The following is a 144179-nucleotide window of genomic DNA, read 5'->3' on the forward strand; positions in this document are numbered from 1 at the left end:
CACAAGCTTTATTTCAGGCACTTAACCAAAAACACTTTCAAAAGACAGAGTAGGGAACCAGACGTCGTAAAATGCTGACTCATTTCCAGGTTTTTAGGAATTATTCCTGCAACACTCTATTGCACTTTGTCTTAATTGACAGGTGTGGTTCTGACCAACTGTGTATCTTTGGGTTGTGTCATAAATGATCAATTACATTTTTTTTATTTGATGCATGTCTTATCAAGGAAATGAAACTGTCAAGTGCACATCAATCCCTCATAACTGATGGTCTGTATGAAACCCAAATCCACCTCTACTGCGCTGGAACAGGTTGCACACAAAAGAGATTTAGTGAAGCTATCCCGTCTCTATAAATAGTTACAGCTTCATGTTAAAATGATCATCCCTCTGGCTATCACGTAAATAAAATAAAACATGAGGCAGAGGACGCAACATCAGTTTGCTGATGTAGTGCTCATATCCTTTAGTAAATCCTAATCTGCTCCAACTGGAACATATTGCACCTTGTTGGTTGTTTCCATTATTATAAGAGATTATCTCCACCGGTTGTTTATAGGAAGCCGTTACAGGGAATGACCTCTGCTGAGATGTTTTGATTGGAGTGGACTTTTAGTGTCCCAGGATGATGTAAATGCTGTTTCAGAATAAAATGATGACACAGAGATGCCTACTACTGCAGATACGTGGGAACACATTACATTACATTACATTACATTGCATTTAGCTGACGCTTTTATCCAAAGCGACTTACAATAAGTACATTCGACCAGGAAGACACAACCTTGAGGAAAACAGAATCATATAAGAACATCAGGTTTCAAAGAGCCAATCGTTTCAAGTGCTGCTCAACTGGCTAAGCCAGTCCTATATTAGTATATAAGTGCTCTGTTAGCAGTTCACATGTGAGGATAATCTCTTGTCATTGTCAACCATAAAAACCTGTGTGTGTGTGTGTGTGTGTGTGTGTGTGTGTGTGTTTGTGTGTGAGGAAGGAACAATAATGTAGTTAACCAAAAGCCTTTTTTTATTTTACCACACTAGAGGCACTAAAAAACAGATGTAGACTTACTGTGGTTAATATAAATAAAATGTAAGGACACCTTACAACAAAAAGGCTGCGTAACATGTGTACTTATATGGAATTTTAGAATATCGAAGCGTTTTGGTTATTTTGACATTTTACACAACTCATTTTTATAATTACTCATTTCATTATGCCTTATAAATCATTGTTGATCATTATGTGATCTATGGAAGTCAGCTTCACACTTAGAACAGAGACTCTTCACTTTCTGCAAGCAACTCAGAAAAAAAGAAAATGTACCTGCGAACTTAAAATGCGAACAAGATGTCCTCCTCTCAACACTCTCTGTCCTTGTGTGTTCCTAAAGGACAGATCGGCCCCTGAGGGACAGGAGTCCGTGTGGCCCTCTCATCTGATGGATAACAGGCAGTTTGATTGATCACACCTCCACGGTGGTATTGATCAGAAATACAGTGTTCTGTACAGTGTCCCCAGAAAGATGGTCCCCTGTGTGCATGAAACCACGTAGTCATGATGTCAGTGGAGCAGGCCGATGCAGTGCCTGTTCATAAACATTGAAGTCCTCCTTAAGATCCTTGTGATTGGATCTCGTGTACTCTCTGCTAGCCTGGCTAACTAGAATCATGGTACTCTTTGTTAGAAGGTAACATAGCCAGTTTAGAAGCACTGTGCTAGCTTGGCTACCAGCGTCAGTCACTTGGCAGTTGTCCCTCAAGAGTTGCTGTATGGATCTACTTTTCCTCTGCAGAGGAAGAAACGGCCTGCAGCTTATTTAAGAGAAACTTGACAAAGCAGGAAATTGTTATAGGGTTATAGGTGACTTGTCCACCTTTCATCAGGATGTGTCCCACGACCCTGTACAGATGTCCTTTCGACCTAGCTGAGATCTGATACATTCGGATTGCAATGTGTGGGACATGATTTTACACCTGTGTAATCCAGATGACCTCACTCGTTATTACTGAAGTTTCACACAACATAACAAAATCCCATCCATTCACTCAACCTCATGTTCACTTTCTACTTAAGTAGCAAATCATCTGGATGTTTCTTGACCTCAGACTTTTTTTTAATGATGTCACTGTGATCCAATACCTCAGCAGTTAACGTGGTGAGTAGAAACAGAAAATAACAAATACATTAAACCAGAATTATTCTTTAACCCCAAAACGACATCCTAGTTGTAAAACAGCCCTGTGTGGATGTGAGACAGGAACGAGTGACCACTTTCAGAACATGCCCTTAGTGTGAAGGTTTGAAGCTCTGATCGGCTCCCACAGAGATGGAAGAACAAGAACTCAGCAACCCATCGTCCCACAAAGTCAGCCTAATAATATCCGTCCTGAAATAGAGTGGAGCCACGGCACCGGGTTGAGCTCACTCTACCCGGGAACAGCAAGTCTGTCATTAGAGAGAGAGAGGGACATCTGCTCCGCTCAGAGGGACTGTGTCATTGTTTCACGTTGCTCTGCCGTACTGCTTTCTCTCTCTCGAACTGCCGGTGGTCGACGCGGTCCAAGAAACTCTTCCGCTCCACATACCTACACACACACACACACACACACACACACACACACACACACACACACACACACACACACACACACACACACACACACACACACACACACACACACACACACACACACACACACACACACACACACACACACACACACACACACACACACACACACACACACACACACACACACACACACACACACACCATTAGACCTACTTGTGTCAGAACAAGCACAAACTGGAAATGCGTGTGTTGGTGTGTGTGTAATGACTTGAGTTCCTGTTGTGTCTAAGTGTTTTTAAAATTAGCCCCCATCCTTATGCTTATTTGGAAGGTAAGTTACAAGTACATTGTAAGTATGTATCTGAGTGTGAGTGAGTGAGTGTGAGTGAGTGAGTGAGTGAGTGAGTGAGTGAGTGAGTGAGTGAGTGAGTGAGTGAGTGAGTGAGTGAGTGAGTGAGTGAGTGAGTGAGTGAGTGAGTGAGTGAGTGAGAGAGGCACAGAATGGCAATCAACAATTTTACTCTACATTTCAAGCTACTGTACAAAATGTTTTAACGATACAGCACACTATGTTTATATGTTCAGTAGGTTGGTATTTTGGAGAGTATTCTAATTTATATTGTATATTTTATAATGTGTAGATACTCCTGTGAATATAGGTGTTTTTTTACTTGTTTTAAAGTTGATTAAAATGTTTTAAAATGTGTTTTATTTGTATTGTATTCCAATTATTTTTTAATTAATTTTGTAATTCTTGTAGATTGACAGTCAAAATGCTGCATGGACAAAATTATTTAAATAAACGTGGGATACATAAAGTATCCATCTATCCATCTTAGCAGTGCACAAGGCATAGACTCATTTTCTGAGACTATTGCCTCGTCACATTTATAAAAAATGGCCCCTTCACAATTTTCACCAACCCGATTAGGCACTTTAATCTAAAATAATCCTAGTAAATAGATACTCTTTAATTAAAATGTAAGTTTTATTTTCATTGTTCACAGGTATTCCTAAGCCTTTCTCATCGGGGAATTCTGAACATCAAAGATCGTGTTGTTCAGAGATCGTATCTGCCTGTGTTCCACTCTTTGACCATCGGAGGGCTTTCGTGCTGTGAGGGTCTCTTACCCCTCTTTTCCACGGTTGTGGATGGCCAGCTCCTCGGTGATGCCTTCCTCCGATTTAAAAGCATCCCAGTCCATCTTAGACTTCTCCAGCGTGCTCATCTTCAGTTTCTTTCCGCCCAGACGATTCATGATGCTCGACATGCCTGCAGGCCGCTTGACACTGCGCACACACAAGGAGGGGGGGGGGGACTTTAGACGTTCTGCTACACGTGTTCAAAATCATGCTAATGAGATCAACAGAGATCAGAGGAAATAAGAACCATGTAACACTTTAAGGTTTTTTTTAATATACATCAACTGACACTCTTAAATGGCCTCCGACTCACAATGGACCAGCTTGATCTGATCAGCTGTAATGTCTTTTTTACATTTTGTGAACAAAAATCCATGCTGCCATTTGTAAATATACGATGTACTGTTAAACCATCATAATGAGGCTTTTTTTTAATGTAGACTAAAATGTCAAAAGTCAAAAATGGTGTTATGAAGAACTCGGTCAAATACTAATCAATAAAGACATGCAGAGATCATGGAAGAGATACAAAACAAACTGGCCCAGCATCCAAACATCGACTGAAGTTTAATGAGATACAAAGTTCCACTCTATAGAAATGCTGGTATGCCATGCTGCACAAACACACACACTAACTGGTCTTCCATGGAGTGGTGCAGGAATGGGTCCTCAAATCCAGAAATTACCGAGTTGGCTTTGGTTTTCAAAAACATGCTTCTGGTTAAATGCCTCAAATACGGCTGTGGATAACACACGCCCAAGAGATTTTTCACGTTTTGTTTTACGACAGTAAACACACGGGTAGATACTCCACTGGTGAATATCTGAAATGTCTATGTGTCATAAAAACAGTGGTTGCTAACAAGTGACTAAATGGGACCACTAAACGTCATCATGGCGAATATAGCTCTTTAGCTTAGCGGTGGTGACATGATGTCATGCGACCGTGATGTAGTTCATTTATAGCTGTTACCTTTTGACTTCACGCTATTGCAGTGTTTCCCACATCATTTGATTCTATTTGTGGGGGCTCCGCACTCGCAACCTTCCGATCATCAGCCCACCTCACTATCCATTAGACCACAACAAAAAAACTCACCATCACAACTTAACACCTAACTCCACTCAACTGCTGCAAAAAAACTAAACTAACCCAATTCTAAGCTGCATCTTAACCTTTTGCAGAGCTGTGAAGTAGTGTGAACCGGCCAAACACACACACACACACACACACACACACACACACACACACACACACACACACACACACACACACACACACACACACACACACACACACACACACACACACACACACACACACACACACACACACACACACACACACACACACACACACACACACACACACACACACACACACACACACACACACACACACACACACACACACACACACACACACAGGATTGATTTAATGAGATGGGTTTTAAATGTCACAACACAATGGAACGGGTCTGTTAAGCACTTAAGCTAACTTCTATTAACAAAATGTTATTAGATTACAGACGTTTGCTGTATAAAAATCTATTCTGCTGCTCAGAAAATAATATTTTTTTTATTGTTTTCAGGTTGCCTCATGACTTTCCCTCTCACTGATGGTGAGTCGCTGGTCGCTAACACCGCCAGTCTTAAGATGGCATACACTCTGTCCTCAAGTGATGTGATGTATACAGTATCAGAGGAGTCTCTAGAAAAAAAGAAGAAGCTATTAATCACTTTATGAAAGCATAATGATGTTCCCCTGGAGACCACAGCAGACTGGGCTTTTCATTTACTGCTGCATGACTGGTCACAGACGTCGTTAATTACTGTGAGCCATTTAAACACCGCTCATTTTGGCATTCCACAATTACATACAGCCACTCATAGTAACGTGCTCAAGTTGCAGTGTGAAGCTCCAAAGTCCAAGTTTCCCTTTTTTCTCCCTCATATCAAAGGTCTTTCAATCATTTCACATCAGGCTGAGGCTTCCTACCTGTCCATGAATAGACCCATCAATTAAAAGAAATCATAACATACACTGAACAAAAATATAAATACAACACTTTTGTTTTTGCTCCCATTTTTCATGAGATGAACTCAAAGATCTAAAACATTTTCTATTTACACAAAATAACCATTTCTCTCAAATATTGTTCACAAATCTGAAAAAAATCTGTGATAGTGAGCACTTCTCCTTTGCCGAGATAATCCATCCCACCTCACAGGTGTGGCATATCAAGATGCTGATTAGACCGCATGATTATTGCACAGGTGTGCCTTAGGCTGGCCACAATAAAAGGCCACTCTGAAATGTTCAGTTTTATCACACAGCACAATGCCACAGATGTCGCAGGTTTTGAGGGAGCGAGCAATTGGCATGCTGACAGCAGGAATGTCCACCAGAGCTGCTGCCCGTGAATTGAATGTTCATTTCTCTACCATAAGCCGTCTCCAAAGGCGTTTCAGAGAATTTGGCAGTACATCCAACCGGCCTCACAACCGCAGACCACGTGTAACCACACCAGCCCAGGACCTCCACATCCAGCATGTTCACCTCCAAGATGGTCTGAGACCAGCCACTCGGACAGCTGCTGCAACAATCGGTTTGCATAACCAAAGAATTTCTGCACAAACTGTCAGAAACCGTCTCAGGGAAGCTCATCTGCATGCTCGTCGTCCTCATCGGGGTCTCCACCTGACTCCGGTTTGTGGTCGTAACCGACTTCAGTGGGCAAATGCTCACATTTGATGGCGTCTGGCACGTTGGAGAGGTGTTCTCTTCACGGATGAATCCCGGTTTTCACGGTTCAGGGCAGATGGCAGACAGCGTGTGTGGCGTCGTGTGGGTGAGCAGTTTTCTGATGTCAATGTTGTGAATCGAGTGGCCCATGGTGGTGGTGGGGTTATGGTATGGGCGGGCGTATGTTATGGACGACGAACACAGGTGCATTTTATTGATGGCATTGTGAATGCACAGAGATACCGCGACGAGATCCTGAGGCCCATTGTTGTGCCATTCATCCACGACCATCACCTCATGTTGCAGCATGATAATGCACGGCCCCATGTTGCAAGGATCTGTACACAATTCCTGGAGGCTGAAAACATCCCAGTTCTTGCATGGCCAGCATACTCACCGGACATGTCACCCATTGAGCATGTGTGGGATGCTCTGGATCGGCGTATACGACAGCGTGTTCCAGTTCCTGCCAATATCCAGCAACTTCGCACAGCCATTGAAGAGGAGTGGCCCAACATTCCACAGGCCACAATCAACAACCTGATCAACTCTATGCGAAGGAGATGTGTTGCACTGCGTGAGGCAAATGGTGGTCACACCGGATACTGACTGGTTTTCGGACCCCCTCAATAAAGCAAAACTGCACGTTTCAGAGTGGCCTTTTATTGTGGCCAGCCTAAGGCACACCTGTGCAATAATCATGCTGTCTAATCAGCATCTTGATATGCCACACCTGTGAGGTGGGATGGATTATCTCGGCAAAGGAGAAGTGCTCACTATCACACATTTTTTCAGATTTGTGAACAATATTTGATTTTATATAGAAAATGTTTTAGATCTTTGAGTTCATCTCATGAAAAATGGGAGCAAAAACAAAAGTGTTGCGTTTATATTTTTGTTCAGTGTATGTAAAGCTGGTAAAATAAAAAGTGTTTGAATTCGTATATTAACAGGTTCATGATATCACTGCCCCGTCCAAGACACGAATGGATCTGATTTTAAATTACATTTGACTCGAGTGTTTCGTCAACTTAATGTGTTGCTTAAAATAATACTTCTGCATACAGTATGTGACACTGTAAGTGTTGCACGGCCAGATACGGCTCAAGAAGCTGACTCAGATAAGGAAATATATGATAGGCTACATTATGATGTGATATGAATGATAATGGGATACGTCTACGTCTGCACTCACAGTGCCGCGGACTGTACGTAATGTTACTTTGATCCGGTTACTTATGTTGTGGCACTAATGTTATAATAGTCAGATTGCTCTGAAGATGGGAGGTGATATTCTATTCATTTTCACGCTAAGAAGTGAACCAGCGTCGTAGGACGCCATATTTCTCGAAGGAAGGTGATTTAAAATCCCTTACAATGTGATCTGAGCAGCAAATGCACCTTTTCATACACAATATCTTCCTGCATGACATTCTTTTGTTAAATAAAACATACAGAGACGTCCCTTAGTGGTCAATAGCAGACGTGTTTGCAGTTTTCTACAGAACAACTGATCAAAATAACATGTAGGAAGTATCCTCTCTCAGATCCTCAGCAGCACACGGCAAAATGTAAGAGTTGGCGAGAGAAAAACGCAAGTATGCAGGTAGTCAAATTAACAATTCCAATAATTGTAGTTAAATCTTGTGTAACATCATGCCATAGAATAGATGGTATTTTAGAAAACGAATGTGTGTTTATTGGTAGACCCTTCTGTATCTCAGCACTACCAAATTCCAAAGAATCATTTTGTATTAAGGCTCAAACTGGTTGCTTCAAATGATATGCTTATATTATGTTTTAAAAGGCCTTTATCCTGCAGTCTGGAGATGTATAAATGTGAATGTGTTAGGTCCAACACAGAGCTAAGCATAATACTAAAGGAGGAGTTCACTTTCCTTTTGCAGAGTGAGATGAAAAGTTGATGGATATCTTGTTTATGTCTGTGTGTTGAGTTAGGAGTTGGAGCCAGGACGTGGTTAGCCTAGCTTAGCATAAAGAATAAACAGATGTAGGGGGGGAAGTGTGTGTGTGTGTGTGTGTGTGTGTGTGTGTGTGTGTGTGTGTGTGTGTTGTGTGTCTGTGTGTGTGTGTGTGTGTGTGTGTGTGTGTCGTGTGTGTGTGTGTGTGTGTGTGTGTGTGTGTGTGTGTTGTGTGGTGTGTGTGTGTGTGTGTGTGTTGTGTGTGTGTGTGTGTGTGGTGTGTGTGTGTGTGTGTGTGTGTGTGTGCCGCTGCTGGCTCTTTCCCCTTTTCACATGCAGCTGCGATACACCCGGACAATCGCTTTTGGACACCCTGTACTTCCTGTCTGTTGGAAGATGATTTCCTGTTTCCTGTCTGGGGTTTGGAGGGAAGATGTGCCCTTTCCCAAATGATTTAAAATTGCCATGGCAACGAAAGGTCATAACTGCGGTAGAGAAAAGGCACACACGCACACAACTGAGTAGAGTGTAGCTTCAATAACACAATACTAAATGTGATTCACCAATCCTGGGGCTCTTTCAGGCAGCAAATCACATCATGTACGTGTCAGTGTGTGGGGGAATGCTGTATGTAAAGATGTGAGGGTACCTGGGGCCAGGCAGAGGGGGCTGGCTGCCGCCTGAGGTCTCCTCCTCCTCCTCGTCTTCTTCGTCCTCCTTCCGGTTCTCCAGATACATCTTAGCTTCTTTGGAGTCAGCTGATACCACTTTATTCACCCTGACAGAGGGAGACAGACACACAGCGTGCTCAACTGTTTGCACATGAATAGAAGTAATACAGTATGTCTATGGAGCAGTTTGAAACAGCCAGTATATGATGGTGAAACTAGCCTTACTAGCTCGGAAAAACCCTACTTTTGTGTTGTTAACGTTAACACTCTGGAATCACCTGGAAACCTTAATGTGTAAAAAAGTTCAACCCCAACTTCATCCAGTAATACCAATGAATATTTGAACCATGAATTGCATGGTAGTGAAAATGCAAAGAAAGCAGACGATGAAGAATGGTTACTGCAATTGTTAGCTTTACATGTAGATGTGTTGAAAACAGAGTAAAGGAACTTTTTTCTAAACATGCTTGAGGTTCTTGAAGTGCACAGATAGTGGACAGTCTCCACTGTAGGAACAGATAGAGCTGCAGGACGATATCAATCTGTGTAGCTCACATTATACACAGGGGGAAGTGTCCATGCTGTAACTAAGTGTCTGAATTTTCTTACCAGTTTGACGTGTTATTATAACACCAAACATGTTCCGATTTTGACTCCCCCCAAAATACGGGTAAAAACAAGTGTTTGAAACTTTTAACCATGCATCACTAATGCAATTATTTTTCATTGATTTACATCTCCAATTATTTTTATTCTTAATAGCTGACACCCATTTTCTACTCACACGGCATACTGACCAATCCCACAGTCAAGAAACTAAGTTTAATTTCTCTGGTTTTAGTAAGTTGACTTATTTGTATGCTTGCTCAATGTTTTGTTAACCCCTTACTTTTAGTAAAGCACTTGACTCAACTCAGAAAAAAAGTCCACTAAATTGAAATCAGAGTCATTATGTTTGAGTGTATATTAGATTCCTCACAGTTGAGGGGAACATGTGGAGTTTCAGTTTCCCATTGTGCTCCAAATGATGAGCTATGAGAGTAAATATGCTTAGGGATGCAGAACACTTTTTTAATTTAGCAAGTAAACTAGTTTATATAGAAAGTTGTTGATAGATTTGACACTTCTTCATTCAAATGTGGATTACCTTTTTAAACAAATTAATATATAGAAAGGGCATATTTTTTGTCATCAATATAACTAATCTACACAGCCCATTCTGCATCTCAATCCTCTCATTACATTACATTGCATTTAGCTGACGCTTTTATCCAAAGCGACTTACAATAAGTGCGTTCGACCAACAAGATACAACCTTGAGGAAAACAGAATCATATAAGTACATCAGGTTTCATAGAGCAAACACATTTCAAGTGCTACTCAACTGGCTTTAGAGAAGCCAGTCCTTTATTAGTATATAAGTGCTTTGTTAGTAATTCTATCGAAAGAGATGAGTTTTCAGTCTGCGCCGGAAGGTGTGTAAGCTATCTGCTGTCCTGATGTCAATGGGGAGCTCATTCCACAATTTTGGAGCCAGGATAGCAAACCCACGTGTTTTTGCTGATGGGAACTTGGGTCCCCCTCGCAATGCGGGTGCAGCGAGCCGTTTGGCTGATGCAGAGCGGAGTGCACGTGCTGGGATGTACAGTGCCTGGATGTAGGAAGGGCCAGATCCATTCGCAGCATGGTACGCAAGTACCATTGTCTTGAAGTTGATTCTAGCAGTTACTGGAAGCCAGTGGAGGGAGCGGAGGAGCGGCGTGGTGTGGGAGAATTTAGGAAGGTTGAAGACCAGACGAGCCGCTGCATTCTGGATGAGCTGCAGAGGTCGGATGGCACATGCAGGTAGACCAGCCAGGAGGGAGTTGCAGTAGTCTAGGCGTGAGATGACGAGAGCCTGGACCAGAACCTGCGTCGCTTTCTGGGTCAGCTGGGAACGTATCCTCCTGATGTTGTAAAGCGTGTATCTGCAGCAGCGGGTTGTAGCAGCGATGTTTGCAGTGAAGGACAGTTTGTTATCTAGGATCACACCCAGATTCCTTGCAGTCTGAGTTGGGGAAACAACAAAGGTGCCGATGTTGATAGTCAGGTCAAGAGTGGGACAATCTTTTCCCAGAAGCAAAAGCAGTTCAGTCTTGTCAAGGTTGAGCTTGAGGTGGTGAGCAGACATTCACTGAGAGATGTCAGCTAGACAAGCAGAGATGCGTGCGACGACCTGGGTCTCTGAGCGGGGAAAGAACAGAATTAATTGGGTGTCGTCAGCGTAGCAGTGGTATGAAAAACCATGCGGGCTAATGACAGATCCGAGCGAGTGTGTGTACAGGGAGAAGAGGAGGGGACCGAGAACAGAGCCCTGAGGGACCCCTGTAGTTAATTGACAAGGGTCGGACTCCAACCCTCTCCAAGTAACCCTGTAGGTGCGGTCTTTGAGGTATGAGGTGAGGAGGGAAAGTGCAGAGCCTGAAACTCCAAGTTATTGGAGAGTGCGAAGGAGGATCTGATGGTTCACCGTGTCGAATGCAGCAGACGGGTCCAGAAGGATGATGACAGAGGAGAGGGAGGCTACTTTAGCCATGTGCAGTTCCTCAGAGACAGCAAGGAGGGAAGTTTCTATTGAGTGACCTGCCTTGAAACCACTGGTGACTGGTGCGGATCCAGAAGGTTGTTCTGATGGAGATAACAGGAGAGTTGTTTAAAGACAGCGCGTTCAAGTGTTTTAGACAGGAACGGGAGGAGAGAGACAGGCCTGTAGTTTATAACATCGGACGGGTTGAGAGTGGGTTTCTTTAGGAGAGGGTTTACTCTTGCCTCCTTAAGACTGTTTGGAAAGTGACCAGAAGTTAGAGAAGTGTTGATTAAATGGAAGAGAAACGGTAGAATATCAGGAGCGATAGTCTGAAGGAGGTTTGAAGGGATAGGGTCCAGAGGACAGGTGGTAGGGCGGGTAGAGGTAATGAGGGTAAGAACCTCACTTGGCGAGAGAGGGGAAAAGGAGGTTAGTGTGTGGGGTGGAAGGAGGGTCTGGTGACCCAGTGGTGAGTAAAGGTGAGTCAGAAAAAGAAGAGCGAATATCATCCACCTTTTTTTCCAAGTGGTTAACAAAGTCGCTTGACAGAAGGGAGGAGGGGGGAGGGGCTTTGGGGGGGGTCCCAAGGGGTGGAGAAGATGGAAAATAGTTTTTGGGATTGGATAGGAAGATTGGATCTTATCTTGAAAGAAAGTGCTTTTTGCCTGAGAGATCGAAGCAGAGAAAGAGGAGAGGAGAGCCTGATAGGTTAGGAGGTCGTCATGGTGTTTGGATTTCCACTGTTTTCGCTCAGCAGCCCGAAGGATGGTTCTATTAGCACGCAGTGCGTCATTTAGCCAGGGAGCAGGAAGGGACTGACGAGCCTGCCCAGATGTGAGAGGACAGAGAGAGTCCAGAGAGGATGAGAGAGTAGAGAGGAGAGTTTCTGCAGCAGAGTTTGGAGGCAGAAGTTGGAACGAGTCAGAGGAAGGGAGGGCTAGTGCTAGTCTTGCTAGTGCGTTGCATGATGGTTAGTCATTTTGTCCGACTTGCTCTGGAGGCTCGCCCACATGAGACTTTGAAATCTCGCGGGACAAAGATGCCCGCAGCCTTGAGAGCGAGGCGAGTTGGCGCAGTTGCTCTCCACGAGCTGCGGAAGCGAAATGCTTGATGGGAAACGGCTCGCTGGTATCTCGAGCTGAGCGCTCATTGGTGGTTTTTACCACGTGCTGCTGATGAAGCTCTCCAATTGGCTCGGCTAAAGTTTGTTGTTGTTTTGTGTCAGTTTTACGTCGCCACATCCATTCCCATTTTTCATCATTGTTCCACAATGTTTATCATCATGAAATTAATATCTATATATTTTATACTATACTGCTTACCGTTTTCATACTTTATATATCTTAGCATATTCATACACACTGTTCATACTGCTCACAGGCTGATATCTAGTGTATTCATACCCCACTGTTTATTCATCATTCAATTCATTCTATATGTTATTCTGTAGATTGTGTACATTACTTTCCACTTCACTGCTTGTTGCACCTGGTTAGAAGCTAAACTGCATTTCGTTGTCTCAGTACCTGTAATATGTGCAATAACAATAAAGTTTCTCTTTAAGTTAAACCAATCATTAAATAAAATCTATTGTAATGTAATGATTGGTTTAAACCTTATTTATTGAATACATCATTTAAAATGGCAAGATTAAATCAAATTACATCCATGTTGTACACATCATAAAGCTTAAAGTGGCAGCTAAAGAATTAACACAGCAGCAGGTCTGTTCAATTCATGCTCATTAAGCTTCATGTGTGCGGATCTGAAGGACTGATCATTTGTAGCCTGTCCACCTATCAGTTTTGCAAACATTAAGAGGGAGGAGCATTTCTAATGATGGAACCCAGTCACTGGTGTGGTTCATCATCATGACTGAATTAACAAACCTATATAAAGCAATGGAGATCACCTTTGTCTACAGTGGGTAAAATGGAATTTCCGCCATTGCAAACCCAGCCAGTCAAGCCGACTCCGAGTCCGAGCTGTCCGACTTAAGACGAGCTTTTTGACACCTCCCCCGGCTGCGATCGGCTACTCTCGTCTACTTTCGAGGCGAGCCGCAATGTGTCTCAAACAAGCCTAGTGTCTTTTCAGTGGCCCAATGGTTTTACAATTACATTAAACCCTAAGTTATAAAGTTATTAGTTTAACCCTTAATACAGTTACACCTACTCAATAAAGCTCTTAGTATTCTACACATGTTTAAATCAAAGTTAACCCTAGCAGTCAGTTAGTTCAGTTTTAAGGTTTCAGTCAAATTACTTGTCCCAAGTTTCTGCCTGACAGATACTGTAGCGGTTTTGAGATTTAAAATCACAATTTCAGTCAGATCAACTACAGAGCATTTATACAGAGCACACACACAGAAACAGAGAAGTCTAAAAACAGAATGTTACTCACACAATTCTAGAAGTCACCAGTTGTTATCCTGTCAAAATTGAGTTGCACACGAAACTCTCCCTCAACACATGCTGTACCACACACTCGCAGTCAGAGAAAACATGTGTGTGTGTCTCTCTGTGGGGTTAGATAGGGAGGCTATATGAGGAACAACCGCTGCATCCTCTGGGAACATCAGCTCTGCACAGACTACACCGCCACTTGCATCCACCATGGCGGCACTAAAAGGCTTTCCCTGTTATATATGCTAATTACATGCAGCCATAATTACACAGAGTACACACTGAGTCTCGTCTCAGGGAGGGAACAGAAACCTATGGGAGTCCCAGAGAGAGCTGAAAAAACACGAGGGCCACCGCAGTACGGATACTCTTTGAAATATTTCAGTACTTGCAGACGATTATTTCATAGAAAATCGATGTTCAGACATAAACTCAGTACAATGTTCACTTCAGCAGCATTTATTGTGGCTCTGGGGATGTTTTGAAGAGCAATCTGTTTCAGTAATTACAGAGCACGAAGCTTCATGCATAATCATCCTTATGAATTATTATACCCAGAGTCAAATCTGGTTTCTGAGTAAAGACTGCTCAGATGTAAACATGGAGGACGGGATATTACATGCTCCACATTCAGACTGCAGGGGCGTGGCTGTCTGTGGGATGTACAGTGTGTTCTGTTACACAGTAATAATGATACTGTTTTGATGGGAACACACAATCTCATGAGCTAGGATATTTACCTGTGCCTGGTTAAAGACATGCAAACTGAGTCTGTTCCAGGACCTTATTTAACTGTTCACATTAGCAGCCACATATAATTAAAGATATTAGTGCTTGCATTGTAAAGTCTGTTAACATGTTTTATAGGGCTTCATTTGTGTTAGTATTATTTTTCAGAACAGATCACCAAGCAGACAGAGTTCCCGGTCAACATGTCCGTTAAAGTTTAAATCTTCCGGACAAAATGAGAAAAGTGCCGGTCAAAGGTCTTCTTTGTTATTTATTGAGCTTTAAAACAAATTGATATGATTCGATATTAAACAAACTAATTATAGTAGATTAACTATTCAAAAGTGTACAGTAACTTACAATAACACGGGAATAATAAACGGAGCGCTCTCCCTCTCCTGACAGCCCGTCAGTATCATGCAGTTTATCAGTAATGAGTGACCCGACAGTAAAACTAAACATATCTATAACTAGTTTAGGTAGTTTGAGAGGTCATTAAAATAGCTACGTGTGATATTCTAACCTGAAGTGTGTGTTTTGTTCCGCTCACCGCTGCATGTGATCATGCAGAGCTGCGTGTCGAGTCTCGACTCGTCAGCAGCAGCTGATCTCTCTCTCCCGTCAGATTAGACGCGTTTATGTCCATATCGATCAGATCCAGCTAGTTCTAGCTAATGATATGACTACCTGCTTATTAAAAGACACCTAAACAATAAACGTCGCTATGCAACCGGGTGAGGCCGCAAAGTATAGCGCAGCATTATGCATTTGTTTACATGCCCACCGGAACCCCGAGGCATTACCAACAGATCAACGCACAATCAACCCATACAGGACATCTCTTTCTCCACATTAAGTGTTAGACATTAGAGTTGACTATTCTTGTCTGTCACATACTCTTCTGTCTGTCACATAAATGGCGCAAGTTGCGCAACTGATGTGGTATTGCGCTAAACGGAAATTATTTTGAACGGACATTTTGACCGGAGAGATTTAGATTTGCCGGTCTTCAGCATATTTTACCGGTCGTAGTCCGCTAATGTGTGCGAGGTAATATAAATAGAACCAATTCAAACACAGTATCTCTCAGTGTCACATCTACATATTCAAATAAAGAATGCATGTTTCTAGCTGCTGGGTATATAACACGGTGTGTAAAATGCAAATCCACACACGTAGAACTTGCAGGGGAACTGTTGTATTTCACCAGAGCCCGGTCCAGTTTCTTTTCTTTATATTATGATGGTATTAACACTATTGGAAACAAAGCACTATCTTAAGTGATTATTTTTAATAGGGGAAATATTTTCCTTTTTTATTATGTGTAAATGATGGAGATTGATGACTAGACATGTTCTTTCTCTGATGAGATATTTTCAACCTATTCATTGTTGGATGGTTATGATCCATTTGAATCATCATGAATTAGCTGAAAGTGTTTAATGTCTGAATGACTGTAAAAATAAATCTTGGTAAGGGGACACATACTGTAGTACTGCTATGCTTTCACAGAGTTCAAGAGGTTACGTGTGTGTTTGGCACCGCCTACTGGTCAATGTGTAAATAGTTAAACCACTGAGACTATCAACATCATTTATAGAATTGTGTACAATTTGGAGATATCTGGTTATTTACAGAATGTCAGGAACTTGTATTTAACTTTGTATTTAAAGGCTGTACTTACTTCATCTACTTCATTATAATTAAGTTTCAATTTGTTGGAGAGATATCTACCGAAATTAGCATGCTAACTGACTAGCCCCTGCCCGTTCACAATTAGTGAGCAGAGATTGGCCCGTCTTATTACTGTCCTGCCACAGCCAAAGTAACTGGATTTTTTTTTTTGTCAGAGCATTTGATTTACTAAATACTCTACCCAACCTAGCTTTTTCTGTACATTTTAAAGCTCTGATTTTATTTTTACCAAATGTAACTATTTGGCTCATCTTCCTACAAAATCTCTGTGGTTTATTAAAAGAACATTTTAAGTCTTAAACTGTTGATAAGTGTTCAGAGGCATACCTTACTTCTTCTCCAGCGAAGTCAAACACTTGGGTGATGGTGACTTTAGCAGGTTCAGGAGCTTTGGTGTCTTTACTCGAGGGAGCAACCTTCAATACTGAGATATCCTCCTGAGGAGGAATACAAAACATCAGTATATAGGATGTACAAGGATGAGACACATAATCAATGCTTTACATGTGATATTGTTATGCAACTTTAAAAAAAATCATATCCCAAGTCAGGGGCTGGAGGACCGTGGAACAGAGAATAAAACAACCACTTTGTTTCCCTCTCTATTTATCCAGGTTTATAACCATTTTAAACATGGCCTTCTGTGACTTTATTTAGTTAGTTTATGTGTAGTGTATGTACACAACAAACTATGAACTATGGTGTATGAAAGGAAATATGGAGAAGGGTGAACATTTATTATTACAATTTATTTCAGATGAGTTCTTATTAGTAGAAAAAGCAAGCGGCTGTTCTAGACCAATTTTAGTCGGGGGCCGTGATGGGGGCTGTTCTGTATGAGTGTTGCACATTAAATGCAGGACAAGCGTAAAGTCATGCTGCACAAAAGAAACATACAATACCATGATTGGTGTTTGTTTCAGTTACAGAATGTGCCTCAGTAACTTAGTGAAGAGGTATTTAATGACATCATTAAAAACAAAAAACTATTTCCAATTACTTTCATGCAACACTTTCATACGTGACACTGTCATAGACTATTATATCTGAAGGGGGCCAGAGGGGGGTCCAAGCTCAGTGTGGCAGGGGCAATGACTGGCCCCTGTTGGCCCCAAATTAGAACCGCCCATGGTAAAAAAGCCTGTTACCAATTCATGAGGAATTATTTGATTGTTAATCTTCTGTTTGGCTTCATAATGGTTGAAAGGATGATCAATATTGTTTCACCTCAGTTTATTTGTTATGTTTGTTGTGTTTAAGAGTCTATAGTGTGTAATGTGTGTTTGACTGTGTTTAGATTAGCTAATGCTGATTCTTATAAAGACAATATAAGACAAAGCACCATGTGTAAGTTTGGTTAGGAATTGGGTTTGAGTGTTAACCTATTCAAAATTGGTACGTTCTTGATTGGGTTTAGGATATATTTACCTTCTGTGTGGAACCGGACTGAGCGGCCAGTGCGGACTCTTTGGGTCTGGTTCCAACGTCAGACAGGAAGCTGGCCCACAGGTCGTCAGATTTCTTCTTCAGTTTGTCCTCAGCCTTCGGCCCTACCTTGGTGAGTTGTTCCACCTCTTCCTGTGGCCGCTCCTCTGCTTCTGCTCCGTCCCCCTCTTCATTATCTACTTTCAGTACTCCTTTCTTCCTCTTTCTATAAAAAGAATGGTTTTCATCATTCACATCATCTTTTTAGTAGCAAATAAGGTAATTCTTTATTTATCTGTTTAATATAAGATATAAGTGCGCTGAAAAGTACTAAATGTGGTTAATTCAATCAAAATGGCGGACATTACGGTACAATAATTTTAGATGCTATTTAACATGCCTGCTGATAAAATGCTGCTTATCCAAGATGTTGGAGTTGTGGAAGTTGTGATGTGGAAAAGGAAATGGAAAAAATAGATCCTAACAACGTGTTGGACTGCTAATTGACCCTTTTGGCTTTTTTTAAAGATGGATATGGAAAGTTTAGCCCTTCATCTGATATCATTCCGTCATTATTTCTTTCATCTTATAACTTGTTTATTATTTTCTCACCTCACACTGATGTCCTCTTTTTTCCTCTTCTTCTTGCTATCGCTGCCATCATGTGGCACAGTGTCACTCTCGTTCAGAGGGTCTTCCTTCTCACACTCATTAAGGTCATCCTCACTCAGGTTATCATCTGAGGAGAGAACAGGAGGCAGACATGAGAAGGAAAGAATGTGAATACACAGATCAATAATGTAGTTCATTAAAAATTAGCTAAATCATGTTGTTATGGTATGATTTAATCATGTTATCATTTACCCTGTAATTAAAGCTTACACAAATAGTTTGTTTGATTTCATGTCATGCAGTTTATTTGCACAGTTCATTTTTGACATATTATATATATTAGGGCTGTCCCGAATACCATTTTTCGGGCTCCGAATATTCGGCCCGCGCGGGGGCGTAGTAATCGGCAGCGAACCACTTCAACACATGTATGTCGGTGTATTCACGGCATTCATTTTGTTATTCTACAGTATTGTTGTTTTATAGTTATTTGTTAATGTAACCCAATTTGTGTTCTTTGAAATTGAAAAGGATATTGCATTGTGTTTGTTACTTTCGTTGCAGTTGTATTATGTCTTAAGTGTAATTTGGCTTGGCTTCCTATTTATGGACATGCTTTTATTTTGAAGGAGAGTTAGCGCCGTTGACAGGAAGTTGTTGTTGCTTTGGAAACAACGTAACGGAGATTAACGGAGAAAAGTAATATCTACATATAAAGACGGAGAAAGTAAACGATAACGTTTATGGTTAAGTGTTAGCACCCCCCGAAGAGGCACAAGCTCTTACGTTGATATTGGAGATTTCAATCAATTCAATTTGAAAAAAAAACGGGGATAAAACAAACAAAACGAATATCCGAATAACGAAATTCAAACCCGAATAGTACTCCAACGAACGAATATTCAGATATTCGAGAACAGCCCTAATATATATATCAATAATTCTGTTTTAATTACATTGAATATGTTTGCATTAAGACCATTGTTTGTGGTGTGATATACTGGATATTATACAAGGTTATAATATTTGTTTTAAAAATATATAATGTAATGACATTTTAACTAAGTTGCCATTACAAATTCTGTACCTGAAACAAACACAAACATGTTGTTTTTTTGTGCGCTATGACTTTATACTGAACAAAAAACACAAATCTTGAACACTGTCTCACCCCCCCTGATTAATAACTCGCCCCAACATGGCCCCCAAGGACAATTGTTCTAGAACCGCCAGTGGTCTTTAGACTCCAGGTTTGTACATCTGCTGTGAAGAAATTCAGCAATAAATGTCCTTGTTCTTGTTGGACTTTAGCTCAAAGTCTCTACACAGCGGTGTTATCGTTTTAAAAGCGTACCTTTGGCTAGTTATAGCTAATAGAGCGAATTGAATCTATTTTATATAAAAAGTAAATTCATTAGCTACAACAACTAAAACCACAACAGTCCTCCTCCATGCGGTGTGTACTACGCTTCTGATAAAGCGCAGCTTTGTTTACCACCCTAACCTGAAGGGACGTAGTCTGCATCTTCATTAGACGAGTATCCGTCAGAGTCGTAGTCATCGTAGTCCATCATTTTGGAGAAGCTTCAGACTGATAGTGAAGTCAATAAAGAGGGCTACCAGCGACAGTGGGTTTGCTACTTGCTTACTTCCAGGGGTTACGGAAGTAAACCTAACCGGGTTTAAATGCCTCCTTTCTAGCAGAACTACCGTTTTAATGTTGCTCTTTTAGAGCTTTAATATATTTAAATACATTTAGTGCACGATATGTATGAAACTGGGTACTACAGCTAGCCTTTCTGAAATTGAATGTGAAGACAACGGAAAGCTCAAAGGCTCAAAATGTTGGACTGCTGCTCTCTTCTGTTGCAGCGACCAGGCGAGTGTGTCTGCATCAGCGCCACCTGCAGGGGGGGAGGGTCAATACAACAATAATATCAGCACAGCGCCAATCAGTCAGCCAGGATAAGATGTATAGGCCTACGGTACTGTATAGTACATGATACTGATGGTAATAATCTTGTATTGAACTATCATTTCAGGTCTCTCTTGAGAATGAGACCCTGTGTCTCAATGAGATTGTACCTGTATAAATAAAGGCTAAATAAAAAAATGCCTTCTGCTTCCCGTCCACTTTCCTTTATTGTATTAATAAAGCAAACATATCAAACAGTAAACAGCAGGACGGACAGTAAAACCAGGGAGAGATTGGATTAGATTTGATTAGATTTGATAACATGAGATTAGATTAAATGTATTTATAATCCAAAATGAGAAATTGTTTTTTCAAAGCAGCATGTTAACATGGCATTGCACATAAATAGAAACAATTCAAAAAGAAACATAAAGAGTTTATATACAAATCAACAGTAAAAACACAGATACTGTACAGATACACAATAAAAAACAGAATAAATTAGAATACTATAATAGACCTAGCCTCTAGTTAAAACAATAAAAGCGTTGAATAGTATACACATTATAAAAGTGAGAAAAGTGGTTGCAGTTATTTAAATTAAATGTTTTTGCAATGGGGTAGAGTGTGAGTACAATATATACACATTTTTTAAGATTATTGAAAGGAAAAAACCTAGTGGAATCTGGGTAAAATGAAACAATTAGAGAAACGGAGTATCCATTATGATAACAGTTTGTTCAGTGTCCTGTATTTTGCAGTGGATGATGGAAAAACCTTCTTCATCAGTTTATAAGTCTCACTGGTGTCCCCCTCTCCAATATGTCTTACAACCAGCAGAGGAGGCTGTCTGGTTAAATGAGCTCTAATAACCTGGAGTGAGACAACGCACAGATACTTACATCTTCACATCTGCTTTCATGGATATTATCTCACACCTTTTTAGGTTAAAAAATATATTATTATCATAATTGATAATTTGTTGACTATTTTTCCATCGTGTGCCATATGTTAGATCGGAAAACAGTAAACAGTAATTTAATGTAATGTTAAGACAATGAAAAGCAAACATATTTTCCCTTTTGAAAAGCTTAAACAAGTAAATGTTAAAATTCCTTACTTTTATTCAATTTAACACACCCACATACAGACACACACTCACACACACAGATAATGATTTTTTTTATTGATTAGTTTGTTGATAAAATAATTGACTCATTTGTGTTATGATGACACCCTAAAAACGTAGTAGTACAAAAATCATTGCCATTCATACAGTACCATCACTGACATGGGGGCGCACAACGCTAATCTTTTCATATCATTTAATGCGTTGCATGGGACTCTTGGCCGACTGAAATGTACATTCCTTTGTGGGAAATATTTATACGATAATATATATACAATAAAATATTCCTTTAGATGAAGTCTGAAATTTGACTTGTGTAACAGCAGCTCCATTTGCATCATTAACAAGGACAGATATTAAGACACAATACAAGAAAAACAAACATTTAACATAAAATCACAATTGCTGAGAGAAACATGCTCAAAGACCCTTTGGCGTGCATTTGACCTGGGATTGTGCTGTTTGAATGGACTGGTGCAAGTGGTGCATGAAGGAGTGCTTCAGTCTGACTTTATTAAAACGAGGGACCCTGTATCTCCGATTAGATGGCAACAATTCCTATTCACAGTTCAGAACGTGGTTTGGGTCAGAGGGGATTTTGTTGGACAGCCTCACTAGGTTTTTATGTTATGCTGACTCATAAAGTCTCTGACACAGTTGACCTACAATCTTTGAGCAGATTTTCAGTTTGATTTAAAGCAGTCGACAAACATTTGTACCAAGTGTATTGCAACACTGTAGAATAGTCAGCATTACAGACGTAAAGAACAACAGAATAATTAGTCTACTCGCCCCAAAAGACCTATGGCGGCAGAAAAATCAATTCAGTTTTGTCCTTTTGCAGAGATAATTAATATGGTCTTTCCATGACAGCAGATCATTACACCCAAATCTTTGTATAACATTATACTTTTTATTTAAACAATATAAAGGATAATAATCACACTTGACTCAATTCACACTCCCCAGTAAAATGTTGTAGGGTTTTCCTAGTGTAGGGTAGATAGGTAGGTACAGAGGCTGTGGTTGATGCTGTTTTCTGCCCTGCTTTGGCCTATCACCATTTAGTTTAGTGTGTTTACTTTGAATAACCAATACATTTCAAACTACAAACGTATCCAGTAAATGTTATTTCCAGTTTTTTGGTCATATCATATTCTGTACAGACTGTAAAGTCTACTGAGACAAATGTAACGTTTGTGATATTGGGCTATATAAATTAACTTTGATTGATTCTGCTGATTCTGCCAAACTGCTCATTGAGGCTCTCATCATAAGTTTTTGCCTGTGATTCTAGAAGTCCAAAGTATGCTGAGCCATCCAAGTATGGCGACATCTTAGCAGTGACATTAGCGCCCACTTTCTCCCGCTCAATCCACGTAAGGGCAAAGAGGCGGAGCCAGAGCGGGCCTGGCTGCTGAAACACGCCCACCGAGCTAGCAAAGGCTAACAATGCTGCTCTGCGTTGCTAGTCGGCTGACCTGCAGGCCCAATCCCAAACCACTCCCTCGACCCTACACCTCCGTGACGGAGTGAACTCCGTCTGTAGCCACACTCGCAGCTCAACGAGGCTCTTAAAAAATAGTTGTTAAATAATAGTGAAGTCACGTTGTAATAAAAATAACTCATCTCTCTCGAGTTTTCTTTTTGAGCTTTGCTAAAAGCCACTGTGTCAAATGTCCATCTTGGGTTGCCGTCCGGAGTTGTCCAATATGGCGGACCATCTCGCACATGCGCAGTACCGATCGGGCAGGGGGACGAATCGGGTAGTGACAGGCTTGATAGCTCACTCCCCCTCCACACCGCTCCACACTCGTTGGTTTGGAACAGCCCTCAATATGGCGGACCCTCCGCGTGAACGCGCAAACGAAGGGGTAGGGTGTAGGGGGCGGTTTGGGAATGGGCCGCAGTCTGCCGCTCCCTGTTCCTACACTTTACTCCCAAAACAATCACATAAAAAAATCAAAACAATCAAAGTATCTTTCTGTGCTTCTTAACTTCCCTACCCTCAAAATTGAGAGCAAATAAATCTACAACAAAGCTTACCAATATACAAGAGACAACTAAATGTAAACAGTCACAATCTTCATTTTCTCAACCAAACACAGGAAGAACTACAGTGTCTTTTAATAATTTGTACGTAAAATGTTAATTAGTACAACTGACAATGTCAATAAAAGTGTACGAAGGCACCAGACTGGCAGGAAAAAAAAGTTGCTTTAGGGATAGATTTAAGCAACAGAAGCGTGACTTCTAAAGAGAAAAGGGAAGAAGGTTATTAGTATAAATAATGGGATAATGTGACTGACCATATACAGGCACACTCAACTGAGTGTGTTTCTGTGTGTTTGAGTGTGTATGTGCATATGAGTCACCTAATTATGTTGTTGGTTGTAACACAGGAATAAATTGTTGGTCGTGATTCATGATCAGTCCAGGACAAAAAGTGACCAACGATGGCGAGAATAATAAGGCGTATAATAAGATAAGGCGCTGAAACTCTTAGACTCCAAAAACCCCAAAATAAGGTTTTAGGACAAGATAGTATAAGTAAAAATGTAGTAGTGGGTAAGTCACTAAGTTTGAATTAATCACAGTTGCCGATTATCGTATAAAGGAAGGACACAGAAAGTGTATTAGACAGTAAAGCTCATAAGAAGCAAAGAGAGATGGTCCCATAAAGAGCAAGGGCCATTATACCTTCTGTACCTAAATAACACATAATTGCTGTGTCACAATGTAATGTGTTCAGATGGCTGGCATGAGGCTCCATTTGAAGATGACCTATGAGGAGTGATTAAGTGTAATTTGCACATATTATTAAAAGCTGGAGGTGACAGAGTGGTGTTCGTCATCTGCCGCATGGGTTTAGTGAGAGCACGGCCAATTAGCTCTGTGATCAAATACAAACCAACGCTAAAGGCTTGACGTTTAGTTTAGTTTTATTGAGACGACCATTAGCTGAAAGAGAGCTCAACGATCAAACTCTGTTTCCTCCTCTCAAAATAATGAAAGTAACAGTTTCGCTAAAATGTGTTAACAAACTACATAAACTTTGAATAGGATTTATTAATATCAACCTTTTTTACACATATTAAGTTCAATATGTTTGCATTCAGAGTAACCACAAATCACAAGAAACGGATGAGGTAATCATTTAAACGGTTGAGACTGAAAGGTCCCATGTCATGGCCATTTCTACTGATCATAATTCCATTGTTGAGGTCTACTAGAATAGATTTATAGTGTGCTGTTAAGGGAAATGTTTACATATGTCCTCAGTTATTGTATGTAATACTGTTATTGTACCACTATGAGGCACTGTAGTATTACGTGCTACGCAATGACCAGTCTTGCGTCATATAAATGAGGGTGTGTTCACCTGATGCACGTGTACACTGTCTATGTTTGTTCTCTTCCAAGTTAGCTCGGCTGAGCGAAGGAATCACCTGTGAAGCAGAGGAATAAATCATGCTCAAGGGCTAAACAGTTCATCGTCTCCGTCTCCAATATTTCTCTCCGAGTGCAGCGTAAGAAGAAGCTGCCATCCTAAACCTCAACAGGTTATGGGCCCAGGAGTCATTCGGGGAGAAGTTTGAAGATTTATCACCGTCAGAAAGTCACGGCGAACAGCGTGCTACCGGGATAGCAAGATAAGCTAACATGGATCATCGAGGGACAAGCAGGTTGCCTCGACTGATGTTCGACGGAGATGAAACTAAGTATGAACTGTGGGAGACCAAAGTGTTAGGACACCTTCACCTATTAGGGTTAAAGAACACGATTCTAAGAGAACCAAATAGTGAAGCCGAGATAGCGGCAGACGGCAAGAAAAATGCAGACGCGTGTGCTGAGCTAATACAACTTTTAGACGACAAAAGCCTCTCGCTAATTATGAGGGATGCGCCCGACAATGCAAGAGAAGCCTTAAAGATATTAAGGGGATATTATGCCGGGAGGGGAAAACCCCGGATAATAAACTTGTATACCATGTTGACATCGCTTCAGAAGACGAACAGTGAAAGTGTCACAGACTATATCATACGGGCAGAAACCACCATCACTGCGCTACGGAACACAGGTGAAACGTTAGGCGACGGCCTACTGATAGCCATGGTCTTAAAAGGACTGCCTGAGATGTTTAGACCATTTGCAATACACGTGGCACATAATGATGACAATATAACGTTTCCAGAGTTCAGGACAAAGCTAAGGAGTTTTGAAGACACAGAGAAATTAAACACGACAGAGTCGAGTGATAACGTGATGAAGACTCAAGCGAGACCCGGACGGCGGCCCGCCAAGCAAGGTGCATATGACAGGAACAGTGACAATGCCGATATTGAGTGTTTTAAGTGCGGCACAAAAGGCCACAGAGCGAGAGTGTGTCGGCAGAAGACATGGTGTAGTCAATGCAAAAGTGACACACACAAAGACGCCACGTAAAGAGGCGTAAAGAGTCAAGACAGACAAGATGGCACGAGAAAAGTCTCAGAAGAAGATGGCGGCGACGCAGATTACGTCTTCAGGATCAAAGACGGAGAAAACAGGGTCCAGCGGCAGCCAGCACGCAGCATCCAGGAGAAGGGCCTGATGGTCGACACAGGAGGCACCTCGCACATCATCACGGACATTACCAAGTTCAAAAACTTCGATGACACGTTCAAGCCAGAGACACACTGCGTGGAGCTGGCAGACGGTACCCGGTGCAACGGCATCGCTCAACGCAAGGGAGAAGCAGAGGTTTGCCTGGTCGACAGCGGAGGACGGCGACATACCACTACGCTGAGAAAGGCATTGTTTATACCGTCATATCCCCAGGACATCTTCTCAGTGAAGGCAGCGACCGCCAGCGGAGCCACGGTCGTTTTCAAGCAGGGAAAAGACGCGTTGATACACAAAGAGGGTACCAGGTTTGACATTCATGTGTACAACAGGTTGTATTATTTTCACACTGAAGGTGAGAATAGTTACAAATGCAATGCTTGTCATGATGTACAGACGTGGCATGAAATACTAGGCCACTGTAATTATGACGATGTGCTACAAACGCAAAATGTGGTTGACGGTATGCAGATCAAGGGCAAAACAGATAGACCCGACCAAGAATATGAGGTGTGTATTCTGGGGAAATTTGCACAAACCAGAAATAGAAACCCTGATAGTAGAGCAAAGGCTCCATTACAAATGGTACACACGGACCTAGCCGGTCCAGTAGCTACAGAGTCAAGAGATCGATACAAATATGTACAGTCATTCACTGATGACTACTCGGGTGCAATATTTGTATATTTTCTAAAAACTAAAAGTGACAAGGCAACGGAAAAATTCCTAGCAGATACAGCCCCATACGGGAAAGTGAAGTGTATAAGGTCAGACAAGGGCACAGAGTTCACATGCAGGGATTTCCAAACGTTATTAAGGAAAAATAGGATAAGACATGAGACGTCAGCCCCGTACTCACCCCACCAGAACGGTACAGCTGAGAGAAGCTGGCGTACTCTTTTTGAGATGGGTAGGTGTATGCTAACTGAAAGTCAGCTACCAAAACAGTTATGGAACTACGCAGTCCAAACAGCAGCCATAGTACGTAACAGATGTTTTACATTACATTACATTACATTACATTGCATTTAGCTGACGCTTTTATCCAAAGCGACTTACAATAAGTACATTCGACCAGGAAGACACAACCTTGAAGAAAACAGAATCATAAAGTACATCAGGTTTCATAGAGCCAAACATTTCAAGTGCTACTCAACTGGCTTTAGATAAGCCAGTCCTTTATTAGTATATAAGTGCTCTGTTAGCAGTTCTTTGTTAGTAATTCTATCATTCGAGGTGGAGTCGAACTAGTTACAAACACAATAATATGACTGCAACTGGCTCCAGATCAACAGAAGGCGGCTTCACAATGTCTTTGTCTGTCATAAATCAAGTCACAGTTTTACGCAGCTTCGCTCCGCCCGCCGAACAGCAGATCGCCCCGCCTACACTGCGTTACTATAGTTACTACTAGTGGTGGCAAGATGAAGCCTTATGAAGCTTTGAAGCTTTCCAGCCAATTGGTTCGCAAAAGGGTTCAATTCATCTCATGAGGTTTCATCATGGGCTTCATCTGAACACAAGCCCCCCTGCTGGTCAAAGTGTGTAAAACAGGCAGATTGGACATCTCTACAGTGTGCTGTATCTCATACCGAGTTCCCAATGAGTAAAGCCTTAGAATACCTCTAAACAACGAACATTAAATCATATTTTCATGTTAACAATATAGTATTTATTCCAGTTGAATGATTGAAAAGCCTAAGGAGGCTGGTAAACATTGCAAAGAGGGATTTGTATTCCTTAATAATATTCGTAAACGTAACCATGTTGTAGCCGGAGAAAGGCTAAACCATATCAAAGAATACATTTATTAACTACATTATCTCATTTAGCTGTAGCTTTTATAAACAACAAAAAATACGTATTGTTCAGTCGTTGAACCAGGGACCCTGCGGTCACGAGTCAACTGCTTTCCAGCTGAGCCACAGCACACACACTGAAGCTCCCTGAAAACACTGAACCATATTTATTCCTGTATGTATTGATGTTTTTATTCCTACATTTATTTATGCTTGTATCTATTTATACTTATGACATGTTCCGACCTCTATATGAGTGAGGGTCTGAGCTCTCTTGATTCCATCGTGTCACCGGGCCCGGGTACAGGAGGGGTAATATGGTTCTTATTATACATCCATGGTATTATGAGCGTTGTGGTTCAACGGTTCAACCGATCTGAATGGCTTCCTGAAGCAGTCACGTGGTATCGACAGGCAGCGAGGCTTCGTTTGTCATCGATGACGTCACTGGCCCAAAACGATACAAGCCTCGAAACATGCTTCACAAAAAGCTTCAGGGATTACTCGACACACGCTCCGAAGCCTCGGCGCAATACGTAACATCACTAGATACTACCCCTGTTAATAAACTGTAATGGAAACGCAGCATAAAGTGAGCCTGGCATACCAAGGTCTAACCATACCGTACTAAGCCGTGCTAGGTCCTGCAGTGGAAAAGCGCCATACTGTAAGTACATTAACTCCGGTACTCTACTTAAGTACAATTTGGCGATACTTGTACTTTACTTGAGTATTTCCTTGTTATGCTACTTTGTACTTCTACCCCACTACAATTCCGAGGTAACTTGTGTTCCTACACTCCACTACATGTATTTAATACCTTTAGTTACTTCACAGATGTGGAGGAATGATGTGAAATATAATCAAGTGTTAAATCAGACTTTAGTTCCACCTGGAGTAAATCCACCAGCTACCCTGCAGTCTACAAAGCCATTCAAACTATCTGCACCTTCACCAGCTTTGAGAACCTTTACTTGTAACAGAGTATTCCTACACTCTGCTACTCTAGTACTTTTTCCACTTCTGATGAAATGTATGTAAGACAACATATCTGTTGATGAGTTGTTACTGTAACAGGAATGCTTTCTTTAAAAACAACAGTTTCTTTTTCTTGATGCGGCTTGGCACTTCCATAATAAGGAGAAGAAAGAAAGAGGAGAAGTTGCTTTCCAGGACACAACGAAGATGAATGAAGAACTCACACAATACGCAGACCTGATCTGGCCCGATGTCACATTGAGGATAGCACTGCTCAGTAACACATGCTCGTCATCAAACAGAAATAGAATTTTAATCGGAAATTTCTGCTGTTTTTTCCGTTCCTGCTTTTGTGTGGGACTGCGAGTCTTCTTAACACCTCTGATGGATTAAAAATATGTGTATTGGTGTGGATCCCAAGATGATCCCAGCCTCTCTAAATGCTAATGATGTGTGTAGGTGAGTGATCTGGAGAGCCCTGCTTTAGACCAGCAGGGAAGCACGAGGACTATAATTGACCTACAGCTATTAGGCCTTTCTCATTCACTGCAAAATAATCACAAGGACCAAGCAAGAAGTTGAATTTTAGTTTCCTATTTAGCAGATGTATAACCTGAGTAGACCTTCCCTAAGCACCTTACAATATGCGTAATTTTGTTACATTTTATGGACACCCTCAGCTTGATTTGAACATTGAAAAGAATGGTTTGATTGGGTTTTATTTGTGCAGTTCTCCATCAGTCCTATTCGTAATCACAACATTGTTCTTTGTAAATTGTAAATCTCTTGTCTGAGATCTAAGGACATATTCACATCACTACAAATATTGTGATGGGTTGTTAACTAACCTCCAGTTTAGACAAACTTATTTTAACCGGAAACAAAGTAGAACTGTAAAATAATATATCTAACTTATTGTTATTCAGATCAACCAGGTGTAATATCTGTTTGTACATTCTGTTGTTGAGGAGGGCCAAAAGTTAGACTGAATTAGTTTTTCTGTATCTCTGTATTTTGTTTCTTCCTGAAAATGTGCCACCAATAATCTTGGAGGTCTATTTTGGACTATACAAGTTGATTCAGATGCTGAATAAAAAAAGCCAATTAGTATCATCTGGAATTCTTTTCAGGTGATTTTATATGAGATAGTGATAGCTTGAAGAGACAAGAGCCTTTCATTGTATGCTCTAACGCAGGGGTGTCAAACTCAAGGCCCGGGGGCCAAATCCGGCCCGCCATTTCATTTTATGTGGCCCCACAAGAGCTTGCAAAAAATATGATTTTATTATACGGTTACATGCTACTTTACAGAGGCACGTTGCCCATAAACTACATGTCCCACAATGCATCTGAAATTTGACTTTTCTCTCAGAATTTGACTTTTCTTTTTTTAAATGTCACCTTTTTTTCAAAATGTCACTTTTATTTTTTGATTTTGACTTTTTTTCCAGAATGTGCCTTTTCTTTTTAAATCATTTTGTGACATTCTCACTGAAGAGACTTGCAATTATTTGCCCTAGACTTCTGCTTTCAGACGTAGTTAATTATGAAGGTATTACCCTATCCGATAATAATCCAATGCAGAGCCAATAATGTAATATAATACATTATTTTATATATGTTAAATATTATATGTATTTTTATATAGTCTTAAGGTTACAACCGGCCCTTTGAGTGCAACCATAATTCGAATGTGGCCCGCAATGAAATTGAGTTTGACACCCGAGTCTAACGGATCAAATTATTGGTTTCAATCAACTTATTTTAACGATTACAATGATTAATCATGTTTTACATAAGGCGAGATTCAAAATATCTAGAATCCTACAATAGAGGATTATAACGTACCTGTCAGTGAGTGCTGCAGTGTAATTTCCCTTTAAATAAAATGATAAATTGGAATGCAGTATGAAATGACCCCTCTGACGTGCTGTTTGTCTCTGTGTCCTGCTGAGGCTGTCCTATTGTGGACGTCTCTCCAGATACCTTTTCCTGGATCTGTCAATGATGCTGAAAAAGCTCAATGGTCACATCCTTTTCTCTTCTTCTCAGCAAGACATCTGTTCCTTCTCAGAGAACAGAGGTCTGTTCCGCTCCACTGCTGGCTCTGTTTTGATGCTGAGGACAGCACAACAAACACATGATCCCCAAAACTCTTACAGATTGGTAGTAGGGAATTGTTTGGAAAAAGCCTTTTCCCTGGTTGTGTGGGATACTCAGCTCTGCTTCTCATCCCACAAATGCATGTTCCTCACACATGTGGCACCATTTAAAAGGGAAATAAACAGGCTCGCCAACAGTATAAGATATATTGCCAAGAATCATTACAACAAAGAAGTAATCTACCAAACACACATTTTCTACTTTTTGTGATAAGTTTATAATAATTTACTCGATCTCTTCTTCTTATCTTTGGTTTGGTAATATCAAAACTCCATGAACATGCAAGAGTTATGGAAGCATCAAACCAAAACACCAAACCTTATTTAAAACATGGATCCAGACAGGTCAACAGTTTACAGTGTACAAGATCTATTTATTACAGTCACTCTAACCCAATGTTGACCTACACAGTGCTCTTTATTGACAGCAAGAGAACAAGACTGAGGCAAAGCAGAGCAGGATGATCAGGTTCAGATCCCGAACGCAACACTACGACCGATTCTAACTGAATCCACGCAGCTCCACAATGATTTTCAGTCAGGAAGATATACAGCATAACAAAATCACGTCAGCCTAAAGAGCCAAAGCAGTGCACCATAGAGTGGTGGAGGAATGAGTCCTGAAAGCTGGGAATTAGTTTAATCTACTTCTAGTGCCCTTTATCATAGTCAACTGATTTTGGAATGTACGTCAGTAAAAAAGTACTTCTGTAACACCCCACTTGTGAATGCCTTCATGTGTCATACAAGCGGCAGATGCTAACAAGTGGCTAATTAAGACTACTAGGCGTCATCAGGCTATCATTAGCCGCCTTTGGCAGTCATGTGACCGTGAGGTTGTCCGTTTATAGACAGCATGAAATGTACTTCTGCCGTTTGCATTTACACTTCAAAAATCATAAATGCGGTATGTGGAGATCATCCCGCTGAACCAAATGTGTAAGTATCATAAACGTGATGTTAATTTTCAGCAATATTCTGAAACCTAATGTAAAAATCCCGGTGTTTTTTGCCCTTTAGATTTCTCAACCGATTTTAGCGCATTGTTAATATCAACATCTTTGACCTTCAAATGATCAAATGCTGCTCTCTGAGCTTTTCCACTGCAATGATGAGGCACAAGTAGACACATCATCACCACTAGAAGATGCCTGAAAAGTGCAAATACATTCGTCAATGGAGGTGGGGTCAGAATGTGATGTGCAAAGTCTAAGTGAAGGGGCTGCTGCCTATAATGGTGTGGAGAAACGCTTCTCGGCACACACTCACTTCTTACACACAGCATCTGTCAAATTGCCACAGTGAACCATGGCAACAGTTTAGTTTTTGTTGATATTATAGTTGAATATACTTGATGCAGCTTGATCACTTAGAAATTCACTGGACCACAAGCACTAGAGCCCTATGCATTCTTTTTATTCTCACCAGAATGCATGAAAAGCATGATCATAATGATCCTAGCTAATAACATTACCTTTAACTCTGAGTTTCCTATGGCTCGATGAAGAACGGGGATGTCATCTTTCTGTGGCAAAGCCAGAGAAACAGCAACAGAAAGATAAATGGCAAGAGGCACAGATTAGATAAAAGCAGTGCTAATTGATGTAAATCAATTTACAGAAGTATAAAATTGGCATATTTCTTTAATTTATATGACAAACATTTCCTTCTCTCAGCAAGCGAGAGAAGGCTGCTCTCCATCAGGAAGAATGCTCTGATGATGCTGCTGTACACTTCCTGCTCAGCAGCATGCGGCACAGACACTGTTAAATGTTGTGTCTTGATTTGGATACTTCCCTATACACTGCCATGTCTGTGTCTTTAAATACTTTGCAATGTGTGAATTTCCTTTTTAGTTGTTTTCAATGCCATATGGTGGCTTTGCCCATATACAGTCTATGCTTTTCCCTCACCGGAAGTGAGGATTGCTGCTGTTAGCTAGCTAGCTGGCTGGCAACAACTGTTAGCAGTACCAAATAATTACAAACTGCTCTATTAACCCTACTCAATTCACAAACTCTTCTTTTCAACATGGTATAGTAGTATGTTACTTAATTCAATTCAAAACCTTTATTTATCCAGGTAAAATCCCATTGAGATCAATGATCTCTTTTTCAAGGGAGACCTGCAGCAGTAGGTTCCACAAGAAGACATAAAAACATTAACAACAGAACAACAAAAGGACATCATACAGCAAAATGTACAGGGATTACAATTTACATATTTAACAACATGTCCAGGGAGAATAAAAAAAAAACACATGTATAACATTAATTGCTTTAGTGCTGTCTTGACTGGAGCAATACTTGCGGCTGGTTGGGTAACTTCCTATACGCAGCAAGATGGCGGTCATTAAGAGGGTTAGGATTCCAGAGTTCCACACTTTAGTTTTTGACCGGTATGAGTGCACCATCTGAGTACTTAAAGTGCATGTTGACATGCTTGGCATTGGGACATATTGTGATTGATGATATGATACGGATCATTTCAGTACAGAATTACGCACATTGAGACAAATAGACAATAAATAAGTACAGTCCATTTATAATTATGAAGCATTAGAGACTGTCCATATAGTGGAGCCTTTAACGGCTCAAGAGACACATGTTCCCCTCAGGAGGAGGAAAGGATTAAACAGTGCATTTTGTAGGTGGACACAATGTGGGTGTGTAGGTAGATAGGTATTATTTGTGTGAACAGATCAATAATCTGTGTGTAAAAGTGTAATCTGTAAATGTTAATCCCCACAAATACAAAAACATTTTGGGAAATGTACAAACATGTTTTTGCAAATATAAAAAGGACCTGCTAAAGTATAGTATTCATATCTGTGAATATTATACTTCATTTACATATAAAAGAAAAGCAATGTCTGAATGTGAATATCTTGCTAACATTTACAACTATCGATCAGGCATTTGTTGTATTTGTGGATATCAATTCTCTGTTTGTGTATCGGCTTTTACAAACACACAGTTTTGAGACAAACTGTCCGCCGGTCCGAGCGAAAATCTACTCGTGTCACTTGGACACAGTATGGTTAATAAAGGCCACACATCAAACATTAATGTTAATTAATTTAACATAATTGTGGTCTCTGGTATTAAAGTCAGACACACCTCAACCAACCAACCACCAAAGTTAAAAAGTCTAACTTTAGACATCTCTAAATGAAGCAGACACTGCTTCCTGTTTGGGACTTAACATTGGCACACGACACAAATTATGAGATGAAGAATTCTCCAGGATGGACTTAATTGTAGCATATGGGTGATATACATTACATTACATTGCATTTAGCTGACGCTTTTATCCAAAGCGACTTACAATAAGTACATTCGACCAGGAAGACACAACCTTGAAGAAAACAGAATCATATAAGAACATCAGGTTTCAAAGAGCCAAGTATTTCAAGTGCTACTCAACTGGCTTTAGATACGCCAGTCCTTTATTAGTATATAAGTGCTTTGTTAGCAGTTCTTTGTTAGTAGTTCTATCGCTCGAAGTGGAGTCGAAAGAGATGAGTTTTCAGTCTGCGCCGGAAGGTGTGTAAGCTATCTGCTGTCCTGATGTCAATGGGGAGCTCATTCCACCATCTTGGAGCCAGGATAGCAAACCTACGTGTTTTTGCTGATGGGAACTTGGGTCCCCCTCGCAGTGCGGGTGCAGAGCGTAGTGCACACGCTGGGGTGTACGGTTTAACCATGTCCTGGATGTAGGAAGGGCCAGATCCATTCGCAGCATGGTACGCATGTACCAGTGTCTTGAAGTGGATTCTAGCAGTTACCGGAAGCCAGTGAAGGGAGCGGAGGAGCGGCGTGGTGTGGGAGAATTTAGGAAGGTTGAAGACCAGACGAGCCGCTGCATTCTGGATGAGCTGCAGAGGTCGGATGGCACATGCAGGTAGACCAGCCAGGAGGGAGTTGCAGTAGAATAGAATTCCTTTATTGTCAATCGCACCAGGTACAACGAAATTTAAAAAAGCAATCCTCGCAGTGCATTTCCACATAAAACGAATAAATATATTGTCTATATAAACATATACACATTAAACATGCCAACACATCCATACATGCCCGCACATTATTTAAATACAGTTTACAATATCAAAAAAACAAAAACACAGGGATGATATTTTGCATCTCTGATGTCGATCATTAGTTAATACAACTATTAAAAAGTAGTGCAGTTGGAAGTTGTAACTGTTCAGTTCAGCGTTTGACAGTGTTCAGGCGTAGTCTAGGCGTGAGGTGACGAAAGCCTGGACCAGAAGCTGCGTCGCTTTCTGATGTTGTAAAGAGTGTATCTGCAGCAACAGGTTGTAGCAGCGATGTTTGCAGTGAAGGACAGTTTGTTATCTAGGATCACACCCAGATTCCGTGCAGTCTGGATCGTGGAAACAACAGAGGTGCCGATGTTGATTGTCAGGTCAAGAGTGGGACAATCTTTTCCCGGAAGGAAAAGCAGTTCAGTCTTGTCAAGGTTGAGCTTGAGATGGTGAGCAGACATCCACTGAGAGATGTCTGCTAGACAAGCAGAGATGCGTGCGACGACCTGGGTCTCTGAGCGGGGAAAGGACTAAATTAATTGGGTGTCGTCAGCTTAGCAGTGGTATGAAAAACCATGCGGGATAATGACAGATCCGAGCGAGTTTGTGTACAGGGAGAAGAGGAGGGGACCAAGAACAGAGCCCTGAGGGACCCCTGTAGTTAATTGACAAGGGTCGGACTCAGACCCTCTCCAAGTAACCCTGTAGGTATGGTCTTTGAGGTATGAGGTGAGGAGGGAAAGTGCAGAGCCTGAAACTCCAAGTTATTGGAGAGTGCGAAGGAGGATCTGATGGTTCACCGTGTCGAATGCAGCAGACAGGTCCAAAAGGATGATGACAGAGTAGAGGGATGCTGCTTTGGCAGTGTGCAGTTCCTCAGTGACAGCAAGGAGGGCAGTTTCTGTGGAGTGACCTGCCTTGAAACCAGACTGGTGCGGATCCAGAAGGTTGTTCTGATGGAGATAACAGGAGAGTTGTTTAAAGACAGCGCGTGTTTTAGACAGGAACGGGAGGAGAGAGACAGGCCTGTAGTTTATAACATCAGACGGGTTGAGAGTGGGTTTCTTTAGGAGAGGGTTTACTCTTGCCTCCTTGAGACTGTTTGGAAAGTGACCAGAAGTTAGAGAATGTGGAGCATGTGGGATAGACGAGAGCAGGCCGGTTATAGCGATTAGGAGATACACAGGGCCAGTGATAATTGCGAGAAGACACATGAACAGGAATGGAGAAAATACACATGATTATAGCATGAGGGGCTAGAAAACTAAAGAAAAGAAAATAAGACACCAGCGATACTTAGCTCAATCAGAGTAGCATTTGCCTCCTCGTGACTCCCGCAGGACTCCAATGTCTTTGTCAGTCTTCGGCTATCTGACGCTGAAGGAAAGAGCTACCTAAAATGGACGCCTGATTGCTGAGTTCTCATAGCTGTGGGGCCACGCCCCTCTAATTAGTTAACTCTCTACAGCTGATGGGCGACAGCTGAGAGGCCCTGCCTATTTTAATGGAGGCTTGAATGCCTACTGAGACCTGTGTAACAGGTTCACGTGAGCGGATCTGAGATTTAAAATCTCTCAAAAGCACCGTTTTAGCTACAATAACTACAGAACAATTATACAGAGTAGAATAAATGAAATAGAGAAGTCTAATTAAACAAGAATATAACTTACAGTGGTTGCTGCGTCAATAGGTAGTGTCGTCACCCGGTCAAGATGCACACATATACTCATTCTCCTCTTCCCTGTTCCTCTTCTTCGGCCATTTTGCTCTCTTTCATACACTCTGCCCTCTCCTCTTTGTTCTCTACCATACCTCTTTGTCTGTGTTCTTTCCCCTCTTTTGTTAAATTCCCTTCCATTTCTCTTTGTATCATGTCTCACTGTGTCTCTGCTCCACCATCATCATCTGGTGCCCTGACTCTGTGGTAATACCCACCATCATGTCGGGTACCACTGACCATCATTACAGTCAGTAACAGTAAATCCTCGGGGGGGTGAGGTCAGTGTGTGTTATCACAGAGTGAACATCATGACATGGCTTCCTGCCTCCCTGCTGTATGTTTCATGTGAATATTAAACCATCACTAAGTGTTCATTACCACCACCGCGAGGAAGATGTAAAATAAATCCAATATATTTTAGATGTTTTCTACCTCACTAACATTTTGGATGAATTTCATTTGTGTGTTTTTGTTCCTCTGGGCGTCCGAATGGGTTTAATAACCTTCATACAGTATGACTATGATAATAAAACAAATCAATATTACTATAACTGAAGGCTGTTGTGTCTCAGTACAGTAAACAGATATATTTGTTTAAATGTTGCTGTTGGTTTGGTCCTTATCAATCAATATTTGTCATTGTTTACATTGCTTTTATTCAGACTATGTTATACTGATCTGTCTATATAACTGCTGTGAAGCACTTAGGGCTGCAATTCTTGTTTAAATGGTTCGATACAAATATAAAGCTTATTATTAATATTAATATTATTATTATCAAGGTTGAGTCGAGTTCCTTGAAAGATCTGCTTTACAAATAAAAACGGTCTACATGTGAGACTGACCGTTGAGCGGCCCGACCAAGCAAGGAGGCAGAGGCAAAACGTCCCGAATACAACCCGGTGTGCACATAGTTCACAGCCTCAATCCTGCTGGTCTCCCTGAACACATCCTGCAGCCACAAGGATCTCACACCACGTTACAAACAGGAAACACAGAGCCTAAATACCCACAGACTAATCAATCAACAAGACACAGGTGAGGGGGGAGGAGACAACACGGGCACCAGGTGCACACAATCAGCAGCAACAGACATGGGTGAGTGATATGTCAACTTTACACAGTGGTAACAATTAATGCAACTTAACGTCATGATTTTCACACCCTCACATATTAATTGCACCCTGATTATTCTCAACCGCTGTCATTCTTACACCAGCATAAATACTTTCGGCGCTCTCGCTAACTCCCCTATCTTTTCAGGCGGAGCCGAGGACCCGACCAGCACCTGCCAGACAACATTCCAATCAATACGGTTTAATCAGTTAATAAATACTACCTCAATAATTAGTATAAATTATATAAAATGTGCAAATATGCAATGCCAAACTGTACTGTGCAATCACGCTAATAAACTGTTCACTAAAGTGCTGAGTGACTTTATCTCTGCAAAGGAAATTGTTTCAAAAAGTGCAATATTACAAGACCCGAAGCCGTCAGTCCACAGTGATGAAGTTACCTTCGTCACACTACACAATGACCCACTGTCACCATTTCAGGCTTATTTCAGTTTATTTAGTGGTTCCCAAATCCACAGAAACCTTATAAGACATTCACATTCCACTGTCCTAACTAAACCATCACTGTACTGAATGACTTTTATTCCATCAGTGCGCGAGTCGAGTCACGAGTCCTGAAAATCGGGGTACATTTCTCAATCCACTTTCTACATGAAAACACAAACTTGAAAGTTGGACCAGTTTTGAAAAGTCACTCGAGATATTTCTCTAGTTGTTATGTATTTGGTTATTAGCAGATCTGAAAAGCTGCTGTATCAATTGCGGGAAACAGGTTCAACCGGGTCTTTAAACGCCTCATTTACAAAACTGTGTGACCAATCAGGAACTTTGATTTATCATCTTGCAAATGATCAGATTGAAGTAAGCTTTGATACTGATCTGGATGTTAAAAAGAAAAGTAAGCATGGTGTAAATATATTACACCAAAAACAATTCAAGCTGCACAAAATAAAGATCAGTGTACACACACACACATTTTCACCACTACTAGACCTTGTGATTTGCCTCATCTCAAGAGCTTTTAATTGTGTGTTAAGATGAGTAATGAGTTTGATTTTCAGAGATGTGCCAGAGGAGCCAAATAACAGGATTTTAAGTATCACGGCCAGACAGCGTGGTGTCCAGGGAATTCTAAAGCTCCATGACACATTGTTTCATTTTCGTCTGCCACAATGTTATCAGGATGATGTTTTTCAGTCCTGGTAGAGAAGGAGAAAGCTGTTGCAGGATTCACTAACTCTGCAAATGTGAAGGGTGCATCAAAATACAAGTTTACGAGATTTCTATGTTTTGTTTTCCGACATAAAATATGTCATTAAGTATCATAAACATGTGTTTGCCACAGATCTTATTTATTGCAATATTCTGAAATCTGCACTGGAAAACAAAATCAAAAAAGGATGGTAAAAAAGAATATGCACATTTGGTATTAACTTTGAATATTTTATTTCTCACTGTGCTTTTTTTTGTCTCCGCAAGAGCAGTATGCCGAACCAGCTCCTGCTGCAGTCACATTCATTCATGTTCTTAGTATGGTCTCCCCTTGTTGGAGTGGACACTGAAACAGCTGTAACTATAACAAAATCATATTTACCAGCACCACAAACTGCAGCCTCTCAAATGACTCAACAGTATCTAACACTCAACATTGGAGCCTTCATGAAGGAGGAAGCACGGCAGCACCTTAACCAGGTGGAACTCATACACTCAGTTTATATCAACATGCAGATCATTTACTGTTTATGTCTAGGTCAAAACAAATTGTTATCCTAATTTATGACAAAAACTATGGAACAAAAGTGTTTGTTATGTAGGGAGCAGCTTTATGCCTTTGAATGGAAATAGCTTTGCTCTGTCCGTGGTGTTGAAGCATGGACCATCAGAGTCAGTACTTTCTGAACCTTTAACCGGGCTCACAAGGACTCTTTCTGCTGCGTCAATGGTACTGAACCTTTGGCTACATGGACCAAATTCTGAAAGCAGAAACACTGAACATGGGGAAGAGATACGTGCTTGTTCTTTCTTTAGAAAACTCAAGCTTGATTTTAGGAATGTGGTCAAGAACCCTTTGAACATGGTATAACTTGGGTTTATTCTACACAGTCTCACAAAAAAACGTGTAATAGCTACGTTGGTCGACAGGGCAAAACGTAGTATATTCACAAATAACTAGTGATGGCAAAATGAAGCTTTGAATGAAGCATCGAACCCTTACTTGCCAACCTTGAGACCTCATAAATCGGGAGCATTTCAAAACCACCGTGGAGGGGGGTCGTGCTAGATCGCCGGAGCTGTTAGATTAACATTAACATGCTTATTGTAGTTGTAAGTGCACTGCCTTGCGGCCTGTAGCACCTTGTGTGGGCTGGACCTGTATTTGACAGGAAAAGGAGTGAGCAGAGGGTCGAGTTGCCGATTCTTGTTCTGTGACTATATATCTCCCTCACCCCCTCAGGGTTTCAGTTGCGCGCGCTGGCGGCGCTACTAAAGAGATGCGCTACCATGGAAACCAAACAATGGTGTAGCTGTATTAAAGTCCGAGTGGAAACAGTCGTGAGTAAATCTGATTTTGTCAGAAATCGGGAGAAATACGGGAGAAATATGACCCCGGGAGGAAACCGGGAGAGGGCTATGAAATCGGGAGTCTCCCGCGAAAATCGGGAGGGTTGAACCACTTGGACAATTGTGTCGGAAATAGGTTCATTTCTCGAAGCTTCAGTTACAGCGACCTCTCCTGGCGAAGTGCAAGGCTGCAGTGGGTTTAACGTATCTTTGCCTTGAAAAATATTCGATGCACACACAGACTGAATATCATGTTCTATTTGCAATTAAAGATTGATAATTGTGGATATTGGGTTATTGAGAAGAGACTAGAGCAGGCATCCTCAAAGTCCGTACTCCGGTCCGGATCCGGACCGAACCACAACTGTCTCTGGACTCTGAGCAAATTATACTTTTCATAATGTATTATCTGTATTATCTGTGTTATCTGCGAGACATCGCCACAACGCAACGAGTCAAAATGACCCGCTATGTCCATAGACTGCAAAACAGCGCTCTGCTGCATATCCTCTTCCACTGTCTGTGTGTGTCTGTCAACGCATTGGTCCAATCACATTCAGCATCCCGTCAGCGTTTTTTCCCAACAATCTGCGAATCAGAGGCACAGTAGGGCAGGTCTTCGTGGAATGCGGGTGGGAGAAATGTGTGTCTCGTCTCTTTCAACCTGTCTGAGTCAGAGCGAGAGTTTAAAAAAAAAAGCCACCTCAGTTGGCAGCTTTGTTTTGAAAGAAAAGTTGTGGCTTATCGGACATTTATGAGAGAAAGTCTCTAATGTCCGAGTGCAAGTGAATGCAGCACAAGATGCACGTCATGTAACCCCTCCCCCGGTCCTGGCGCGAGCGTGGTGGACATATGAATAGCCGCGTTCACACTGCGGTACTTTTCCCACAAAGGTTCATGCGAACTTAGTTCATGATCGCGTTCACACCAAAAAGAGCCGGTACTAAAAGTAGTTCATGCGAACCTTTTTACCCCCTCGAAAGTCCCTGCTAGAAAGCAGGGACTTTCGAGCGGCTCTTTTTTGAGAAAAGAGCTATATTCCTGATTGGCTGGGCGAATTGCAAACCACGCCCCGTAAAACTCCCAAAAAGTTTTGTGAAGCCGCCATTTTATTATCCTCGCATTAGCATTATTAGCATTAGCATTAGCCCAGCGCAGAAATGCAGAGAGACTAACTTATGGCAACACAAAATAAAACATGGGAGCGGTGGAGATGAGGAGGTGTCGGCGTTCTGGCGATTTACTCGGAAGGCTTCAGTAGAAGCTGCTGGGACTCCCAGCAGCTTCTACTGAAGCCAGTCCCCAACTCCGGGGACTTCCGGCCGGGGACTTTGGGCGGCAGTATACGCCGTGAAGTGGGTTGCGGCCTGCCAGTAAACCCAAAGCAGAAGAAGAAGAAGTGACGTCAGCGGCTTCATTTGCCTAATCCACCTCCAGGGACTTTTTCTGGTGTGAACGCAATCTGTACTTAGTTCATGCGAACTAAAGAGTTCGCATGAACTAAGTTCGCATGAACCTTTGTGGGAAAAGTACCGCAGTGTGAACGCGGCTATTGGCGGCGATTTCATTTGAACGGGACGGCGCAAAACGAGAAGCATTCGGACCTAAGTACTGAAGGAATGAGGTATTTGCGGTCTACACTGACAGAGAAGAGACTGTCAGTGTGGCTGTACTCAGCATTGAATCAAAACGCACTAAAGCTGTTGATCTTAATACGTTTGTGAGGCGTTTTGCTGAACAAGATGGTAATCGCCGCATTCAGCTGTAATACACGTCAACTTGATGCTCTGCTCACGGATGAGCATACAAAACTATTAAGATGATGACCTTACGTGTGTAAATATTTTTTTTTCTTTGAGGGGGTCTGCCCCCAAAAAACAGTTTTAAGTCCTCAGAAAGTCAAATAAGACGGTGTGTAAAACTTCACTGCCCAGCCAACAGAAAGTAACCACTTTGATTTAACTAGGCCAGTAGGTAAGGACATTCCACTGGATAATAACTGAAGTATAAAAGAAGGCATGACTGAAGTGATGGAGACCATGTTGAAGGCAAACACAAAGAGGAAATAACAGGTCAAGCAAATCCCCCTCTCAGATTCCATAGCAACCAGAAGAATATAAATACTGGCTGATGATTTGATTCATCAGCTTTGTGATGGAATAACAAAATGCACAGTGCATTTCCTTAGCTGTGGGTGAGTCCACTGACACCACTGACAATGCTCATTTGCTGGTGTTTGTGAGTTTTTATGAAGAGGCAAAGGGGGAGTTTGTTGAAGATGTGTGAACCTCAGTAGACACACAAGGAGGGAAGACATTTATAAAGCAATAATGGGAATGCTGAATGAAAGAGGGTGCAGCTGCCTTTATTCATAACTGTGCAGCTCTTACTCTGCGACTCTGAGGGGTCAAGCACAGACACAACAACTGAAAACTGCTGCATACAGTATATTTTTGTTTTTGCAACCTCGTGTTAAGAATCTTGTTGCAATTGTTTAAAAGTTTGAATGACCGTAATAAACGGACCTTTGTCTTATTGAAACATTTATTTTGGACCTTTAAGATTTGTATTTGAGTACCCCTGGACTAGAGAGTGCTGGACATTTTTTTGGGAGGAGAGGGCCTTTTATCAGTGATTAAAATACATCCATTCCGGGCTTTGAACCAGCTGCACGGAGGACATCGCCGCATTCGGGCCGCCGGCTCTACCCACTGGGCTACCTATTCCTTGAAGTATTGAACTGTTTTTATATTACTGATAATTGTCTTTTTGTTCACAACTTCTCCACATTTCGAAGTGTTTCCCGAGCCAGAACGACCTATCTTTCTTCCTGACTTGCTCTATAATGATACTACAATTCAAATGCAATACCAACAACTAGGGATGCACGATAATTATCGGCCCGATAATTATCGGTCCGATAATAGGACTTATGACGTCATCCCGATAAACCCGATACAAGTATTAATAGCCCCGATAATATACAATATATTTTTTGGGTAAAAAATAAATAAAAAATCCTGCGGTGTGGGTGGATTGGGATGAGGGGCGCTTGTTTTTCACTCGGCTCCTCCCGTTTTGCCAGTACTGTGGTATTAGTGGTTTAGGAAGAGGGGAGTTCTTCACAAATCCAGGGCTCCCTAACTCATGCCTGACTGTGACGTAAATGGTGGGCGGCCGTGAAGCCAGGACAGTAAACAAACATGTCGTCGGTGGTATGGGACTATTTCAAAGTTTCAGAGTTGGAAAGTTGTAATGCAGAAGTTCCACGAGGAGGGAAAAAGGCAACGAGCTACAATACTTCGAACCTGATCAGTCACCTGAAACATCTCCATCGCTACGATGGTGTGTTAAAAGCGTACGAAGACGCCTGCGCTGCTAAACTAGCGGCAAATCCAAAGCCAGCTGCAAAGGCACCAGGGCTTTTACCTATCGACGAGGCTTTTGAAAAAGGCAAGAAGTTTGCCAGTTTTGCAACTCAAGGCATATGCTCGAACCGGAGCTGCCTGGACGCTGCAATCATGTTGCGCACTATCCGTGCTGAGTGTGCTGACTGTTCGTACAATGTCCCACTGTCTGGCTGCCTGCATAAAGTCAAGTGCTCGGCGCAGTTGTGGCGAAATGTCGCTCCTCTGTTTTCATTTAAACAGCTCCTTATATCCGTTAGCGCAGATGCTAACAACAACAATGCACGTAGGGTCTCTCTCTCGCTCGGGCCACACATACACACACCCTCCCGGTCCTCCCGATGGCCAGTCGGTGCCTGCCGGTGAGCGTGTAACGGCCCGTCTACACTACAGCGTCGACAGCGTCGAAAGCTCCAAGCAGCCCATTCACTTTCAATGGGGTGACGTCACGTAGCCGCGCTTTTTCGCCGAACTGAATTGTGGGTAGCAGAGCGAGGCGTCTCAGGCGTCCCAGGCGACCAGAAGTTGAACATTGTTCAACTTCTGGTCGCCTGGACGCCGGAGTAGCCAGCGCCAGCCAATCAAATCCCGTTTCCCAAAATCTGACAGCTGAAGCTGTAGCCAATCAAACCGCGTCTAAGCTGGGAGAGATATCCCGCCGTTCATTTCTATATTTCAAAAAAAGTCGGAGGAGAAACTAACTATCGCCGTAGCGAATCACCCGGTTTTGTATGACCAGACCCTCTCCACCTACCGGGATACAAACCGGAGGAACCAGGCATGGAGGGAGGTGGCAGAGACAGTGGGGGAAACTGGTAGGTTTTCGCCTGTTTGGGGAGTTTATATATATATTGCTCCCATACAATCCCCGGGGGTTTTTGCTTTGTATGTTGGGGGCGGGAGATTCATGTGATTGGTTGTTGGCCGTGTTGCTTGAATAAAATCCCCAAGCTCCAGACACGCCCAGCTCCAAGCTATTTTTGGAGCTGTAGTGTGGACGCTCCGTCAGTGTGGTCTGCCACAAGCGGGCGGCAGGAGCGGGGCTGTCAGCATCAGCTTGTAGATGGTATTTTAAACTCGATGCGCTCTGAAACTACGGGACGGCCAAGGAAAAAAAATACACATGCGTTAATAAAAAGTCTATCATAAATCTAATCGATAGATTTATGATTCGAAAATTATAAAAGTAGGGTAGACATGTGGATATTATCCGGCTGAACAAAACGTGCATTTATCTAACAGGTACGTTTCCCACAGATCTTATTTTGAGCTATTTTCTAAAATCCTATGGAGAAATCTCATTGGTTTTTTGTGGAGGGAACCCATACGCAGCTTACTTCCGGGTTTTTGGACGCGTCTCTCGTCTCCTCTTCACACACCACACTTTTCAAGGCACACGTACTTACAGCCAATCAGCTCTGAATTATGTGAAATGACGTATGGTGGGGATGGCAGCTCAGTGCCCCTATGGTCATTATTTTTACTCTGAGCATGCGCAGTGTAGTTTTTACTGTCACCATTCACTTAGGTTGCGTTCCAATAGTCCATTTAGATTAGGAACCTTCCTAACCAAGTGAAATGACCCGGAAGTACGTCAGTGGCAGCCATGTTAAGTGCCGTTCCAATTCTCTAAATGAAAGGAAAGGAGGTTTCAAACTTCCTTTATAACCTCCTTTAGCTTAGGAACCACTGGACCTCCCTTACCGAAAGGAGAGGAGAAAATGCTGCCCCACAATGCCTTGCAGCCGCAGCATTTGCCGTCACACAACAGTCAACAAACGATTATGACCGAGAAATTATATCATGAACGTTACGGTGCTTATTAAGCATTTTAAAACGTATGTGGTAAGTTGGCAAAGTGCTTTGTTTTGAACGCTCATCAGTATTATAATCAAAAAGAGAAATATGAACGTTAGTTTTTACTGAAATGATCAAATAAAGTCAACATCTCACAGTCTTCACTGAGCTGTGTGGAGTTTGTTCAACTTATCAAAAGATGTTTGAATGGTGATATACACAGTGAGAGATGTTAAGGACTAACGTTTATAATAAATACATTTGTATTGATTTTAAGATATTTTCATAGTTCATACAATCATACGTATTGGGATCATTTGTATTAATGTGTACCGGAGGGAGAGGGAGACGAGCAGAAGTTTCACTTTCCTTTTTTATTTCAATTCCAACTTTGGTCCTGAAGAATATGTTTCTCTGTTGTCCACGTTCATAAAGCAAAGCAGCAGCATCAGAGCACGGTGCAGAGTCTCGAGATGAGTTTACAGTAGTCCCTCGTTCTTATTGAACATCCATGTTGTAGTCCGCTATAGAAAACTGTAGTTTCCAGTTTCCCCACAGCAGCAGACGCACATTCATGACGTCCGCTGGCGCATCATAAACACGTCGGATAGTGAAAGTGCATAGAGAACCGCAGTGACGCGTCCTAAAACCCGGATGGAAACTCTTTCCGGTTCCTTCGTCAAAAACGCAATGCAATTTCTCCATAGGATTTTGGAAAATAGCTCGAAATAAGGTCTGTGGTTGACACACATTTAAGAGACGGATCACGTTTTGTTCAGCCGGATAATATCCACATGTCTATGCTACTTTTATAATTTTTGAATCATAAATCTAGTCACCAGAAGCAAAATGCTAACGTTATGCTATAAACGAACTACAAGCTAGTACAGCAGCAGGGTCGCACGACTTCAACGTCACGCCAACTTTAGATCGTTTCAACTGACTTTCGCGCGCTTGCATATTTTAACAAAAGCTTTTCATTTTAGCCACACTGAATTTCACTAGAAGTCATGGCTGTGTCAATTACCAGTCTGATATCGTTTTACAAAGATGACAAGAAGAGTGTAGATAGAGGAGAGAACCACTACAAGTCAGGACACGTACAGCAGTGCAGCCTAGATGAAGGTGTGCTTACCGGTGTTGTCAGGTCTAGCATGAGAGACAAGGTTTATAGAGTGTCGGTGAGTAGTGATAGCAAGAGTACCGTTAACCTAGAGTTAATTTATTCACATTAGTGACATTAATTCCCATCAACAATTCCATTTTATGTGTCACATGAAATCTTTATTACAAATATTAAACACCAGAAAACACAGAAATATCCATGAAATAAACATACAATATAGGCTATAAACAATTAAAGGGATAATTGGGAAGGTATTACAAATGTAAATATATTTTAAATAATAAAACAATCCCACCACCACAGGTATCACTATCTACAGGAGAAGAGGGAATTCTCTCCACAGAATGTGAATGCCATCCACAGTTTCAGCTGCACTGACGTGACACCCCCCGTCAGTGGAAGAAGCCAAAGGCAGCTAAACGTACACATTCAGTGGAGGAGCTATTTCCTCCAACCAATAAGTCATTCAACCCGCTGACAAGAGAGCCCACCTCCGAAGATCGTGACTGGCTGAGGGACAGACTCGGGGGCAGGTTCTCGGGAATTTCTTGGCTTCTCTCCCCCGAGCCACAAGAGGAACACTACAGATTGGAAACACTTACTGTTCCTGAAATTCTCAAATCTGTTGGGCATCAGGGACCTGAGGCAATTGTGGCAAGCATGGCATTGTCTGAGGAGCAACAGAGGGCAATTCAGGGGGCTACACTGGTCAGCGAACCAACCCAAACTGGCATTTGTTCAGGAAAGGAAGGTTGACTGGCAGCAGCTTTGGAGCTGTCCTGAGGTCAAAACGTGTGACTGCTTCCCTTAGTGCCAGGGTGCTAGGGCAACAACAGGCCCTTGATGGTGTTTTGTCTGTACAGTGGGGGACTATGAATGAATGTGAGGGCGTCAGGGCATTCACCACTGCAACCCAGATGCAGGTCCATGAGTCAGGTTTGTGGCTCTCCCAATCAGGAGTGTTGGGGGCATCTCCAGATGGTCTGGTAGGGTCTCCCGCTGTGCTGGAGGTAAGGTGTCCCTACGGAGCCAGGGAAATGACAATTAGTGAAGCATTGCAAATCAAGGGCTTCTGTGTCAGTAAGGAGGGAGAAACATTCAGCCTGCGTGAGGAGCATCCTTACTGGCACCAAGTGCAAGGTCAGCTTCACCTCACTGCAAGAGAGACTTGCTACTTTGTGGTCTGGACTACGAAAGACAGTGTCATCATTCCGATAGCCCGAGATGACAATTGGCAGCCTAACCTGTTGGCTCTTGAGGACTTTGTCAAGGCCCACATGCTTCCAAAGCTGGCACTGCCGGAATAATCACCTTTGTCACTGTTGTGGTTATTTTCTGAAAAAGACAGAAAAACAAAAAGGCATATTAATTGACTTGTTCTGAGTTCAGAGAGCACTGCTGTTCAAATTAAATATTTTTTTTAGAGAAAACTCAGCTTCAGGATGTTGTGGTTCCCCTTTGAAGATCTTTCTTGTAGCTGCTGCGATCCTTGTTTGAGTCGTTCATATGTTCGATGAAAAAGATCATTAATCTCATTTTCAAATATAGTAATTTTAAGAAATTGTGAAGTTTTTAATTTACATTTACTCACCTTTGCAATGTTGTGGTTGTTAGAGTGTTAGGTTTCTGACTACAGAGAATAACATATTTACAAAATAATATTTCTTAATAAAAAAAGGCAGTCCATGCAGAAAACTATTGTGGTTTCTTGATTCAAGCCTGCCTCTGAATCCCAAACCACAAAGCATTCTTTGGAGTAACGTTTTTGATAGAGAAAGACAGAAAACAAACATGAGCCTACCCGAGAGGACAGACTTTTCAAGGTAAAAAGACAGTTTAAAGATTTATATTTCCAGATATTATCAGCACATCTGAGTCAAATTAACATGTGTATTAAACAGAACCTAAATAAAAGAAATAAAATGCACCCAGTTTAAAGACATTGTTTGAGTTTAATGATGAACTCAAAATGTAAAACAAAGTATGAAACATGTTTCTGGATTGATTAAACAGCAGAATCTAAATAAAAAAAATAAAATGCACCCAATGAAAAGACAGTTTGAGTGTAATGATTAACTCAAAATGTAAAACAAAGTATAATAATAATACATTTTATTTATATAGCGCTTTTCTACAACTCAAAGACGCCTTACATTATGAGGGAGGGTAGAGAAACAAGGACAGGCAAACAAATAAATATAGTAAAATAAAATAAACAGAAAAGTCAGTCAAGAGGAAGTTGATTGAGAGGGGGGAGGGGGGCTTACAGAGTTGAAAAGATGTGTATGAAACATATGTGTTTACATGTGAAAAGACACTATTTTTCTGCCACCTCTTTTATGAGAGGACGTTGGAAGTTCACTAGTGCGCAACATACCTGCACCAGTTTATCTGCGAAGTGCCTCAGGTGAGATGGAATGAACTTTAGGATCCTAAATTCTTTCAAACGAGCATTTGCTCTCGACGTGAATCCTATTTTGTGCGATAAGCTTTGTAGCCGGTGCTTCGCTGTGTGTCGGCTGGCCATGACAGAGGAATGGGGGAATGTTAACAGTGACTCCTTCAGGAAGAATGTTCTGGATTAAGAATCCCTTGTCAGCCAATATCAGATCTCCAGGTTTGAAATGCTGAAGAACACCAGAATCCCGTACTATCTCTTTGTCACTTGTTGATCCTGGGTATAGTTTGCTGCAGTATGTGAGCACAGCGTGTGGTGCTACCCCCAGCAGTAGTTTGAAGGAGTGCATGCCGCGGTAAGCAGAGTAGGTCTCTTTCTGGATATCCATTTGCTTGGGGATAGCAATTTTGATGTCCGTACAATCCACTATCATTCTGCAGTTTTGGATGTGCCGAACTGAAGAAGGCAAGCTGGTTTTATTTTTCTCCCGGCTGGGAACAGTACTCATTATGTCCTTAAAAAGTAATTTATGGAGAACCTCTATAAATGTTACAATCACATTTCTGACAGTGCTTTCACCGCAGTGACAGAGTGCAGCCAGATGAAGGTGTGTGTAATTATGATGTAGTTTCATGAGGGTCATGAAAACTTGGTCTTCAAGACTCAGTGATTTGGGGAACCAACCGTCTGGGTATGTAATGGAACCCTCAAAACGAGCAACATACTCACACAGAGCACTGAATGTGTCTATCTGGCAATCCTGTCTCCATCTGAGAGGCAGAATACTTGTCACGGCAGTAACTCTGCTTTGCCTTGGACTCCTCTAGCTGGATCTCTAGCTGCATTATGTGTCTTTGCTGAGATTGAAGTTTTTCTTCTACTGTGGTCGCTTGCTCCTCGGCATTCTCAGATAGTGGTTTAGGATCTTCATTAGCAGCCGCCTGTGTTGATGGACGTGCTTCCTCCTCAGTCATTAGACACGCAGCTTCTTCCTCCATTCCATCAATTATCCCTCTCAGACAGTAGGAAATAATGCTCTTCTACATTCTGTTCTTTAAAGGAAACAGGCCTTTTTTTCTTTTGTAAAAGAAAATGACAGCTGCAGATGCGGGAACTGGCATTGGGCTTCCTGTCAGCTCGTCTGTTTGGAAGATATAAAATATTAGTTTCATGGAAGTCACACCGTCACATATAAGAGCATTAAGACATACAGTACATAGGCTAAAACAAAACATCTAAAGATATAACCTTGCACTTTGATAAGTCTCGTGAACATTTTCACTATTTTGACATTTGTATAGATCAAAATTGAACTATAAGAAATAAATGGTAGATTAATCCATATTGAAAATAGGTGTCAGCTGCTACACTAATTATAATAGTTAGATTTCTTAATTAAGATAATATATTACTTTATTGATCCCAATTTGGGAAATGTTTGTGTTGCAGCAGCATAAAAAGAAAATACAAGTTATTATATATACAAAAGTATGTGACGGATGGAATATTAAATTGAATATAAATGTAAAATGTACATGTGATTTTACGTCAAGGAGAAGCTATGGAGCAGAGAGTTCTCTGCCAGCCAGAGGTGATTTGTTATTAGTTCAATATGTCAAACTGATTTCCCTGACTACAATCTTTAGTTACATGGTGAAACGTTATGCTGCTTGTACTAATTAGACTTATCATATAAGCCACACAGGTTTTAATAGGATGTATTCATTATCTTTACTTATGTTGCGGTCTTTTCAGCAGCGCCATCTCTAAAACGGCGATACAGTCACTATCCATCATTTACATTTCACCGTGACATGGACAAAAATGTAACGTCAGCTTACCTGATGGCACGAATCCAGACTCTCCTTTGGAAAACATTGGCCGGGAAACGATAGAACGAGCACGTTTCATGCGAAGACCTGTGGCTGCAACCCGGAGAAAAGCAAAAAACCATTGTGTAGCTAACTAGTAGCACTAGCTTTAGCTAACATTAGCTAACGAAACAAACTGCCGAGCAAACTTGGAAAACACTGGTAATTAATTATTCTATAATTTGTAAAACTACGGTGTTAAAAAAAAAAACATATTCTAATGGTCAGATATACAGATACTAGAGATAGGCAGGTACTTGCTTTCAAGCAGAACACGGGGGAAAACCATAGGGGAAAACAAATTTAGCTGGAGTGTTTACGTGTTCGACGTAATGACGTACAACGGCCTCGACAATTTCTGTAGTCCTATTCAGCCACTCGGTAACAACCATTGTTTTTCAGACACGTAAACTCTTCAAAAATCACCAGTGGGGTCACAACTGATGTATTTAATGTCGTAGAACAAAACGTGATTTATCTCTTAAATTTGTGTCAACCACAGACCTTATTTCGAGCTATTTTCCAAAACCCTATGGAGAAAATGCATTGCTTTTTTGACGAAGGAACCGGAAGTGCTAAAAATGCTAACTTACTTCCGGGTTAAGAAACCTCTAGTGAGAGGGAGGGGCATGGTTGTGTCCCACATGGCTCTAAACCATAGACATATAAAGAGTAGACGCCGCATCGACCGCTGCTGCCTATTGGCGCTGACGAGCCGTGGGGCCGCCATCTTGGACCGGTCACCCGCTCCACTCAGTGTAATCTGTCTGGCAGGCGCAATGAAGTGTCAGCGCATTTTATCAATCATAACTCGCTGAATACAAAACTGATTTTCACGGGGGGGGGTTTTCTGCAAACGTCATATATGTAGGCATGATACCGGACACATGATTCGGCGTATTTTAATATTCATAGTAGGCTTAACAGCAATAGAATATTCTGGTATTTGATAGCCTATGTTATGTATGATAGGTATTTTGCAAAAGACACACGATATATAATATATATACACACACACACATAAAAAAACACTAATGGTCTATATATGATAGAGAAGCATATTGTGTAGGCCTATACTCAGCTATTTTAATAAGTTGAAAAATGAAGAAACAATAATACATTATACATAGACAGAAGTTATATATCAGTAAAAATGAATATCTATGTCATAAAAAATGAAAATGTACTTCTACATCTATATAAAAAATGTAAATGTTCAAGTTAAACACAAGAACATGACACCACCCCGCCCAAACCATATTTACACAAAGTTGCTCATGACACCCGAATGCCCCGTGCATGCGGCTCCTCCAAAGCATGACTGAGAACCTCTTTCTCATATCTTTGTCTTTGGGAAACCATCAAAATAAAAACGGGAGATTTGAGAGTCAACACAAAAACATTTTAAGAAGGAGGTCAAGCTTATTTTCTTCCTTCTTCTTCCTAGATAGATTAGATTAGATTTTAGATTTAGATTAGGACCCTTTGTGTTTCAGGTGACAAAGACTTCGTCAGGTAATATGCAATGGGAGCCTTCCAATGTCCGTGTAGGCCAACCACCATGAACACAAGAGCCTCAGTAGCAGCATCGGTCTCATTGTTTCCATCACCCATGTCTACAAAAGCAGACATTGACTGGTTATGTGGATTATATTGCACATGTTTTCTGATGGCCATGTCATCCAACATGAGTGAAACACATCCATATTTAGCCTGGTCGTCCTGGCATCTTCTCTCCAGCATATCCAGCATCATCTTGTTCAGGCCAGGCTTTCCATCCACCGAACACAGCCACCTGTAAAAAAATTGAGAAGTAGCTATTTAACGTACTTGCAACCGTAATTTCCAAAAATGAAATTGAACAACATTAAGACTACCTTTTTGTTGTAGTCTCTCTGAGGTATTTGTATGCCTTTGGACCATGTAGATGGAGTGTGAGGGCAAGCTCTCTGTGGTCCTTGGAGTACTCATGGCCCTGCTTTGCCTTCAAGTCTATTTGAAGATCTGAAATTGTATGAGAAAAAATTAATAAGTCCCCTTCATATAATAACAAAGGAGTTTAATAAAGAGTGTAAGAGTAAGATGTACATGAATTTCAAAGTGCTAATTTAATTTTACCTGAGTAGAAATTAAGCCTCTTTGAGTTCTTCATTAATGAGGTTCTTTTCCCTCAAATCCCCCAAAAGAGTCCTCACTGTGGTCTCTGCCCTCTTTTCTCTAGCCATGGCATTCTTCCTCTCTCGCTCGAGACTCTCCACTCTTGCTAAAGCTTCATTGAGTCTGGCCTTAAGAGCAGTAGGCGAGACATCGCTATGATCCTAGAAAGAGGGATGAACATGGTTTGAGTGATGTTTCACTTCACACACATCACTTTGACACAACTAGAGTATGGCCCACATTCTTTCTTATAGTCATCACCTGTCAAAGCCACTGCCAGCATCATGCGTGTGTGTGTCAGGGTTTCCGTTAGCCGGTAATTACCGGTTTTTAGCTGGTAAAATTTATAAAAAACCGGTAAATTCAAAACCTGACGGTCAAAATGTCTGGTAATAATTAGGGAGGCTCCGATCGATCGGCCGCCGGTCATTATCGGCCGATATTCACTCTTAATAGTTTGATCGGTGCTCTCTATAAAGGCCGATCAGGAGAGCTGGATCTGATCGATATGGACATAAACGCGAGTGAAGTATAACCGGACGCGAGAGAGAGATCAGATCAGCTGCTGAGTCTGACCGAGACACACAGCTCTGCATGATCCCCTGAAGCCCCGCCCTCTGTTTAGCGAGCTGCAGGAGCTGCTTAAGAAACTGACTGCTGTCAGGAGAGAGAGAGAGGGAGAGAGAGGGAGGGAGAGGGAGGGAGAGGGGAAAAGAGAGGCTCCGTTTCTCCCGTGTTATTATTCAAAGTTGATGTAAACTTCTGAATAATGTACGTTATCTACTACAAGTAGTTTGTTTGAATGTAATAATTATGTTGTTTGTTGTTTGTGGAATCATTTATTGAAAAATTAATCTGAATTTGTTTCGATCTGTTACGATTATAAACTGAAGCAATATCAAAATGAGCCCGTGAACTGAGTTTTAAACATCAGCATATCTGCTCATAGTCCGGTAATTACCTGCTAACGGAAACTCTGCTACACAACTATTATTATTATTATTGAAATATGACCGGTAAGTTTCAAATTTGTCCGGTAAAATAAAATCTGCCCGGACATTTGACCGTCGAGAAAAAATCCTAGCGGAAACCCTGGTGTGTGTGTGTGTGCGCGTGTGTGTGAGTGTGCCAGGAATGCATGTTCAACATGTCTTCAATTGTGTGTGTATGTGTTTATTTGTGAGTGTGTTTAATATGAGTGGCAGACAGGCTCTCTTCAGCTTTTCTGGAAGGAGACGTAGTCCTGCCCTTTTCTGGCTAAAATGAAAAAGCATAATACTTCACACACACACACACACACACACACACACACACACACACACACACACACACACACACACACACACACACACACACACACACACACACACACACACACACACACACACACACACACACACACACACACACACACACACACACACACACACACACACACACACACACACACGTTATTGATAATAGAATATTTACATTTATGAATGCTAATAGCCTTATGATGATACACCTACTCTTTGGAGGTGAACCGGGAAGCTGAAGATGGAGGGAATAACACCATCTCTGAGTCGGACAATCTGTCCTGTCAAACTCGTCCTGCTTAAAATGCTCACTGCAAATCACGGATGACTCGCTTGCAGTGAACCCTTCCCTCCTCAAAGCAACTTCCCACTTCTTTCTCATATCTTTGTCTTTGGGAAACCTTCAAAATAAAAACGGGAGATTTGAGAGTCAACACAAAAACATTTTAAGAAGGAGGTCAAGCTTATTTTCTTCCTTCTTCTTCCTAGATAGATTAGATTAGATTTTACTTTATTCATCCCACAACGGGGAAATTCACTTGTTACAGCAGCGATTTATAAAGTCTCAGTTGGCCATGAACATAATGTTTGCTGGCTACGATTTCGCTGGCGGACATCAATACAGTACAATAATATTCTATTTACAAAATACAACCAATTATAATGTTGAATCTTACTTGTGAAAAGTAATCCCCCGACCCCTGTTCGCAATCGTCCGCCGATTTGCACAGCAATATGCTGCACAGTGCTCTGGCATCTTGAAACCTCTGCTGTCTCTGGGTAGAATGTCTGTAGGATGACCGGTCCAAGATGGCGGCCGTATTTCTTGCGCCCCAGCAGCCAATGCGGCGTCTACTCTTTATATGTCTATGCTCTAAACAGCTCAACAGGCACACACTGTAGACACTAATTAGAAGAACACCGACTAAAACAGCAATGTACAGACGAATCAGATGATTAAACATGATCTTAAGATATATTTTATATATTTGTTTTGCATTTTGTTGTAATCATTATTTTTAATACTTTCTGCTGACACTAGGTGGGGCTGTGTCCCTAATGACCAGTCGCCACTGATCCGACTGTATACATCCACTGGACGTAGATTCTAAAAGTAAAATGTAAACTTCTCGCTAGAAGTGTAATCAAAAAGCATTATTATAAATATCCTACAATTTAGGATTTTCCACTTAAAATAAATCGGGTGTCTGCCATGTTTTTTTTTCTCACGCTGGGAAAGTTTGCGATCCATGGTCACCGCCGGTCATTATAAATGAATATAGGAAAACATATTGTATCCATGCCACGTCTTGAGAGGGTTATTTGTGAACATACTACGTTTTGCCCTGTCGAACAGCTCTATTACACGTTTTTTTGTGAGACTGCTTGGTTTATTACAATGTGGCCTCTTTACAAAACGGTCAACAAGATCATCAAGCAAACCACAAAGAAATGTAAAATATATTTGTTATATTAAAAAACAAAGACAACCCATTTGATATGAGATGATACTGACAAGAACATGCCTTATTGGCGTATGAATCTGCTTGTTTAAGTCACACATCAGGTAAGGACAGACAATTAGAACAGACGTATTTTTTCCCTTTTTAAATGTAATCCCATGTCTCCAAGAGCGACATAGAAAAATGTGTTGATGGCAGGCATTATATGATATTATTGAATTTCATTATGCGTTGCGCTCGTGACCTGCCATCCTGCGAACGAGAGGGAGGGGGGGGTTGTTGACGCCAGATCCCAGTGGCGGGGTCCGGGTGGAGGACATAAAAGGTGGAGGGAGTCCTCAGATCCTCCGAACCACTGAGAGTTAAACTTCTCCTGCTGCAGCCCACAGTCCACAGGTCGGTTTAAAGGTGAGTCACTGCTGTGCTTCCTCTTCTTATTCTCCGGGAAAGTTGACTTTTTTCCTCCAAATGATGGAGAAAGTTTACGGATGATGTTTAGACTCAGTAGAAACTGTCTCTAATACTTTTCTGTTATTGTCTCTTTAGATGCAGAGAAGCTTTGGGATTTTCTGCGTGTCGCTCATCTTCTGCGCAGCTCTGTCTGAGACCATCGGGCTGGTCCTCGCGGTAAGACGTTCACATATCATTTTAGTGCATGTGCCAAAATATTCAGAGATAACCAAATAAAATATGCAATTACAATGTCAAAACACCCATATTTAGCATGTTAAATAATAGGATTCAGAGTCTGAATACTTGATTTATCCCGAGTTTTGCGCAGTTGATTCATTTTAGAAGGAAATAAATACGACAAAAAAGGGATACAAAAATTAACAAGACGTCAAAGTGAGAATATGCAATTAAAAAATGTAATTAAATAAAGATATAAAGAACTAAAGTTAGGATGTGCATTAAAATATAATTAATAAAAGATATAGGAATGAGATTGATCAATGAAACATAACATGTAATAAAGATGTTTGTATAACCAAAAAGAGTTTAAGTAAAAATGTGCAATGAAAATATAAAATAAAATAAAGAAGTTAAAGTAAAAAGCATATTAAAATGTAGAATACAAATATGAATAGGAATTAGTATAATGTTAATAATAACATGACCAATTTGACAACAGGTAATGATAGCATATAAATACCGTTAGCTTTAGAGGTATTAAAACACCGTGCAGATGTGTCTGCTGACACTGCTGTTATTTTCTTCCTACTATGATAGAGCTGCACTGCTTTATGCATTTCTGTCAATAGTGTTAAGATCTTTGTTTAAAAAAAACATTAGCTCATGTATACATTAACTGTGTGTGCTGGTAGGTGTGGGACTGTTGTCCACAGAAGTAAAATATGCTTGATATCCACACAATATTCGGACGTTAAAAGCAGATTTAATATCAATGTCTATGTCAGCAGTGTATGAGAGGTGAATTGATATAATAATTAGGGTTGCACAAGTATTTGTATCAAAGTCGCATTATGGACTAGTGCAATATCCAAATTACATTAAGAGCAATAATAATGAAAAATATGTGAACATATCTGTATTCTTGTGCTTCAGAGAAGTCCCAGCAGACTAACCATCTTTTACAGACTTAATAGAAAAGCATCTGTTGGTACATATCCTCTTTAATACTAATACCAGTATCATTTAAATATATGTTTGGTAGGGGTTACTTCAGTCGGTATATGTGTAGGTCACTAAGGACAAAGAGAAAGACAGTTACACACTACACTGTACATGTCAGAACATCATACACCTGTGTCCTGTGTGTTGGTACACCACTGACCATTGGCAGGCTACACAGAAAGAGGTAGAAGAGGAGTTTTTTAAATCATAATACCTTTTGTTACTTGTAAACATTTTTGATATTTTGATGACTCTGATCATGTCTGTGGACCCTGCAGGCGAAGGAGAAGCGTGGCTGGACACTGAACAGTGCTGGCTACCTGTTAGGTCCCCGTAAGTACCAACTGCAGACACACACACACACACACACACACACACACACACACACACACACACACACACACACACACACACACACACACACACACACACACACACACACACACACACACACACACACACACACACACACACACACACACACACACACACACACACACACACACACACACACACACACACACACACACACACACACACGCAGCAATCCGTTGAGCCTCCAACATGTCCACATAATTTCTCTGCCATGAACTTTGAAAACCTTTTGCACATTTTGCCAATTAACAATATGCTACCTTCTTTGCTAAATTATTATCACATTTTAGTAATAGTTAATATTAGGTCCAATTATGTTTACATTTCCTTTCTAATTCTAATATCTTCTCTGTCCTTTTAGTTTGTGCCGCACAACTTAATTAGTATCATTGACAAGGTGTCATGTGCTATACAAGCAAAACACTGCGTAATGCTGCTGTCCTGGCTTAGTACTACATGATCTGTGAACATTTCAGATGTCGTCACCCCCCATCTCTTACTCCATGCTCCTTCTATCTGTGCATCATTCTGCCTGCACGGCATCTGGTTTGTCTTGTTGAGTCTTTTACATTTATTCAAAAACAAAGGATCACATGAATTAAAATACAATCCTTATTATACACACAAGAAAACCAAGTTACTTGAAGCAGGAGGGAAAACATAATAGCTTATTAAAAAACAGCCCACCCAAGAGTACAAGGACATCGGTAGTGGTCAAAGACCTCAGATAACAACGACACAATGTATGATAAATAAGTTCCAGAATATATTACCAAGTATTATTTATATTTCAGGTCTCAAAGCAATACTTTAACAAAGTCATGTACAGGGGTTGAAAGATAATACATACCACACATGAGAAGTGAGAGAAAAGAACAGCCAGACGTGTATTGTGCGTTAGCAGCTGTAAGCCAGCTGAAACTAACAGCATTATAAAAGAGTGCATCGGCAATATTAATATTTGTATTTAGCAATATTAGAGTTACGATCAAAGCAAGCAGGAAAGCACAGGTGGATTTAAGGACTCTACATTAAAGCTACATTTCAAGAGCAAGGACCGCGCCTCAACACTGTGTCGGCTACAGATTTAATTGAAGGAGATATTGAATGTAAGGGATGAAGAAGGATGAGGGATGCTGTCTGTCAGGCTGGTCTGGAGGACAGACTGAAGTCCAACAGAGAGAGACTCAGGGTGGGGGTTCAGTCTCAGGCGTGTTTCTGCCAGATCTGAATACCAGACCCCAGACAGTAACTAGAATGGGACAAAAAGTGTGCACCAGATTAAAGAATAATAGATTAGGGGAGACAGGAAGAGAGGATGAAGGAATGTAGGGAAGGAGGGATGAATGGATGAAAAGGATGTAGGGAAAATCCGATGAATGATGAGAGGGATTCGTTGATAAAGGGATGTAAGGTGGGAGAGGTGAAAGGTCAAAGTAAAAGGGGCGAGATGGGAGTCTAAGTAATATGCGAATGGAGGGATGAATGGATAAAGGAATGGAGGGATGAAGGGTTGTAAGGAAAGATGGACGAAGTGAAGGAGGCATAACATGTCAAAGAGTTGTTGGGATGAATGGTCGAAGCCATGGAGGAAGGGATAATTGGGTTAGGGAAGGATACATGGTCAAAGGGACGAGAGATGTGGTTTACTAATGTGGTTAAAAAGGAGATAGGAAGGGGAGTGGATGAATGGAAAGGAAAGGGGGGTGGGTCGTGGATTTAGAGACCACCGAGGCAGGATGTGTTAGCAGGTAATCAGAGGTGTTGTTGAGGCGCGGCCCTGCTTCCCGAACATTAGCTAACTAACTAGTTGATATTTAACCAAATGTTGGCACGGACTAACGTTTTGATTCAAACCCTGAGTAAAACGTGTCTTTATATAACGGCGTTAAGTAAACAGAGAACATAATAATAATAATAATAATAATAATAATAATAATCCAATCTCTTTAAAATGATTACAGGAAAGGTCAAGCTCACCCTGTGTGAATAGCTGCTGGTCTGTTTCTTCGTCCACTGTCTCCCCTGTCTCCACTGTCAGCTCATTACGTATCATTTAAAGACAGCTTCATTACCGTCAACACTGGGTATCCAGATGAGTGTGTGTGTGTGTGTGTGTGTGTGTGTGTGTGTGTGTGTGTGTGTGTGTGTGTGTGTGTGTGTGTGTGTGTGTGTGTGTGTGTGTGTGTGAGGCCCAGGTAAAGGTTGCTTGTGCCTCATCCTGTGTTTCAGGTCGTATTGATCACCTAATTCAGATAAAGGATTCTCCCAGTGCCAGAGGCAGAGAGGAGCTGGTCGCTCAATGTAAGATAGACACGTACGGCCGCTGCAGGGCCTTGGTGTCAGGCTACGAATTGCTCTGTGCAAACATCCCGCATCTCTTAGCTGCTTCTGTCCCAGTCTGGGGGGGGGGGCGCCTTTCATCCCACTGCTTTTTGTGCTTATGCATCCAAACATTGCATTTCTCTCCGCTCTGTACGCAACACATCCATGTTGATGTCCTGAGTGAATGTTAGCGAAGGCGTTAGGTGGGACTACACCACGTTTAACATCATGTGCAAGATATATAGTATTAATGCACTTCAATGTCAGAAATGTGAGGATTCAGATTTCCTCAATCATGTCCTCATGTTTCAATCAAACTGTCGTCAGGTCTCAAAAGGCTCTGCAGTATAATTCAAGTCCCCACCCTTCCTGAAGCAGGAGTCTGTGTGAAAGTAAAATCCAAATCAGGAGGGTCCAGAAAAGCAGGAGAAAAGTAGTTTATACTTGAAACACAAAACCATTAAAAAATTGTTTTAATAATGTTCCACTTGTGATCACTTCAATGTCGTGTATTTTAATTGGACTTAAAGTTCAACACACGCAGACAGTACAGGGGGAGCAGCTCAAGCACTACTTTACCTAATGAGGAAGCCACCTAATGGCTCTCTTCAGACACACATCATGACCTCAAGTCGAATGTGATAAATACACATACTTTAAATGGCTGGTGAGTAATGCTGCAGTGCATCATCAGCAAACACTGTGTGAGCCCAAGCTTGAACCTCGGCTACGTTTTGAAACAGGTCACAGAGTTAAGAGTTCAGTTATTTTTCATTAACATTTAACATTGAGTTTTACTTTTAATATATTAACAGGAGCATTTTGCGGCAACTTGTGCAACCGAGTCCAAGTTGCAGCCTCATATTTTTCATACAAAATTGGGTGTTAAAGGTGTGGTAGGTACGTTTGAGAAACCGGCTCGAGATCGCTAGAATTTGAAAATACACAACCGGAGAAAATATGCCACTTCCTAAGAGCCCCTCCTCCAACACACACGAACCAATGAAATTGGTCAACGAAATGACCAATGAGGACACGAGATAAGATTGTGCCCCGATGGAAGGCTGACAGGCAGGTAGGCCATGGTTGTACTTTTTACAGTATTACGGCTTCTACAGATGACATTTTTTTATGGATTTTTTGTCAAAGCACTTCAGATATTCATTGCTATCGGGATGTTAAGAGCATTCCATGGAATATAACACAAAGTGTATCTCGAGCCGGTTTCTGAAACGTACCTACCCCACCTTTAAGCCCATAGATAATTATAATATGCTGAGAGGCACAAACTTGGGCTAGTAAAAGCTGCGTGCCTTGATTATAATTATATATGTGGCAAACACATGATTATGACACTTATACTTTTCATTCAGCTGATTAATCTCCACATATTAACACCACTTTCATGTTTTTTGAAGATTAAATGCAATCGGCAGAAGCAAAACTCTGTTGGATTCTGAACACCGCTAAGCTAACGGCTGCTACGTTTAATTGAGTCACTTGTGAGCAACCGCTGTTTGATGACTCATATAGCTTCAGACAGTCATCCGTGGGGTACTTTCTGACACATTGAACAAACACAGCTTGTGTTACTCACAGACCTTATTTCAGGCTTATAACGAAAACCATTGCATTTTGAAACGAGGGAACCGAAAGTGGTTAAATGCTGACTCAATTCTCAGTTTTATGACTCACATCTGCACCACTCTATTATTGTGGTGCTATCTGAGGTGAAACATCGTGGTAATGGTAATTTCTTCAGGTTTTCTTTTTCACAGGCTAGCACTAAGCTAGGCTAGCACTAAGCTAGGCTAAACGTAGCCAAGTAAAATGTGTGGTAATCAGTGTTAAGATAGAACAGGCTTAAAGGGTGAGGACTAAGTGGTTGCTTGGGAAAATGAACGTCTGGTTAGGCATATATCTTCTCTATGAGACCTTCTAGTGCTGTGTACTAAAGTGGCGAGAGTCCTTCCTGTACCATGTCTTTGCTTGTCCAATATATATATATATATATATTTTACGTTTTATTATCCAAATGCGTTTCCTTGTGTGTTAAAACTGTAGTCCATTCTATGTTTTGTACTTTTCTGTTTTACTGCAATTCCATGAGCCAAGCCCTGCAGGTGGTCCGTACACGTTTGGAAATGTAACCAAACAAATACAAACCAAATACCATGCTGAAATAACCAAGTGTACAACAATGTCCTTTAGATCTTCTTGTGAAACCTAGGCAGAGTGGTGTCATGTGTGTACTCTAAGTATTTGTCTCTAATATGTGATGCTTCTGAACGTGTGGGATATTTAGGAAATGTATCCAAGTAGCTGTAATACTTTAATCAAGTTGACTGCAGTTCACACCTCTGACATGTGGTGCTGTGTGACTGTGATCCTCCCTGTTCAGACGGGATCGATGGACACAGGACGCTCGTAGACAAGGCTGGCAAGAGGGACATGGAGGAGGACTACAGAACAGGTGTGTGTGTTTGTGTGTTTCTATCTGTGTTGGTCTGTAGATATGTGTGTGTGCCCTGTGACACAGAAACCTTCCTCTCTTTGTGTAAAGACAAACTACATGTGTGTTTTAAAGCTTAGGTGCGCTGATTTACTTGATATCATTTGTTGGTTCAGGTTTCTCTGTGACTCTCTGCCATGTTGGATAATAAAAGCTTCTTCTTTGATGCAGATATCTTGGTATCTAAAGATATTAATTTCCCATATGTTATTGTAAGCACAGCTGCTGTCAAACTGCCCTTTGTTGCTCTGCCTCCACAGGTGCCCAGAGAACAGCCGATGGAGACATCATCCGCACTGTCATCGACTTCCTGTCGTACCTTAAACTTAAAGGTATGCTCATGCTTTCTGTTTCAACGTTCCTCAAAGTGAGGGTTATGCTACAGAATGTGGAATGGAACACTTCTTCATTATTAACTTTACCACACAGACTTCCTCCACGACCATTGACCTTGACAAAAAGGCAATGGGACCTTTCCATTGGATTGTGGAATACTGCAGAACATAATCTCTGTGTCAAACAAACATTTATGATACTTAAACGTTTTTGATCAATAGGATATTCTGCACATATTAACATATTAATATCATTTTTTAGATTTTGTAAAGGTAAATGCAATGGCTAGAAGTTAAAAGCTAACCTTAGGCTATGAACAAACTACAAACGTCACAAGTGCAAACGAGATAGTCATTTAAAAATCAGAGCAGTAACACTGACTGTCAAAAGGACACTAAAGTGTTTAAGTGAATGGTCAGATATATATTTGGTAGCTATGGCTGGTTTGTGAGTACATGACGAGCATTGTGATTGGCTGACCCTCTTATGTCTGTATACTGTACTTGTGTTGGTGTGTGTTGCAGAGATGGGAGCCTTGGACAGCCTGCCTTCCTCTGTGACATCAGATGAACTGGCCAACCCCTAATGGCCCCCCTCTCCTCACCTCCATCAGCCCGAGTCATGCTTCTGCTATCCGGACCCCCTCCGCCTTACATGTCCCCTCCCTGTCCTACCATCCATACCCTGACGCTGGATTTGTCCTGGCTCCAGAGATCTGCTTCTTTGACTCTTTGAATGATTGTCCCCCCAATACAAATATGAGATCCGTCCACTCCTATGTAAATAAAAAGCTCAGCGAGTGTCTGCTGGCTGTGGGACGATCTGTTCACAAGCTCACTGTATTGTCATCTTAGTATTCTTTCATCTGATTTAAGAAAATGGAGGGAAATTAATAAACAAATGGCACTGGACTTAATTTGGAGTTTATTTCTTTACATAAGTATCACCACATGAATCACTTAGATTACAGTACATAACGTATCTGATGTGTTTCAAGTAGGTGAGGACAGTGGATTCACAAATGATCATAATAAACACATGTCTGAAATACTTCTACTCACTAGGAAGTAATGTTTGTTATAAAACCTAAAATCCAGCTGTGAATTGGAAGGATTGTATACATGTTGGACTTGTCTTCATCAGAGGTGAGAAGTAATTAAGTAGGCCTATATTTACTCAAGCACTGTTCTTAAGTACAATTTTGACAGACTTTTACTTTACTTGAGTATTTCCATTGAATGCTACTTTAACTTCAACCCCACTACAATTTAGAGCTAAATTGTGTACTTTTACTCCACTACATTTATTTAATACCTTTAGTTACTTTACAGATCTGGATGAAATTAAATATAATCAACTCTTAAATCAGACCTTAGTTCCACGTGGAGTAAATCTGCACAATGACTACTTTTGGTACTTTTAGTATATTTTGATGGTAATACTGTTGTACTTTTACTTGAGTAACATTTTGAATGCAGGACTTTTACGTGTAACAGAGTATTCCAACACTCTGGTACTTCTACTTTTACTTAAAGGTGGGGTAGGTAATTTTGGAGAAACCAGCTCGAGTGCGCTAGAATTTTAAAATACACAAAAATCTGCCACTTCCTCACAGAGCCCCTCCTCCAACACACACGGACGAGATCAGTTTGTGCCCAGATGGAAGGCTGACAGGCAGGTAGGCCATCCAGTTACTTTAGCCGGGCCGGCTCAGGTGATTGGTCGTGCTTTTTACAGTACTACGGCTTCCACAGATGACATTTTGTAATGGATGTCAAAGCACTTCAGATATTCATTGCTATCGGGATGTTAAGAACATTCCGTGGAATATAACAAAAAGCGTTTCTGAAATAAATTACATACCCCACCTTTAAGTACAAGATCTGAATACTTCTCCCGCCTCTGGTTTTCATGCAACTTTCTACTTCACTACATGTCAGGGACCAAGCAGTAAGGCAACAGGACCCAGGAGTGGTTTACATAAACTGGGTTTTTTATTTACCCAAAAGTCCAAAGAAAACATCATAAATCAATAATTTTGAATAACTAGGCCCATAAAAGAGGTCAACAGAAAAGACCTCAAAGAAACATGGCATCAACTTAACACTTCGGTGTTAACTCAACCAACTGACCTGCTACAATGAAAAATCAAGGAAACCAGATAGTGCCTTGGCCAAACCAAGTTAAAACCAAGGGATAATTAATAGTAACAGAATACACAAAGGACACTGACAAAACCCAAATCCCCCCTTTGACATGGAAGCAGGTGGTTTGTCCCAATCTGTCCCAATTGGCTCCTTGCTGTATTTATGAGTCCTCAGCGCTCGGCCACACCCTTTGCTGAACCAGAAAGTAACCTCCCCCAATGGACATGGTTGTCACTGGGTGTTTCTCAATCTCGAGTACGCTTGCTTGGTAGCACACATCTTCCGAGCGTCTTGCTTCAGAAGCGAGGCAAGAATACTTCCTGGCATTCGGAAAACAAAGAGTGGAACAGGCTAGCAGCAAGTGTGCAGGTGTGCATCATATGAGAGGCCCCGCCTTACATTTTCCACCACAGATTTGGGGAAATTGGTCCGTGCCCAAAGCATTGTGGGGATTGTTAGACCGCGGAGTCCACACATGTGCAGCCTCGAAATTTCTCCAAACGAAGTACGCAGGGCTCGGTAGAATTCCAAGTATGCTGGACATTGGAACACCCACTGTCACTACCCGATCTGCCGCCCTGCCCTATCTGCAGTGCGCATGTGCGTATATATATGATGATGAAACACTCTCACCCAATTGCAGTAGCTCAATGAACATCTATCATTTCAGATCAGAGCACCTACCTCACCAGAAAGGTACCAGAGTGTATAGAATGTATTGTCTGAAATACTCATACATCAAATGATTAGAAGCAGGAACATAATTTATAACACACAATGAACATTAACACCAATCTGGAAACATTTTCAAAACACCCATTACTTCATAGTTTCAAGCAATTTCCTTCAACTGTTTCTTTACACTTTTCACAAGGTCCTGTATTTTTGTGAAATGTATTAACCGGCCAACTTCTCCCTCTCGGTGTTCTCCACGTTTTGAGAATTCAGCCATCCTCTGAAGCACTCTTGAAAAGAGAAAGGAAAAACAGATTAACTTAAATATGTGAACTGTGAGATGAAAAAGAAAAAGTATCAAATTTAGTTTTGAACATTCACTGTGATTGGGTCTATTATCCACGGAATACACCGTATTTAATTTTTTTCTTAATTTACATGATTTCATTTCATATTCTGTTATTGTAAACATCATTTTCTAGTATATTGCATGTATATACACTTTTTGCACTACTTTTTATTTTGTATTTTTGTATTTTTATTATATATGTTGCATTGTTGGAGGAGCTCAGGTGAGAAGAATTGCATTGACATTTCTACACTGTAGCTGCTCAGCATATGATGATAAAACCTTTGAATCTTGAATCCAACACTTTTTTCGGTGGAAAATCCTAAATTGTAGGGTAGTTTGGCCATAACAATGCTTTATGATTATATTTCTAGTGAGAAGTGTATATTTTACTTTCAGAATCTACCTCCAGTGGATGTGTAGGATCTATGTATACTTTACACCCGTAAGTATAGAGGCTTTGCATATGACGTCACGTTACCCGTGACGTCAGCGCAACGGCCATACTGGAGTACCAAAACAGACACCGTAATACGTCATACCTGTTCATGTTTGTTTTTTACCAGACATACAATGGTTAACTTCTGTGCCATTGTTGGCTGCGGCAACAGAGGTGATCGAAACAGGGGGCCGAAGTCATTTTACAGGCTGCCGGCGGTTATTATAACACACCAGGGTGAAGCAACACATGAACTTTCAAAGCGTCGCCAGGAACAATGTCTCAATAGGATCGGACGGGAGGATCTCAAACCATCCAACCACAACTATACTCGCGTTTGTGGGGATCATTTCACGTCAGGTAAGTGTCGGGTTTTACATACAAACATTGAAAATGAACATATAACCCACTTACTAAGACATGCATCTTAACAAGGAAATAGGAATCCTGGAGTCTGTCATCGATCGACATATCAGATTGTGGAGTATCTACAAAGTAAAGTCATCCCTTGGTCATCTTCACACCAGTCTGTCCCTGCAGTGCTTCGTTTAACTGTAATTTAAAGAAATCCCTCCCCCTACTGGCCATTTGATTATATGTAAACAGTAAAGGCTGTACAGTCCCTGGCACCTTTTCAGAGGCTTTTGGTTTCCTCAATTATTTGTCATGTTCCAATGTCTTGACACCAGCATTTTAAATATATCTAAAGTCTGACTTCGCCTGTCAAAAGAGGTCAAATTTGTATTAATTAACAGTTCACCCAGGATATAACTGACCTACAATCTGATTTATTTGCAGGTAAACCAGTGGCACTTTTTGACAAAAATCATCCTGACTGGGCACCGTCTGTCAAATTGGGCCACGAGAAAATTACAGCACCTTCCCCTGCTACACATGCCAGGTATCAACGCGCCAGAAAAAGGTCATCCATCACACCACTTGATCTCTACAGCATGGTGTCTGATATACCATCTTTAGAAGAGCCCACACCAGTCCTGGGAGCCACTGGGGCAGAAGAAGGACTGATTGAACCAGAGACTGGCACTGCAACTCAGACTGATTAAGCTTGGGTAAATACATTTTGAAAAAAACAATTGAAAGGACAAAGTATTATATTTATTACAGGTTTCCAATTTACCCAGTGAAAAACAAGTGCATGCTTCTTTAACTGTAAGCTGCAGAGATCACCTCACATAACAGAGATAGATTAACATTGTGTTCATATTACAGTTATTTTCAATGCTAAAACACGTTTTTTGAAAGCAGGGCTTATTTTCCCAAAACACTAAACACAATTCACAAAACCATACACACAAAGTGCAAAACACCTCATATATACTGCAGACTTACGCACTGCACCCAGAACTACAGAAACACTTACCAAAACCAAATGGCACACACTTCATTCATTCTTAATATATATGACATACATGTCCCCATATAAATCTGAATATATGGTACATATATGTCCCCATATAAATCTGAATATATATGACATACATGTCCCCATATAAATCTGAATATATAGTACATGTCCCCATATAAATCTGAATATATATGACATACATGTCCCCATATAATTCTAAATATATATGACATATATGTCCCCATATAAATCTGAATATATATGACATACATGTCCCCATATAAATCTGAATATATATGACATACATGTCCCCATATAAATCTGAATATATGGTACATATATGTCCCCATATAAATCTGAATATATATGACATACATGTCCCCATATAAATCTGAATATATAGTACATGTCCCCATATAAATCTGAATATATATGACATACATGTCCCCATATAATTCTAAATATATATGACATATATGTCCCCATATAAATCTGAATATATATGACATACATGTCCCCATATAAATCTGAATATATGGTACATATATGTTCCCATATAAATCTGAATATATATGACATACATGTCCCCATATAATTCTAAATATATATGACATATGTCCCCATATAAATGTTAATATATAGTAAATGTATGTTCACATATATACACAACCAATATATTATATATATTTACATATATTACTCAATATATGGAAAGCGGCAATTACTGATATATTATCCCATATATTGTAATATATTAAAACAATATATTATTCTATATATCAATATATTGTAATATATTAACGCAATATATTAACACAATATATTACTCTATATATCAATATATTGTAATATATTAACGCAATATATTATTCTATATATCTTAAATATATTTTGTAGATATGAATAAATATGATTTTCATGTTGATTATTAATCAGTATCAGTTGATGTAGCCAACAGCAAGATTTCCGTTATTAAATCTTTTCAATTAACCAGTAAATCAAAAAACAAAATAATGCAATATATTGACAGTTAATATATGGGGAAATATATTTTCTTTGCGTAAGGAGCCCGGAGTACTGTTGCAGAGTGCTCTGTATGGTGTATTGTGTTGTGTTTTACCATTAAAACAGATTATTGTTTAACCCTGTATCTGGTGCTTTGAATTCCTTCCTTTATGATTTTACAAGATGCTCCCCAAACGAACACGCGGAGCCGAAGTGGGTTTTAAAAACACTCTGACTCCAACACTGCTTGTGTGAGTCTGCGAGTGACTTCACCTTTTTTTCTCTTGCCTTCTCGGCCCCACCTTTTTCTTTTCGTTTTCTTTGATTTTTATCCATGTTTTTTCATTCTCCCTGTCTGCCGCGGCGTCTAATCCAAGCCCCCAGGAAGTGCGCCGGAGTCTGATGAGAATATTCGTGCTGGTCAAACGGCGGTACTACACTTCCTTTAAGTTGCTGGGCCCGGAAACACTTTTTCCCATTAACTTACATTGGGAAAGAGTGGTCTGTAAATTGTTGGAATTTTTTTTTAAACTAAATAAACTACCCAGTATGAACGTTTGTATAGCCCTTATTAAAAACATTCGTTCCTCAAGTTGTCAAAAATGTGCTAATAACGTTATTCTGAGAGTTATTGCCCTCGGCATTATGAACGTGCATCTAACCCACGGGACCGCGCCGCCCGGCACGTTCATGTTACGTGTTCAGCACTACATGAGTTCCTCTTTACCCATGGATGCACAATAACAACGGACCATATCGCCTTACTGCCAGCCCACGGAGCTGTAATAATGGATATATTGCACATGTTTGCTGTAATTCATCATTGGTAAAATATTATACTACATGGGCTGTAATATGATGTAAATCTTGTAGCCTACCGTAAATGTTGTATTAAATAAAGTTAATATTACCGACGTAGATTAACGTTCCTGTAGCTTCTTATTGCACTTGCAATTGTTTTAGTTACTTGTGGGCTACTTAACATGAATCATTCAGAGTAGAGAGCTGTGGCTCGTCAGGTGATGCACGCACCTCGTGCTGTCCCAGAATTTCCAGCAATGCAGAAAATGGTCACAGACAACGATTGCTTTTAGACCATCCCGTTTTTAACTGAGATGGCGGTGGTGTGAGTTAAAGCTTAGACAAAAAGGGCTGTGACTTTCTTCCTCTCATCTGCACGGCTGCAGCCACCCAGACAGGGGAAGTATTTACACACACACCCCCGACTGCTACTGGAGCCATGCCCACAGAGGCAATGGAGGAAAATATATCTGGCTGCTTATTTTAAACTGCTGTTCTATTTATTTAATCCAGTACCCTGTCTTCCAACAACAGCTAAATTCAACAACTAATCAGTTATGAAACACAGCGCTATGTCACATTCTCGCGTACCACGCCTAATCGTTCTGTTTAGTTCCAAATCGATTAATAGTGTGAGAAAAAGAATATGTAGCACTTTGTGCTCCTTCTTCTCTGCCTGCTGTTCCCCGGGGTGTTCACACACACCCCGCAGCAGCAGCAGGCAGATTTGAGCCGATTCCTGCTGCTAATTTAGCCAGTTGACCACTGAGACCTCCAGAATTCGGCGATTTGTTTCAATACAAATCTATCACATTGCTTCTAATGCAGAAATTCCACTTTACTGATGCTCTCTTTTAAGGTCTCTCCGAATATTTGCTGTGTGTAATTGTCCGGTAATTTAATTCCGAGAATCACACACAGAGGAAATCAGTAAAAGTCGATATTCCTAGGTTATTTATTAGCCCCAAATATTCTCATTGTTTTTTACATGAGCTGTGCTTGTTCTGCAGGCACATGCCCCAGCAACAACCACAGGGCAAATCGGCCAGGACAACGTCCCCGAGACACCAATTTCCAAGGTTATTTATTAATCCTCAAAATGTAAACGAGTAGAGAAACCAAAAAAAAATGCAGCTCAGTTTCACAGGTAATTTTATGATGCCGTCAATCACAGATTTTGGTAAGGCAATCTCCAAATAGAAATGTACACTTTCCAGTAGTGCTGCGTACCTGCAAGCCAAACCGGTACTGAACTTGTACAAAGTTTCGGTTCAAGTCCGGTTAAAACCGGAACGTCAGGAACCTGTACTTGGACTCGCAAAAAAACTAGCACTTACGTATATTCTGGTGTCTGTTGTTATTTAAACATTCCCTGATAAACGTTATTCAGCGTCAATAAATGAGTGCTAATCCCAGTGTGCTCAGTGTACAACATCACATGTCAATTCACCTTCGATTCACGGTTTGAAAACGTAGCATTTTGCCACATGCTAATGCTAACCGGAAAGGAAGAATTTTCAGAATAAAAGTATTAAGTTAATAGTGTGAACTTCCGGTTTTTTCAGAATAAAACTGATTTAAATTAAATAGTGTATTTAATTCAAAATTACGCCATATCAACATTGATTTTAATTTCTAACAGTATGTACATCACTATGTATGTAGTATGTACTGTATAAGGTACACACAGAGTTGTAGAAAATACATGGTGTACAGACAGTACAGTACACTCTGACGGCCCGTCTACACTACAGCGTCGACAGCGTCGAAAGCTCCAATCTGCCCATTCACTTTCAATGGGGTGATGTCACGTAGCCGCGCTTTTTCGCCGAACTGAATTGTGGGTAGCAGAGCGGTCCGTCTCAGGCGTCTCAGGCGACAGAAGTTGAACAATGTTCAACTTCTGTCGCCTGAGACGCCGGAGTAGCCAGCGCCAGCCAATCAAATCCCGTTTCCCAAAATCTGACAGCTGAAGCCGTAGCCAATCAAACCGCGTCTAAGCTGGGAGAGATATCCCGCCGTTCATTTCTATATTTCAAAAAAAGTCGGAGGAGAAACTAACTATCGCCGTAGCAATCACCCGGTTTTGTATGACCAGACCCTCTTCACCTACCGGGATACAAACCGGAGGAACCAGGCATGGAGGGAGGTGGCAGAGACAGTGGGGGAAACTGGTAGGTTTTCGCCTGTTTGGGGAGTTTATATATATATTGCTCCCATACAATCCCCGGGGTTTTTTGCTTTGTATGTCGAGGGGGGGAGATTCATGTGATTGGTTGTGGGCCGTGTTGCTTGAATAAAATCCCCAAGCTCCAGACACGCCCAGCTCCAAGCTATTTTTGAAGCTGTAGTGTGGACGCTCCGTAACTGTACAGTCACTACAGTGTAGCCTATACTGTATAGTAGGTGTGTAACAGTGTAATGCGTATAGTCTACTCTACACTCTACCTTTCAGCAATGCTTTAGGGATTTAGGCTCAGTCAGCTCTGGTTACTGTTGTAACCATGTCTACAACAGTATATAATTTCATCGCGTAAAATATAGATATATATATATATATTTTGTAATTAAAAAATAAGTGCTTGCTCATAAAATATATTTAAGTAAAAATGTAACGGGAAGATTTGTAGCAACAGTATGAAAATATGAACAAATTATATAATAATACAATGATTTAATGCTTAATTTAGAATACACTTTCCAATGAAGAAAGAAATGGAAGGAATACATTTCATACAAAAGAGAAAAGTGCACATGCAGACACTAAGTACTACTTTTGCCCTTTGCACAGCAGAGCCAGTCCTTGTATGCAGAGAGAGAGGATTAATGGGAGCACTCCTGCTTCACTTCCTGTCTCTGACCACAGCCTGTCGCTGTCTCTCTTCAGCACCACGTTAGCGGAGCGGAGCAGCTGCTTTGCCTGCTGGAAGGCCTGGTTCTCCTGCAGGAGGACAGGGAGACACTGGATGGACAGAGGCTCGCTGTTCTTCTTTAAACTGCACATCTGGAGGGACAGAATTTGAGAAATGGATACATAGGCGGTGGCTGGGTGAGGCAAAACATGCTTGTTATAAACACAGCAGAAGATGCTGTTATGTTTAACACAGCAATTCTATAAACCTACTGACCAACAATAACCACAGCACAGGAGCTACAGCAGGCTTGCTGTCTAATTCTTATTCTTTATTAGGATCCCCATTAGCACTAGCATGAGCATTGGCTGTTCTTCCTGGGGTCCTCACACACACAAAACATACATAAACACACAACAAAACAGCTGATAATTTCATGCAATTTTAGCCATCATAAGGCCATACATACAATACATACATACCCACAGGCACTGTTCAATTTTACTTAATTTGTTTGCAACCTTTTGAAATGTACTTCCAGCTGACCATGGCTCTGTACATGACTGTTTTCTTTCCCATATTTGATTTCGATTTGGGTAATAATAATAATAATTAAAACTGCGGTCGCACTTGTGCGCGCAGTGATGAGCGGGCCCTCGCGTCCGTGCGCCTGTCGGGGAGGGCGGCCGGTCGTCCCGGCGTCAAGCAGACGCACACGAGTCCTGGGAAATGAGCCGTTTGTCATTTCTATAATTTTCGCTTCCCAGACTCCCAGGTCCTCCGTTGTGATTATAAGTTATTAGAGATGATCAAATGTGCATCAGACTTTCTGCCCTTTACCGTTTGTTTACTCACTAATCACATGTCCCCTGGATGTTAGGTGATGTTACAGTGAGAACAGCTGCTGAGGTCAGTGCAGAAAGCAGAACAGTGTGTATAATATATATTGTTCAATAATAAATGTAACAGGCCTACATTTCACACTTTATTTGTAGGCTTTAGGAGATATCTACAAATAAACAGTAGGGTTAGGGCAGGGGTGCCCAGCCTTTTTTGAACCGAGAGCTACTTTTAAAGTTGCCGGTCTGCCGAGATCTACCAGTCCAAATAGAGAGGCGTAGCCATTACTGACTACTACCAGGTAAATACACACTTCTACTTGTATAAAACTGACCTTTGTACGATTAATACTTCATAAAATACTGCAGATCCTTTATCTTACCTCTTTCTAATCTACACACATACAAGTATGTAACTGAAGTTACACAACAGTGTTGTTGATACAGAGTTGGAGTTTATTCACACGTCACACTACAGTGGGTAATGTTTTCAAGAAACATTGAACAGTGCTGCCACATATGACACAGGGAAAAAAGAAAAGACTCTGAACCTTTTCTTTGCCATTATATAAAAATAGTGTTGCTACAAAAGTATAAATGAGGCTTACTAATAAGACAACTCAGATCTGAAGCTACACAGGAATCTGCTGCCAAAGTGCAATAAAAGAGACAAAATTAATAGAATCAAACCCTTTTTTTGTTGCATTTTAGTAGATTATAAAAATAAATGCCTTTAAAATAGGATGCAAGCAACACTAGTTTCTTAACCTGAATTGATAATAGACTATAATCAATTAAAGTTTGCATTCTTATACCATTTTGTACAATAATTATAATGAATAAGTTCAAACAAACTAAAACTTACAGCTGATTAATAACGGTATCTAACTTGAGTTTGAGTCAAAAACCTGTTGAAATCCATCCATCCATCCATCTTCTCCCGCTTATCCGTGGTCGGGTCGCGGGGGTAGCAGTTCCAGCAGAGAGCCCCAAACTTTATTTTCCCTGGCGACATCAACCAGCTCTGACTGGGGGATCCCAAGGCGCTCCCAGGCCAGCGAAGAGATATAATCCCTCCACCTGGTCCTAGGTCTACCCCTTGGTCTCTTCCCAGCTGGACGTGCCTGGAACACCTCCCTAGGGAGGCGCCCAGGTGGCATCCTAACTAGGTGCCCGAACCACCTCAACTGGCTTCTTTCGACGCGAAGGAGGAGCGGCTCAACTCCGAGTCCCTCCCTGATGACCGAACTTCTCACCTTATCTCTAAGGGAGACACCAGCCACCCGGCGGAGGAAACCCATCTCGGCCGCTTGTATCCGCAATCTCGTTCTTTCGGTCATGACCCATCCTTCATGACCATAGGTGAGGGTAGGAACGAAAATGGCCCGGTAGACAGAGAGCTTTGCCTTCCGGCTCAGCTCCCTTTTCGTCACAACGGTGCGGTAAAGCGACTGCAATACCGCTCCCGCTGCTCCGATTCTCCGGCCCATCTCACGCTCCATTGATCCCTCACTCGAGAACAAGACCCCGAGATACTTGAACTCCTTCACTTGGGGTAAGGACTCATTCCCTACTTGGAGTGGACAGTCCATCGGTTTCCTGCTGAGAACCATGGCCTCAGATTTGGAGGTGCTGATCCTCATCCCAGCCGCTTCACACTCGGTTGCGAACCGATCCAGTGAGTGCTGAAGGTCGCAGACCGATGAAGCCATCAGAACCACATCATCTGCAAAAAGCAGTGGTGCAATCCTTAGTCCACCGAACTGCAGACCCCCCCCCCCACGACTACGCCTCGAAATCCGATCCATGTATATTACAAACAGGATTGGTGACAAAGCGCAGCCCTGGCGGAGGCCAACCCTCACCGGAAATGGGTCCGACTTACTGCCGAGGACCCGGACACAGCTCTCGCTTTGGGAGTACAGAGATTGGATGGCCCTGAGTAGAGACCCCCTCACCCCATACTCCCGCAGCACCTCCCACAGTAACTCCCTGGGAACCCGGTCATACGCCTTCTCCAAGTCTACAAAACACATGTAGACCGGATAAGCGTACTCCCAGGCCCCCTCCAGGATCCTTGCGAGAGTAAAAAGCTGATCCGTCGTTCCACGACCAGGACGGAATCCGCATTGTTCCTCCTCAATCTGAGGTTCGACAATCGGCCTGACCCTCCTTTCGAGTACCTTGGAGTAAACTTTCCCGGGGAGGCTGAGTAGTGTGATGCCTCTGTAATTGGCACACACCCTCTGATCCCCCTTTTTGAAAAGGGGGACCACCACCCCGGTCTGCCACTCCTTCGGTACCGTTTCCGACTTCCACGCAACGTTGATGAGACGTGTCAACCATGACAGTCCCTCAACACCCAGAGCCTTCAGCAACCTGTTGAAATGCTACGGTTATTTTTACTGTCCCCCAAAAGCGCGTCGGCAGCCTTCGGGAATGCTTCTTTCACAACTTCGCCGTCTTTGAAAGACTTCATGTGTTTCGCAAGAACGTGACTGACACGATAAGATGCTCTGGTAGCAGCCTTGCTCTTGTTGTTGGGCCTGGTGAAAATGGACTGCTGTGCATTTAGCTGTCCTTTCAGGCCCCTCCCCTTTTGGGAGCGTAGGGCAGAATTAGGAGGGAATTCCGTCTCGTAGCGTTTGTGCACTGTTTTGAAATGCTGCTCCTAAATTACCCTTCTTCGATAAAGCCACGCTCGCATTGCAGATGAGACAGATGGACTTTGAATTGGAATAGATACAAAAATAATCATCCTCCCACTCGGAGTGAAAATTATATATTTTGGGCTTTTTTACTTCTGCCATAATTGCGGTCTTGTGTGTGTGCGGACTGTCAGTCACTCCTGACACGACAACGTCAGCGAACTATGCCCACTGCCCACCAGCCACGCCCGACACATGGGGTCACGCTGGCCAATCACAAAGCTTTGATGCGTTCAAGTGCATTATTCTGGCACAGGAAGATTATGTTATAGGACATTAACGATAAAACAGAATATTGTTGTTCTATTTTTAGACACATCACGCGATCGACTTGGAATCTCCCCGCGATCGACCGGTCGATCCCGATCGACTGGTTGGGCACCCCTGGGTTAGGGTCAGGGAGTGTATAGGTGTCTGTTGTAATGAATATGCCGCCAGCAAAGGGTGTTGTTGGACTAACAGTAGGTGTGTGTGTCTGTTTGTTTGTTTGTTTGTTTGTTTGTTTGTTTGTTTGTTTGTGTGTGTGTGTGTGTGTGTGTGTGTGTGTGTGTGTGTGTGTGTGTGTGTGTGTGTGTGTGTGTGTGTGTGTGTGTGTGTGTGTGTGTGTGTGTGTGTGTGAGAGTTGATGTGCCAGGCAGACAGGCAGGCCTCAGTGGCTTATCTGACATATAATTTGGTCAAAAATGGTACATTCTCCGTTAGCCCACGAGCTCCCCGTTTGAGCAAAGGACTATTCCTTCTCAATGTAGCATGACATTGGATATGCGCTGAAGTTCTCTTGGATTGGAATTTTTCCGATCATTCCCCTATGAGGAGTTTGCAGAAATGTGCTTAAAATGCATGAAAAACGCGCATTTTTCAAAATGGCGGACTTTCTGGGGGGCGGGGCTAATGGAAGGCAATTTGAAATATGTGTGCAATCAAAATAGAAATATGTATACAGCGTTTCATGAATATCGGAATAACTATATCCGAGTAGTTTGGAGTAATTTGCGACATGTAAATCGTCAAAAATGGTGTATTCACTGTTAGCTTACGACCTCCACGAGTAATTTTTGAAAAATGTGCTCCTCAATTAAGTATCATATTGGATAGGGGCTAAACCTGTCCTGCATTGGAATTTTTCTGATCATTCCCCTAGGAGCAGTTTGCAAGAACGTGCGTAAAATGGCTGAAAAACGCAATGTTTTCAAAATGGCCGACTTTCTGGGGGGCGGGGCTAATGGAAGGCAATTTGAAATATGTGTGCGATCATAATAGCAATATGTATACAGAGTTTCATGAATATCGGAATAACTATATCCGAGTAGTTTGGAGTAATTTGCGACATGTAAATCGTCAAAAATGGTGTATTCGCTGTTAGCTTACGACCTCCACGAGTAATTTTTCAAAAATGTGCTCCTCAATTAAGTATCATATGGGATAGGGGCTAAACCTGTCCTGCATTGGAATTTTTCTGATCATTCCCCTAGGAGGAGTTCGCAAGAACGTGCGTAACATGGCTGAAAAACGCACATATATCAAAATGGCCTACTTTTTTGGGGGCAGGGCTAGTGGAATGTATTTACAAATATATCCGCAATTCCATGAGGAATGTCTGTGGCAAAATTCGTGAAGTTCTGAGAAACTATATGTGACTACCACAAAATAGGGGGCGCTAGTGAGCAGAGCAAAAAATTTAGTTTTTTTTTTACATTCTTCAAAAAGTCGTGGACTGTGACGTGTGTCCCAAGTTTTGCGTACCGAAACACATTTTAGCACATCGTCATAAAAAAGAAAGTACAGGCCACGCCCACAATTGTCATTCGTTGTGACACTTTAAATATAAGTTCATACTCATCCCCAGAGTATGTCTAAAAAAAAAAAAAAGATTTCGTCCATCGGTTCATGAGTTATACATTTGTCATGTTTTTGGCCCTCCCTATAGTCCAAAATAGAAATTACTTTTGGTGCCTATTCCCCAATACAGACTGAACCTTACCAACAAAATGTGTGTTTTTTTGGTACATTGTTGATGACTTATGAGCAAAGCCCCGCCTTTTTGCAAACACGTTTAGAGTAATGACGGCCACATTTATCGACTGAACATGCTCATTTCCTACGATAATGTGTCTGACCCTCCAGCGATACTGTATACTGAGTTTGGTGTTGTAAAACAAAAATTTGAAATTTAAGTGAATATTTAACTGTTTTTTAAATTATGCTAATTAAAAAAAAAATAAAGTAGGCAGAGCTTAGGAGTTCAAGGAGATTATATGTAGAGCAGGTCCACCCGGATATGTGTGCACAATTTCAGGTCATTTGGAGTTACGGTGCGATTTTGTAAATGTATTCCGAATTGGGATTTTGATAGGTGGCGCTAGCGAGCAAGTTGGACAATCGACTCCAGAATAAGGTAGTTTTCACCAGTTCTGGCGTCCGTGCAAAATTATACAACTTTTTCAGCGTCCTAAAGGCCTCAAAAACAGGAAATGCCAGCAGAAAAAGAAAAAAAAATTCCACCAATAACAATAGGTATCCTTACACTTCGTGCTAGGACGCCGTTGGGTCCTAGCGCTTCGTGCTCGGGCCCTAATAATAATACATTTATTTTGGGGGGCGCCTTTCAAAACACCCAAGGACACCTTACAGGGTTACAGATTTACAATTTACATTTACAATTTTACCTAACAAATTAAAACAGTGGATTTAGTGAAGTATCAGCCGGGGTAAGACAAGACAAACAACAGGAAATTTACTACAAAAGGACACAGGGTACAGATTATAGAGAAAATGCCAGTTTGAAGAGGTGGGTTTTGAGTTGGGTTTTGAATGTTGTTATGGAATCAGACTGTCGGATGTGTAGTGGCAGGGTGTTCCAGAGTCTGGGAGCCGAGCAGCTGAAAGCTCGAGCACCCATGGTTTTGAGGCGATAGCTTGGGACGGTGAGAAGTCCTACGGACGAAGAGCGGAGGGTGTGGGAGGGGGTGTACTCCTGAAGGAGGTCAGAGATGTAGATGGGGGCAAGGTTATGGACAGCTTTGTATATGAGTAGAATGTTTTTGTAGTCAATACGGTAGCGTACAGGAAGCCAGTGTAGCTGAGTGAGAATGGGGGTGATGTGGTCGGATGAATTGGTGCGGGTGATGATCCGGGCAGCAGAGTTCTGGATTATTTGCAGTCTATTGAGGAGCTTGAAGGGAAGGCCAGTCAGAAGTGCATTGCAGTAATCAATCCGGGGTGTGACGAATGAGTGGACCAGGATTTCAGTGCTGGGTTGGGACAGAGATGAGCGGAGTCTGGAGATGTTCCGAAGATGAAAGAAAGCGGTGCGGGTGATGTTTTTTATGTGTGGTGCGAATGAGAGGGAGCCGTCCAGAATGACACCGAGGCTTTGCACTTGGGCAGCGAATGGTATGGGGAAGCCGTCGATGATGATGTTTGATGCTGGGGTGATATGTGAATTGGTGAGGGTGGATTTGGAGCCGATGAGCAGGGCCTCAGTTTTGCTACCGTTAAGCTTCAGGAGGTTCCTGTTCATCCAGCTCCTGATGTCCTCAAGGCAGGTGGTGAGGGAGGTTGGGGGGAGGGCAGTGGTGGGTTTGGAGGAAATGTAGACCTGTGTGTCATCGGCGTAGCAGTGAAAATTAACCTCATGGTGACGGAGGATTTTGCCCAGGGGGAGGAGATATATGATGAATAGGAGTGGACCCAGTACTGACCCCTGGGGGACACCCAGTGAAATAGCACTTTCTTGTGACTTGTGATTACCGAGTTGTACAAACTGTTGTCTGTCAGTGAGGTATGATGAGAACCAGGATAGTGCAACACCAGTGATCCCAATGCCAGCCAGGCGGTCCAGGAGTAGTGGGTAAGAGATGGTATCGAATGCAGCGCTAAGGTCAAGGAGGATGAGGATGGTGAGAAGTCCGGAGTCAGCTGCACGGAGGAGGTCGTTGGTGATTTTAACCAGGGCTGTTTCAGTACTGTGTTTTTGGCGGAAACCAGATTGGAAGGGTTCATGGAGGTTGTTTGTGTCAAGATGGGACTGAAGCTGTGCGGCAACCACCCTCTCAAGGGTCTTGGAAATGAAGTGTAGGTTGGAGATGCGCCTGTAGTGGTTTAGATCGGCTGGGTCAGTACCGGATTTTTTGAGGATGGGAGTGATTGCAGCCAGTTTGAGGGAGGTGGGTACAATTCCAGAGGTGAGGGAGGAGTTAATTATGTCAGTGATCATGGGTGATATGGCTGGTAGGCAAGCCTTGACCAGGGTGGTGGGAAGAGGATCAAGCTGACAGGTGGTGGTTTTAGCTTTACGGATGAGCTCTGAGATGGTGTATTCCGATGCTGGGGCTGAAGATGGAGAGGGAGCTGATGAGTGATGGACCAGTGGTAGACATCCAGGGTGGATCACTTGAGGAGGTGCATGCTGAGGCCAGCTTTAGGTGAATGGTGTTAATTTTGGAGTGAAAAAATTGCAGAAAGTCAGTACATTGGTCAATGGAGATATCTGGAGGGAGGGTTTGAGGAGGCTGAAGTAGGTGACTGACTGTGGAGAAAAGAACTCTGTTGTTACCAGTGCTGATGAGGTTGGAGTAATATGAGGACTTGGCATTGGAAAGCGCGTTCTTGTAGAGGTGAAGGTGATCCGAGTACATTTGCGTGTGAACTGAGAGTCCGGTGCTCTTGCACAGCCGCTCCAGTCGGCGGCCAGTTGTTTTGAGCTGAAGTAGCTCAGAGGTGAACCAGGGGGCGGAGTGGGTGAATGAAACTTTGCGAGTTTTCAGGGGAGCCAAGGCAGTGAGGGAAGAGGAGAGACAGTTATTATAGTGATTCACCAGGTCAGCAGGGTGGGTGGATGTTGGAGGATTGGGGTAGGAATTAATCAGAGTGGTGAGATCTGTGGGGTTAATGTGTTTAATGTTTCTGAAGGTGATGGACCGTTGTTCTTTGGTTTTGGAAAGGGGGGCATGGATATCAAAAATTACAGCTTTATGGTCAGAAATTGGGAATTCAATGACAGCAAGGTTAATGGGAGTGATGCCAGTGCAGCAGAGTAAGTCCAGTATGTGACCTTTGTTATGTGTTGGGAGGTTGACATGTTGTGTGATATCGAGGCAGTCCAGGAGTGAGATGAAATCATTTGCAAAAACATTGGATGGGTCGTCAATCTGGATGTTAAAGTCACCTAAGAGGATAACAGTAGGGGACATTGCACATACAGATGTTAGTAATGATGAAAATTCAGTGAGAAAAACAGCAGAGGGCTTCGGCGGTCTGTAGATGGAAATAATGATGATGGGTTTGGGGCTAGTGAGTTTTACAACTAAGCATTCAAAAGAGGAGTGATGGGGGACAGTGACAGCAATGACTTTAAAGTGTTCACGGTGCAACACAGCAAGCCCCCCCCCCTCCCAGTGGCACGGGGTTTACTAATAAAAGCATAACCCGGAGGGACAGCTGCATTAAGCTGGGAGAAGTCATCAGACTGTTGCCAGGTCTCAGTAAGGCATAGAAAATCAAGCTTTTTGTCCATAATGAAGTCAGAAACCAGCTGGGCCTTATTGGTGAGGGATCTTATGTTAAACAGACATAGTTTCAGACAAGTTGTGCATATGTGGATGCTTTAGACAGGGGGGATAACACACTGTGATTGACAGCACGGGCAATGCGAGGGGGGCGAGGCTCAGTGGACCAGAAAGAGCGGATTGTTTTGTTATTGCTGTGTTTTGTGTACTCAAAGTTTCGTCCAGATCCACGGTGAATGTATCTTGGTCGTTGGAGAATAGTAGAGTGTTGGGCAAGCAGAGCTGGAGGGGTCCTGGAGTAAGACCGGAGACGTAGCAGCTCCGTTGCAGAGTAACGCAGCGGAAGAGACGTGCTTGTTACCGTGAGACACAGAGCGCTCCATATGAGCAGTTTAAAAATCCACATGATGAGTTAAAAACAAAAACAATGTAATCCAGCGGTTTGATGATCCAATTGGTTGAAGTGAAGCGACAAACCTGCACTGCTGAGGCGGGCGAATAGTCGTGTTGGTTGTAGCCACAGGTTTTCTCTCGAGGCGGAGAAACCAGACGTATGGCGCTGAGGACGAGTGACAGGTTAGCCGGTAGTAGCTAACCTGTGTGGCGGCCTTCGTATTGGCAGCAATCCACAGGGGGGATATTTGCACCCAGGAGAGCTGGCAGAATGGCAGCGGACAGATCCGAACAGGTGTGCTTTGCAGGGCGCACCAGATCAGGCTATCAGGTGAAATAGAGCACAGCCCAAGTAGTCCAGTACGGTGAGCCGTGTACCGGTGTTATGCCGTAGGTTGAAGCCATGCCGTAGGTTGAAGCCTTGTCGTGGATTGAAGCCCTGTTCGCGGGGACGCGCAAAGGTGACGTCATCGCCTGTATTGAGCGTTCACCGTTTTCTAAGCTTTTTTCACCCTTTTCTAAGCTTTTTTCTCTCTTTTGAATGATATATCAGATTAAACAGCAAACGGCTGAATAAATAATGTGCATACAATTGCGAGGAGGCTCGTTTTAAGGACACGTTTTTCAGATCTGTCACAATCTTCGGAATAAATAACTCTGGGCCTAGCAGGTACAAAACTAAAGAGGGGCTTCCAAATCCGGCAGCACCAACACCTGATCTGCCGGATTTTTAAGCCCCTCTTTAGTTTTTCACCTGCTGGGCCCAGAGTGAAATGCTTTTGTGAGCACAAACTAGAGGGGGACAGCAAACACCATTGTGATTTTGGTGACATTGTGACTATCCTGGCCAAAATTACAGGGGGCGCTTCAAAATCCGGCAGCTCTAACAACTGCACTGCCAGATATGGAACCTCCTCTTTAGTTTTTCAACTGCTAGGCCCAGAGTAAAATGCTTTGGTGAGCATAAACTAGAGGGGAACAGCAAGCACCAGTGTGATTTTGGTGAAGTTGTGACTGTCCTGGACAAAGTTGTAGGGGGGGGGGGTTGCCATATCTGGCAGGAGAAATACCTGCTCTGCTGAACATGTTATAGAGAACAGTGCAGATCTAAAATAAGGAACATTAATAGTGTGATAGAGGCACAGATATAAGATCAATAATACACTTTATTTTAGGGCACCTTTCAAAGCATTCAATGTCACCTTAAAATACAATAAAAAATAAAATATGAGTGGCTTTACAATACAAACATGTGTTGAGTAGGAAACCACAGAGGAAAATTACATTCAAAGGAGCAATTAAAGCGAGTGAAGCCAGTTTGAACACATTATCTTTTAGGTTGATTGAAAATAACAGTGTCTGACATGATCATATATGTGATCATATATGTGATCATTACTGTGATATAATTGCTTACTATTCGTGGTTATCAGACACTTAAACAACAGAGAAGGTTTTAAGAAATAGGACTATACTGACAAATGACATATTATCCTGTCTGTTCTGTGGAGGAACATAGCAGAGTGGGACTGCACTCAAAAACGGAAGTTTGTTCCAATACGAAGATTGTGACAGATCTGAAAAGTGTCCTTAAAACGAGCCTCCTCGCAATTGTATGCACATTATTTATTCAGCCGTTTGCTGTTTAATCTGATGGGAAATATATCATTCAAAAGAGAGAGAAAAGCTTATTACGCTCAATACAGGCGATGACGTCACGTTTAATCGTCACAATCTTAGATGGGACAGACGGGTTTGTAGCTGATGGATTTGGAGTCCAGTTGCACAAGACAACATTCAACAGAAACAGCACGAAACAGCACGAAACAATCGACAGACAACGGAGGAGGCGCGGCAGCAACTTGCCAGCGGTCCCTCACTTCCGGACAATACAAACCTTCCTTCTATTGTATGTCATGTTTGATAGTTATGTTGAGCATACTGCGCTATAAACCTTTGTGATAATATATGTGGTGGTGAGTGAGTCACTGTAATATTTCTTACAAAATGTAACAAAATATAAGTTGACCTCTGTCTAACAGTTAACCATTTCAGTGTCTCCAGCATTTCAGGTACTCTGGTTCTGCAGGAGCACTGCAGTGCACATCGTGCTGCCTTATTTTGTGCCACTTGTAGTTTGTTTAAGTTTTTTTCTGCAGCACTAGACCATATAACCAAACAATAATCAAGCTGCGACAGAACCAAAGCATCCAGAACTTGTCGACTGACATCCATTGGCAATTATTTTTACAAGTGACACACCCCTTCCCATTTTACATACAACATTATCAATAGACCAAGATAATTTATGATCCAGGGTTATACCTAGCAATTTTGTCTCCTTGACCTGTTCAACTTGAATATGGTTTAAATGTAATTGCAATGTTGGTTCACCTTTTAACTGATGATTTGATCCTATTATTAAATATTTAGTTTTTCCAGCATTAAGTACCAACTTATTATTTATGACCCCCTCTGATGTCAATTGTAGATCTTTGTTCATAAAACTAGTCAACTCTCTTGTAGACGGTGCTGCTTCATATATTGTCGAGTCATCTGCATACATTACAATTTTGACTTTTTCTAACACTAATGGTAAGTAATTTGTGAAAATAGAAAATAAAAGTGGTCCCAAATAACTACCCTGAGGTACTCCGCAAGTGACTGTCTTCATCTTTGGCAGACTTCCATTAAAAAAAACAGTTTGACTTTGATTTGTCAGGTAACTTTCTAACCACCTCAGCATATCAAAATTAAAACCATACTGTTCTAGCTTGTGTAACAGCAAAGAATGGTCAATGACATCAAAAGCAGAACTACAATCAAGTAGTACTGCACCCACTAACTTCCTATTATCTAGTTCGCCTTTCCAACAGCTTTCCCCTTTATGGTAAACTAAGCTAAGAGGCTCCTAGCTGTAGCTTCATATTGTTATACAAATAACATTTTCAGACAACATGACACAATCTGCAGTACAATTGAACTAACCAATGTGTTGAAGGCCTCCAGAAAATGAGAGCTGCTCTTACTCAAGAGGCTCAGAGTTTCATCAGGCAACTCTGCAAAAAAAAAACATGTTTGCTCAAAATCACTGTGGGAAAATGTTTACAGCCCTCTACAGACTCAAGTTTGTCCTCACCTTCCATGGTACTGACCAACAGGTGAGCTGCATTAAGGTGTAAAGGGACGTCAGCAGCACTGTCTGTGCCAAGCAGCTCCAGTATGGCTGACAATAATTTTCTCTGACTCTCTGACAGATCCTTATGCTTGGCCATATCCAGTGTTTCACCACTGCACAACTCGTCCAGCTAAGAGAGACAGGTACAGAGAGGAGAGGAAATAGAAAAAACACGAAAAAGAATAGAGTTGTCCAGTAATGACTCCAAAAACGTAGAAATGAGTGAGCATTTGACAACTTGTGTTACCTTTGAAGTCAACTGTTTATGTCATGTGTTTAGCAAAGATGCCTTAAATAATATGTGTGTTTATCTAGGTGTAAGAAGACTAAGATATTCTCATGTTTTGTTCTACAACATAAAATAATGCTGACTAATTTCCGAGCATTAGCCGCCTTTAGCTTAGCGGTGGTGATGTGCAACCATGCAACCGTGATGTTGATCATAAAAGTTCTGTTAATATGTGGAGTCCTTCCTGCTGAAAACAATGTTTAAGTATCATAAACGTGTGTTTGGTGAACATTTCATTGTCTGCAATATTCTAAAATGAAATAGTAAAAAAAAAGGGGGCCTTTGCGATGCTAACATCTGGGTCGGCCTACAAAATGATGTCACCACACGAACACTCTATAACACTGCATACCAGTCCTGTTGCAATCCAAATCCATGTCTGTCCAAAATGTCATCTCCTAATGCTTTAATCCTATTAGACATTTGTATGAAGTTCTCATTGAGTTATGACCAAAAATGTGTTTTGGGAGGTCACGGTGACCTCGACCTTTGCCTACCAAAAGTCAGAGTGTCACTCACCGAACACTCAACATGTGACAGGGCAGTTCTGTCCCTCAGAGTCTCTTGGAGTCTCTTGAACAAAGTGTATCGAGTGGACTGGGGGAGCTCTGCCAGAGGAGAAAGATCCATCTCATGTGATCCTGTAAAAAAGGGAGATACTGTGTCAGGTTTCAAACTGAACATGTCTCATTCTCGGGATTATGTCTACCTACATACATTATCCACTCGTTTTAATCTCCAAATGTATAAATAGTACTGCAACCTTTTTATTTTGAGATATTCCGCTTTCTTACAAACAGGTACAGAGTTCTTGGTAAACCCCTACAACCACAATTATTGAAGACATTACGCAATTACACTCACATTTTTCATGACACGTTAAAATGGAAGTAACTCAGTCATGACTAGGGATGGGTATCGTTTGAAATGTATCGATTCCGATTCCGGTTCTGCTTATCGATTCAGGTTCTTATCGATTCCCCGTTTCGATTCCAAAATTGTAAAAGAAAGAGGTCAAACGTTTAGATAACAAAAATATCTTTATTTTTTTAAGCTTTAACATTTTTACAAATAAAAAATATATATGCAATACAAATGTATTGCACAATAGCTGTGCTTTATTTTAACTGAGCTATGCCTATGGTAAGCTATTAACAGGCATTGCACTGTGCCTTGTCTTTTTATTTTTTAGTGTAGTGGAGCCTCACTTTAGAGCGTTTACCGCGATCCTTCTTTGGTGTTATGAAGTGACTGAGCTCGTGAACTGTCTACGGGAGGGCGGGGGGAGCCTCGCTGTGGGGCAACTGTGGACCTCTGTCGCCGCAACTTACATGATGCCGTTTAAAAAAATGAAGGGCGGTGCCGCCTGTCAGCGAACCGAGCCAGCCGTCAACGGCCCCCTGACAACCGGCCGTTCTGTGATTCTCCAGAACACACAGATGGCCAGTCCTCTCTTACCCTGGCTGTATTCCACCGTGTCGCCGCGGCGCAGACGGACCCGGTGGAATACAGGGTCTACCGCGTTTAGGAACCGTTAAGCAGAACCGAAATTGTGTATTTTGTATGGGTACCCGGTACCCGGCATTTTCTTATCGGTTCTCATCTGGAACCGACTTAATGACTTACTTATAATTCTCCAAAAATAGTATGATCTTTCAACATCATGTAGCCTATATGTAATGCAGACCCAGACACTGTTGCATAATTAACTCATTCTAAACATTTGTGGTAAGGGTTTGTCCTCTATAGCTTCTTGCTAGTTGAACTTTTAGTTGGGAATAACCGGACTATTTGGCAAACTGTAAAATATTATATATTAGTATAACGGGCTGTACATTTCTGACAATGACAGATATATAAAGAACTACTAGTAATAGTCAGAGTTGGGAAAAAATGTATAACATGTAATCAGAATTACGAAATCAAATTGCAAAAAAAGTGAACTGCAGCCTCATAAACCCAGATTGACTGTGCAATACGATTGAGGTTACTTTGCTAAGGATTTCTATGTAATAGAAAATATATTTCTGTTTAGTCTTCGAAACATGGCAATTTTCTAAAACATTTTTTATTTTAAATAAAGACAGCACGTGTAGTTTGTGTCAGTACTGTTTTTTGTATGGGAATCATGGTTGCCCCAAGGGAAACACTGGATTCGCAAACATTTTTGAGATGTTGAAAGAGAAGAAAAGGCAATATTTCAATGTTTTATTTTGAAGTAATCCAAAATAATTTCAAAGTACCCTGACTTGAGCATTGTACTTAAAGTTGAAGTTTTATATTCTGATGCTGGTCAGACCAACCGCAATTCCACCCAACATTAAATCCACAGAGCCATCTGCAGCAGAAAAGGGATCTTATTTCCTTTCCATCACTTCCTTAATGTCTGTCATTTTCTCCCAAAATAGAAAGTGTAAATGGAAGCTTATCCATTAAAGTTATTTCCAATTAACTGACTAATTATAGATATAAAAAGCACAAACCATTTTGCATTTCAATCAAAGCTACTTTCTCTGGAAACATGCCGTCCACCCAATCCAAGGAATCCTGGGATGGCCAGGACTCAGGCGAGTCTTCTTCAATGCCTCCTATTGTTCCAGGCCGTAGGCATATATCTACACACAACATCACATAGTCAAAACACAAAATCAGACAATTCACTATTGAATATCAGCCTATGGGATGTTAAAAAATGATGGACTGATTTATATTAAGTGATGTTTGACTGTACTTCTCTATACAGTGTAGTATTTACGATATTTGTATTTATTATTATGCATTTAAAAAACAAGGACCATGCAAAAAAAAGGAAATTATTTATGCCAGAGATTTGTAATACTCGCTAACACACAGCTGTTAAAGGAAGGGAATGCTCATGACACGCATTTTTAAATAATTATCATCCGATAAAACAGACCAGTCTCTACCAGTCTTCTTTTCTTTTTTTTTTAATCCGATGACGTTATCAGTGATTTTAAACTGATTAATTACCTAAATAACATCAACCCTGTGGGCGGTGTCATTTTGACGAGTCACATGACTTATTTTACCGGAAATGACGTTAACTATGCGTTTGGTGTCGAGGACAAATTGACGGATGTGCTTTGTTCATGTTGTTTACTCTAGTTACTCTCTCAATTCTATAGAAATATGCCTCATTGTATCGCGAAACATTGCCACAATTCGGATAGGAACAATCCACGGAATGCTCGGTTCCATCTATTGCCAACGGGTAAGCGTAGGAAGTACGTTCGGAGGCAGTGGCTAGCGAAATGTGCTCGGCCCGAACCGAAAGATCCACAGGCGCATGTATGCAGCGAACATTTCAAGTTTCCGGACAACTACTCTGAGAGTATGATGAAACATAAAATGGGATTTATTAATCAACCATTACTTTTTGAATATTAGCTTTTATATTTGTGGAGAGCACAAAACGTTGGTTTCAAGATGGCTGAACTGTCCCCAGAAAAAAAAACAGGTTTAAATACAGCGCACTGGACGTCAGAAGAACTACAGAGGTGAGACAGGAAGTAAACACTTAAGAGAGCACAGTATTGGCTCTGGCAGTGTTTAAAGACTGGTTAATGGAAAATAAAACAGTTTTTGTTTTTGCCGCAGATCCAGATGTTGGTACGCAATGGAATGGAATGAATACCATAATTATTTTTTTGATATCTTGTCAAACTAAAGAGAAGTGAAAACACTTCCCATTTTCCAAGAAATGTTTTGTCACAATGACCCCATTTTTTCTCTGTAACCACACACACACACACACACACACACACACACACACACACACACACACACACACACACACACACACACACACACACACACACACACACACACACACACACACACACACACACACACACACACACACACACACACACACACACACACACACACACACACACACACACACACACACACACACACACACACACACACACACACACACACACACACACACACACACACACACACACACACACACTCACCATAGTGTCCATCCTTTTTAATGTCCAGTTCCAGGACGCTGTACGCAATAACTGTTCCAGACGGGATCTCCAAGGAGACGTCGCTGTCCGCCTCAATGTTACTGCTGTTCTTCACACACAACTGAGAATACACACACAGGCCAGGCATTTTAAATTAAAAGGTACTTAAGTGACAATCTTACTGAAAAATAAACAACTATTACATTGGTGTCACTTTATTAAACCATCATTAATAGATACGTCAAACTATTTCTCCTTTTGTTAATGATAAAAAAACACTATATATAGTAAATGAAAGGTAATTTATGTATACATAATAACGAAAAAGCATTCATAATCATTAGTTAACTTGATTCATTGTCTAATAATGGCACAGATTACAGTAAAATAAACAATATCAAAAGTTGTATTGAATTCTGAAAATACACATTCACACTCCACACCCACCTGAGCAGGGCTCCCTAGCAGGCCCACCAGCCCCTGGAAGATGCACTGCTCCCTTTTCTTCTGGGTGATGGAGCAGGGGGTGGTGGTGAGGATCCTCTCCTTCACCACTGCCAGCACCTCCTCTCGCTTCTCCATCTGCTTCACCAGCTTATTCTGCATGTCCACCAGCCTAATGCAAAATAAAAAAGTGTATGAATTACAATGTAGTGTATGTGCGTGGTATTTAGGTGTCATCTATCAGTAATTAGTAGAGAGGTGAAGAAGGCATGACACATTGTTGTAAGCTGGCGGGAATATTAGATTCCAAAGTGTCCTTTGACAAAAGGCAATTGTATTATTGCAGAAAATAAGATCTTTGGCAAAGCAACGTTTATGATACTTAAATATTTTGTTCAGCAGGATAATCTCCACATGTTAACACCACTTTTATGATTTTTGAAGCATAAATGCAAAATGCAAATTGCTAAAAGTAAATTGCTAAAAGTAAATAGCAAAACTATAGCTTTAGCTAACGTAAAGGCTATTAGCGAACAAAAACACAGCAGCATGGCATCATGTAAACACTGCTACGCTAGAGGCGGCTAATGTTGAGCAGGGTGACGTTCATTTTATGAAGTTGTTAATAAGACACTTAAAAGCTATAGACATTCACCAGTGGTGTACTTACTGACATATTGTATGTTGGATTTGTAAATCTACTAAACTTGTATTAACCACAGGCCTTATTTTGGGAATTTAACCCAGAACACATATAAAACATTGAATTCAAGACAAACAACATCACAGTTGCATGGCTTCACTGGCAACCACCGCTGAGCTAAAGGCAGCTGATGATGTCCGTGATGAGTTTTAGTGGTCACTTGTTAACAACCACTGATTACACATAGAGGCTTCAGACATTAATCACTGGGGTATTTACTGACGTAATTTAGGTTGTAAAACAATATGAGGAAGCCAGAAGTAATAAGGTGCTAACTGATTCCTAGGTCCTGCAGCATGCTATTCACATTAGAAACCAAATCACTAGAACCAAGGACATATCAAGTGCAGTGTATTTAAGTAAGATGACACTATTGAACTCTGTGGTTTGCATGTTACTGGTTTGAGGTGTCAAATGTGTTGTCTAATTACATTGATTCCCCTCATGAATAATAAAGTTGTCACCCTTTCACCTTCTGCTCACTGTCCACAATGTGTGAATCTTGAATACGTAAATTATGAATGACCTGCTGCTGGAGTCCTGTAACAGCTTGTTCACATCCAGTTCCTCTTTCAACATCCTGCCAAAACATGATTGGAGCTCGGAGGAGCCGTGGCCCTCCAGTGTTCCACCGACGGGTCCAACCTCGGAGTCCAGCTTCCCGGAGACTGCGTCTCTAAACGTCCCCTTGTAGGTCAGAAAGTCTGTCTCGGACACTCCTGACAAAACATGTGATGTTGGATATGTGTGAGGGTAAATGTGTCTTACAATAAGGAGGCATGGAAATACTTGAGCAATTTCTATTCCCTTTTTTTCTGTAAATGCAGACTTACCAGGACATAGCACCTGGTCGCCTTGCAACAAGTCGCTGAGGGTGAAAACTGTGGGTTGGTACTTGGGGCTCTGCCAGAACCAGATGCGGTTGCGTTTGACAACTAGTCCAATAGGAACCAGTTTTTTTGAGTCGTTTATTCGCGACACATGGATGAGGCTTCCTTCAGGGTCAATCTGATGGACGAAGTTGGCAGTGGCTTTGGAAAACATGACTTCTACAAACGAGGGCTGCAGACACATAGAAAAAGAAGAGAAAGATACTTTTAACACTTCAATTTAATTTTCTTAATTTGAAGGCGCAAGGAAATATTCAGAAATCATGTTATTATAAAGTAAAAAGCATTTCTCTTACAAGTTTGTCATTTCATTTTTTACAACACAATGTAATAATCTCTCACCAAAATACAATTGAATACTTGTATTTTCCACTTGTGATTTATATAAATGAATTCCAGAATATTGGGTTTAACTTGATTACATTTTTTAATCCATTGGCCCGCTACTTTTAATTTAATGCTTCAATTTATGTTGCAAGACGCCGAGAGCAAAGACCAGATGAGGAATTTTTCCCCAACTACAAACCACTGTGGGTTATTTCCTGTTGGTATTCTCCCCAGTCTCCCTTAAAATAATAGATGCAAGTCCCTATGAAGCCAGGTACTGTGTGGGTGTGTGTGAGGGCCATGTATCCCCACATCACCCTGTAACAAACAGTTGGTAGTGACTCACGAAGCCTACAGGAAGTCCCCTGGAAGTTGTCAACAAATTAACATGACCGAAAACACACACACACACACACACACACACACACACACACACACACACACACACACACACACACACACACACACACACACACACACACACACACACACACACACACACACACACACACACACACACACACACACACACACACACACACACACACACACACACACACACACACACACACACACACACACACACCATGGCTCACTGATTCTCGTGGCTCCGATATCATAGCTTAAATATTTAAATTAATCAGGCGTAAGCAGGATTTGTGCTGCTAGAGAAGAGAGACACAGAAACCAAAGAAGAACGTTTGAGCTGTGTCTCCGGTGTTGTTTTAACCGAAATAATGCAATATTGGCTGGAGGGCATAAAGAGGCCAGTGAGGGGAACAAAATAAAACAGTTGCTCTTACCCTGAATGGAGAAAAAAATCACCCATCCACCTTCCCATACATGCACAAAACTCCCCTTGACACATTTTCAGTGTTTGAACACTCAAAGTCCAAATGTTTCCCAATTATTTACGTAGTTTCTCATGTTTTGTAGGATGTGGCAGGGAAAAATAGAATAAAAATAAAAATAAGATTTTAATATGTGAGGACATTTCTGACAATAAATAGACTGGCATGCAGTAAGGATTCACCGTGGTCTGGCTATGTGTGAGCAGTAATGTAAAGAAGTGTGAGAAGTGTCCAGCGCTCCACACTTTCCACAACTTTTTTTGCAGAACACTAACCAAGTACTCACAGTGCATTTGGCTCAATTTGTGTCACCTGCAAGCAGTGGCAGGTACTAACTCCCCTTCAGCAGCTGCAGATGCCTCAGCAAGTAGGGCATCTGCAACCGGAAGTGGTCTGCCACTGCTTGCAAATGCCACGAAATGCGCTTGCTCTCTCTCTCTCACACTTTTGCCAAATCTCAATATAGGATTGGGACGCACCTAAACACTAAAAGCTTATCTAAATTCAGAAGTGTGCAATTTGAGACACGGCAACTACCTTCAATTTGTTGAACTTGAACTGTAGTCCATAAAAGAATAATAAACAGGGAGTAGAAGAAAGGAAAGTGTTTCATTTGGAATATAAGCTAATATAAACAAATGGCAAACTAAATACAGTGGTTAATGCTTCTATAACAGTCCTGCCACAGTATTTACAAGTGTTACTCTCACGTGGGCAGGGTATTTCCCGGCAGCCCACGTGAATTTGTCTAATTCCTCATCTGGTGCGCGTGCTTTCACAGTGAGATCAGCTGCGCGGAGCTTTAAGAACGCATGATACGGATTAAAAATAAAGTGGTACTGAACATGAAAAACTAAACGAATAGGCACATTGGTGAACAAAATAGACTACACTGAGAATAAAGTCCCTTTTGCTGGTATTCTGTATCTTAAACTATCAAAGATGAATGACTACTAAATGAAGTGGTTTCTTACCTCAAATGTACGACCAAATTGTCCAAACGCAGACTAAACTACTCCTGTGGTGTTAGCAGTCACTGTGTTCAGTTATAGCAGCGGCTGAATGCTCGGAGAGAGAGATTGACTCAACAACAGATATGCACTTCACTGACCACACCCCCGACCACTCTCTCTGGAGTTAATTTGAGCCTAATCATAGACACTGTGTTTCAGGACATGAGACTTTTTGGTTTGTGGTTTGCAAGGTCAGCAGAAGTAGGTTATTACAACACACTGACCATAATGTCATACAACTGACAGTTTCAGGAAATATATTCAAGTTTATTTTCGAGAAATAAATCAGAAAACACCTGAATTTGTTACTTTGTCAGGGATGAATTATCATATCATCCCATGTATTGTATTGTTATTACTGGCTACATAATCCTATTTAAATGTATTGATTTACTTTCATTACGCTGCTACAGGGATATTTTACCATGGTTGTCCACGTATTTGATATTATTATTACCCACGCGTTTGCCTACTCCATTTAATATACTGAATAGACTGTCCCTTCAATTTTGTACCACTGTAAATGTCACTGCTGAGTGACACATTTATTTCTGATTTAACTTTTAATCACACAAATAGCTCACAAAACCACACGCCTATGCAGCAGTGCCACATGGTAACGTTATACTAAAATAATAGCAGGTTACCTTCTGACAAAAATCTCGCTTTAGCAACATATGAGAGTGAAATGGATGGAAGGCCTACGTTAAATGGAAATTACATTTGGTGAGATGGCTGTTGATACCCAGAACAAAAATATGGGGGTTCAGATGATAGTAAATTGACGCAAAGACTGGGGTTAGTCAGAATGGGTGGGCTAATAGCGTTCCAGTGTTGATAAGTAGGGCGCTAACTATCTTTTGCATTTTGTCAGAAGAAGCAGAGGGAGGCTTAGAAACAGCTGTAGCAGCATGACATGGCACTTTATCTCTACAAACAGCTCTGGATCAGACACAACAACTTGTCTCATGATCTTCATCACTAATGTTCAACCTGATCTCACCAGAATGCGTGACTCCACCACGACTTCTTAACACCGCATTGCGTGGTGGTGTCACGAACTTTGTTACATTTACGTGTCTGCACCACGATGCATTCTGGTGAGATCAGGTTGAAGGGAAGACATACGCTGTGACGTAGATGAGGCTATGTGGCCAGACAGAGGCCAAAGAGCAGATCAGTAAAGCTATATAGATCTCATTCTCTGCTTTACTGCTGATTTACATCATTTGCCCATGTTATTTTGTTTCCAGTGTATTGCTATTCATCTTTTGTTTCTGCTACGGTGCTCTTCTGAAAATGAGACAATAAAAACAATGACATAGTTACAGTAACATACTGTTTTTCCTATATGTAAGTTTGTTTCTCCCAACTTGTCAGTTTTCCGTTCAGTTTCCAATATCGATAGCTTGAGGTTTGTGTATTGATGATTGTAGTCAGTATTTAGTGTGCCACTTAGTAATGACTGTTCAAATAGTCTTCTAAGGGGTATTTTTAGTTTTTAGTGCCTCAGAGCACTTTGCAAGAAATGTATATTGTTATGGTAGAATGTGTTATTATGGTGACCGGAGTTTCAGTTATGAAAACACATTTGTCTCATTAGAGGACAATTTGTTCTGTTTCGATCGACTTATTCTTTTTTGTGACCAGTATTCTCAGTTTTGGTCATGTAAGTGCATTTTGCAAAAGATATTCAGAGTTATGGCAAGTGTGTTTCTGTTTAGATGGCTATGTTCTTGTTTTGAAGAAATGAATTTTGATTATAAATAGTGGGTTTAGCAATTGAGAAAAACTGTAACGTTACATCTTAGGATAATTTGTAGTCATGTTCTGTATACATACTAACATATAAGGGTATACTCACGGCCCGTCCACACAGCGGCGTGCGTTGAAGCTTCCAACGCTTCTGCCCATTCACTTTGAATGGGGTGACGTCACTTTTAGCCAAACTGCATTGTGGGAAGCGACGCTGGCGTGGCTCGCTGCAAAAGTTGAGCAATGTTCAACTTTTGACGCCTCGGCAGAAGCGTCAGCCAATCGAATCATATGCCAGTACAAGCTCTAGCCAATCAAACCGCTGCTTGTGTGTCAGAGGCGGGAGATTCATGTGATTGGTTGTTGGTCGAGTGTCAGACACGCCCGCCGACAAGCGTCAACGCACGCCGCTGTGTGGACGGGCCGTTAGTGTGGTTACTCCATGTTTACTAGCTATAACATTAATGTTACATCACTCTTTTTCACTTCTTACTCAGTCAGCCAGAGTGCAGATATCACCATTAGATTAACAAACCTGAAACATCATCCATTTCTTGACTGCTGGTGATGACATTGTTGTCAGCTGCTGCAGCTTGTGGCGCCTGCTTCGATGACAATAACTTTAGAATATCCATAACTGTATAGGCTATTCATGTTACTTGTTAGACACTTTTATCCAAAGCGACTTACATACTCAATACTGTGGACAATCCCCACAGGAGCAATTTGGGGTGAAGTGTCCCTGATCCGAACACCAACGCACTAACCCACTGCGCCACATGCCTCCCTTTAGGCATATGATAGCTATGTGATTAACATGATGACAAAGGTATCCCAACTGTAGCTGTGAACATGACAGGATGGGTGATTACCTAGAAGAGCATCAGGACTGTTTGAGGCAGATGATAGCTATGTGATTAACATGATGATCCAGCCTCTATGGAGAGAGACATCAAGCATGCTCATTTCTGACGTGCAGCTAATCTGAAGTAAACATTGATACTGCTTTCTAGTCCTCCATCTTGAGACTGTGTGACTCCCTCTCTTGGATATCAGCATGTGAAGGACACTGCTCAGGAACTAGCTGATGCTCTGTATGTGATGACTACTTCCATTCTGGAGAGGACCACAGACACATGGATCCTGAGGTTGAAGCTCAAACTGGTGAAAAGTGATATTTTTCCAACAATTTCCAATAAATGTTATTCTGAAACATAACTATCACTGTTGTCTTTCCTTCTATAACACCGATGTAGGCCAAGAAAAACGTTGCATTGCATAATATCTAAACTTACATTTGGCACTTTAAATGTAGCCAAAAATACGTGAAGCTTAGCCCACCAAAAAGTGCATAGTTGCAACTGAGGCAGTTAAGCATTTTATATCAGTGGGTCCTAATGGTGCAAGACGGGGAAGGCAGACATAATTGCTTAAACATATAGGCTTAACCCTTTAATTGGCAGACCAAGAAAAAAATCTATGGAAAAAGTATTTGTTTGCATTTTTTTATCAAATGGGACACAAACTACTTTTTTTTTTTTTCTGTCTACACAGTTTTGTTTTTATGAGCCTCAACCAACTGGTCGTGCTGGCGTTTTATGGTAAAAGTGCATTTTCAACAATCATCATCTACTGTATTTGTATGCATCAAACTCAAATAAATGTTTTTCTTTTATGGAAAATGAGCAATATACCAGATATATTCATACAAGATAATAAAGGATAATTGTCAACAATTTTCATTTTTTCAAGCTATTAGCATAAATATCGTGGATCATAAAATCCATCAGTTGTTTAACAACTCCTGAATCCATCCCCTCTTGGTTAGCCCTACAGCTATTCTCTCACTCACACTCACACACACACACACACACACACACACACACACACACACACACACACACACACACACACACACACACACACACACACACACACACACACACACACACACACACACACACACACACACACACACACACACACACACACACACACACACACACACACACACACACACACACACACACACACACACACACACACACACACACACACACTCATACCCACACACACACACACACACACACACACACACACACACACACACACACACACACACACACACACACACACACACACACACACACACACACAATACTCACTTACGCACAATCAATCTTTCTCTAAGTCTATCTCTACAGTATATCTATCTCTCTGTCGCTATCTCTCTCTCTCTATAATCACAAACAAAGAAAGTTGTGACACTTCCGCCGGTTTATATAGCCTAGACAATGTAGGATAGAAATAAATATAAATATATATAGCATGTATATATATATATATATATATATATATAAAATAACAATTTCATTATATGGATTCAACTTGTGCCCCGCTGGACTTGTCGTTTAGCCGTTACTGTGACATCAGTATCAGCCATGGAAGATAGTTTGTTTGTTTCATTCTAAGCTATCCAGCAAGGTTATTTTCATTTATGTTGTTTTTTTCTGCACAGTGTAGAGTCTTGTTGTGATGAGAGGGATGGAGGTATTTAATAAAAACCTTGCTCGCTGGAGAATAGCTAAAGAAGTCCTGTCACAAGTTAATCGAGAGGATCACAGCTGGCCACGGATCTCGATGCTGCATTCGGGCTGTGAGTAAACAACTTGTGTCTTACTATTAGGCTGTCTGGAGGTATGGACAGCTATCAAAGCTACTAAACATCACATTAACAACGATGTACAAATGAAAGTCGGAGACAAATACATATTTGAAATGATTTATTCACGTTTGCAATGTTTTTAACAGACATCCCCGGTCACCTCATTGTCATTTTTTAGTCCTCGCTGTACGCGTCCGGATATCGGCATCGCAACCACAACCTCACACACTGGTACTGAATGTGCATCAAAGTGTTCCTATGGAGCCACATATACCAAAAGATAAATGTAAACAACAAAAGAAGCGATCGAAATGTGTATTTCCTGGTTATTCGACAATGGCTTCTCAAAGTACACGCCCCATTCTATACCGTTAACGTAACGTAACGAGTTCCCCGGTGTAACCAGTTAAACGATAACACCGTTAGCCTACCTCCCGCCCCCTGAGCACCTGGTGGAGGGGGCGATAGGCTACTCTTCAAATGTTTCACAAAATACTTACCATCATGACTACTCTTACTGTTTAACATTTGGGTTTACTTCATGTTAAGGCTAATACAAATGACAAGGCTAAGTAATGTGATGCTAACTAACATGCTCGCTACTAGCTATGTAGCTAACTTGACTATGTTCCATGCAAAACATGTGTATTACCTGATATGTTTGGTCCAACGACTCCTGGTCCTTTTATCAGACGGGAAGCGATAGAACGAGTAAGTGGTATGATCACTTTTGTGATTCCAACCTGGTACAAAGCACACAGGCATCTTGTAAAAGTGAATTTATTGGAGCAATCTCTTATATTTATTGGAGGAAATACATCAGTTATGAAATCTTCTTCTTCTTCTTCTTCTTCTTCTTCTTCTTCTTCTTCTTCTTCTTCTTCTTCTTCTTCTTCTTCTTCTTCTTCTTCTTCTTCTTCTTCTTCTTCTTCTTCTTCTTCTTCTTCTTCTTCTTCTTCTTCTTCTTTGCTTTAATTGCGAGTCGCAACCAGTCTTGGAGCATTATGACATCACTTACGCGAAGTCAATGGAGAGAGAAAACGTATCTTTCGATCCCGTTTGAATTGTGCCATGAATTACACATATGATGTTTGTCAATCTTAAACAATAATTTCCATGTCAAAGAAGTCACAGTTTGTCGTAAAACTGTTGAAATATAAGACTATGAAAAATACGCAACTAGAAAGACTACAAATCCCAGAGTCGCGTACATTAACGTTACACATTACAGTCGTGTTATTCACCAAAACCTTGTAAAGCCGGTCCCGCATTCTGGCTCTTACGGAACCGACTAACTCCCCTTTTGTGTATGTACAGTTCTCAACATGCCCTGACTTGTAGTGATGTTCACCTCTTTTAATACTTTTCACTTCATTCTGAAAGAAAGAGGTGAAATGTGCTAACGTGCCCGCCATGAGTTGTAGTTCATTGAGTGCTTCACACAACAAAATGTGTTACTTCACAGTTTTACGACACATTTTAATTGTTTTGACTTGCAAAATTATCTTTTAAATTGACAAACATCATATGTGTAATTCGTGGCACAATTCAAACGGGATCGAAAGCTAATCTTTCTCTTTCCATTGACTTCAATACATGATTTTATTTTTGGTAACTTTTGAAGTACTATTACTAGACTACAAAGCATTAGTCAAAAGCTCCTCTGTTAGTGCTATAGCCACATTTAAGGAAGAGATTCCACCAATACTTAACTCGATAGCATGTCTGCATGTAGGGGAGGAAACTTATACAAAATGTACACCACCCCAAGTTGATCATGTTGTTGATAGTGCTATAGATGCGCTGCGAATAAAATTAGACTCTGTTGCTCCTTTGAAAAAGAAGAAAATAAAACAACATAGATTAGCTCCATGGCATAATGCCGAAACCCGCAAAATAAAGCAAAAGTCTAGACAACTTGAAAGGATATGGCGTTCCACTAAACTTGAAGAATCTCGTTTAATTTGGCATATTACTCTCAATGAATATAAGAAAGTACTGCGTAAAGCGAGAGCAGCCTACTACTCTTCATTAATAGATGAGAATAAGAATAATGCAAGATTTCTTTTCAGCACTGTAGCCAGGCTGACAGAGAGCCACAGCTCGATTGAGCCTTCTATTCCCTTAGCACTCAGTAGTAATGATTTTATGTGCTTTTTTAACGATAAAATTGTTACTCTTAGAAACAAAATTAATGACCTCTTGCCTTCGACCAGTATAGTGTTATCAACAGCTCCCGGAATCGTAAGTTCTAATATTACACTAGATAGTAAACTAGAATGCTTTTCAGCCATTAACCTTGAACAATTACATTCAATGATTCTCTCTTCTAAACCATCAACGTGCATGTTAGACCCAATTCCAACTAAGCTGTTGAAGGAAGTTTTTCCATTAATTAGCACTTCTTTATTAAATATTATGAATATGTCTTTATTATCAGGCTATGTTCCACAATCATTCAAAGTAGCAGTGATAAAACCGCTTCTTAAAAAGCACAACCTCGATCCAGAGGTTTTAGCCAACTATAGACCTATTTCTAATCTTCCGTTCCTCTCAAAAATTCTTGAGAAAGCGGTCGCAAAACAGTTGTGTGATTACTTAAAAAACAATGATTTATTTGAAGATTTTCAGTCTGGCTTTAGAACACATCATAGCACAGAGACAGCTCTGGTTAAAGTCACAAATGATATTCTAATAGCCTCAGACAAGGGACTTGTCTCTATTCTTGTTTTGCTCGATCTCAGTGCTGCATTTGATACTATCGACCATGATATCCTATTGCAAAGACTAGAGCACTTAGTTGGCATACAGGGAACTGCTTTAGGCTGGTTTAGGTCCTATCTATCTGAACGCTCTCAGTTTGTACGTGTTAACGATGAATCTTCCACGCAAACCAAAGTTAGCCATGGAGTGCCACAGGGCTCAGTGCTCGGACCTATTTTGTTCACATTATATATGCTTCCGTTAGGCAATATTATAAGGAATCATTCTGTAAACTTTCATTGTTATGCGGATGATACTCAACTATATTTATCAATCAAGCCTGATGAAATTAATCATCTAAATAAAATTCAAGACTGCCTTAAGGACTTAAAAACGTGGATGACCTTAAACTTTTTGATGTTAAACACGACCAAAACTGAAGTTATTGTACTTGGCCCGAAGAATCTACGAAACAAATTATCTAAAGATATACTAACTAATTTGGCCTCCAGTGAGACTATAAGGAATCTTGGTGTTATATTTGATCAGGATTTATCCTTTAATGCCCACATAAAATCAATTTCAAGGACCGCCTACTTCCATCTACGTAACATTGCAAAAATCAGGCATATCTTGCCTCAAAACGATGCAGAGAAACTAGTCCATGCATTTGTTACTTCTAGGCTGGATTATTGTAACTCTTTATTATCAGGGAGTACCAAGAAGTCAGTCAAGTCGCTTCAGCTGATTCAAAATGCTGCGGCTCGTGTACTAACCAGAGTTAGGAAAAGGGACCACATTACTCCTGTTCTGGCTGCCTTACACTGGCTCCCTATAGAACACAGGATAGAATTTAAAATTCTTCTTCTCGCCTACAAAGCCCTTAATGGGCAGGCGCCATCTTACCTTAAAGAACTCATTATACCCTACTGTCCTACTAGGGCATTGCGTTCCAAGAATGCAGGGTTGTTGGTTGTTCCTAGAATCTCTAAAAGTACAATGGGAGCCAGAGCCTTTTCTTATCAAGCTCCACATTTGTGGAATCAGCTTCCAGTTTGTGTTCGGGCGGCAGACACCCTATCCGTTTTTAAGAGTGCGCTTAAGACCTTCCTTTTTGATAAAGCTTATAGTTAGGGCTGATTAGATTCAGCCCCTAGTTTTGCTGATATAGGCTTAGTTTGTCGGGGGACATCTTACTTCTTCCTTCTCTCTGTCTATACCTGTGTACTCTCATGTTCCGATTAACCCAGCTTCCCCAAATGTCTTTCTTTTTGGTGTCTATATACGCTGGGATCCGGAGTCATGGATGATCCTGCGGTCCTGTGTCCTGGATCGCGAGCGCTGGATCTTGAGTCGTGGCTGTGGTCCTGGATCATAGGTCCTGGATGGATATCCTCGTGGATTCATCTTCCTATTATACACACATGCATTTCCAAACATTTGGACTACCTATGTTGCAAATGTATTATCTTTTCAATTTACACACGGCATCTATTGCACGTCTGTCCGTCCTGGGAGAGGGATCCCTCCTCTGTTGCTCTCCCTGAGGTTTCTCCCATTTTTCCCTTTAAACTGGGTTTTCTTTGGAAGTTTTTCCTTGTACGATGTGAGGGTCTAAGGACAGAGGGTGTCGTATTGTCATACTGATATTCTGTATAAACTGTGAAGACCACTGAGACAAATGTAACATTTGTGATATTGGGCTATATAAATAAACATTGATTGATTGATTGATTGATTTTTCCAAAATAAGGTCCCATGGAGGTCCACCGGAAAGGGAGGGACTTCGCCTCTCTATGGCAGTTATAAGCATAGTAACATTTCTGTGGTCATCAAAACAAGTATGAAAGTTAAAAGGTCTATAGGTTAAATATTAGCATTCCTTTTCCTGAGCCCCCCGCAGCCCATGTTTAGGAGTTAGGACTGAAGCTGAAGGACTCGCAGTCTATATACCCAAATTCTAATTGCTTGATTCTTAGAAATATATTTTTATACAGATCCAGATTCACTAAGGCCAATTTTCCGACAGTTAATCGAGTGTTTCGAGCTTTATAGCTTGTTCTCAGACTGAAATGAGAGTCTGGTCATGTCAGACAACAACCAGACTTTAAACTGAATTATTGACACAGAAAATATGTTTGAAATAAACCATTATTAAATAATTCAGCTTGGAAATTACACACTTAGAACAGACATTGTTAAAGAAAAATGTTTGCACAGTTAATAAAGTCATTGTCGGTTTTCTGTGTGTATTATTGTTCTATTAACTGTCTATTTAATCTATTTATTATAGTCTCTTTAAGTAGCCACGGGTCCGACCCTCCAGCGGCGCCCTTGAACGTCCCCACCACCCATGAACGTCCCCACCACCCAGAGCGTTACGACAGCGACACTCAGCGGCAGTATTGTGGAACTACAGCTAGTATTTTTTTAATAGAAACAAAAGTCAGGTAAAGTATTTCCCCTCTAATCAAGGCATGAACATATACACACAAATTACATGTATGGAAGGTTGTAGCCCAAAAAAAAATTGAGATCGACATATCAATGTTCAGAAGCACTAAAAAGACCGAAATAATAAAATTAACTGTTTACATCACACTGCTTTGTAATGTTTTTTTTTTTACAGTAGAGTATCTAACTCACAGCACATCCCCTCTTTCTACTGTTTATTACCGTTTGGAAGTTATTTGAGGTTATTTAACTTGTTAAACGGAAAACCAACAGTTTGGAAGATTTGGGGGATTTTTTCATAAAACAAGACTGGTGCATGAATTGTATCTCAATTCTGAATGTGAGTGAAAGAAAAATATGTTAATATTCATAATACTGCTAAAATACTTTACAAGCCCTGCATTCAAAAGTACAAAAGGACTCACATCAAAATACAATTAATGTTCCACGAGTTAAACTAGACTACTTGTTTTTGCAGAATGGCCCAATTCAGAATGATAGATATTATATAATTGTTTTCTAATTATTGATCCATACATGTGCTCATCCCTTTTATGTTGCAGCTCTATTAAAGATGGAGTTCAGTTTAATTACTTTGAACCAGTTCGGTCTCTCCCTTATCCCCCAGCCCTCCCTTTTCTAGCTTCACTAGGTAGGTTTCGTAATTTCGACACTTGTGAAAGTACATGAAGGCACCCATTTGCGCTCATAGTTTGGTTCAGTCAGTACTCTCAATACATTTATTTTAAAGACAAGCGCGTGCACGGTCAAACCAAACATAAAAGTTGTATTCAATGATTAGTGACTTAGAATTCGTACAGGAATTGTCACGGCTACGTCCTGAATATTTCCCGTACGTACTAAAAAGTGCGCGGCATAAATGAAAAGGTGAAAGACAAGAGGCTCAGTCAGACATACAGTAAATGCTCTTGAGAAATGGAATCATCCTTAACAGTTAACGGGACAACAGACAGCTCTGATGGTAACGTTATTCTAACTTTTTTGCGGCCGCCCTTAGTTAAAGTTAAATACATCTCTCAACAACAAGCAGCTGTGGCGTTTGGCTCATATACTTCTTTTGTAATCTAACCTAATTCACATGAATAAACTACGTAGATCGAAAATGCTACTAGCGAAATGCTAAAGCTAACCAGTTACTAGCTAATGTAGCGGTCGCTCAGAAGGCAACTTGGAAGAACATAATGACAGTTTCCGGAAAATAAGAGCCGTATTACCGTGGTTATAATAACTATTTGTATAGTTTTAACTATGATACGTTTTTGTAGGGTAAAGGTTTATAGCCTACTGTATGACAACCAAAGGAAAGCTTACTGTCTTCATTTACACTTGAAGTGAGTTTGTGTCAAACGCTGACTCACGTCTTTATATTTCCCTCATGCAGTGGTGTAAAGCAACTAAGTACATGTGTACTGTACTTAAGCATATCATTGTAAGTTTCTTTACCTGAGTATTAACATTTATTTAATTTTTACTCCACTACATGGGTGAAATATTGTACTTTTTACTCCACTACATTTATTTGACACTAGTTAGTAGTTACTTTTACATAATTACAACATGATAAAACTCTTTTATGTATTTTAATTGGTAAAAACTGAATACTATAATAGTTGATAATATTACAACACTAATGCATTATGTCTTTTTATTTTTAAAACTTACAGTAAAGTAAATGTACCTGATAATACATTTGTATTTTAACTTAAGTTACATTTTGAACTCAAGGCTTTTACTTTTATTTTACAGTAGTATTGCACATTTTACTTAAGGATCTGAGTACTTTTCTCACCTCTGCCCTGATGTGCGTTTACAGCAGGTGCCAGTTCTCTGACAAATCTGGACTCAAGAGAAAACCCCCATGTTTACACTGAGGACCATTGTCCCCCAGGGGCCAATCCACATGTCAGTGTTCCTGCAGGGGCTCCTTATCCTTACCAGCACACGATCCAGCCAGAAATGGTGGACCCTCTCACCTTAAGGTATGATGTTCATTCATTTTATAATGTTCCAAAGTGACTTAACTGCCATACTGTTGCACAGTCGACCTTACCATGTGAAGTACAAAAAAACCCTTAAGGAATAGAGTGATGCGGGAATGAGTCTTTTACCCAGAAATTAGTGAGCACTTCCAGGCATGAATGGCTGCCTTTTTGGCAAGGCAGCCATTGCTAAATAACTTCCTGGTCATCTTACAATGATGTGTCATCCTGCAGCACTCTATACTGAACTGCATAATTGATTGACATCTAAACCTAAAATGATGTATAGTTGGTCTAAGTTTAACACCTTTATTACAGGTTTCACTGTCCATGTCAGTCCGCTCAGTGCCAGCTGTCTTACCCAGACTACCTCCTGGATCCCCAGTCCAGTCAGTATCAGCTCCTCCCTGGGTACGTCCTCTTCAAGTTACAGGTGGTGCTCTGCTGTGGCATGTTGGAGTCCCTTTACTAAAAATGTCACACAAAGAAAACATCTCTAACAAATGACTTTTAAACCACAACTATCCTAACCTTTGCACCATCTGGTGGCGACACTAAGAATGACACAGGGCTCTGCTTTGAGCGGGCCTGATATACAGGGTGCAGGACTTTAACTGGGATTGTTTCATTTGCTGTCAGAATCATTTCAAAATTGTTATTATCACATAGACATTCTACACATACTTAGGATTACTTCTACACACGTAGTCTAAATCAGGTAAACAGACTAGTATATGTTTAGTATTCAAATGATACCAGGGTTACAGGGCAGCATGCATGTAAGATTCAAGGATATCTTCTCATGCTTGAAGGTGTACAGATCTATGTGAGAGGAAAACATGTTTGTAATGTTCAAGTGACTGTTGGTTTCCAGCCCTGTGCCTGCAGCCAGCAGCTCTCACGGCTCACTTCCTGCTCCATGGTTCACTAATGAACCCGTCCTCTGCAGCATGATACCGGTTTGTATTCACAATCAGTTAACCTTTTCTTTTTTTAACTTACACAGAATCTTCATAATCCTTATTTGTTTTGATGTGTTTGAGTGTGATTTGTGTTTGTTTAGGGAGATATACACAACATCTGTGTGCCTCAGGCCATGGACCAGCAGCACTTTCAGGAGGGACTGGCTGAGTATGCACAGCCTGTGAGTGAAACAGATGCACTTTGCAATCCCATCAGAATGAACATGAATAGATCTCATGGAGTTTCATTTAGTTTTCCAGAGGGAAACACAACTAGCCTGGGTATGTATGCATGTCTTAAATATAACGTACATTGAATACGCCTACATGTTGGACTAGAGTTGTACATTGAGAATAAAATGTAAACATGCTTTTGAGCAGGCTCAGCAGCTGGTCACTGACCCAACACAAAGCACACAAGCTTCATTGTCCCACAACACTGTTCATGGACTCCTCCTGACACAACCACAGAGAACAAGTGATGAACACACAGCCCCCCTCCCCCCTGACCGCCATCAAAACAGACTGGAACGATGATAAAAGGAATCTATTGAGCTGCTTCTGTTCAAAAGGAGGGAGCACTGCCTTACAGTGACTATATCAGAATGATACATGATTTCACTACATTCAGTTTGTTTGGCTTAGTTTTGATAAACGATACAGCAGTAATCAGAATCCCTTTCTTAGTCCCACGGAGGGGACATGTGCGTAGTTACAGCAGGAAAAGAGCACATGTTGAATATGTGACATGCATTAAAAAAAAGTACTAAGTTATGATATAATAAAAAATATATAATAAAAAATGAAAAGTGACATAATAAAAAGAAACACATCCTGTAACAGTTCTTTAGCAGCCAGGTGTATATTACACAGTTATTCACGGCATCTATATATATTGCACATCTAGCACATATTGCTCATAGGTGGTTGGTATTTAGCAGCAAGGGGTGATATAGTCTGTGGTGTGTGTGTGTGTGTGGGGGGGGGGGGGGGGCAGTGCTGGTTGTATAGTCTGATCGCTGCAGGAAGGAAGGACTCTCCGTGAGACAGCGGGGGTGCAGCAGCCTGAAGGAGCTGCACAGTGAGGACAGGGTGTCCTGGAGGGACGTAGTCAGTATGCAAATAATAGTTTCCATATCAGTTAACTTGCACATTCTTTTAGTTGAATCTATAAAATGTCAGAAAAAAAGAACTCTTTCCCAATGTCCTTCTCCGTATGTCCAAGGTTACCTTTTCAAATGTTTTGCTTCATTCAATCTCCAGTCCAAAACCCAAAGACAGTCATGTTTCTATCAGACAGGCGTGTCACGTGCTTCATCAGTGATGTTTACACTCTGGACGCAGCACATTGCATCTCAACTATCTCAGCCCAACGAGCTGCTGATTGATTTCAGGTGAACTGATCCATAATCATCCGACTGTGTGTGTAGGTGGTGTGTAATGTGAGTGGGGATGGACAGATGGTGCTGCTGAACCCCAGTGAGCCGGTGTATCTCACACTGAGTTCTGCACCCACACACAGAGAAGAAGGTGAGCACACTCAGGGTACACGTTAGCTCTCTGCCAGCCATGAGAAGAACTGGTCCTGCCAGATGTGAGTACACACACGTGGACATTCCCCTTATACGCTGGCCTGACAGGAAGACGAGAAGAGGCTGGGGTGACGGTCGAACTAGTGTGGGTTCATTTATAATGTATATAATCTTCTTAGGACTCATTCCGGCACCACTCCAATCATTGGCTGATATGAGATGGCTCGACCAAAGTGGAAGCTTCTGCAGGTATTTGCACGTGTTCATTGTTCTAGTGATATTGTTCTTGGCTGTGTGTCCATCAGACGCGAGTGCGGTCCGGACTACAAGGCAGGTAGGAAACAATGAAGACATCTTCTTTCTCCGCGGGGCCTTTGCAGACCCCAGAACATTGACCCCAGCTCCATGATACATTCGTTGATTGATCATTTATTAATTTCCTATCATGTATTCAATCATTCATTCAAATCCAGCCTCCATACTACCATCAGGCAGCCTATGCCCTGCCTGGTCAGACCTCCAACATGCAGCCTCAGGCCCCCCCAGCACAGTAAGAACCACCAGCAGAAGACTCCTTCATATGAGAAATAGATTTCATTGATCAGGACCAGAACCTCCTTGGGAAGTTCTCAAACAGCCACAGGATCATTCACAGTATGATAGCAAACAATGTGTCAGCTCATGTCTGAAACCTTTCTTGCATCTCAGCAGCTCCATTTGTAACATCAGCTCGGACAGAAGTGAAGACTTCTCTTGAAGATACAAGAAAACAGACATTATGAAATAACATAACAATCACTGAAGACAATGTTCAAGACCCTTCAAAGTAGATGTTTACCTTCGTCTTAGGGTTGATTGGTGCTTCATTCTAACCCTATTCAGTCATGGGACCTTATGTATAGGTTTGTTTCATCTACATTTAGAACACATGTGCCCGTCCAACTGTTTGAGAAAAGAATAGATGACCCAAAGTGACTTCCCTCAAAGCTGTGAAAACTAACTGTTGTCTATGAAGGATACTATAAAGGCTCTGGCACTATGTAGACATTGTACTTCATACTGGAGAGTAAAGCACCTGCAGGCCGACCTATGGATATCCAGAGTGTGTGTTCAGTACGGCGCTCTGGAGTCACACATTGAGTTATTCATCGCGGACCTGAACCAGCCAGGTACCTTCTCTCCCTGTCCTCTGCAGGCCTGCTGGAGCTCTGTGTGAGCTGAGGTCCAGGAAGCCCTGCCGCTGCACCCGATCCCAGTGCCTCAAACTGTGAGCATGCCAGCGTGTCACTTCCTGCTGAAGGGGTGACAACTTTGGGTTTTGGAATATATCAGAAAACAAGATGTTAGGCTACTAACTAACGACATCGCAGTCAGATGACTTCACATCACCATGTTTGACTCACATTTTAAACCTTTATTGTTCTTTCAAATGATATTATTATGCCTGTAAATGCATTTTTAATTATTGATTTTAATTACATTTTATGCCATTAAATATATTTTTGAGTAGCTAACTTACAGTTTTGTTCAGTCACTAACACAACAATCTCACATAAAGCATAATTATTTAAACTCACACTCAAAGAGACAAACCTCAGCGAAAATCTCCAAAACTAAACACATTTTACAGTTTTTTCAATTGCTAAAACACATTTTTTGACAACAGGGCTCATTTTCTCAAAACACTCAACACAATTCACAAAAGCACACACCCAAAGTGCAACACACCTCATATGTACTGCAGAATGAAGCGCTGCACCCAGAACTACATACACACTTACCAGAAGGCACACACTTCATTCACAGCAGAAGACTCTTTGTCCACACTGGTGCTTTATCTAAAGCACACTCGTCTTTTATGGCGTTCTGTATGTAGAGAATTCTGCATCAAACATTGTTCAGTCTACATTTGAAACACAAATATACTGTTGTTATACTTGTTATACTTTTCTCCAAAACAAATTGGTGCTACATTCCTGCACAACACATAGTTACTATGCACAACACATAGTTACAAAAATGATGCCTCGGTCAAATGCAGTTAATTGAGAGGAAAACTTTGAGGAGAAATCAATTCCAAAAATCTTTTTACAAAAACAGAGGAGAGAAAAAGACTCTGCATTTGACCACCTCACTGGGTCCGACCACAGCCCCTCATCAGGCTGCAGGAGAAGCATCAGCTGCAGCCTGACGCTCACACAGATACGGGACTTCAGTTCACCCCCCCCCTCTCTCTCTCTTCCTACAGTATGTTTGTGTTTCTGCAGATATGTTTGTAGACTTGAACAATCTGTATCTGCAGAGTTCTCCTCATAGAGGGAGGACACGATTGTGCTGTAGATAAAGCACCACAGTGTGTGTAGTTGGTGGGACAAAGAGTCTTGTACTATAAGTGAAGTGTGTGCCTTTTGGTGCAACAGTTTGCTTTTGGTAAGTGTTGATGTCGTTTTTTAAAAACTTTTTAAACATCTTTCCATTTTTTATTAGCCTTTAATTTGTTTTCCTTCAAATGTATTGCACAACAACATCCCACTGTACAACTTCCACGTTATTTGAACAAAATGAATATGCGTGTGTGTGTGTGTGTGTGTGTGTGTGTGGTTTATCTCTTGCAGCTACTGTGAGTGTTTTGCTAATGGACTGATGTGCAGCAACTGTGACTGCTCTAACTGCCACAACAATGCAGAGCATGACACAAAGCGTCAAAAAGCCATTAAGGTTTGCAACGCTTTCGGTAAACATGTCTACGTCATCAACTTAAAGGGGACCTATCATGCAAAATGCACCTTTGTACGATACGATACGATACGATACGATAATACTTTATTTGTCAGATCAAGTCTGAAATTTAACTTGAATTTGTACGTCTTTTATACATGAATATGTGTCCCCGGTGTGTCAGGGAACTCACCAAGTGTCAGAAAACACAACTCTCTCTCTTTTCCTCCATACCCAACATCTCTAAAAGCGGGGCTTTAACGGATCTGATACAGACTGATCCAGATTTGAAAATAGTGTGACGTCAGTGACGAGGAGCTCCGCCTATATGGCCAACTCTCCACCAATCAGGGGAATGAGAGATTGCCGTGGCATGGTAACAGCATGGTAACATGACGCTGGTAACTCGCCCCGCTCGGCCCCCTCCTTTGCAGGGGGGCGTGGTCAGCTGCAGCGCATGCAAAGACAGGTTGGAGGAGAGTAAAATGAGGCATGGCTAAAATGCATGATCTGTTTGGTATTTTGAAAAAGAAAAAGTATACCCTGTTATATGTGTGGCCCTACAATATATTATTCAAATATAGCATGATAGGTCTCCTTTAAATGTATTTGTATGTCACTCAACGGAAGTGCTTCACAAAAAGGGTTAGGGCAGAATAGAATACTTAAAGGTGGGGTAGGTCATTTTGGAGAAACCAGCTCGAGTGCGCTAGAATTTGAAAATACACAGCCGGAAAAAATCTGCCACTTCCTTACAGAGCCCCTCCTCCAACACACAAGAACGCGCACATGACCAATGAGGGCACGAGATAATGTAACAATATGTAACATTTTGGAATGAAAAAGTCCCCTGAACAGTTCAGCCACAACATACATATGTAGCTGTCACTAAGTTATAGCAAGGTGTTTACTTTTACTCATTTCCATTTAAACATGTGATCTTCTTAACACCTCACCTCTGACATATGTTTCATTATATATATATACTCCCTCCGTACATTCTTGTGATAGCCCTGTTAACAGTGGTTAACTCGTTTATTGGTATATTTGTGCTTATATCTGTGTATCTGTTTATCTTAAGTACAACGTTAACTGCTGTGAACTTGTCCTCACGCTGTGTTTTGTAACAGCCTATTTTTGTTAACTTAGTTCATATCCCACTTAAGAAGTGAGGTTGTTCTTTAGTTTATTGTTTGTTAGCTATTTATTTTATGTATGAAGTTGTTAAACTCTTATTTAAGAGTCTTCCCTAGTTGTTCTTGTGTGTTTATTTAGTACCCGTCCACAAAGAGACGATATCTATCGTATAGACCAGGGGTGCCCAACCAGTCGATCGCGAGAATAATGCACTTGAACGCATCAAAGCTTTGTGATTGGCGTGACCCCATGTGTCTGGGCGTGGCACTAGTTAGCTGACGTTGTCCGTGGCAACAGGAGTGACAGTCCGCACACACACAAGACCACAATTATGGCAGAAGCAAAAAAGCCCAAAATATATCATTTTCACTCCGAGTGGGTGGATGATTATTTTTTTGTTTATTCCAATTCAAAGTCCATCCGTCTCATCTGCAATGCGAGCGTGGCTTTGCCGAAGAAGGATCATTTAGAGCGGCATTTCCAAACGGTGCACAAACGCTACGAGACGGAATTCCCTCCTAATTCTGCCCTATGCTCTTCTGTTCGTTGCGTGCATATGTAACAGTTAAACATGTGAATACATAATTATAAGTTTGTGAATGTTTAATTCATAATAAGTTGTGAATTATAAGAGATGAGATCGTTTAATTTAATATTTTAAGTTTTGTTTTCCGTGGGAACACCGTCCCGTTACACGTCTTTTTTTACTTTCGGTATGTATTTTCCACCCTCCGCGGACTGGTCATCTGGAGAATCTGGAGAATCACAGAACAGCCGGTCGTCAAGGGCCGGCTCGATTCGCTGACGGCCGTCACCGCCCTTCATTTTTTATGTTTTTAAAAGGCATCATTGAAGTTGCACCGGCAGAGGTCCGCCGTTTCCCCACAGCGAGGCTCCCCCCCAGTTGACAGTTCGCTAGCACCCCCAATCCCCCCCTCTCTATTTGGACAACTTTAAAAGTAGCTCTTGGTTAAAAAAAGGTTGGGCACCCCTGGTATAGACGGTTCATCCACACGAGGCCGAAACTGAGCCGCAGATTCGGAGCCCGAATCTGATACACTTTGATTACGGCTCCCAAAGTGGGTAGGTCTGGGGACGAAACGCTTGCGGCTCCGTGTGTACGCCAAGCCCCCAGGAAGTGCGCCGGACTCTGGGCCCAATATTCGTTGTGTCCAAACGGCGGTACTGCAACTTCCGTATCAGTCCGTGACGTCACCCGGCCCAAAAATACTTTTTCCCATTGACTAACATGGGGAAAGAGACGTCTGTAAATCAGCGGATATATTTGTTTTAACTAAATAAACTACCCAGTATGAACTATTTTATAGCCCTTATTAGAATAATTCGTTGTGTGATGCACTAAAAGCCGAATCTAGATGTATTTTCTCTCCATTCATTCTAGTGAGCCGAGAGTGGGAGTTCGGGGGGCAGGGCTTAAGGGGCAACTCAACTGTGCATGCTCTATGAGCGCAAATACGGGTACTTCTGCTCTGACAGCCAGGCATGATGGGTAATCTGTGACGTTTCGCTCTCTCAAAAGTTGGGCCATTTTGCCTTCATGCGCCAATGAGCAGCTCTCATAGGAAAGAACGAGACCCCGCCGGATACGGCCCGGCCCCCTGAACAATACCAGAGACGCATTATGATTTTTTTTCAGTCCGGCCACGCGAATCCTAGACTAGCCCCTGTCAAATAGAACGGAATAATGGCGAAAAGGTTAGGTAAGAGAACAATTTATTCAGAATGCAGGGTATTTAACCTGCAGTGGTCAAACGATTATTTTTTTGTTCAATGCAAAGAAAAGGCTGTTTGTCTCATCTGTCAAGAGGCGGTGGCGGTATTCAAAGAATACAATTTGCGCCAACACTATGAATCCCGTCACAAAGACAAGTATGATAACTTGCAAGGCCAAATGCGAGCAGACAAACTCTCAAAGCTAAAAAGTGGACTGTTCAGCAGAATACATTTGTACGCCAAGCTCAGCTGAACCAGTCATCCGTTCGGGCCAGCTTTCGGGTTGCTCAACTGATAGCAAGCAGCGGTAAACCTTTCACTGATGGAGAGTTTGTCAAGAAATGTTTGAATGCTGTCGCGGAAGAGGTGTGTCCCGAGAAGAAAGATGTCTTTAATACCGTGAGTCTGTCGGCGAGTACAATCACCAGACGCATTGAAGAAATCGGGGGTGATGTATATGCCCAGCTGCAGCAGAAGACGAAAGAATTTGACTTTTTTTCATTAGCACTGGATGAGAGCACGGACATGCAAGACACAGCGCATCTGCTAATTTTTATTCGTGGAGTTAGCACACACTTTGAGATGTGCGAGGAGCTGGCAGCCCTCCAAAGTCTCAAAGGGACTACAACAGGGGAGGATATTTTCGGCAAAGTATGCCAAACCATGGAAGAGTTGGACCTAGACTGGTCAAAGCTTGCCAGCATCACGACTGACGGGTCTCCTACTAGTATGGTGGGCGCGTCTCGGGGTCTAATAGGACGCTTGAACCGGCAGATGGAAGAACGGGGTCTTACCGCCCCGCTACAAGTCCACTGCCTAATTCACCAGCAAGCACTGTGCTGCAAAGTGTTGAAGTGGGATTCTGTCATGAAGGTTGTGGTGTCATGCATACACTTCATCAGAACAAAGGGACTTAAACACAGGCAGTTCCAACAATTCCTGTCTGAACTGGGGTCTGCGCACGGCGATGTGCTGTACTACACAGAGGTCCGATGGTTGAGCCGGGGCAGAGTTTTGAGGCGTTTTTACGACCAGCTCGTCCAATGAAATGACTTGCTCGCTCTATGACGCGTTGAACACAATGGGAGAAAATTACTCTGAATGCTGCGACGCAGCACCTGAGATTATTTCCAAGAATTTGTTCACGTTCTCAATTTTTTACGTTTAACGTTATATTCATTCGGTACACTTCGGGACACACGTGTACCGAACCGAAGGGCCCGTACCGAATAATTTCGGTACGGGTACGTGTACCGTTACACCCCTAATAAATAGTGTTATTTATTTCATTAATAGTGTTATTATATATTTCCTGACTTTTTCCTGACTTTTTCCCGGAAAGGGTTATTAATATTTGGTTATGTGTGGCTTTCTAGAAAACAATAAATGTTTAGGTTTAGGCACCCCTGCGATCGTCACACTTTTTCTGTTACAAACTGACCCCGGCCCCCATCAGAGAAGGGAAAAGTTATGTGGCCCTCACAGGAAAAAGTTTGGGGACCCCTGGTGTACGCCCTATACGATCATTTCCTGAAACGATGACGCCATAGCCCCACCTCTCCTGCTCACCCCCGCGTCACCAGCGTCATTTCTGATGCGTTTCACCAACAACAACAACAACAACAATGGTGGATCACAGGGTTGAATTCGTGCTCCAGACGCTACTGACCATGATACAGATGTTAGTGCAAAATCTACAGCTCCTTTACCACGACCATCAGCAACAAGTGGACATTTATGTGTTTGTTTATGCCTTATGCCAATGCTCGGGGGTTCTTATTCGCTGCTTTTGGTGTATTTTGTGGCGGAAGTACAGCGCCATTTACAGGCCCGGCATATGTACTACAGCGTCTCCAGCGTTTTCGTGTGGACGGACACGTTACTTGAGCCGATTCCGTGTGGACGGAAGACTTTTTTGAAAACGGCTTCGGCTAGTTTTCGTCTCCGTGTGGACGGGGCCTTAAACCGGTGCCCTTGTGGCCCTTTTCTTTTGTTTGTTTGCCAACTCAAATGTAGCTCCTCTCAATAAAAAAATTGTAATTTACCAACACCATCTGGTTTTATGTTACTTTCTCTTTTCCCCGAGCCGGAACGTAACAAACACACAGAAAGAGCAGCTGCAGGGCTGTTTGGAGGAGAGGTGGTGACTTCAGGTGGAGGATGCTATTTTCCAACACAGAGTACTAAGTTGTGTTGAGAGCTAGGACAATAAGTTCTATTAAAACCAGAATGTTAGTGGTTATAGTGATAATGGTCTGATGATACTGTTAATTTGATAGTTCATTAAGTGTTCGCAGTGTACTAAGGCAGGTGTCCGAATTGAAACACAGCCAGTAAGTCCTTGGTTATTTATGTCCTGCTTAGACATGTGAATGCCATTCTGTTTAGTTGTTCTTGCTGGCATGTATCAATATTGTGATCCAAATAATTGTACATGCACATTTAACATCCGACTTTACCGGTTTAGAAATTGTTTACATACAGTTTTAATGTAATCATCCCTGGTGTTGTCATCATGTAGTCATGTTTAGGTCGGAACCCAGACGCCTTCAGGTCTAAGATCGCTGCCGGGCCGTCAGGAGAGGTCAAAGGTTGGCACAACAAAGGCTGCCACTGTAAACGCTCGGGTTGCCTGAAGAACTACTGCGAGTGCTATGAGGTACACACACACACACACACACACACACACACACACACACACACACACACACACACACACACACACACACACACACACACACACACACACACACACACACACACACACACACACACACACACACACACACACACACACACACACACACACACACACACACACCAGTGTTTCCCCTACCATTGTCTTGGAAGGGCGCTGCTCCCTGCCAATGGAGCCCCGCGCCCCCCCTGAAATGGAAGGTGTTTAAACTATAATTATTCTTTTAATATATATAGCAGCAAATTGCAACTAATCTATATCTATATATATATATCTCTTTTATTAAATAAACTAAACGCTTTCCTTTTAAGATGTGAGTTTAGTGTTTTTGACCCTAAGAAACACTGATGCACTAATCAATAACAATAATCCCCGCCCCCCCCCCCGCAACAGCGATATGTCGATTCAAGATGTATTACCTGAGGTACTGAACGTGTAGTACTGATGAATGTCAGGAGGAGGGGCAAAGAAGGACGTGGAATGTCTGCTGCCCAACAGAGGGAGACTCAGGATGGGGTTCTGTCTCAGGCGTGTTTCTGCCCAATCTGAATACCTGTCCCCAGACAGGTTGAATAGAAAGAGACACGAGACCAAAGCTCCGTCCAAACCCATGTTTCATTATTCAGTTTGCTTCCGTCTCCCCTGGTATCTTGTCATTTGTAAAAAAAAAAAAAAGTCTGTATATGTGACAACGTTTTTGTCGTCACCTGTCCTGTTCATAATTATTTACCCAATAAAAATAATAAAAATAGAAAGAGACAAGGGGAGACAGGAAGAAGGGATGAAGGGCAGAAGAGATGTTGGAAGGAAGGGGTAAGGGATCTAAGGAGGGAAGAAGGATCAAAGGGATTGATGGAGGAAGGGATGAAGCGTAGAAGCAATTTACTAACTTATTTCTGTTACTAAGAACCAAATGAGGTTGTCTCAGAAAATACTGAGACAACCTCATAAAAAGCAGTTTGAATGTACTGATATCCTCCCTATCACATGCAGTTGTTTGTACAACCCCCTGAGTGTCTCCCTGTGTGTCTGTGCAGGCCAACATCATGTGCACCTCCAGCTGTAAATGTGTGGGTTGCAGGAACTATTATTTTGATGACTCAGAGATGGGCCCGAAGGAGAGCAGCGTCAGTGTGGAGGACAGGTGAGTCACTCCACAGTGAGCTCTACAGCTGTAACACTTATCATACTGCCAGAGGACTCATGGTTGTGTGTGTGTGTGTGTGTGTGTGTGTGTGTGTGTGTGTTTAGGGGCTCTTTATCTGTGATAACCCCTGCTGTGGTGGAGGCTGTGTGCGGCTGTATGCTGGCCCAGGCGGAGGGGGCAGAGAGCGGGGCCCTGAGCCCCCCCCAGGCTGAGCGCATGGTGCTGGTGGAGTTCGGACACTGCCTCTCACAAATCGTCAAGGCTATGTTCAAGAACAATTCAGACTGACACTGTGGAGGCATCGCAAAAACTGCTAGTATAGCTTGTATTGGACCATCGTCTATACAAGTTGATAGAGCACTTCAGAAGGCTTTACAGATTAATACTTTTGGAATTGAAGACTGTCGCATGACAATAGAAATGCCAAAGCTCACATACTCACACATGCTTTAGTTTTACACCTATATCGGCATCAGTTCTTTTACAGGGTGTGTTGTTGGCAAGCTTTACTGGTTAATGTCCCACTCAGGTTCATGTCTCGGTCCTTTCCTCTTTTTTTAGCTGTTTTAGTTCAGATGTGAAACTGTATTTATTTGGGGGTGCATGTGTTAATTGTTATTTTCTATAAAATATTTAAATTTTGTATCTCTTTAGAAACTACAAATAAAATAAACATATTTTTATGTATCTATATTTGTAGGTGTTGCAATAGGTGTGTGTTGTCCCATTTGGGATTTTTTAAGTATATTTATTTATTTATTGACTCATTTATTTATTTATTAAAGATAAGCCTTTAAAATAAACTCAAAATTAAAGTCATGTGGTGTTTCAGAATATTATTTTTAGTTTTTGGATGTTATTAATTCAGTTACAATTTGTATACATTTTATTTCCCAGGAAAGTTTAATGCTATTGTCAAAAATAATCTTAATCTCTCAAACACTGAAACCATTGTCGCATGTACAACTCATTTGTACAGGATGTAAATAAGTACGATGTGGTGTAACACTTTTGTTCGTGTGAAACCGCTCAATGAACTACATCTCCCGTCTCGCACCACACACCAAGACGGCCGTCACGTTGAACATTTCACTTCTTTCTCTCAGAACGAGGCGGACAGTATTAAAAGAGGCCAAAATCACTCCAAGTTTGGGCACGTTGAGAGCTGTGCACACACACAAGGGGAGTCAGTCGGTTCGTGAGAGCCAGCATGCGGGACTGGGATTTGTACTCTTTCTCGTTGCGTATTTTTCATGGTCTTATATTTCAACAGTTTTACGACAAACTGTGACTTTTTTGACATGGAAATTATTTTTTAAGATTGACAAACATCATTTCAATCAGGAGAGACGTGATGTATGGAGTACATATTTATTATCGGTCACATTATATAAATGAAACATAATGATGACAGTTTATAACAAGTGAATGAAATGTGTTTTGGCGATTAGGCCCAGGTTTTGTAGGATATCAATCGGGAAGGGAAGAACCGTTTCCGATGAACCCCCCTGGGTCTAGACACTGGTGGTGGTGATAAGTGGTTAGGTCCGGTTGGAAGGGAGAAGGTTAAGCTTGGCCCTGAGTTGAAAGCAGGAGGCGAAGGGGTGGAGGAGGGGTGCGCATTGACGCCTGGAAGACAGCTGATAGGAAAGGGGAGAGCATATATAGAGGGATTAACAGGTGCGATAATTAGGCTTGTAAATGGAGGGGCGTGATAGATTAGCTGAGGAGTGGCGCTCCCTGTCATTTAGATGCAGGGAGCAAGTATTGCCATGACGAGCAATACGGAGTGTTAGGTCTTCCTGTCTGAACTTGCGCTAAGCTTAATTTCAATCAGGAGAGACGTGATGTATGGAATACATATTTATTATCGGTCACATTATATAAATGAAACATAATGATGACAGTTTATAACAAGTGAATGAAATGGTGTTTTGGCGATTAGGCCCAGGTTTTGTAGGATATCAATCGGGAAGGGAAGAACCGTTTCCGATGAACCCCCAAAAGAATGAAGTATGAAGTACTGAATGTGAAGAATTTTACCTTGTGGGATGCAGTGGAAATCTATGGATGGAAAGGAGAGGTTAATACATGTGAGAATTTAAACGACTGATGCCTCCCGGGCATCCTTCCTGGACATACAGGGCTTCCCGGACGTACGGGGCATCCCGGATGGGGCGTCCTGGACGTACGGGGCGTCCCGGACGTACGGGGCATCCTGGACATACAGGGCATCCTGGACATACAGGGCATCCTGGACGTACAGGGCGTCCCGGACATACGGGGCATCCTGGACATACAGGGCATCCTGGACATACAGGGCATCCTGGACATACAGGGCGTCCCGGACGTACGGGGCATCCCGGACGCACCGGGCGACCCGACGTGCGGGGCGCTCGGAACGTGCAGGGCTTCCCGAACGTGCGGGGCAACCTGACTTTAGCAGGGACACATTATACGGACCGGAGGTTTCACGACCCGGACATACGGGGCTTCCCGGACGTACGGGGCATCCTGGACGTACAGGGCGTCCCGGACATACGGGGCATCCTGGACATACAGGGCATCCTGGACATACAGGGCATCCTGGACGTACAGGGCGTCCCGGACATACGGGGCATCCTGGACATACGGGGCATCCTGGACATACGGGGCATCCTGGACGTACAGGGCGTCCCGGACGTACGGGGCATCCCGGACATACAGGGCATCCTGGACATACGTTCTCCAAGCGAAATCATATGTTTTGAGGGTGGACGCGGCTAAGCCCTTCCTCATAAAAAACCTGGCTGATTCGAGGTGCCTTTCTAGGGGGCTTCTATTTAAGAGAGAGAGAGGAGATGCAGGGGAGGAATCGTGACGGGTTGAGCGCTGGCTCCTGGGCAGAGGTTCCGGAACGTCTTGTGGGCTGACTGCGGTGATCTATGGATGAAATTAGAGATTAACATGTGGATTAAACAATCGGCCGGAATCACTGCCGGGCTTACTGTACATCATAAGATGCTGACCCAAAGGTCGACGGCCGGAATCAGGCCGGGCTTACGTACTACCACTAAACAACGGCCGGAATCGCTGCCGGGCTTACTGTTCTCTGCTGGGCTTACTGTACATCATAAGATGCTTGACCCGAGAGCCACCGGCCGGAATCAGGCCGGGCTTACGTACTACCACTAAACAACGGCCGGAATCGCTGCCGGGCTTACTGTACATCATAAGATGCTGACTCGGAAGTCGAAGGCCGGAATCAGCGCCGGGCTTACGTGAACACTACCACTAAACATTGCCGACACGATGGTCGATGACCTGCGATGCAGGGTTAAACATGCACAGATGAACACTACCACTAAAATGCATAAATACCAGGGAAGAGAGATCTTGGATGGCCATCTGGTTGTTGTAGGGATGAGGAATAATTACCTTGATTGCGGCAGGGTTGCTGCACCTATCCTGGACGAAGCCCTGAAATGCTATTAAGACACCACCACCAGTTATATGCATGTTTACCATAGGTAAACTGGAGAGATCTTGGATTGCCGGCACGAGTCGATGTCCGGGGGTAGAGGGAGATGTAGACAATGTAATGCAGCTGTTAGCTTGAGTACAATGTACTGTCTTCTATCATCTTACGTGAACTTCTCTTTCTCCCTGAAAGAAACCCCCCAAAAAACCACGGATGGGCAGCATCCGTGAATAAAAACGAAGACTCATTGAGTGAGTAGATACGGCCGCTGCTAATGTGTGGCGTTAATGGGGGTGGGGGGGGGTGGTTCCAAAGATTATTTGCCACGTGGTTCCTGGCGCGAGGTACTGGCAAAGCTGCAGTTGCGCCTGGGGCATACAGACCTCGGATGATCGTCCTTGCAGGACTGCAGATGTGGAGGAATGTACGATATGGGTGGTAGCAGACGTTTTCGTTAAAGTTATGACAAATCTTGTCGTCTTGCCTATGCTGCACCTGACGGCTTTGACTATTATTCCCGAAAAACAGCGTGGGAAAGTAAATATATACTCGGTTACCTCTAATCATTAACCCATGTTTGTATAATTTAGTGAACTCTTTAGTGTGTGTTGCTGCTAGCATACATGACACCTGACGTGGAAACGTTACTCGTGGATGGGGCTACAGAGCTGCTAGACAGTCGAAAACGGTGCATTCCTCTGTCTGAATGTGCTGCACTTTTGATAAATGTTTAGACAAAAGCTAAACTCTTATTGCACTTTTGGCAACGAGCATTCTCCACGTCGAGACGGGTAAGTTTAACCACACCTCGGAGCGCTCCCCCCGCCACCTCCGCAGAGTGCTCCGCTGCATGGAGCAGCTGCGTGTGTGTAAACTGCCCCGCCCCCTCGCACGCAGACCGGGAGAGAGATCTCGTCTGATAGAAAATACATCATAGACGCATTTGTTTGTCTTTTGCATATTAGAAATGAGTTGGCGCCATTCATTTCAGGTAACGCTGTGTTGAAGCTTGACACTGCGTTAGTTACTGAGCATTGTAATGGGTAGTAATTACCCGACTGCATTAGTAATGCAAGTAATACGTTACTGAAACTCCATACTGTAACACGTTACACCCAACACTGCCTGGAACTCACCTTACCCTGAACTAAAGGTAGCAATGCATCGTATTGAACTTCCTGTCGGCTCCCAGACCGTAGTCGAGGAGACGGGGGGGGGTGACTCTGTCGTCTCCCAGGGCAGAAGCAACACGCTTCTTATCGGAAAGACTGGAGAGAGGCGAGCTCTTCTTGGGAGGTCGTTGCATTTATTTAGCTCTTCTGTTTCGTAAGATCACAGACATTCTTTGTTCTGCTGCCTTGTTTACTTCTAGAAAACATGAATCCCGCTCGCTCTGCCATACCATGCCCAGCACACCTGCACGCGCCACACCCCTCTCTTAAAGGGGTAGCGATCTCGCTCTGCATGCCCCGAATGTCATGACAATATAACGAAACATCTCGTGAATTTGCTGCAACTGCCTTTTGCCAGCGCTACCCTGACGCCTGTTTTAGAGTGAGGCGCAGGAGGAAGTAGCTTCAATGGGATGTAGCTTGAGCCCTGCCTGCCTGCAGGAGGGGTTGTGGTTTGAAGCCAGAATGGGTAAAGCTTCGCATGCGATGAGGATCCGTTCCGCGTGAAGCCGGAAGCGCCGCATTTGAGCGGCCCTGAAGCCAGTGATGCCCTCTTGAGAGACTGAAGGCGTGCGTCAATTGTTTGGGTGAAGTAGCCCGTTTCCATTAAGCCGGAAGAACTTCCGTGGAGCCCGATTTCCTTGTCTTTTCCTCCCGCGTCCGGGTTTGCGGGGCGGCCGGCTGGACCCGCTAGCCGACTGGGGAACGCCGCCTGTAGCTTAATCCGCCAGACTGCGGAGCTGATGAATAATGTCTGGAGCTGGGACGAAGCCCTGCTGGTGCTTGCGCGTTGACACCTGGAAGACAGCTGATAGGAAAGGGGAGAGCATATATAGAGGGATTAACAGGTGCGATAATTAGGCTTGTAAATGGAGGGGCGTGATAGGTTAGCTGAGGAGTGGAGCTCCCTGTCATTTAGATGCAGGGAGCAAGTATTGCCATGACGAGCAATACGGAGTGTTAGGTCTTCCTGTCTGAACTTGCGCTAAGCTTCATATGTGTAATTCATGGCACAATTCAAACGGGATCGAGAGATAATCTTTCTCTCCCCATCGACTTCAATACATACTTTTTCTGAAATAAGGTCCAATGGGTCGGAAGTAGATGGGCGACTTCGCCTCTCTATAAAAACACTTTTTAAATCACTCCTCCTCATACCTAAACACTTTAGTGAATTGAGTGGAAATAATGTGATATACATTTTCTTATGTAAATGTAATTTAGACCATACACCAAACTTCTCCTTATGTTATATGTACAGTACACTACAGGAATAGTAAGCTTTAAGCCAATCTCCATATATTAACATCAACCTAAATGAATGCATCAAAACATAAGAGTTTATTTTGATTATAATGTCCCTTTTATGTTAGGAATCAGTTAAAGCAATCTATTATGCTGTTTGTTGTTTCCCTTTCCTGTAGCGTGTTCGAAATCACTAAAATCAAATGCAACCAATCACGTGACTTCACTGATTTACTGTTAAGCACTCACGAGTCTCCGAATCTTAATGTTTGTAAACATGGGAATGGTCTATAACGGCTGCTGCCCCTCACCTCCCCCCACCCCGTTCACACACACTCAAACGGTCTCGAAGTGAAAATGTCGGGAAATTCAACGATAATTACATTTGGCTACACAAACCACAAAAATGGCCCTAATTGACTGTTTTTAAATGAAAAATAAAGAGCTTTTTAAACATTAAAGGTGGGGTAGGTAAGTTTCAGAAACCGGCTCGAGATACACTTTTTGTTATATTCCATGGAATGCTCTTAACATCCCGATAGCAATGAATATCTGAAGTGCTTTGACAAAAAATCCATAAAAAAATGTCATCTGTGGAAGCCGTAGTACTGTAAAATGTACAACCAATCCGGATTGGATTGCCGCCCTGTCTGTCAGCCTTCCATCTCGTGCACGCACAAATGTATCTCGTGCCCTCATTGGGCGTGCCCTCATTGGGCGTGCCCTCATTGGGCGTGCATTGCAGCAGTACTTCAATGACTCGCCAGCAACAGGCGGCCACTTTTCACCGTCTGCTGATGTCGTGTGCGCGTTCATGTGTGTTGGAGGAGGTGCTCTGTAAGGAAGTCTGAAGGAAGGGGCGGATTCTTTTCGGCTGTGTACTTTCAAATGTTCGTGCACTCGAGCCGGTTTCTGAAACTTACCTACCCCACATATAAAGCATCGACACATCATAGTAGAACCACAATATACAAATTTGACCCTGAAAATACGCAAAATAGGGCCTCTTTAAAGCTCTCCCTGAAACCACTACAAACTTGTGTTAACACGACGACATTTCAGATAAAACGTTTTAAATCTTACTTGACGAGCCCATATTTTCTCACCACCTGGCTTAAGGAAGCCCAGACTGCAGAGAGTGCTCAGGCCCCCCCCACACATATTGATGAGCAGTCACACGTACCCAGGTCTCAGCTATATTCCCTGATTTGGGGAATGTATCCTGAGGCCTAGAGGCAATCACAATTACAGTAAGTACTGAACTGAGATGTTATAATAAAGAATTAAAAAAACTCTGATTTATTTGACCAGTCTGTCATGCATTTCTTTATTACAATAGCACACATGTATTTGTGCAAATTGTGAACATGTGTGGTTGTTTCTTTATTTCTAAAAGTGTTGCTGCACTTTCCTGTCTGTAGAAGACCCCTTTGTCAAAATCTGGGTCCACTGGATTAGGGCCGCATGTTATTTTTTAGCTACATTTAATTCTTAGATTAAAGTCAGAATTTTAAAGTTAGAAACCTGACTTATTTGTTTTGACTTTTGGTCAAATCTAACAAATGTTTAGATATCTCGATATCTGCTTATGTGCCCACATTGGGAACATTCCTTGGATTCCCAGCAGCCAATGTTTGCCGGCATTAAGAATATCAGGGAGAGGGTAAGGGCCCCATTACATTTAAAAAAAATTTTTTATTCACACACATTTACAAAAATACAAATTACAAAAAATACAGAAAAAACCAACAATAACAACAATCAGACAAGAGGACAAAACTAAGGGGAAAAAAATAATAAACCCTCCCACCCCCAACCAGGACCTCTCAGGACCAATGACTGCAAACAACTATATCAGTTAAGATTGCTAGATCCGCTCCTTCAACTTTTCAACTGTCGACACCCAAAAACCGATATTGGACTCCTTAACTCCAGTTCTATGTAGACTACGCCAAGAAACGTCACTGAGAGCTTGTCGGGTTGTTTCCACCTGATAGCAACCAATTTCTTGGCAGCCGTAAGGCCAGCATAGAGGTCTTTTCTGGTAACCAGTAGCTGGCAGCTGAGATAAGTCATTCAAAAGAAAAACAGACACAGATACAGTCAAAGAAAATATGTCGGACCCCGTTCCAAAAGCGAGCAACAGGCGGGCATTCCTAGAACATATGGAGAAATGTACCAGGAGCCCCCATGGAGCATAGGGTACACCGAGCATCTGCCAGAAGACCCATCATATGCAGCCGTCTGGGTGTCAGGTAAATTCTATGCGCATAGTTCAGGTGGATTTGTTGGTGATCGGGATTGCGAGACGCCTGACGAATGTTAGCCCAGACTAAATCCCAGTTAGAATCGGGTCTCAATTCTGGGACATCCTTCCTCCACAGTCTATCTAAGGCAGGGATCGGCAACCCGCGGCTCTCGAGCGGCATGCGGCTCTTTAAGCCCTCTACTCTGGCTCCCTTGATGATCTAAATAAAAATTAATCTAAATACAAATGTACTTTTGGTCAGATCTCAAAGATTATTATTATTTTGTGGCCCTAATCATCTTCCGTGAATATCTGTTTATGTCAACCTGATCTCACCAGAATGCGTGACTCCACCACGACTCCTTAACACCGCATTGCGTGGTGGACTCACGAACTTTGTTACATGTACGTGTCTGCACCACGCAAACAACCCCAATGTAAAGTGAATGAGGCTCCTTTGTCGTGGTGCACACACGCATTTCTACAACGTCCTGCAGTGAGCTTTTATTCTATAAAACGTTTTTAAAATCTACTTTATAGCTTGTAGTAACTCACGGGAGGCTTCTTTTATTTTATTTGTATTCATAATAATTTTTATTTTTCGTCAGAATGTATTATGGTGCATTAGTTAAGAATTTTTGTTCTCAAAAAACAGTGCATTGTGTGTAATACAACTGTGATTTTTATTAGATTAGTTAGTTTTTAAGGAAGGCCAGAGCTTCAGCTGTGTCCAATAGATTGTTCCCTTTAGTTAACGTTTTTTAAAAGAACATTATATTCCGATTTGATCATGTCCCCTTTATTGTATTACGGAGAGCAATGTGAGCGTCCATTCCCATTGGATAACGCAGGATTTTACACCCGGAAGTAAGTATACTCCTTACTGTCGATTGATTTTACAGTGCTATCTGCACTACTCATCAACTAAAAAACACCAGATTATCCTTGTTGATTACACAACATTGATTGGTTTAAATTGTGTGCAATGCTTTTGTAATTTTCCCCTTTGATTCGGAGAAACAAATATTTGTTTTTTTTAAGGAAGGTATGAGAATTCTGAGAGAAAAACACTGAATTATTACTGTAATCTCACAACCACATTTAAAAAAATCACTTTTGGTCAGATCTCAGTTTTGTTTGGCCCTAATCCACTTCCACCTGTTTACTGTATGTGCCCACAATGGGACGCGCCTTGGATTCCCAGCAGCCAATGTTTACCTGAACGCACCAACAGGTGACTCCGGATATGAGAATCTGTTTATATGTTTACCTCCTTGGCTTCATATCTATGTATAGTCTATCCATGGTATTAAGATCTATGTCGAGGACTGTTGTGATGGTAATCAGTGCTGCTCAGCTGTAAGAGCTTTCAGAATGAACGTCGTTTCCTGCTTCGCGGAAAGCTCTAATGAAAATGAAACCAGCAGCCACATGAAATACCTTGGAGTGATCCGCTTTGGAACACATCACACGCAGTGGGTCCATACTATTGATGTTCTTCGCTGCAGATCACGATCCTGACGTCAGCCTGTGTTTTTGTGCTGTTTTGGAGCCTCTAGTAAACAGGAGTCCTGCCGGGCGCCGAGGGGGAGGATCGAACCCGCGGCTGCAGGGTGGGGATAAAAGAAGCCGGGAGCATCAGAGAACACACACACACACACACACACACATTCTGGACCACACGCTCACTCTGCAGCAGATATGGTAAGTCACATTTTCAATTATTTACATCACATTTTAATTGTGTTTTTGTAGAGACTTATTTCATGGATCTATTTGCAATTGGTTTAATTATGACAACTTTGATGAACATGAATATTAGTATTTATTTAACTCTTCCATTATTTAATAACTACTGATGCTTTAAAATACTTAATTTTTAGTAAATGACATTGATTCTGATTCTGACTCCACTTCTTTGGTATGTTTCAAATATATTTTTTTAAAGTAATTTGTCACACATATAAACTCATCCTTTGACATACTGTATAAAAGAAACAAGGCAGAAACATGCCTTACCGTATGCCCTAAATCCAACCATTTTTGTTTTGGTATATTACAAACAATATTTGACATCATTAAGTAATCAATAGGGTTATTATTTCATAATGTATTACATATAATATAAATGGACACAATAAAAAAAAAATCCTGAGTAAAGTATTGCCTGTTTATTGGCATCAATCAACTGATTCATGAACAAGAATGCAACTGTAAATGCTTTAAACTCAAAAATAAATAGCAGATCATTTAAACAACAGTATATTCATTAAGAGCAGACAGTCAAATAATAACAGCTCAAAACTCTACGGTGAGCAGGGACGTTTCAACGCGCTCAGATTATCACTGCTTTGCAGGTAAGGAACCTCCAGAGTAGTACTGCATTATACACATTTAGTATCTACTTACAGCACATTTACATATATAACATATTGTCATATAGTATAGTATAATATATTATAATATACTAATATTGACGTTTATAGATTAACATCAGTCCAGGGACTACAGATGAAAAATTGCCTCTAATTTACATATTTACTGAAATGTTTATTTATGTACACTGTCCCTAAAATAATAAAAAACTAAAATAATAATAAAACAAATGCATAATATTATATAATCTACTATTATATAATTACAAATATACTCTTATCGTAAATGTCCCCTCTGTGGGACTAATAAAGGTATTCTGATTCTGATATCAAATCTACTAACAGTATATTTACATAAATTGAATAAGAAACAATATAATATAATACCATTTAACAAATTGTAGTATAATACAATGTTATTGAATGTAATACAATATTGTTTAATATAGTATAATATAATAAAATATAACGTAATACAATATATTTGTATATATAAATCAACCCATAAGAACCCGGACCCATTTCTACTTTTGGGGAAATCAAGGGGAACATCATTTAGACTAAATAGACCACATAGAACACATTTCTGACAAGTAACCCCCCCTAGTGTCACATATCTGAAAAGTGACATATATGTCACATTGGGCTTTAATGGTAAAGTAACTCTTATTTATAACTTAATTAATGAGGATGATATTTTGGTTTAAATTAGTTTCAACATTCTTTGAATTGAAGAATAAGAATATATAAACTAAATATAATTGAATCAGCTAAATTAACTGAGCTTTAAACTGTGGGTTTTCTCTGGAAGTGTTTCCTTGTACGATGTGAGGGTCTAAGGACAGAGGGTCTAAGGACAGAGGGTGTCGTATTGTCATACTGATATTCTGTACACACTGTGAAGTCCACTGAGACGAATGTAACATTTGTGATATTGGGCTGTATAAATAACATTGATTGATTGATCAATTATAATAAAGGACATGTTATGTAAACATTTTAATTCTTAAATGGCTTGAATTTTACCTTTTTCAACATAGAAAAAGCTTTTGAAATGTAGCTAGTTCAGTCACATGTCTTAGTCTGGCACATGGACATCTTGGACATGTTGTTATGGGAACACTAAATCACATGACCCGGACCATGACCCACCAGACTGCTCAGGGTGTGTCACTCAGGGACTTCATGAGATAAAAACAAGGCTAAAGCTGTATAAGGAACTTTCCAGAACATTTAAAGGCCATGATCACCTGTGTCACGGTGAGTCCTTAGAAGTTCATATGGTATAATATAATATATGTATATTACGAATGCAGGCCCACACACTCTCCATCACGTTGTAGATGTCGGGACACTCTGCATCACAGGAGAAACATGTTGCTGCTTTGTATCTTCCCGCCTGAAAGCGTCCTCACTTCACACCTGCGGTGAATGTCCCCTGAGCCCAGTGCTCTCTGTAGCTGCAGAGTCTTTAACATTAGAAGCACTCCCTCTGTAGTTATCTTTAAAGGTAATCATGTTGACTCATATTGATCAGATGTCTCTTCTCTTTTACTATTTCCCTTGCTTTAATTCAGCGTCCTTTCAAGTCACATAGATATAATACTGCTGTATTCACTACGACTCCCTGGAAGAAAATATACTGTAATCAAAAGAGAAGTTCTCTTTAATATTGTATTTTTAAATAAATGAGGCATAGGAGCTGAGGGTTTCAGTCTGATGGGGGGGGGGTGTGTGTGTGCAGAAGTGTGTAGCTGACGGCCGGATGTGTGTGTTGTTCCAGGAGAGAAAAGCCACCGTTGTATGGACGTGTACTCTCGTCCTCTCCCTGTTCCTGGAGTCGTGTCACACACAGAAGGTAAGTCTCAGCAGCTGCTCACAGTCTGACACCTTCCTGCATCACCTAGTAACTGTTGTCCCCCCCCCCCAGCTGAACGTCCACTGGGGGCCTCAGTCCATGATGTACCTGAAGGGCAAACGTGAGTCTACTCACACTGCAGCTAACACAGGGGCCATTTGTTTCCCACACATACAGTATATATTTTATGCATTTTACTCTTCAACCCTCCCCTCCCAAGGACACTTCGTGTAACATTAACACACATTATAAGAGCACATTTCCTCTGAATATTCTGCACAATGCTGTCTCTTTTAAAACTGCACCTACACATTTTATTTCAATTTTTTTTATTGTGTGTGTGTGTGTGTGTGTGTGTGTGTGTGTGTGTGTGCAGATGGCAGGAGGTTTGTGTCGGAAGAGGACAACAGTGTTCTGAAGCAAAGCCTGCAGGGCTGGTACGCAGCACTCAGAGGTACATCACACTGCCCCTCACCACACTGCCCCTCATCACACTGCCCCTCACCACACTGCCCCTCACCACACTGCCCCTCATCACACTGCCCCTCACCACACTGCCCCTCATCACACTGCCCCTCATCACACTGCCCCTCACCACACTGCCCCTCATCACACTGCCCCTCACCACACTGCCCCTCATCACACTGCCCCTCACCACACTGCCCCTCACCACACTGCCCCTCATCACACTGCCCCTCATCACACTGCCCCTCACCACACTGCCCCTCACCACACTGCCCCTCACCACACTGCCCCTCACCACACTGCCCCTCATCACACTGCCCCTCATCACACTGCCCCTCACCACACTGCCCCTCATCACACTGCCCCTCATCACACTGCCCCTCATCACACTGCCCCTCATCACACTGCCCCTCACCACACTGCCCCTCATCACACTGCCCCTCATCACACTGCCCCTCATCACACTGCCCCTCACCACACTGCCCCTCATCACATTGCCCCTTGGATCTAGCTGACCTAATATTCATGCCTTGGTCAATATGTTTAATACAGACCAATATGAATTCTGGGTAAATTATATTCTTTTTTAAACTACAAACATGGCTAACCAAAATATCTGCAGAAGAAACTGTTTGTTACCATGGAAATGCTGTTAGCAAGGGTTGTTTCCACGTAAACACTGGTCAGCAGGTGTCACTCACTGTCACCATGGAAACACTGGTCAGCAGGTGACACTGACACTATTGAGGCTATAATGTAGTCAGACTGTATTCAGCGTTAGTAAATCTGACACCTCATAAATGTTTTTGTATAAAAAATTACTTTAAAAGACTTACCAGAAGCAAAAACAGGACCAATTAATAACATGTTACTTTCCCATAAAATGAGCTAGTGGAATAAGTGAATGTATTTGTCACAAGAGCATTCATCTACAGTCTAACAGGCTACGGGACAAACAGCATCAGGAGAGACGATGAGAAAGTTTTCCACAAACTCTTCAGATATTTGTCTGACAGCTGGCAATTTAAAATGACATGATCTATAGGTCTGTAAAACTACGCCGGACGACACATTTACATTACATACCATAACACAAGACATCAAATCATTTAGCGTGGCCTTTTCATACTGATCAGAGGTTTTAACCAACTTCCTGTGTGTGTGTGTGTGTGTGTGTGTGTGTGTGTGTGTGTGTGTGTGTGCGTGCGTGCGTGTGTGTGTGCATGCGCGCGCAGGCATCCAGAGGCTGCCGTCCCAGGACTTCAGTAAAACCAGTCACATCGTGAGTCTAGAGAAGGTCCTGGTCAGCTACCTCCAGAGGAGATGAGACTCACTGTCAGGATCAACACACACACACACACACACACACACACACACACACACACACACACACACACACACACACACACACACACACACACACACACACACACACACACACACACACACACACACACACACACACACACACACACACACACACACACACACACACACACACACACACACACACACACACACACACACACACACACACACACACACACACACACACACACACAAAATGCTGTGAATAAACGATGAAGATTGTCTGTTCATCTTGTCTGCTGCACTGTGTCCTTCTCACCGCCAGAGGGCAGGAGGCCCCAGCATTGTTGGAGCCAAGTGAAGTTCAGTGAATTAAAGGGACAATAATACAAGGTATTATCCACTGTATGCGGCTGCAATATGGGCAGTGTTCTTTGATATCAATCAGAAAGTATTACTGGAAGTGAGTCAGTGTTATAAAGTAATAAAATAAACGCCTTTTTCTTAATCTTTTTCTAAATCTAATTTGAACAAATATGTAGACATGTATACAAAATCATCAAAATGAAAATTAAGGTTGAAATAATACAATTCAAATGACAGTTTGCGTAGTTTTTTCTTTAATTTAGACTATTTCTGACTGAAAGTAAGCAGTATGAGCATAAGGTACTTACTGTATTTATACCATTATCTTTCACTAATGCATTAGATGTCAGCTTATGCCTTAACTTTCCTGTCTGGATTGTTTTATCCTTGTACCGTTTTTGTAAGTAAAGGTTAGAAGGATATAACAATCCGGGCATACAAACAACAGTAGCGGGCCAGGCTAATTCTAAATCTGGAAAATACAAAATGTTATATTATAAATAAGACAAGATAAGATAATAATAATAATAATAATAATACATTACATTTATAAAGCACTTTTCCTGGTGCTCAAAGCACTTAAAGATGGACCTTTATTTATCCCTGTGGGGAAATTCAGGAGTTTAAAGCAGCAACAGAGTGAGTGTTAAAAACAGGACAGTACAGAATGACACAAGGATAATACAATTAAAAATAACATTATATAAGTAACTGTTAAAACAAGATATCACAACAAGGTAACACTTTAATAATGTAAACGAACATATTTGTACAAACAGTGCAGATTTGATGTATGTCCAGTACGGGTTACTTTTAACTGGTACATGGTTAGCCCTTGTTGTGCAGCCTGAGGGCTACAGGCACAAAGGACTGTCCGAGGCGCTTGTTGCTGACCCGAGGAGAGATGAGTCTGAGGCTGAAGGTGCTCCTCATCTTCACTAGCTGAGGCTGAAGGTGCTCCTCATCTTCACTAGCTCTGCATGGAGGGATGAGTCTGTGGCTGAAAGTGCTCCTCATCTTCACTAGCTCTGCATGGAGGGATGAGTCTGTGGCTGAAAGTGCTCCTCATCTTCACTAGCTCTGCATGGAGGGGGTGGGAGGGGTTCTCTAGGTCGTGTTTCTCAAACTTTTTCATACCAAGGACCCCCTTTTCCGTCCCTGCTAGAGAGCAGGGACTTTCGTGGGAGAAAAAGGTTCCTATGTCTGATTGGCTGGGCGGATTGAAAACCACGCCCCGTAAAACTCCCAAAAAGTGTTGTGAAGCCGCCATTTTATTATCCTTTCATTAGCATTATTAGCATTAGCCCAGCGCACAAACGCAGAGAGACTATAACTTATGGCAACACAAAAGAAAACATGGGAGCGGTGGAGATGAGGAGGTGTCGGCGTTCTGGCGATTTACTCGGAAGGCTTCAGTAGAAGCTGCTGGGACTCCCAGCAGCTTCTACTGAAGCCAGTCCCCAACTCCGGGGACTTCCGGCCGGGGACTTTGGGCGGCAGTATACGCCGTGAAGTTGTTTGCGGCCTGCCAGTAAACCCAAAGCAGAAGAAGAAGTGACGTCAGCGGCTTCATTTGCCTAATTCTCCCTCAGGGAACTTATTCCGGTGTGAACGCGATCTGTACTTAGTTCATGAGAACTAAAGAGTTCTCAACTAAGTTCTCATGAACCTTTGTGGGAAAAGTACTGCGGTGTGAATGCGCCTATAGCTTCTAGAGTGCGATAAAAAATGCGGAATCAACTCTATTGGAGTTAAACCATGAACACGCTGTAACGGAGGTGATCTCTGGGGCCATAGATCTGGGGCCATAGATCTCGGTCTCCATTACGGATTATATAGCTTCATTATTGGTGAAGTATATTACTTTGTTCCATGCTAAAACATGGCACAGGAAGCATGTGCATCTATGTAATTTATGCATATATTTGTCAAGATCTGCGTTTTAGTTTGAAAAGTGTTCCCCCTCCCATCTTGTCTGTTGCTGGTGATTCCGTTCACCTGGTGCCCTGTGTTTCTCCTCCCTCCTCACCTGTGTCCATACTTGCCAACACTCCCGATTTCATTGCCCTCTCCCGGGGTCATATTTCTCCCGCATTTCTCCCGATTTCTGACAAAATCAGATTTACTCAAGACTGTTCCACTCAGACTTTAATACAGCTACACCATTGTTTGGTTTCCATGGTAGCGCGTCTCTTTAGTAGCGCGCGCAACTGAATGTCTGAGAGGGTGAGCAAGATAGTCACAGAAAACAGAACAAGAATCAACAACTCGACCCCCCGCGGTGGTTTTGAAATGCTCCAAATCTGGGGACGGTTTTGACGCAGTGGTTAAGCGTTGGTCATCAGATCAAGGGGCGTTGGTGAACTCCAGTTCGAATCCCGCCTCGGCCGCCACTGCGTCAGGCCGTTGTGTCCTTGAGCAAGACACTTTACCCGCATTTGCTCCTGTGGGTAATGTCCGCAATAATGACTCTTAAGGCCCTGACACACCAAGCAGTCACCAGAGGACTCGCCGACGCCGGCTGTTGCGTCGCCGTGTTCTCCTGCGTCTTGGCCATGTGTCGCACGGGAACACACCGCAAAGACGTGCGTGAGTGGCAATAACTCTCCTTACCAGCAGGCGGCGGTAGTGTGTATTCGTCATTCAAAAGAGGCAACAGCCGGAAGACAGAGAAGAAGAACAGACCGTGATATAAACAAACAACAAATAGCGTGTGCGTTCCATTTTCCCTCTCGTCCATCGAAGACATGCTCCGTGCGGCACTGGAGCTAGATTTGGGTTCTGCCCGCTCTGTATTAATGTCATGTTGACAGGTTATCATCATGTAGGCGTTGATAAAAGCTCATTCTAATGGTGTGTTGTGTGTGTATGAAGGTGCGAAATAAAGTTTTGCATTGCCTATCCTGCTATTTGTGTTCTTTTAATCACACAGCGATAAGAAACAATAACAACGTGCCGACATAACTGTCAGTTGCAGCCCTAGCATTAGTATTGGTTATAGTAACAGCTACAACATTAAAATACTTGTAGGCAGATTGAGGAGGAGAATGGGAGAATGAACAGAGAAACATCCATCTGAATAATAATAACTTTATTTGTATCGCACCTTTCATACAGGGGATTGCAGTTCAAAGTGCTTTACATCAGTAAGAAATCAGATATAACATCAGTGTAAAACAAGCAGCAAGAGCAAAGCATAAAGTGGGATCAAATAATGAAATAATGCAGATATATTATATATATACAGGGTTCACATACACAGGGTATATATATATATATATATATATATATACAGGGTTCACATACTTTTTCTTATATACAGTTGCAAGAAAAAATGTGAACCCTTTGGAATTACCTGTGACACACACACACAGATATATATATATATATATAGCCTATATATATATACATAATGTTTATGGTTTGATTCAGTTTTACATTACATTTATTTGATAACTTCAGTTAACTTTTAAGATTCCGAACACTACAAAATATAATCAAGACATATTTTATCATGTATTATAGTAGAAAGTAGAAATAGTTTGAGTAGTTTTTAGTAGAAATATCCCTTACAATAAAGGCAGCATAGTATGCCCGTGTGTCATCTCCAGAGTTGGGTGTAACGCGTTATCATGTATTATTATAGGTTAAGATAAAAGCGTTATTGAACCCATGGTGAATTTCATAAGCTACCCAGCAGTATATCATGTAATTTCAATTAGCTCCTCCATTACCAGCTGCAACATTAAGGTGATGAGCACATCAATAATTATATGTAACACTGTAACCACCAAATGAATGAAAATAATGTTTTTGTAAATGAAAGAAGCAAGAAACACTTATTTGTACTCAACAAATAAAATAGTTACCGTGATGGTGAGGTTCGAAGTACTCTCCTTCCTTCTTGTGTAGGGCTCTAAAAACGGCAGCCTGGTTATGATCCACTGCTGTCTGCCCGTCCTTTGTGCTCCACAACTACCCGAAGGGGCAAGTCTCCTGTACCGGGTGTACTGGGTTCGCATAGAATCCCAATTCTTCAGCTCTTTCTCTGAAGCACACAAATAAACGATGTAAGCATTGTGGCTAGTTAGCATGTCCAATTCATATCTATATGCAGTCCAATCTATATGCAGTGCCAAACTGCACAGCTAGCAACAAGATAACAACAAAACACAAGGTTGAAATAACAAATTACATTTCACGTTAACGTCACTGCACGCTGGCAAACAATAAAAAGCCAACAGTATCTGCTAAAGAGCTCAATTGATGAAAAATATATTCTTACCCGAGAAACCAAGTTGCGTTTCAATCTCTCGCCAGAGTCCGGTTTTCACTACTCGGTTCGAGTACCTTTTCTCTGTGATGTCGTACAGAGCTGGCCTCTCCTGGATCAAGGTGATGAGCAGGTCTTCGTTTGCGGATCGCCATGATGAGATGAAAATGAATAGCAGTCTGTGTGTGCCTTCTTAAATCGTTTGTTTACGTCCCTCACTTCCGTTTCGCTTCTCATGCACTGATTCGCTAGCTGAACAGCCAATCAGAGTGATTGTTTGGTCCGACTGCCTGACCCGATGCATGGCCGATTCAACATGTTGAATCGGCCATGCATCGGGTCAGGCAGTCCAAATAAGGCGTGTCACGGTCGACGGTGCGGGACACACCAAATTGAGTTTGGGCGACAGGACACGCTTCGTCTTCCGACTTACGAAAACAGCCGAAATCGGCCTGGTGTGTCAGGGCCTTTACATGTCTAATACGTGTAAAGGCCCTGACACACCAACCCGATTTTGGGAGTCAGAGGCCGTCAGAGGCTGTCGGGCATTCGCAGCGCCGTAGTCAGGTTGGTGTGTCCCGCACCGTCTGCCGTGACACGCCTTATTTGGACTGCCTGACCCGATGCATGGCCGATTCAACATGTTGAATCGGCCATGCATCGGGTCAGGCAGTCGGACCAAGCAATCACTCTGATTGGCTGTTCAGCTAGCGAATCAGAAGCGAAACGGAAGTGAGGGACGTAACAAACGATTTAAGAAGTCACACACAGACCAACTTGGTGACTTTGTCGTTAAATTCGGCGGCGGCTTTTCAAACCCTCCGGCTACTTATTTTTGTCAAAAGCGACTAACGACTAATCTAACGACTTGTAATGGTGTTATTAGGGACTTTTCTGGTGTTTGGAGACTCACGTATTGTTCTGCAGTTAACGAGCTGCCGTGAGCCCCTCAGCCCTCCTCACAGGCGCGCAGACTCACAGTTGCCTCCCGCAGCAGCTCAGCTGCAGTCAGAGCAGAGAGGAGACAGCCACACTCTCCCGCGTCGAGATAGCTTCAGTCACTTAATCACCTCGTCCACTGTGTGTGCCTCTCTGTGACAAGCTAAAGATCCACGTAGGTCATCATGTCACTGTCTAAACTGTATTCACACAAGTACAGAAAGGAGTGGGAATCAAACCCTGAGTTTAAAGGATGGTTGATGCCATTTATTGGAGATTATTTTATCTTAACCTATAATAATACATGATAACGCGTTACACCCAACTCTGGAGATGACACACGGGCATACTATGCTGCCTTTATTGTAAGGGATATTTCTACTAAAAACTACTCAAACTATTTCTACTCTCTACTATAATACATGATAAAATATGTCTTGATTATATTTTGTAGTGTTCGGAATCTTAAAAGTTAACTGAAGTTATCAAATAAATGTAATGTAAAACTGAATCAAACCATAAACAAGGTGGCCTGTTGGGATTACTATATATAGGCTATACTATATCTGCCCAGAAGTATTTTAATGTTGTAGCTGTTACTATAACCAATACTAATGCTAGGGCTGCAACTGACAGTTATGTAGGCACATTGTTATTGTTTCTTATCGCTGTGTGATTAAAAGAACACAAATAGCAGGATAGGCAATGCAAAACTTTATTTCGCACCTTCATACACACACAACACAACATTAGAATGAGCTTTTATCAACGCCTACATGATGATAACCTGTCAACATGACATTAATACAGAGCGGGCAGAACCCAAATCTAGCTCCAGTGCCGCACGAAGCATGTTTTCGATGGACGAGAGGGAAAATGGAACGCACTATTTGTTGTTTGTTTATATCACGGTCTGTTCTTCTTCTCTGTCTTCCGGCTGTTGCCTCTTTTGAATGACGAATACACACTACCGCCGCCTGCTGGTAAGGAGAGTTATTGCCACTCACGCACTGAAGTCTTTGCGGTGTGTTCCCGTGCGACACATGGCCAAGACGCAGGAGAAAACGGCGACGCAACAGCCGGCGTCGGCGTCGGCGAGTCCTCTGGTGACTGCTTGGCTTGTCAGGGCCTTAATGTGTACTTGTAAAGCACTTTGAGCACCTGTAAAAGCGCTCTAATAAAAAATGTAATGCATTATTATTTATTATTATTAAATCTAAGCACATAATAGAGTAAAATGAACTCTAAAAATACAACTTTGAACAAAGAGTACATTTTACTCTATATAGGTTGGGACCAAATGTAATATTTTTAGAGTAAGATATTCTTCAATTTGATCAATTTTACTTTTACTTTTAAATGTACTGTGACAGATTATATAAGCATTTTGTTCAAATGCGATATAAAATGCTCAGGTTTTACACCTCTTATGAAATGTAGACTACATTTATTACGGAGTTTATGTCCGAGCCAACTCTCAGATCGTTGGCTACTGAGAGATATGCAAAATACACCGCATGTAGTACGACAAAAAAATGGTTTGCAGCCCCAACAACAGCCTCTGATCATCAACAGACTTCATGCAATGCTTCATCGGATGCATATTAGATAATAATCTCTATCTCACTCCGAACACATCTAAATCTACTTTCAGCATGTATGAGTTCATAAAAGACATCCATTGTTTGTTTCATACGCTTCTTGAAATAAAAATAAAAACACATAGTTTTTCTAGAACAGATTACAAATCGCCTGAAAATGGTACAAACAAGTGGCAACATCAAATAAACAATAATCAAATAAACAAACAATACCAAGACAGAACCATACGGTTAACAAAATATCTCAGTGCACCAGGGGCGTCGCCTGGACCCGGAAACAATCGGCGGCCGCGGCGCTACAGTGGAATTTTCTACTGCACGCACATACACAGTACACCCACGACTGTTACAATGAAGGCTCGATAATTAACTCAGGGCATATGATATAGGTGTAAGCAGGGGGAAAGTGCTATTTTTTATAAGTGGGGGGTGGACTTCACCTCCTCTAGGCAGGGGCGGACTGGGGGGAAAAAGTGGCCCGGGGATTAATTGACAGACAGGCCCACTTAATGTGCGGCATGTATCGGCCGGCCGGCGACGAAAGTATGTTACAAACTTAAGCCCGAGAGACCCCGGTACTGGGGGCCTCCTGCAACATCATGCAGGAAACAGTGTCTGAGGGCATGTTCATTTAATAAACTATGAATGTTTTATATCCATGTAACGGAAAGAAACTCATCTAACTGATCATTTTAATTTCTTTTTTTTTAAAAACCCCACAATGCTAATGCTGAGCCTCTGAATTAGCAACGAGCGAAAAATGCTAACAGATGACTGCACCGAAATTCACTCACAAAACCTTATTATTTATCTTTGTAACTACTCTGGTCTCGAAATAACATTACGCATCGAACTGATGTCCACAATGACGTTTATTCTCTTCTTTGCTCATTCATGAAACACCGTGAAAACGTGTTTGCCTAGTAGACCAGCAGTAGAATTATCGTTATCACATCGTTGACACTTTTACCGCCCTTTTACTCTCTCCAAACACAATATAAACATCCGGGGCAAGAGGTCACATGACTTCCGGAAAGACAATTCTTATCATTTTTACAAAATAAACCAATGTTCAAGCATACATTAAACACTCTTCAAAAAAGGACAAAACAATAATAAGGGACCTTTGAGCGTCAGCTACACTCCCACCAAAATTACCTTCAAACACATATGCAGATGTTAATACATATACTATATGATCTACATCAAATGGTAATTTTCAACTCTTTTATCTTGTTTGTCTTTCCCTTAACTCGCATATAGAACAGTGCAAGTTCACAATATAATTTACATATTTGAACAATTAATATCATTTACATAACTGAGGCTACATCAACTTTAATATTCCCTTAGCCTAACGAGGAAATATATACGTTTCTAGCTATTCTAGAAAGTTAGCTTCCTAACTGCTCTCCACTAGAACAACTAACTTCTGAATCGGTCTTTCAACAACGGATGGCTTGTTGAGGCGTTCACCCTTTTTCCCCAACTGCTGCGCCCCAATCTGTATTTAAACCTTCCGCACCAGCCCATCATCATCCTCATGTGCTTTAAGAACCCTGGCAAGTTTCCATTCATTGCGGGGTATGTCCTCTTCTTTGACTATCACGATATCACCAACTTTCATGTTCCGTCTTGGAACATGCCATCGCTGCCTGAGAGTAATGTTGGCCAGATATTCCTTTCTCCATCTGTTCCAAAATTGTTCGGACAGATATTGAACTCTTCTCCAGCGTTTTCTGGTATACAAATCCTCCTTAACAAACTTGCCTGGTGGAGAAAGTGGAACAGATGACTTCATGGTGATCAGATGATTTGGAGTTAGCGGCTCCAGACTTGTAGGATCGCTGATGTTGTCGACAGTGAGTGGGCGGCCATTTACAATGGACATGGCTTCGTAAAAGAAGGTTCTTAAAGAGGCGTCATCCAATCTTCCCACACTGTGAGCAAGGACTGTGGTCAGTACACTTCTGACTGTCCTGATCTGCCGCTCCCATACTCCTCCAGCATGACTTGAGCCTGGCACATTCATGAGGAAGTCACACTGCCTATCTGCCAGGTATGCAGCTACTCTGTCTTTGTTGACTTCCTTCAGGGCTTTTGCAATTTCATTTTTTGCTCCCACGAAGTTAGAACCCTGATCCGATCTGATGTGTCGCACAGCGCCGCGGATAGCTATGAAGCACCGTAAGGCATTAATGAACGCGTCAGTTGTCATGTCGTCCAACATCTCTATGTGGACTGCTCTGGAACATAGGCACGTGAAGAGAAGACCATACCGTTTGTATTCTTTGCGGCCCTGCTGAGTATGAAAGGGGCCAAAACAGTCCATACCGCAGTATGTGAACGGTGGTGAGGGATCTGTATGGTCGCTAGGTAGGTCCGCCATCCGCTGCTCTTCTGGTGGTGCTCTAGCTCTCCTACACAAGACACATCGCCTGATGAACTGGGCTACTACTTTACTTCCACCAACAATCCAGTAGCCGTTGGCTCTCAGTTCATTCAGAGTATAATCTCTGCCTTGGTGTTGTGTCATGTTGTGGTGGTGTGTAAGGAGGAGGCGTGTGACTGCACCATCCTTAGGGAGTATTATTGGGTGTCTCAACTCCAGTGGTCCCGACGCTTTCCTCATTCGCCCTCCCACTCTCATTACGCCATTTTGGATGAATGGATCAAGCTGATAGAGTTGATGGTTGCGAGGAAGCCTTCCTGATTTCTGGCTGAGCGTGTTCAACTCTTCTTGAAAGGCATCTTGTTGTGCAAGCTTGATGAGCGTCAGTGCAGCTTGCTTTCTTTCCTCCACATTTAAAGGCTCAGTGGCCTTGGTCCTCTTAGCCAATCGTTGAATGCGAGCAATGACATTGACTGCTGTGGTCCATCTTGAGAACCTTGCCAGTTGCTCTTGAAAGTCACATTGCACTGCAACATCTGTTTTGAGAACTTGAGTAACCTTTACCTCAGGGTCTCCCACCAGCAACTCTGTAGTACCCTGATGTGCAACAATCTCTCTTTCCCATAGAAACTTGGGACCTGTGATCCAATTTGAGCTGATGAGGTCTGCCACCTTGAGGCCTCTCGAAGCGTGGTCAGCTGGGTTTTCTCCTGTTTCAACATAGAACCACTGTCCTGGGTTGGTAGCTTCCCGAATCCTCTGAACACGGTTTGCGACAAAGACATGAAATCTTCGAGCTTCGTTGTTTATATAACCCAGGACAACTTGCGAATCTGTCCAAAAGTATTCTTTGTCCACTTTTAGATCCAGCTCCTCCTTTAGCATGCTACTCACCGCAGCAGAGGTCACTGCAGCCGTAAGCTCCAGTCTTGGGATAGTAACTATTTTTGTTGGTGCGACTCTCGCTTTGCCCATGACAAAGGCGCAGTGTATGTTCTCTTTACCCACCAACCTGACATATGAGCACTGTCCGTACCCCTGACTGCTCGCATCAGAAAAGTGATGAAGCTCGACACTCAGTATCTCACCAAAGTGTTTAGGTGTGAAGCATCTTGGGATCTGAATCTTCTCAAGATTTTCCAGATCATTCATCCAACTTTCCCACCTTAGCTTCAATTCGCTTGGCAGTGGTTCATCCCATCCGGTTCCTTTCCGACACATCTCTTGCAGAACCCTCTTTCCCTCTAGGATGAATGGAGCTAGAAACCCCAATGGGTCATACAGAGAGGCCACAACTGAGAGTATCCAGTTGCTGGTTTCTCATCGAGTGACACTTTGAAAGAGAAGCTGTCACTTTCAACGTTCCATCGTATTCCTAGCACTCTCTGTGCTGGAAGTTCATCGTGGTTGAGGTCCACATTTTTTACCTCTGCAGCACGTTCTGAAGCACAGATGGAGTCTAGAACTTCCCGGTTGTTGGAAAGGAATTTGTGAAGGTGTGGATTCCCTTTGGCACACACAACTTGGGCTTCCTTCACCAACTTAACTGCCTCATCGACAGACTCCAAGCTTATGATGCCGTCGTCTACATAGAAGTTCTTTCTGATGAAGCTAGCTGCAGAGGGGTACTGTATTTGATTCTGACTGGCAAGATGCTTCAGACCATAATTGGCGCAGCCAGGGGAAGATGATGCTCCGAAAAGATGGACCTTCATTCGGTATGCTGTGGGTTCTGAGTCTGTATCCCCATTTTCCCACCAGAGAAACCGAAAGTAGTCCCTGTCTTCTTTGTGGACATGGAACCTGTGGAACATTTTTTCCACATTGCACATGACGGCGATGGCATGCTTACGAAACCGGCAGAGCACTGCAGTTAGGCCATTTGTGAGATCCGGTCCTGTTAGCAGGTGATCGTTTAGGGAGGTGCCTTCGTACTTTGCAGAACAATCGAAAACAACTCTTATTTTATCTGGTTTCCGAGGATGGTAAACCCCATGGTGTGGGATATACCAGACCTTGCCTGGTTCTGGTTGTGTTTCTGCTTTCTCTGCGTCGCCATCTTTGAAGACGCCATCCATAAACTTCAGATAGTCGGCCTTGAGTTTGGGATCTCTTTCCAGTTTCCTTTTAAGGTGCTTTAGCCGGATCAAAGCCAGCCTTTTGTTGTCTGGGAGTAGAGGTCGTGCTTTAAATGGAAGAGGCATTTCTAGATGACCCTGCTTGTTTTGCTGGATTCCTTCCTTTAGGATCTGCAGAAAGCGAATATCATCTTGTGATATACTTTTGTCCCCTGGCTTAGTGTCCGCGAAATCGGACTCCAGCACCTTGATAACCGCTGATGGCGTTACAGGTGGCACCTCTCTGACCGATACCCGATGACAAAGTCCAGTCACATCTTGAGAATTCACACGCTGCGATGCACTTCCTACGATGCTCCATCCAAGGTCAGTCTTAATGGCATAGGGCTCGTAATCGCCACCAGTGATGATTTTCCTTGGGGCCAGTGCTCTGGAGCAGTCATAGCCAATCAGTAATCCAACACCGCAATCTATAAGTGGAGGCATCTCTTGAGCTATATCTGCAAGGTGTTTCCATTTCATGGCTGTCTTGCAGGTTGGAATGTGCGCACGTTCCAGTGGAATGAAATCCCTTGTATAAGCTGGAGGCAGATCAATGGATGTGTTTGAGGTGAACCCTCTGACTTTGAGTCCACAAACTCTCTGACTCTTTACAATTGAGTCTTTTCCCATCATAGTCGATAATTTTAGTTTTACCGGCTCCATCTCTGTTTGCAGCTTCTCACAAACCTCCTGTTCTACAAAGGTGTGACTGCTTTGGGTGTCCAATAGAGCATACACCAGAGTTTCAGAATTAGGAGTGTTAGATGATGAAATCCACACTGGCACGATCATTGATGTGCTCCCACCTTCACCTCCATTCACACAACATGATAGTGAGGATGTATTTCCTTCAAACCTGCTGTGTGTGTAGGGTTTGTCCGCTGAGGA

At 41.9% G+C, this 144179-nt stretch overlaps 5 protein-coding genes and 2 long non-coding RNA genes across 7 annotated transcripts; 3 read left to right on the forward strand and 4 right to left on the reverse strand.

The window, feature by feature from the left end:
- Window positions 1-1006: 1006 nt before the first annotated feature.
- On the reverse strand, window positions 1007-20303 carry cfdp1 (craniofacial development protein 1). The gene is made up of 7 exons (XM_034085151.2): window positions 19995-20303; window positions 18491-18617; window positions 17882-18104; window positions 16781-16890; window positions 9037-9165; window positions 3708-3866; window positions 1007-2589 (listed from the first exon to the last, which is right to left on the reverse strand). Exons 1-7 carry the CDS (start codon window positions 20062-20064, stop codon window positions 2499-2501), a joined length of 909 nt encoding a protein of 302 aa, XP_033941042.1. The 5' UTR covers window positions 20065-20303; the 3' UTR covers window positions 1007-2498.
- A 32219-nt stretch (window positions 20304-52522) lies between these two features.
- On the reverse strand, window positions 52523-53398 carry LOC139433953 (uncharacterized). Its single transcript, XR_011643347.1, has 3 exons — window positions 53205-53398; window positions 52964-53090; window positions 52523-52881 (listed from the first exon to the last, which is right to left on the reverse strand). It is a non-coding gene; the product is annotated as an uncharacterized lncRNA (long non-coding RNA).
- A 1056-nt stretch (window positions 53399-54454) lies between these two features.
- Window positions 54455-55405, reverse strand: LOC139433954 (uncharacterized). The gene is made up of 3 exons (XR_011643348.1): window positions 55219-55405; window positions 54755-54942; window positions 54455-54500 (listed from the first exon to the last, which is right to left on the reverse strand). It is a non-coding gene; the product is annotated as an uncharacterized lncRNA (long non-coding RNA).
- Window positions 55406-56371: 966 nt separating this feature from the next.
- Window positions 56372-64086, forward strand: gal (galanin/GMAP prepropeptide). Its single transcript, XM_034086026.1, has 7 exons — window positions 56372-56412; window positions 56551-56631; window positions 57918-57972; window positions 60247-60318; window positions 62741-62812; window positions 63112-63183; window positions 63712-64086. Exons 2-7 carry the CDS (start codon window positions 56551-56553, stop codon window positions 63771-63773), a joined length of 414 nt encoding a protein of 137 aa, XP_033941917.1. The 5' UTR covers window positions 56372-56412; the 3' UTR covers window positions 63774-64086.
- An 8537-nt stretch (window positions 64087-72623) lies between these two features.
- LOC117447529 (gasdermin-E-like) lies at window positions 72624-94053 on the reverse strand. Its single transcript, XM_034084241.2, has 10 exons — window positions 93926-94053; window positions 91717-91945; window positions 91410-91602; window positions 90184-90352; window positions 89737-89857; window positions 88219-88350; window positions 86255-86376; window positions 85408-85576; window positions 85257-85327; window positions 72624-72973 (listed from the first exon to the last, which is right to left on the reverse strand). The coding sequence occupies exons 2-10, from the start codon at window positions 91925-91927 to the stop codon at window positions 72740-72742; spliced, it is 1422 nt and encodes a 473-aa protein (XP_033940132.1). The 5' UTR covers window positions 91928-91945; window positions 93926-94053; the 3' UTR covers window positions 72624-72739.
- Window positions 94054-104352: 10299 nt separating this feature from the next.
- On the forward strand, window positions 104353-118221 carry tesmin (testis expressed metallothionein like protein). The gene is made up of 12 exons (XM_071203369.1): window positions 104353-104523; window positions 105379-105541; window positions 105860-105952; window positions 106416-106500; window positions 106605-106685; window positions 107934-108033; window positions 108215-108284; window positions 109231-109302; window positions 110651-110753; window positions 116146-116283; window positions 117360-117466; window positions 117574-118221. Exons 1-12 carry the CDS (start codon window positions 104478-104480, stop codon window positions 117755-117757), a joined length of 1242 nt encoding a protein of 413 aa, XP_071059470.1. The 5' UTR covers window positions 104353-104477; the 3' UTR covers window positions 117758-118221.
- Window positions 118222-125454: 7233 nt separating this feature from the next.
- Window positions 125455-131645, forward strand: LOC139433955 (spexin prohormone 2-like). Its single transcript, XM_071203373.1, has 6 exons — window positions 125455-125601; window positions 127147-127298; window positions 129753-129827; window positions 129900-129948; window positions 130204-130281; window positions 131528-131645. Exons 2-6 carry the CDS (start codon window positions 127296-127298, stop codon window positions 131617-131619), a joined length of 297 nt encoding a protein of 98 aa, XP_071059474.1. The 5' UTR covers window positions 125455-125601; window positions 127147-127295; the 3' UTR covers window positions 131620-131645.
- The last annotated feature ends 12534 nt before the right edge of the window (window positions 131646-144179 follow it).

This window comes from Pseudochaenichthys georgianus, chromosome 6 (genome assembly GCF_902827115.2).
Source record: "Pseudochaenichthys georgianus chromosome 6, fPseGeo1.2, whole genome shotgun sequence".
NCBI classification, from domain to species: domain Eukaryota; kingdom Metazoa; phylum Chordata; class Actinopteri; order Perciformes; family Channichthyidae; genus Pseudochaenichthys; species Pseudochaenichthys georgianus.

Coding starts and splice junctions, on each gene's coding strand:
- cfdp1 (XM_034085151.2), bottom strand. CDS start 20,064: ATGATGGACTACGATGACTACGACTCTGACGGATACTCGTCTAATGAA. Junction 9,166..16,780: donor TTCGCTGGAGAAGAAGTAAG/GTATGCCTCTGA, acceptor TCCCTCTGTCAG/GGTGAATAAAGTGGTATCAG. Junction 3,867..9,036: donor CCCCCTCTGCCTGGCCCCAG/GTACCCTCACAT, acceptor GTGTGTGCGCAG/TGTCAAGCGGCCTGCAGGCA.
- gal (XM_034086026.1), top strand. CDS start 56,551: ATGCAGAGAAGCTTTGGGATTTTCTGCGTGTCGCTCATCTTCTGCGCA. Junction 57,973..60,246: donor TGGCTACCTGTTAGGTCCCC/GTAAGTACCAAC, acceptor CCTGTGTTTCAG/GTCGTATTGATCACCTAATT. Junction 60,319..62,740: donor AGAGGAGCTGGTCGCTCAAT/GTAAGATAGACA, acceptor CTCCCTGTTCAG/ACGGGATCGATGGACACAGG.
- LOC117447529 (XM_034084241.2), bottom strand. CDS start 91,927: ATGTTTTCCAAAGCCACTGCCAACTTCGTCCATCAGATTGACCCTGAA. Junction 91,603..91,716: donor CGACCAGGTGCTATGTCCTG/GTAAGTCTGCAT, acceptor ATGTTTTGTCAG/GAGTGTCCGAGACAGACTTT. Junction 85,577..86,254: donor TGTCACATGTTGAGTGTTCG/GTGAGTGACACT, acceptor TGTCTCTCTTAG/CTGGACGAGTTGTGCAGTGG.
- tesmin (XM_071203369.1), top strand. CDS start 104,478: ATGGAATCATCCTTAACAGTTAACGGGACAACAGACAGCTCTGATG. Junction 104,524..105,378: donor GACAACAGACAGCTCTGATG/GTAACGTTATTC, acceptor CGTTTACAGCAG/GTGCCAGTTCTCTGACAAAT. Junction 117,467..117,573: donor AGCGTCAGTGTGGAGGACAG/GTGAGTCACTCC, acceptor GTGTGTGTTTAG/GGGCTCTTTATCTGTGATAA.
- LOC139433955 (XM_071203373.1), top strand. Junction 129,949..130,203: donor GATGTACCTGAAGGGCAAAC/GTGAGTCTACTC, acceptor GTGTGTGTGCAG/ATGGCAGGAGGTTTGTGTCG. Junction 130,282..131,527: donor CTGGTACGCAGCACTCAGAG/GTACATCACACT, acceptor ATGCGCGCGCAG/GCATCCAGAGGCTGCCGTCC.